At 46.3% G+C, this 144179-nt stretch overlaps 3 protein-coding genes across 3 annotated transcripts in view; 1 reads left to right on the plus strand and 2 right to left on the minus strand.

Moving 5' to 3' along the window:
• Positions 1 to 2857: 2857 nt before the first annotated feature.
• On the minus strand, positions 2858 to 30135 carry FAM83F (family with sequence similarity 83 member F; the record flags this gene model as incomplete). The annotated part of the gene is made up of 5 exons (XM_080939166.1): positions 2858 to 2907; positions 9601 to 10277; positions 11619 to 11740; positions 12186 to 12353; positions 29671 to 30135. 5 exons carry the CDS (start codon positions 30133 to 30135, stop codon positions 2858 to 2860), a joined length of 1482 nt encoding a protein of 493 aa, XP_080795292.1.
• Positions 30136 to 51470: 21335 nt separating this feature from the next.
• GRAP2 (GRB2 related adaptor protein 2) lies at positions 51471 to 74093 on the minus strand (the record flags this gene model as incomplete). The annotated part of the gene is made up of 7 exons (XM_080939160.1): positions 74007 to 74093; positions 64279 to 64370; positions 60564 to 60683; positions 55681 to 55846; positions 53213 to 53434; positions 52080 to 52196; positions 51471 to 51650 (listed from the first exon to the last, which is right to left on the minus strand). The coding sequence occupies exons 1-7, from the start codon at positions 74082 to 74084 to the stop codon at positions 51471 to 51473; spliced, it is 975 nt and encodes a 324-aa protein (XP_080795286.1). The 5' UTR covers positions 74085 to 74093.
• A 60780-nt stretch (positions 74094 to 134873) lies between these two features.
• Positions 134874 to 144179, plus strand: part of ENTHD1 (ENTH domain containing 1) — a gene marked incomplete at both ends in the record, with an annotated part of 97437 nt that continues 88131 nt past the window's right edge. Inside the window, one exon of the mRNA XM_080939074.1 lies at positions 134874 to 135222. Coding sequence (XP_080795200.1) covers positions 134874 to 135222 — 349 coding nt within the window. The remainder of the gene's footprint in view (positions 135223 to 144179) is intronic.

Below are 144179 nucleotides of genomic sequence, written 5' to 3' on the forward strand. Positions count from 1 at the left end.
CAGAAAAAAAGCGGTGGGTGGCGGGCAGATTGGAGGAAATCTGACAGAGAGCTAAATGGAGGAAGACAGATGTGTGCACATAAACACATCTGTTCTGGGGAGAACAAGGCAGTGAAGTGTTAACCAAGGTAACTAGGATGGAGGGGGAGGATGTCCCAGGATGGAAAACCTCAGGTAAGTCAGCCAACCTCAGAGCTACAGAACCATGCCAAGGCTACACAATGTAAACTGGGTGTGGTGGCCCACACCTGTAACCCCAGTATTCAGGACAGGAGCAGCAGTTGGAGGTCAGCCTGGGCCACATCCTACAGCACACAGCACAGCCTCTCCCCAAACACTTTTTTCAGGGCTGGCCACTAATATGTGTGTGATGTGGGACTTGGGGATAGCCGTGTGCCTTCACTTGGACTCATTCCTCAACTAGTCTTTGAAAGTTTCATGATTAAAGCATATGGCTCAGTGAGTGATGCAGCCTCAGTGAGTGATGCAGCATGGTAGGGAGAACTCTCTCTTCCTCTAGCTGCCTCTCTAGGAGGGCTGAGTCAGGGACAGGGTGAAAGAGACCAGCTTCCCTCACTGGGGAGGGAGAAGATGGCCTCAGCAGAATGGCTTAGGAGCAGCTCTTTCCTAGTCTCAGGCAGCTACTCTATGTGGAGTCTCGTTTCTTTCTGTTGGGGAATGCTGTGTGAAATTGTGTCTGTTCTTCCTCACCTACCCAAGGCATTCTCTGATGGCTAGTTAGCTAGGCAGGAAGTTGAAGGTGGGACTCTCTGGGAAGGAGAAAGGAACTCTGGGAAAAGGGAGGAAAGCCCTTTAGCCAGGAGACATGGGGGCAGCAGACAGGATCACTGGCCTGGACATGACTGCATGGGGCTAGGTGGTCAGGTTAACTTAGATGAGCTAGTCAAGAGTCTGCCCAGCTATGGCCTAAGGCTCTGAGTGGCTATTTGGGAAAAAAACTGGGGGTTAAGGAATAATTGTCATCTATCAATTTCCAGCATTAATATAGATATAGTATTAATAATCTTTAATCTATAATTGGCATCCAGTGTGAGGCACCATTTGTAGATGTTTAGTCCGGTTCTTCTTCCCAGCCCCATGCTCCCAGAAATAAAACTCAGACTCAAAATATATTTGCAAATATCTTGGCCATATAGCTAGGCTCTACTGTTATTACATCATATATTAAGTTATCTCATTTGTCTTGACCTACATTTTCCCATGTGGTTGGTTATCTACGTTCAGGTACCATGTGTCCATCTCACCACATCTTCCCTGGTGCATCTCCCGTGCCTGGCTCTGTCCCGGAATCCTTCCTGCCTCCTGGATGTCCCACCTTCTATTCTACCATTTCCTATAGGTCTTTTTATTGGTAGGGGACACATCCATACAATACATTCTCTCTTCATCTTTCCCCACAGTTGAGGTATCTTGTATCCCACAGGTGACCACCACAGAGAGGTGTAACAGCCTGCTTCCCGTTCACCCAGGCCTCCCGAAAAGGCACACACTACACGGCCAGTCTTGTGTCAGGAAGCACTTACCAGAAGTGTTTAATCATCACAAAGGCTTGAGAAGCCACAGTAGGGATAACCTCAGGATGGACAGAGGGGACTCTGGACAGAAGCCATCCATTATTTTCCTTCTTCCTCCCCACCAGCAGGGAGGCCAGACACAGGAACAGGCGGCCACATGTTGACTACTTCAGTAGTCCACAGTTTCCCCCAACCCCATCAGCTGCCTCTGCAGATGCCCTTGTCCCTCCCCGGTAATAGTGGTACCCAAGGTCTTTCCAGAAAGGAAAGGGGACAAGATTTTGGTTTAGAGGCTTGGAAAGGCTTCTGTGTGACCCTCTGCCCCTGTCATTCTGCCTGTAAGGGGAAGTGGCTGCTTGTCCTGGTGCTTAAGCCAACCTGTTTTAGAGAAACTGAGGCTTCTACAAACAGCCTGCAATTTTGAAAGAGGCTAAGGCTAGTCTTTGGCTGAAATTTCAAGGAAGAAGCCCTAGTGGGTGAAGAGGGCTGGGAGGAACCATCTTGTCCTCAGGGCCCAGCCTCCTTCCCTGCACTCCCATCCTCCACTGGGTCTGTAAACAAAAGCCTACTAAAAGGAGCAGGCCTAGAGAAAGGCACTCTTCCAGCTCTAGAATCAACAGTGCCAGCCAGGGAGCCCCAGGGCACTCAGGCGGGCTACAGTGTAGGAAGGAAAGGGGCTTTTTGCCAGCACTGTCAGATCCTGCCCCTTGCTGGAGGGAGGCAGAAGTACTCCTATCCCCACCTCAGTTCCAGTGTAAGACTAGTTCAGGAGCCATCGGGAATGGCAGCCAATGTCCCGGCTGTTCCGGCTGCATCTTCTACCTGGAGTTTCAAGGCTGGAGCAAGGCTGGCTCAGAGTCCCACCTTCTTCCTTTTTCCCACCAACCTCTCAGGTATGGAGAACTAGACAGCACCAGATAACCAAGGAGAAGGCCAAATGGCTGGGGCTGCTCTGGACATCCTATCCTACCAAGGTAGAAAGAACGGCCCTTGTCCCACCTGAGGACCTGTAGGAAGGGCTGACCCAGTGGAGGTCAGGTTGGCAACAAGGAAAGCAGACACTAGGCAGGCTTCTACTTCACATAAGCAAGGTAGCGACGTTCCTTGTCAGACCACTGTGGTGTGTGCGACGGTTGAGATGCCGAGATGAGATTCAGAACCTGCTGTCTGGAATTCCGGCACTAAGACTGGAATGGAGGCTATAAGGTAGGATTTGCTGAGGGTCTGATGTGTGACCTAGTGCAGGGAAGAGGCCATGTTCTCCTTAGCACAGGACCAGATGGGTAGGCATCTGAAGGTTATGCCCACCAATACCCTGCAGCTCAGGAGATCACACAGTTGTTGGCCTTGGTGATACTGGAGTTTCCTTTACCTGTGGAGACAGGGCACAGACATAAAGGGCATATGTAACAAACCCAACCTTGAACCATCTGTACCATGATTTTGGTGTTCAGGGCTAGTACCTCTCTTCTAAGCTGCTGATCTGGAATCCAGGTCAACAGGAAGCCCAGAAAAGCAAAAGTACTATCTGCTTCAGTGGCCTCACCATGATTGGAGTATTCCCATGATTGGAGACATCAAGTGATCTGTGTCTCATGAACAAAAAAAGACAGGGACTCTAGAGTCAGCCACCAATGACTTAACGATTCCTGTCACTAGCAGCTAAATGGTTTAGGCAGCTTCGAGCTCTCAAAGTGAAATCAAAGGCACTTACAGGGATCCTCACAAGAGGGTAGGGGGTAGCAAGGATGAGAACCAGAACCATTTGTCTTACTGCAGAGTTGAAGCAGGCAGTAGCCCTGTTCCTGATTGGTCAGAGCCAGGCCCTGGCCTTCCGGTTCAGTCTCAGGTCCATCTACCACGTAGGCAGCTGAATTAGAAAAGGGCTCTGGGGGAGGGCCAGCTGCTCTGGTGGCCAGGGTGGTCACACTGCTATGGGTGACCCAAGGAGAGGATGGAACAGCATAGGCTCTGAGGTTGTGAAGGCTGCCTTTCTGTAGACTGCCCCTTTCTCCCCTCCCCAGCCTTTCTACCTCCTTCATAACCCTAGGAAAAGTCCCCAGCAGTTTTCATGATTGACCCCTGCTCTGAACTCTGGGGAAAGGGAGCTGTGAGGCAGCCCTGACACCTCTGGCTGGCCCTTGGAGGTGGTGTCCACTTCTTCAGAATGCCTGCTGGCTGCTTTTCCCAGGTGGAAGCCACTGTGTTACTTCCTGCCTATTCCCCCTTACACAATAAAGACAATCTATCTCCCTGGCGCTCACACCACTTTCTATATCACTTCAACTGTGAAGTTAATTAAGGTGACACTGCCTCTTGTGAGTTGTAGTAGCAAGAAAGGCACTGGGCAGAGGCTAGGCTAGGCAGGGCTGCTTTAGCCCCTTTTTGAGTCCCCATGCCCTCTGAAGGCCACACTGCCCAGACCTGCTGTCTGTGCTCCACTAGACACTGCCTCATTGGGGCTACAATGAACCCACATCTCAGTGAACCCACTACAAAAACTGCCTGAGCCCCTCCCTCCTGGGTGTCCCCCTAAACTCAGGCAGATGACTTCCCAGGGGGAGGTAGAACAGGAAACCAGCAGCCTTCTGCGGCAATGCCAAGGAATGTGTCTGGTATGGCTCTGTGAAAGTCATTAAATTCTACCCCCCTGGAGCCCCTTGCTGCAGCAGCAACAGCGGATGTGAGGTTCCCACTTCCTCTCCTCAGTGGCTTCTTCTGTTTGCATTGGCCCAGTAAGCAGATACCCAGTACCTCCCCAGAGGCAGCAGCAGTTTGGAGGCAGGTAAGCAAATTCAATGTCTGGATCCACAAATGGGGCAGGAATGTGAGAAGGGCACAGTAGCATTGACAGAGCCTGCCAGCTCCTTCCCAGAGAAGCTGGTCTTTAGCAGGACCAACCCTTCTGTTTGTAGGGCTGGATGCAAGCCTGAAGCTGTTCCTCAGGGTTCGTTGCCATGACCGACAGAGAACAGGTTTGAGGGAAATTTCTGTGTCCCGTCATTTCTTCCACATTCATTTTACTAGGAAACTGCCAAGAGCAGGTGCCTCAGACCCATGCAGATCAATGTGGAAGAATTACACCAACCACCCAAACTATTTCTTTTTATAAAGTACATTAGTAAAGTAGTGACCCACAGAAGACTTATGGGAGAAAGCCAAGCTACAAAGAGGATTAGTACCACTGAGCGGTGGCGGCACACACCTTCAATTCCAGCACTCAGGAGTCAGAGGCAGGTGGGATCTCTGAGTTCAAGGCCAGCCTGGACTACAGAGTGAGTTCTAGAGCAGGCTGGGCTACACAGAGAAACCCTGTCTCAAACAGACAAACCAACCCCCTCAAAAATAAAAAAAAAAAAAACAAACAAAAAAAAAACAGCAAAAAACCTAAACCAACCCTAAACAAAAGAGGATCATCAGCCTGAAGCCTGGGAAGTGAGGAGCAGCAGGGATGGGTAAGGCAGGCAAGCTTGGCATGAGGAGGACTGGGAATGCCGCAGCCTGGGGGAATGACAGCCAGCAGGAAGGTACCTCAGGAAAGGGGCAGCAGCAGCAGCAATACAGAAAGTCACAGCAGTGCTGTGATGACAGTAAGTCCCCTCTTTTTATAGCTGTCAGGGCTTCCCATTCTTTTTATCTGGAACATTCTTCTCCTGATGGCCATGTGTCCATTTGAGGCTCAGTGTTCTTTAACCAGTGAGGCATCCCCTGGGCACCCAGTATAACAGTGACAACACTCCCTGCCTTCAACTGTCTCTAAGGTAATGGGCACCACAACAAAGGGCGTTTGCTCCTTCCATTCCCTGCTTCATTTAGAACGGTGCCCCACAGAGCAAGCGCTTCAAAACCGTATTGTTGGACAAAGCAAGTAGGTAATGGACAGACCCGCATGAACAGTGCTGAATGAAGCAAGTGAATCCAGCACCTCACTGAGAGTGAGCACAGGCCCAGGCAGCTCAGAGGAACTGGGAAGGACAGCATTGCTGAGTTGGAGAAGCGATTCAGCAGCTAAGAACACTGTTGCTCTTTCAGAGGACCTGAGTTCAGTTCACAGCACCACATGGTGGGTCATACAAACCTATAAGTCTAGTTATAGGGGACACAAGGCCTCCTTTTGAACCATAAAGGCACCAGGCAAGCATGCGGTGCACATATATACATGCAGACAAAACACTCACAGACATAAAATGAAATACATCGTACATGTGAACAGTACAGCTGCCTCATCTCTGGAGCAGAGTTAGCTTACCTCAGCCACATGACCAGCACCTTCTGATGGTCATAGGGCTCAGAATAATTAGGTCTGTCTACAGACTCCACCAGCTGAGGTCTGGACCCATGCTCCTCAGAAGAAACACTTGAGTGATATTCCCAATGTGGCCACAGAGCCTCAGCCCTGGAAACACTTCCCCACCAGTCCATCCTGATGAGGGCTCAGATTTCCAGGAAGTACATCAAAGACTATTAGCCCCAAAGGGCAACACAGAAAATCCTGAAGTCCCCAAATTCAGGACCTAGTAGCTACAACTCTAAAATCAGAGATGGTGTCACAGGCCTTCTGATCTCTAAACACGCTGGGAGATGGTAACGCCTCTAACCTCCTGAAGACAGCTGCAGCTGCTTTGAGGTGTCTAGGAGTAGAGACTATGCTGTTCTTTCCTCCCAGCCTGTCTGTGAACACAGAAGTTGGCCCTTCTGGAGTGCAAGGATCTTGTTCATGGGACCAACCATCAGGGAAACACTTGCAGAAACCACCTGAGTTCTGAGTGACAGATGTCACACTACATCTGTTTAACGCTTGAAAACCACTGTTCATTTTCCAATTGATCCCCTTAGGAGTTCAAGAACAGCACCTGGAACTTCCTCCTCAAACCTAGTGACTCCTAAGGGCAGAGCTTTGCCTGAATCTCCTGTAACTAACTGTATGGATGCTAGTCTGAAGCCCCGCCCCCTGTGCTGGAGAGCTCTGTGTGGGAAACCATGGCTCCTGTTCAAGTGCAGATATCTACATTCATGATCTACTAATGCATCTGTTACCATGTGGTGTAACCAGGGAAGGTCTTCTTCCATTGAAGCACTGGAGCCATCATAGCTAAGCTAACAAGAGTCAGAGTATTCATGTGTTGGAGACACTAAAATCCACTATTTTGTAACACGAATTTCTTTGATACTGGCATTCCTATGCTATGTTTCTGATTTAATTTAGTGTTTAATTTTAAATACTTGGCAGTGGGGATTGGTTAAAAGATGAACTGGATCTTCATGGCAACAGCTCTGATAAAAGCTATGGTTTCCAAAAGCTTCTTTTTGTTTTTTTCCTGTCTGCACTGCCAGGGTTCCACATTTTGCTGAACACCATCAATCCCTTTGTTTTTACCTATATGGTGAATGTCATCCAGAGAATGGTAGATTTAATTGACTAAATCCTGTTTCATAGTGTTTTTTTTTTTTTTGTTTGTTTTGTTTTTTTAATGCAGATTTCTGAGCCCAGCCCAGCAGTGCAGACTTTATACACAGGATTTTTAAACCAGGATGCTCCTGGCTGTGCTTTCCTGAGTCCACAAAATCTCTACCACAAGAGAGCCTCTCTCTCGTCTGTATAGGCACAGGTGGCAAGTGCCCAGGAAGTCAGCAGCTGATAGCAGTGCAGGGGCAAGGTTTAGAGAAAAAGTAAAAAAACCACAAAGAACACCCAGCTTCGACCACTAGAGGGGGCTCTGGGTCTTCAAACTGCCAGGCTGATTCTAATATGTCTCCCCCACCCACCCAAAAGAGGCAATTCTGTGAGATTCTCCCCAGGGCCACACCTGGGTTTGCAAAAATTTGCATGCTGTTTGACAACTATATACTTCTTATCAAGCAATTTTACATGCTGTCAGCTCTTGGCTTTTCCTATCTTTCTCTCTTTCGCCCACCCTGTCATCCACCCACATTCTCTCTGACAAGAGGGTGCAGAGACAGATAGGACAGTCAGCATCAACTCAAAGGGACCTCAGAAGCCCTCTCCAGCTTACCCCTCCTCCTCTAGAAGAGGAGACAGCTCCGGAGAGGGGAGGGCAGCATCACACCACCACTGTCTGTTGCTTTTTGAATGCTCCCTGTGGGAAGGGGATTCCGTCCCTGGATGGATTCCTTCTCTGAAGAAGAAGATGAAATGGTTCCAACCCAACTCAAGCTCCAGCTCTCCCAGGATTGGAGCCCATGCTGTGTTGTGAGGTGTGTAGTCAGCTGCTCAGCAGCTGCCACCTTGAAAGGAACCAGAGGTCCCTCAGCCTAGGGCTTGGGGGGGGGGGCTAGAGAAAGTGGAGGAAGGGCCTTTGGGAGGAGAAACTTTGCTTCTCAACTCTGCCTTTGAGCAAGAATGAAGCAGGGGCCAGAGGTTTTAGTAGATTTCAGGGCCTTGATGACTGGGGCAGGATATGTGTGTGTGTGTGTGTGGGTGCCACCTCTATGTTCTTCCCCAGGGATGAAGCTGGGCGCTTCAGACTTTCCTGTGTACGTCAGCCCTTCTGCTCAGGGGGCTGGTGCTCCCAAAGGTGCACAATGGGGTCTGCTTGTTGGCTCCAGAGCACCATGTACAAATGCTCAGAGACAGGTAGCAGTGGCAAACGCTAACTACCCAAGTCATCTAAGCAGGGGACTCTGATACCAGAGGCAGCAGGAAGGGACAAGACAATAGGCTTTGCGTTTCTATGGAAACAGCACCTCAGGGTGAGGGGCAAGGGAAGAGAAAGCTTCCACCTCACTTCCAGTCAGGAGATGGGAAACAGCCCCTTTGTGGTTGGGCTCACCCCCTCCTCTTTCTTGCCAGGTGTTCACCATGGCAACCCTCCTTCCCAAATAAGAGGCACAGCACATCAGCATCTGGTGCTGGGGAGCCAGGGAAGCCCAAGGGGAATGGGAATGAGGGACCAATCACTCCTCCTTGACAAGAAGAGGTCCAGGCCTGGCTTTGAATCAGGCTTACAGCCATTTCCACGGCCTGCACTGAATGTGTGTCCCTGGTTTCCATCTTGACTCAGTCTGCATCACGAGGGTGAAGGGAAGGAAAGTGCCCATGCAAAACCCAGCCTGCCTCACTGCTCAGAAAGTGTGGACCCACTAGAGTCAGGGAAGGGGTGTTCTGGTGTTCATCCTGCTCATCCTAGAGATCCCCAGACCTGCTCTAAAAGGGAACTATATTCCTGGGTCCAACAGGACATGAAGTGCTTCTAACCAGGAGAAAAGTGGCACTTTCTCTGCTTTAGGTCCTTGACTGGGTCAAAGCCAGGTCCGTGAGTACCAATGTCCTGGGAGCCCCTGGGCTGCTCAGGACAGACAGATTCACACTCAGGTTTCACACAGTAGGCCAGCCAGGAAGCTCATTTCTCACCACTGCAAAGCCATAGAAGGAAAAATCCCAACAGAGTCCTTCTAACACAGGGATGCTGTCACCACCAGACTCCCGAGAGATCATAACAGAGACTGCTCCGGAGAAAGAGAAAAAAAGACAGGGCTTCAAGGAGATCTCAGAGAGATGGTTAGAAAAGATGTCACCACATCACCAACCTCTCCCAGCGAGCAAATCCACTTTTCAAGCAGACATGAGGAGAAACAGTTCTAAGTATTACCAAGGCACTGAGAAGCTGGGTCAGGGCATCAGTGGGACCAGGTAAAGGTGGGTATGCCTGATTTGGTCAGATCCTGATGACAGCAAGGAATAGGGTGGCCAGAAAGAGCCTTAGACTTCTTATTTATAGCAGGAAAACTTGTCACACTTCCTTCTTTTACTGAGTTCCTATCAGGTGATCTGAAAACTATGGAGGGTAAGGGTCCTCGAAGGCCATCCCATGCCCACTGCAGTGCTAAGTAAGCCACATATCAATCTTCCCTTTGAGAGACCAGGAATCTGAAACTGTGATCTGCAGTGACTTGCCTTGGGTTAGCAGGTTCAATGACCAGAGACAGACCAGGAATGGAGGCCCTTCTGACCCAGGAGCACCCTCTTGCTTCCTGTCAGCAAACTGTACCCTGTAGCTGGGAGGCAGACAGTCCACAAGGGCCACGTGTGTGGCCAGGAACTCACCTGATATATTGGCACTGGAACCCTCATTGTGCTTCTTTCCCAGAGGAAACTCCACATCAGCAAAAGTCTCAGTGGAGGGGGAGCTGGCCATGTTGTTGGGCACTGCAGGTCTCTTCACTCGACGGCTGAAGAGCCTGCCGCTGAAGCGTTTGACCTCCTTGGCTGGGGTGGCCTCTCCATTGGCAGCTTCTCCCTTGCCATTCTGGGTGAGTGCTTCTCGGGATTTGTGCCTCAGGTCTGTGTGTGCAGGAGAGACTGCCCTGCCATTGTTAGGTCTTGAGGGAATGGGGTCCACTGTGGGTAATATTTGCTCTACCGTGACCAGGTCATTCAGAAAGCTCTCCAGACGCCGGGCAGACTCACCAGTGCCACTGCCCTCCTCCTGCCCCTCTGGGTTGCCACCAGCTTCCTGATGCTGCCGGGCTGCCCAGCGCATCATTTCTCCTGGAGGAGGGCGGGTGCCTGCCACTAACGCATACTTGGGGTTGATAAGCTTTCGAGCTACAGTAGAGGAGTAGTTGAGGCCAATCCTGCCTGCCAGGCCCAGGTGCTGGTACAAGTTCACTTCCTCAGAGATGGCATATAGCTCCCGGAACTCTATGTCAAAGGGCTCCACGTTCTGCCCTGTCAGAAGCAAGAGGAGATTCCTGTCCACATAGGAGGAGCTCCAGGTAAAGCTGGGAATAGAAAAACAGAGACACAGGTGGGCCTAGACCTCCCAGTGTCCTATCAGTAGCTCCTTCAACACCCCCACTGCCCGGCCGCAACCTGTGGGCACACTGCCTGATGTCTGGAGAAAGATGGCTCTTGCCCTCACACCGGACTACTCTCCTCTCACCAAGCCAAATTCTCCTTCCCTTCCCTTCCCTTCCCTTCCCTTCCCTTCCCTTCCCTTCCCTTCCCTTCCCCTTCCCTTCTTTTAACTTCCCTTCCCATGTGTTGAGAAGCGAGACTGGATCCTCATCTACCCTGTGCTGTACAATGCATCTTATAGGATCTAAGGTAGAACATGCCACAGGGAGATAGCAAGTTCTTAACTCAAGACTTCGAGGCTCAAATGAAATAGTCAGCTATTCGTACCTGGTACAGACACATGCAATGCACAGGAACTAAACTGCACCCCTGTTAACCTGCTGATCCTTCCCAGAGTGCACAGTGTCTGTGAAACCCACCCTTTAACTACAGAAGAGGACTCAGAGCATTGCTACAATGTGCTCAAGACTCACCTTGCTTTTCGCTTTCTCAGAGATGACTCATACTCAGGTTCTCATGTACCTGCTACTTTGCTTTTCAATTCAAATTCTGGAGTCATCTCTCTGTGCTACATCTGTAGCCGTTGGAATAAAAATGGTCCCCATGGCCTCATCTGTTTGAATGCCTTGTCCCAGTTGGCAAAACTGTTTGGGAAGGACCTGGACTGTGGCCTTCTTGTAGGAGCTGTGCCACTGCAGATGGGCTTCGACGTTTCAAAAACCCAGTTCACTTTCTTTGCCGTGTGCATGTGGATAAGATGTAAGCTCTTGGGGATTGCTCCAACACCATGCCTGCTTGCCTACTGTCACATTCCCTGATGGGATGTCACATGATGGCCATGGATCTACCCTCTGGATCCATGAGTCCCCAAATTAAGGCTTTCTTTTAAGTCACCTTGGTCATGGTGTTTGGTCACAGGAATAGAAAACTAACTAAGACAACATCTTACATCTCTTTTCCAGATCTTGTCCTTTCTACTTCCTGCTTATCCTACCCAAAAACCAGCTTCAAAGTATAAGTGACTGCCAGAGGACCATGAAAAGCCAGCAATACTTAATGCCTAGAAAGAGTTGATCCTCTATCTGGAAAAAATCATCTGTCAACAGAAAGTCTGAGGAAAGAACTAGGTAGGAGGTTGTTTGCAATCAGGACACAGACAATGCCTCTTAAAACACAGAACCATGGGAGCTCCAAGCTAGCACGTTCCTGAATAATTACCATGGATACAGGTCCCCTGGACCCTCCCCTGACCTGGTCCAACATACCTGTAAGATCCAGTGGCTACTTTGTCCCCATCAACCATCAGGAACTTTGATGAGAGAGTTCCCTTGATCTTCCCCATGGGCATGTAGAACCCAGCTCCTGTCACAGAGCGGACACGGATGTTCTGTTGAGAAGGAGAAAGACATATTGCCCCGTTTTGGGAGATCTCGAGGCTCTGTACCAAGACCTTGCTTTGGGAGAGGGTCCAAACCCTTACTGCTGTCTGAGTCTTTCTAAATTCTCTGCTTGCTTCAGATTTACATATTTTACTCTGTACAAGCGAGTTCTTGCTTAAAGCTTCCCACCAGGGAACCACAGCCTTGGGTTGAACCTGATAGTGAAGTCAGTGGTTCTACAGACTGACCTCCTCAGGGCTGGGTCACAGCTGCCTCCTTCAGCCGCAGCAGCTCTAGGACAACATTTAGGATATATAAGGAAGCAGTTACAAGTTCCTGAGTCTTGGTTTCACATAGAAGGAAATATATTGGGATCTTGAACTTCGGTCTGAGCTCCTGAGCTTGGGAGGAGGCAGAAGGAGGGCCCACAACCTGTCCCAGAGATGAACTCACCCGAATTCGGAAGTCTGCAAGCTCTAGGCCCTGACACATCTCCAAAAAGAATTTCACTCCACCCTCATCCAGGATGATGTATACAGGGACCCGGCGCTTAGAGGCAGCATCCACAACGTCTTGGAATATATCCCCATCAGTGAAAAGATCCATGACCACAGCAATGACCTGGACAGAGAAGGTGCTGCTGAGACATGCTGCGACTGAGACGTGTTCTGAGACACACCTGCCCAGAGAGGACCAACTTGCTTTGGGGGCAACTGATAGTCAAGAGTCAAAAACCCTACCCACCACCACTCCTAGATTCTCCAAAATTCTACCCACTTTTTTTTTAGAGCATATGAATTCAGGTGAAGGGCCTGAGGATGCAGGTTCTGGACGAACCCCAAAGCCTGCTCTGGAAATTTCCAGAATGCTTCAAAAACCATATCAGAAGAGGACTGGGAGTCTGGAAAGAGCTGCCTCTGCTGCTCCAGGGAAAGAGCAGATGTGAGGGGATGCTATGGCCGAGGTGCGTGAACGCCAGGCCTGGGTACTCTATCTCCCAGCAGCTGGGCAGTCTTGGGTATCTCCAGTGCTGATGCTGGTGGAGCTAGAGTTGGCCAGTTACCCTGACCTCTGAGGATCAGTACCCTCCTAATCCTCGCAACCCATCATCAAACGAAGAACAGAGCTCAGGAACCCTCACATACAAAAAGCAGCCTTGCTTGGTCTCCTTGAAAGCAGAGGCTTTTTTTTTTTTTTGCCCCAGGGAAGACCTAACGAGCTGCTTCCATTTTTCTCCACATTTCTCTTCTCTCTTCTCAGCCCTAAAGGTTTTCTTGTGGGCTCTAACACTGTAGACCTGAAGACCCACCACTTTCTATTTATGTAACCTTGGGCAAAATGCTAGATCTTAGTAAGCCTGATTCCCCATCTGTAAAGTGGATATGTCCTGTACTTGATACATTTGCTATGAGAATTAGAGACAAGGCATGTGAGATGCTACACACTCTAGTACACAGTGAGTTCTCACTCAACGGTAGTTTTAAATACACAGACTCTTCGGCCAGGCCAACGTCATACCTGGCTCATCAGCACCACAGACTCCTTGGCAGGAACGTGAAGCTAATAAGGGTACCTACCTCAGTGTGCTGATGACTCAACACACATTAACACTTGGGGCAAAGCTGGCTTCTATCACCTACAACTCTGCCACTGCACGTCCGCGTCGTCACACTACAGTTCACTATGAGTCCAGCCTTTCGAGTTTCCCTATTCCCTCACTTCCTACAATATCACTTACTGCCCTCCCTAGCGCTTTCATTTGCCAGTCATTAACATCCGCAGGATGATGACTGGGTCCCCATAGGCACAGTGAGGATCCAAAGACAGATAAGTTACAATTGCCACAGGATGATAAGCCACTTATACAAAGTAACTAAGGCATAAGGTGAAAGAGATAAAGGCTTTAGGAGTTGCATGAGTGACATGTGATATGCAGGGAGAGATAGGCATGAGAATAAAACAAGCACACAGCACTTAGGATGTTCTGGGAAAGGAACAGGGTGAGGACTAAGCAGGGAACTTGGCTGGGCTCCTGGCCAAGAGCACCCCAGCCGAGCTGAGAGAGAATATGCGTTCCTTGCTTTGAGGAACCCACAATGTGAACATTTTGACAAAAGGCACAGCTCCAGCAAAGACACTACAAAGCACCATGGTTCTTAACTTTACATTAAGTTGGCTGGGCCACAGAGTCCAGATATTCAGTGTACTACCATTCTGGATGTTTCTATGAAAGTATATTTCATATAGGTAGCTTCAAATAAGTAGACTCTCTTCTCCAATCAGTCCAAGGACTCCATAGACAAAGACTGATGTCTCCTGAACAGGAGGAAGTTCTGAGAGACTCATGCCTCTAACCTTGGTCTCCACTCTCCCCTAGCCCCCTCTAGTCTCCTTGCTTACCCTGAGATTTCAGATTTCTGTCTAAAAAGTAATCTCTGTAGCCAGGTGTGGTGGTGCATATCTATAATAACAGCATTTGGAAGGTGGAGGCAAGAAATCAGGTGGCATTATTGTCGGCACAGTCACACGCATACATAGACAGACAGACAGCTGATTCTGTTTCTCTGGGAAACCCTGACTAATGCAGGCTAAGGATGGGGGGTAAACATGTACTAAAATACTTCCAGAGTACTCACACACTCTGGGGAACTTTTCTAATCTGATTCTTCACAACCTCTCTGTTGGGAAAGACTGTTATTCCCATTTCACAATTGAGGAAAGTAAATGCACAGGAGCCAAGAATGTACCCAAGGGACTCTATATGAGTGTTTGGCAGTGATGGAAAGCTGGTCCTATATTACTGCAAATCACAGGCAAATGAACAACTTGGTACTTTCACAGAAGAAAAGAATTCAAAAGTTTTGATGCTGTGGAAAAAGATTTAATGATTATCAAATATTCAGCACAAGTCTGTTATGACTTATGTTTATGTGTAAGAAGACATCATAGAGTAAACAGACTAAGGGATGAAAAAGAATTTGCCCAAGGTCACACGGCTAGTAGACGGAAGAGCAAGAAGCAGGCCGTCTGACCTAAGACCATATTTCATTGCTGCATGATATCTTAGAGACACCAAATCAAAAAAACCCTATTCTTAGAAAGGACTAAAGTCAGACAATATCTAGAGGGACTAAGGAAAGGAGAGATACAAACAAAATGCAGAATGAAAAGAAGACTTAATTACAGATATGGTGGAGCCCTAAGGAGTAGTACACTATGCCGTGGGTCTGGTGGGAGAACTGTCCAGACTCAAGTGTGTATTATGAGACAGTAGATTCACACCAGGCCAAGTATTCAGGCAATCTCTTGGATCTCAGCACTGGCCTATAAAGGAAGAAGGAAACAGACACTCTCTGCAGCTGCCCTTCCGAATTGAAGAATTGGCAACAATTTCAATGTCTTTCTCTGGGAGGCCAGGCAAGGGAAGAGGCATAGGGTAGGGTGCTCCATAGGGGATGGGAACAATGACTGAATTCCACCTTTAGGTCTTAGCTCTTTTCTAAGATTAATTTTGTTTCTATTTGTGTGGACCTAAATGTGCACCACATCCATGAAAGCACTGGAGGAAGCCAGAGAAAACACATGTGCTTGTGAATTGCCCAATGTGGGTGCTGGGAGCAGAACCCATGTCTTCTGCAAGAGCAGCAAGTGCTCTTACCCACTGAGCCATCTCTCCAGATAGTTTTTCTCAAAAGAATGGTGGCTCATTTCTGTAATCCCAGCATTAGAAACCACACATAGGAGGATAAGGAGTTCAAGGTCATCCTTGGCTACAAGTTCCAGCCTAGCCTACAAGAGACACTGTGTCAATATATACATTGAAATTGTTGTAGCAAAATCTATAGCCTAATACTACTTATATAAAGTAGTCTTAAGATACTGTATTTTTTTTCTAGGATAGAAACATGTCCAAGGGCTTACACAACACAGGAGAAAGGAGTGAGGGAGAAAGGAGGAAGTGGAATGGGAGAGGGCCTCTGGTGGACTGATGACCGTAGACTACTGTGAACTATGTAATGTGTCATTTCTTTTGCAAACAAGATCAACCAATCAAACAAAACAGATGCTCAAGTACTCCAGTGGGGCTGGCACAGTCTAGTGTAGGTATGTATGGGAAAGGTGGGGTGGGCTTTGTGGTGGAGGTACATGGTCCTACAGAGAGTGGACACAATCTTGATGACCTGAACCCCAGAACCCACACAGGGGACAGAGAGACTGTTTGACCTCCACATCTCTGCCATGACTAACCACCTTCTCATGCCAGTGCTGTCTGAGGTCACAGTCCACTGTTCCCTCTCATCTCTAAACTGTCCCAGGGCCTACCTCAGAGTCATTTCATGTCACCCAGCGCTGCCTGGGATCCCCACCTTTACTCTTTTTCATAACTGAAAAAGCAAGCAAGAATGTTAAGACTTGTGCCAGCTGCCACCTGAGAATGAAAGGCAGAAAGTCTTGAGGGAGCTTGCAGGAGGCTGGGTCTCAGACACCCTGGTGAGAGTCAGCCATCTGTGTCACTACCAATTAAACAATGAAATATCTGGAGTAGGAAAAAAATCAATTGAGCACTGACGCTAGCAATCTAGTTGTGGAGGGGTGATAATTACCCTGCGCTCTGGTCTCAGAGGGCCCCTGCTTGACATTTATCCTCAGCATCAAGCCCCAGAAAACCACCTTCCTACCCCTCCGCTCACAACACTGAATGTGCCCGTGATTTTCCATGCCAATCTAACTTCAAGGCTTCTGGTGAAGATGGAGGTTGAGGTCGACAAACTAGACAAATAAATAAATGTAATTTAAAAATAAAATAAAATATTTACAGCAAACCCAGAATCCAGGGAAACAGATTTGGTCAGGAGAGAAAATCACGGCCCCTTCTGGCTGGCTCTCCATCCAGCATCCTTCACCTGGTTACCTACTGAGGCGAGACGCAGCAGAGAGAGAGAGGTTAATTCGAGCTGGCAGTTGTTTAGAAGCTGTCGCAGGCATCCTGACAAAAAGGCTCTGATGCTGCAGGACTCCTCATGGGGTGTTTCCATAGCTCATCATCTCCTCCTTTGATAGCCTGCCCAGGCAGCAGAGATGGGGGAGTGGGAAGGGAGCCCTAGGATGCCCTTCTATCTGCCATTCAACTTTAATGACTCCTCTAGCTTTCCAGCTTCTTTCCTTAATTGCCATCAGAGAACAGAGACGAGGAGGGCTCTGCCTTGCCCTGCAGCCCCTGTATGTTTAGATGACCCAGGCTACAGAAGGTTCTGACATGTTTACACACACAGAGCTGATGGCTGCTGGGACACATCCCCGAGCCTGTTCCATAGGCTCTTCCAAATTCAACATTCTTCCAGTCACAGACAAAGCCAGAGTCTTGGTTTTTCCTCCTTACTGATCAAATGTTATCAGTCCTCACCTTCATGGTGCTCCATGAACCCTCTCTGGGTCACTAACCTCTTGCTGTTCTCGTGAATACTGTCACCCTAGCACAGGAACCCCTGCCTCTTGTTTAAGAGCTTTGTGGCTGGTCCCTTCTGTCCCCTCTGCCCTCTGATTCCCTCCATAGCCTAAAACAAGGCTGATTAACCAGTTGACCCCATGACCCTCAAAGGGTTCAAACTTTTAAGAGTCCTAGCATCAGCAGGGCCCACCAGTGGGGCAAGTCTCACCTCTGCCACTTGTTTCAGGTCATTCAGATGCCCTACAGTAACCTTAACCCTGGACTTCTCTGCTGCACTAGTGACAGCTGGGGCTGGAGCGCTCTGCTGTGGCTCTTTAGAGGATTTAACAGAATCCTTGGTGTCTACTCACTGGTACCAGCAGCATTACCCCAGGGATGAGAACCAAGTATTTCCAGCTATAGACGAGTAAGTAAGTGTCTCCTTGAGTTTGTGATAGCATGCAGCTCAGCTTCTTCTGTTTCTGAACCTCTCATAACCTAATGAAGTATCTATGCAGCTTTTAAAACTCCAAGGATTTCCTGAATTCCTCCTCTCAGAAATGTTAGCCACACTCTGCTTCCTGCCCATCTATATTCTGAGCAAACAACAAAAGGCTCTGGGCACTCCAGTGTAATATCTGTCTGTCATCTCTCTGTCCCCTCTCAGACTGTGGGCTTCTGGCAGCAAGCACCAGCTGATTCCTTTCAGAATTTCCACCCTGGCAAAGAGCTCGGGACAGACTGTTCTCCATATCTAACTGGAGATGTGTGTTGTGCATGGTTACAGCTTTGTAGTCTTCTTTATCTCAGGAATGACAAGGCACCGGGGGAAAAGATACTGGGTAAGATGTTTGGTGAGATGGTTTAGCTGCAGTTCTTCCTCGGGGGCAGAGAGAATGAATGATGCTAATGATGCAGAGGGAATGAATGATGCTATAGATGCAGAGGGAATGAATGATGCTATAGCCCCAGCAACCGCTCACAAGCCCAGTGGCTCTGTTTTCACTCTGCTCACCAAAGATCCTGAAGGAGCCACCCAGCCCTGACTGAGAACAGTATTAATCCATGGGGAGAGCTCCTACATCGAGGAAACCAGGCCAGGAGGCAGGGCCTTCCCCAGCACACAGTAAGTGCCTTTGTATGACTCCAAAACGCAGCATGCAAGATCAGGGAGTACAGAGCATCTGCATACCAGCCCCCACAAAGCTGCTTGACCCTGCCCACATACAGGGTGCCATTGTATTTGGTCCCTATGTTCAGAAATATTTCAATCTCAAGACTCTCCGAGAGTCAGGGAGAGACTCAGATAGCAATAAGCCCAGTTCCAATGTTCAAGTCATCCAGAGGGGTCCTAGGGCTCTGGGACTAAAAAGCTCAGGATTCTGTGTCAGGAGTTGTTACCCACAGGCAGTATGGACACAACAAGCTACAACACCCTAGGCTGCCTGAGGGAACACAAAACGAGGATGCCAATGGAGACTGTGGGTAGAGACAGATAACACAAGTCTCCCCTCAAGCCTCCCCAGCTCACATGATATGGAACTAAAGGCTCTGTGGGCAGGCATAGATGCAGGTACCTGAAAGATCACAATCTTCACCATTTCCCTGCAGAGGGAAAACCAACCAGCCCACTGACCTCATATATATGCTGGTGAAAGCCACTTCTCTTGGTGAAGGAAGAGAAAAGAGCTAGGGGTGCTTTGCCCCAGTCTGAACCTGGGGGCCCAACGTTCAGCCCACATGCTGCCTTGCATGGCTGTTGTGAGTTTGGATAAGGTCATGACTGACATTCCAAGATCACCTGTGCAGTTATGAGGCATCACTAAATTCACTTGCTACCAGGCTAACTCCCCACACCTTTAGCCTTCTGGCTAAGATGGGCAGAACCTGGGCAAACAGGTCCAGCTGCTGCCTCCCAGAACAGCCACCAGTCTGGTTATTCTACATGGGGTGGGAGGTTGGTTTGCTAGGGTTCAGAGAACAGCCCTTCCCTTCCCACTGCCGAGGGCCACGCTGGTTGGGTCTGATCAAATAGCCTGTACTTTTGACTGTGGAATCCTGTTCTGGGCTAGCCTTCAAGAAGTCAAGGTTTACAGGGCAGTACTCAGCATTACTAGCTTTTAGCATGTAAAGAATCACTGGGAGCCATGACAAGGAAGGGAGGGGATGGGAGAGGGTGCTGTTCAGAATGTGGATTCCATGACCCAAAGATTACGATACTTGGGTCCCCCAAAAAATGCACCCTTATTCTTCCCTAGGTGGTTTGAGTGCAAAGTGGGTGGATCACCTTGAGTGAAGGCTGGTGTTTGGAAGAGAATATGTAACCCCAAGGCAGGAAGCCTTTCTGCTGTGTGGCTTTGGGCCATTTACTCATTGTTAAAGGGGAAGGGCACATCTTCACAGGGCTCTTCTGGTATGGGCGCATGCTCAGAACCTGTAGAGCTCACTGCACAGATGAGAAACTCCCAGAGTATGGAGATGGTTCTCCTCGAGTGGAAAGCACTGTGGGCACACAGCCAGATCCTCCTCTGTCACCAACACTGCAAAAGGTCCCATGTGAAGGAGGAGTAGTTTCGTCACTTTATGTAACCTAGGGCAGCCAGGTATAAAGGTGGTGAAGCAGACCAAGATGGCCCCAGGAGGACGGGATTCAGGTTGTAGGACCTCACACAAGAACACTCCCTAATCTGAACCACAACCTCTTTTGTTTCCTTCCACCCTGGCCTAAATCTCCATCATCCAGTAGTACAGTAGGGAAGACAGACTTTAGAATTGGGAGCTGCATATTGGCTGTGAGACAGAGACAAGTTGCTTAATCTCTCTGACATCCATCTGGAAAATGTAGCTATTTCATGGTCCTTAGAAAAGAAATGCAATACCATCTGGATGGAATCACATATGATATCTGCCCCAGAGAGCCTCCCTCCACCTGTCTTCCTTGATGGAGTCCCACACACACACAAAGTTCTCAGCATTGACTAACTGGATCCTAGCTTACCCTGTCCTGGTCATTCTCCCTTCCTGCATATGGATCCCATAACACAACCCAATTGTGCCCTATCTCGACTGCTCCATGGCTCCCAACTGCCTACAGAAGCAAGCCACAGTCTCTCAGACTGGCTGAAGGTATTCCACACTTCCTGGACCCAAAGCAAGCTTGTTCTTCTTACGCCCCCCCCCCCCCCAACAATAAGTTCCCAGAGATGATTCTGCTCTCCAAACACTTGAGCAGGCAAGGGACCTTACACCTCAACTTGGCCTATTAGCACTGTCCATGTGGTGACAACCCTGCTCTATCCAGGTTCCTGTTTTGCTCTTACAGAGGCTGTTCCAGAATCTTCTCTGTCCCTAGTTCCCAGTGCAGTATGCAGCCTCCCTTGGATGCATGACTGTTCAGGCATATACCCATTAGGCCCATGCTGGTGTTTCCACGTGTACACAGCAAACGTGCTAAGCAGGGGATCTCCACACAGGGGATTCCCTCTGGAGTGGATGGTGTGGTTTGGGCCTGAATTCCACTCACCAAGAAGGCAGAACCAAAGCCAGGCTTTCAACAAGGTTCTGTTCCCTGTGTGGCTGCCAGGCTGCCGCCACCCTACCAGCGGGACTTCCAAGCTTTGTCAGCCTCAGCTTCCCAGCTGTCTGGAGCTGTGTTACAATGTTTTGGGCTCACTAATTAGACATCATTAAACAGGAGGCTCCCTAGTTGCACTGGCAGACACAGGAAGCCAACTGTGCCCAGGCAAGCCACTTCCTCTTCAGACTCCTCAGCCTCACTTCAGAGCCCTGTCTGTGCTCCTGCAGGGCAGAGCTCACTTTCTACTCATCTAACCCTATGACATCTGTACTGACGCACGGCTGAATGAAGGGGACACACAGGCTGGCTCTCCAGAGAAAGAGGACATATATACCCACATGAACAAGATCAACTCTTTTACCCACCATGAAGCACATGTGACCTGTTGGGGAGTGAGTGCAGTGATTGGGCTTAAGATCCTAGGCCAGCTTTTCTCTGCCCCCAGGCATGCTTCTGGGATGACTTCCCCTGCACTAAGTTGGTGTTAATTAGTGAAAATGATCTAATGCAAACTCATTTTAACATTAGCTTAAAGCCAAACATAATTAGGAAGATAAATCAGCTGCTAAAAAAAAAAAATCCAATGAAGATACACAAACGAGTTTTTGGCTCATCCACTACTCTAGGTTATGTCCTTGTACCCCAGGCCCTGTGCAAGGCACCAAGAGCAAGGCACATCTCAAGAAATGCCTGACTAGGTGTTTCCTGATGGACCTGCCAGAGTGGGTCAACAGGTTGGCAGCTTGCCTGAAAGGTTCTGAGAAGCAAGAGTAATCTGAGGCCACTGTCAGGTGATATGGTCTTGGGAGGGCTTCCCCAGAAAGGTGAGGTGTGTGCAAAGGGAGGTGCCTGACTGGAGTAAGGGGGTAGACTCAGGGAGGGGCTGGTGGGTGAAGGCAGTCAGGCCATATACTTGGAGGAGGAGAGCTGTTAACTCACAGTGCTCAAGGCCTTCAGCCCTATACTCAGCCCACCCACTGCCTACTCTGCCCGGCACAAACAGCTGATTTACCCTCAGTGAGCCTTGGCTCATTGGGAACCCAGTAGACACAGGCAAGCCTAGTCTCAGGCTCATCTCAGTTACCATCCAGCTTCACTACTGACCAGCAGTGTGACCTCATCCTCTGTGACCCTCGGTTCCCTCATCTGTAGTTTGGTGATCAAAGCATGTTCCCAGCACACACACAGCCCTGGGTTGGATCTTCCTCATTATAAAAACCAAATATCTAGCTTAAGTACCCAATAAATAATAGCTATCAATACCATATCCCACTCCTCACTGTACTGAAATATATTTTCTTTTGGCCTCACTCATTAGACGTAGGCAAGGTTCACATTTAATTCACCTGTCAATTTCTGGTAGCTGGTGCGTAATAAGATGCATTGAGTGGCAGTGCCCATAGGAGGATTCTCTGGACAGTCTGAAAACCCTTTGGGAGGAAAAGCTAAAGCCTTTCCCACTCTGCCCTCCAGAAGCCACAGAAAGAAAGAGTCTTGGTCTCTGCTTCCACCCCCTGACTCACTATGAGAGAGAGGGGTGGGGGTGGGGGGGGAGAGAATGTCTTATCCAGAACCTCCCACGTGCCCAGCACAATGATGACCGGCCAACAAACAGTATTCAGGATGAGAGTACAGATCATCAGGAAGCTGGGCCAGAGACACTCATCATTAGAAAGCCATCGGCTCTCTTCCAGGGCTAAGATTCTGGGATCATTAGCAAGTGCGGACTCCATGGAGTTCAGAGAAGGAAGGGGAAATCTGGAGAAAGCCAGAAAGCTCCAAGTAAGGCTAGCTGCTCAGTTCACCTAGGGGGTTGGGGCAGGGGGTATCTAGGGTGTCAGTGCCAGGAGCCAGGGCAGACAGTCAGCCCTGCAAAACCTCTTCTCTTCCCTGCTTTCTCCCAGATCAGATTGGCCACTGGCCCCAGAACAGGCTCTGCTTTGTACACTCTATGAGGGAGGCAGGGCTGGCCAGCAGCCAGCCAAAAGGAGGCAGCATCCTGAGGGCTGAGAACATGGAGGGGGAGGGGTGTTAGTATGGGAATTCCTAAAGGGGTCCTTGCCTTTTAGGGAAACCACAAGACCAAGGGCTACAACTCCAAATTGTAGGGACAATATGGAGAATCTACCCACACCCCTTATGCTATGCCTGTGTTACCTGCCCCAACACTGCCTTCTCTCCCTGACTCAGCCCAGATTAGGGCAGCTAACAGTCTTGGACTTGTCTGTCTCCAAAGACAGTTTACAAGCCTCCAGGATCAGACTGGCAGAGCATACTGATGACAAATACATTTTGAATGTTTCTGGAAGTTTCAGAGCAAAGAGATGGTTCCAAAGTACAATTCCCAAGAATACTGAATGCTTGCCCAAGGACATATCTGGGTGGAATTTCGGTCTTAGAACCCCAAACATCTCATGAGCCTCAGGATTAGTTAAATGAAACAGGGCCTCTCCATTCTCAACAGTTTTAACCTTGCCTCCCAGAAATCCTTTAGTTTGCCTGTGTCTTCTCAAGACACAGTCCTTGGTGATTCTTAGCAAAAATCACCCCAGGTTACAGATGTAGAAATAAAGGCCCAGCTAAGTTAAGTAGTTTGCCCTGGGACAAGCAAGTAAAAGAGACAGCTAGAGTGAGCAAAAATGAGGATTCCCCCAATCCTGGCTCCCAGCATCAAATGCCTTTCTCTGGTGATGACTTGGATCATCTGAGATCTCTCTGCCCAACAGACCCTGCTTTACACCCAGGAATCCCAGAGATCATGAATATGCTTACCAAAGTGCCACTTCCTATGTTCTATTCTGAGACTACTGGAAGGGTACATACTTCTGTCAGAATTTTAGGAACCTATAGTGTAAGATGTCTAAACACCCACCCTCCCCCAAAAGAGAAACGAACCAAGCTACAATCAGCTTAGCAGTCTAGTTCACTCCTGGCTGATGACTCCTCTCCCAGGAAGCTGTAGGTCTCTACAGTTGGTCTCTGGGGACTGTTGCTAGACTCTGGCTGAGTCCGTGAAGGAGTCAGGCCTTTCCAGGGACAACTCAAGTGCACTTTCTCTCCCCAGTTTAAGAGGTGGTGGGGTGGGTGTTTTCATTTTTTTGTGGCTCATTACTCATAGGAGAGTCCAAAGGGATTCCAGCCTAAGGGTTTGGGTGCCATAGGCTAACAGTCAACTCCCTCTGCCTTCACCTAAGCATGGCCAAAAGATTAAGAGGGGGACTGAGTAGTAGGTGCTGAGATTCTATACAGAAACAGAAAATGCATCTCCCCAGAGCCTCAGGCCCTGAGTCTCACAACTCCCAGTGCAGCTCTCCTCTCTCGCTCACAGAAAGAAGCACCTATTTACCAGAACAATTAACATTTCTGCTGCTGGTAAGCTTAGCTTCTACAGACAACCCCTTTTCTAAAGTATCTAAGAACCTAGACACTGTTCCATCTATTTCAATGGTTAGTAGACTCAAGTGGGAAGAGATTTATCCAAAGAAGTCCAGCACCGAAGAGGATGGCTGGATCAGGACAGAAGAGAAGACCCTTCAACTCCAAAGTCTGGCTTGTCACTGTCATGGAAGTTGGGGCTCCATTATTGAGAGATTCCAGTTCCCCAAAACAATGACTGAGCACAGAGACAGACTTTAAAACTCCACAGCCAAAGTGCTTAGAAATTTCAGGGGAAGCCCAGACAAGCCAGGGCAAGAACCAGAGGGCTGTGGAGCTAGAATTGTATCAGAGCCACTACCCATAAGCTCTCATGGGACAAGGACACCAAAACTGCCCAAGTGTGTTTAAGACAATGGCCATGTAGAATAGTCACTTGTGGAAGGGCTGCCTTTGGCTCTGTGCATTTAAATTAGCTTCTGAGAGCGGCTCACACTTGGGCATGGTGGCACATGCCTATACTTAGGAGGCTGATGTGTAAGGATAAGTGCAGGTTTGGGGCTAGCTTGTACTAAGTATTAATACAACCTGAGCTACATAGAGAGACCTGGTTGTTTTGAAGAGTCTGGGAGAGGGGCAGTTCAGCTAATCAATTGCCCTGCTGAGGTAGAAAGGGAAAAGAATGAGACAAAAGGAGTTAGAAACAGGACCAGCGATGGGTACAGTGTGGGCGAGCGTATTATCCAACTTTACAACCTTACAAACCAGAAAGGTTTTAAAACATCATGGTAGTCTTCTTTTTCCTTTTAGTTTTCACACATATGTGCTGTGCATGTATATTAGCACGTGTATGTGGGTACACATGCATGTGGATGATGGGAATCATTCTTGACAGCTCCTCCACTTGATTCTTTGAGATAAGGTCTCTCAATTGAACTCAGAGCGTGTCAAATGCTAGTCTTGCTAAACAGCTTGTTCTGGGGTCACCTGTCTCTGCCTTCTTGGATTGAAATTTACATGTAGGCCACTAGAGACACCCACGCTTACTGGGTACTGGTGATCTGAACTCTGGTCCTTATGCTTGCCTGGCAAGTACTTTAACCACAGTCATTGCCCTGCCTGCCTCCCCTCCTCCCCAGGGAGTGACATCTACTTCTCTGTATGTCAATCACTAGCACAGAACCTGGTGCAGAAAAGGCACTAAACTTGCTGAATGTGGCAGGAGACTGAGGGCCATGGGAGAAGAGAAGCCCATCACTTGAAAAGTCTCTTATGACAAAACTTTGCCATAGTTCTTGGGCACTGCATCCCAGCTGTTCACGCTAGCCTCCCAGCACCTGTCTGGCCAAAGCCGCTTTATCTACCATACCTTGTGCTTTGGAGCCTCTCCAGCTCTCCTCAGCCTTAGTCTACTTCATTCTTTTGTACCTCAGGGTTCCTCTGCGACATGAGAATCTCTGCCTCACAGTGCCAAGGAAGTCAAGCGGTCCATGGGGTAGTGAGAAGCTGGTGTATTTAGACATGGGACCTAGGAATATGGGAGTCAGGAGCCAAAAGGATTTCACTGGTCATAAGGACAGGCACAGGCTTGGTGCCACCTCACCCTTCCTGCTAGATCAGATGTTCAGACAGCTTCAAAGAGCCTTTGCTAACCTGGCTTAAGAGTGGGACTAATGTCTCTCCTGCCACACCTTCTCTCAAGCATTTGTCATACCGAATGACAAGGATGGATTAGCAGACAATTGCTACTTTAGAGCAGGGGCATGTCTCGTCCACCTCTTTCCCACTGATGCATGTTTAGCACGCAGGAGACCTCCACGATCAAAGGGATGCAAAGCCCTCCAAGTGGTCAGCCCAGTGGATTGAGGTTGTTCCTCTTACTCTGGCTTCCCAGTTTTCCAAGGGGTCTGGCTGCAGGATACTCCCAGGCAGTTCTGAATACCTGAGCTGCCCAAGAAACAGCAGCTTTGCCCTGATCTTCCTCGTTAGCATGGCACAGGCCAGGGTTCGTAAAAGGCTTGAAGTTTAGACAAAGGAAAACATTAATGATGCTAGAATAAGCAGATCTCTCACGGTGAAAAAAAACAACAGAAACTACCACACAAGCAAACACAGCTGGATCTCTGAATGCTGGGTACCAGCACAGCTTTTCTGCCATTTGCAGAGGCCCAGAGGGTGGCTTTCCTCCCATGTACAGGGACCACTGCCATACTGACCTGTGCCCCCCCCCCCCGTTTCACACCTGGGCCTCCCTCCCCAAATCAAAACTGTGTTTTGTTGTTTTGTTTTGAGACAAAGGTTTCTCTGTGTGCCCTGGCTGACCTAGAACTCTCTCTGCACACCAGGCTGGCTTCGATCTCAGAGATCTGCTTGTCTCTGACTCAAGAGTGCTGGAAATAAAGGCAAACTTGGCCTCCTTTCCTCATTTCCCTTTCTCTTTTCTGGAGTGGAAGACTTCCTTGTGTGGCCAAGTGACAGCAACTCCCTCCTTATCTGTCTCTTGGGAGCAAAAATAATAGCATCTTATAAGATTGTTCCTGAGGATTAAATGAAATAAACCCAGAATCTTTAGCACCCAGGTGGACTGCCTTCCCTTCAAGGCTATGAGATCTCAGCACACACACCATCTCAGTCTAACCCAACCTTAAGGCTGCTAGACACTCCCTGGAAACTAGGGAAACTCCCTCCCTCAGGGTGAACAGGGAGGAGAATCTGATTTGATTGCCAAGGAAATACAACTGCCAGTTGGATGAGCAAGGGGCAGGGCCAGGCAGTGGTCAGGATGTGCTGTGTTTGAAATGCAGGGTAGAGCTCTGGGTCTTTCTATAACTACACAAGTGACCTTAAAGCAAACGTCCTTGCTGCTCTGTGCCTCAGTTTCCTCACCTGTATACACCTCTACCACACCTCACAAAGAACTCAACTCCCTCCAATCAAACTGCTTAGTATTTTGAAGCTAGAACAACTTCACGATTCCTGCTCAGTAGTCTCTAAGGGAGAGACTGCCCACCCATTTTTTTTTTTCTCAGCATTCCCTCCAAACCTGCAATCCACCTGCCACAAGCCACTAGCCTCCCAGGTACAGCGTCAAAACTCCCTTTTCCTTCTAGCAGAAGCCTCAGTATTTACACAAATTCTTGAAGGGCAAAGTCCACAGCTTGGATCTTTATGGCTAATGCCTGGCACTAGCGTAGACGCTCTGGAAATATGTTATCATACAGTACTGGTTCACAATGGCAAACTATTCTGTTAAATACTTCAAGAGTTAAGGAAACCCCACTATACAGGTCATGGAAGGCACGGAGGATCAGGGCCTAGTATCTGCCTTCTAACCAGGGTACAAGGTGGACACGGCTGCTTGTTGACTGTAGAAGATCCCACCACACCACAACAAAGGATAGCCGGTTAGGGTAGGGCTGTGTCAGAGCAAGGGCCTCGGTGTTTAGATTCTGCTCAGCTGTTTACTAACACAGGCAAGTAACTTAACTGTCCTGCATCTTGTTTTTTTGTCTGTTTTTTTTTTTTTTTTCTCCAAAGATAAGGAAAACAAGTCTTACCCAGGGACTGTGAAAAACAAGGGGCCAGAGCATGAGACAGGGCCTAGGCAGTGAAGGTTTGCTGCCAAACTTGACAGCCTAAGTGCTATCTTTGCTCTGGGCCTCAGTTTCCTTACTATAAAAGAGGGTGCCATATACAAAGCTCAGCTCCCAACAACCAAACTGCTTTGCATCTTGAAGGGAACGAAATCTCTCATTTCCTGCTCAGTACTCCACCGAGAGACTGTTCATCCCAGTTTTTTTTTTTTTTTTCTTTTAAATCTGCCATTCCAAACCTACAACTCACTTCCCACTGAGAGAAAGGAGGGATGGATTCCTGCAAGTGATCCTCCGACCTACCTACCTACACACACACACACACACACACACACACACACAAAGTGTCGATTTCTTAAAGTAAATGACCAAAACCATAGTGGGTGACATGTCACAAGCACTAAATAAATTGAGGTTTAGTGAATGTTACAGAATGTTACATCATCAGTCCTGACCCTTGACCTTGACTACAGTCTGCTGCCACCCACTTCCTTTTCCGTGTGTGTGTGTGTGTGTGTGTGTGTGTGTGTGTGTGTGTGTGTGTGTGTTTTCAGCCTTGCCTTTTTCTTCAGCAGAGTCCCGTACACAAAGAAAGCTTAGTCAGACAAGGAACAATGATCTAGTGGGAAGCTGGAAGGACAGTGAAAAGCTAACTTCTTTGGCAACCATCTAGCCCACAGCCCAGGCCACACCTCCCAGGAAGAAGAGGCCCTCGCTGTCCTTCCTAGCATCTTTCTGTTTGGCCTCCAGGATAAAGACTGTGATTACACTCTCGGAGTTAAGTAAGAACAGTAGACCCAAGCCTCTAGTTGCATATTCTGATCTGGGCAGCAAAGGCTGTTGGTGTTGCTTAATAAATCCCAGTGGTGGGTTGACTAAGTGCCTGGGGGTAGGGGATGTTTGCCCCCGACCCTGACTACCTGCATTCAACTTCTAGAACCCATATATACAGTAGCAGGAGAGGACAGACTCCCCAAAGATGTCCTTTGACATCATTTGTGCCAGGTCACCCCAAACACAATAAATACTTGTGATAAAAGTGTATCTATCACCGCTCAGTATTCAGAATGTAAAATAATAGCTGTCCCATTAAATCTGAATTTAGGTAAATGGAAAGTCATTTTTTAATCCATGTGCACCATGCAGTATTTGGGATAAACTGACACTAAAGCCCTATTTGAAGTTCAGATTTAATGCAATAACCCACATTTTACCTGGAAACTACCCAAGCACCCAAGGGCACAGAGGAAAAGATTAGTCTTTCACCTATCCCACAGCCAGCTGTCCAACTGGTATGCTAACCAGGCTCCTTGGAAACATCTTCTTTCAACACCCAGGCAGAGCAGATGGGCTAAGTAGGAGCCTCTTCCTGAGTGACTGAGTCCAGTGCCTTGTGGGAGCGCCTAACACTGGGCCAAGCCACTGCTAGAGCTCAAAATAGCCTTCCTCGTTCATGTAAGCCTGCTTGGGTTCTAGTACCAAGCCCAGAAGAGGGTGATAATGAGAAAGCTAGGCTGTTTTGGGGATAGAAGCTCCCAAGAAAAGCTCACCTGGCACGGAGGGTAACGGAGGTCATTACCAACCACCTACTTCACGAGGTTGTGAGGATCAAACAGAGAAAAGGCTGAGGATACACCTTGTAAACAAATCTCTGGTCATAGGTCATGATCAAGCCCTTTGAGTGGCTAGTTTAGCACAGGGCCTCACAACCGTCACACTGCCCAAGGAAGATATATGTGACAGAGGTGCACCAACACAAGGCTAGTGCATCTGGACACTGTAGTAAGACCAGTGCTTCGCCACAAACGTTCTCATCCATCTCTCAAAAGGTCTCACCACAGCTCCACAAGGTGAGGGCGAGCTGGGGTCCATTTCCCAGAAGACGGTGAGAGGGGCGCACAAGTGAGACCAGGTAGGAGAGTGTGGGGGGGGTCCCACTGGTGCAGGTTTGGGGCCGAGGCCTACCTTCTGGGCCTGCTGGATCATCTGCCTGACCACCTGCTTCAGGTGCGGCGCCTTCTCTTCTTTGGGCGGGTGGGTGAAGAGAGTGACTCGGCTTACGCCGCGGTAGAAGCTGGAGTCCGTCCACCCCAGGTCCAGTGGGGGCACTTCGGTGTCCGAGCGGTCTGGCCAGTAGGCTAGGGACTCGCTGGGCCCGGCCGGGGACTTGGCCTTGGCCTTGGCACGGGTGTTGGGGACGGCCTCCTCGTAGGGGCTCCAGGCGGCGCAAAGGGCCTGGCGCTCCTGGCTGGAGAGGAAGTCCCGCAGCCGCTCCTTCTTGACCCGTTCGCGGTAGGCCTGCTCGCCTCCACCCAGCAGCGCCTCCAGCGCGGCCCGCCGCTTCTCGCAGTAGTAGAAGGCGGCATGTGCCTCGGACACCCTCTCGTTCACGTGCGCCTCGTCCAGGCAGCCCAACTGGGACTCGGCCATGGCGCCCCAGCCCTGTCCCGGGCCCCGGGCTCGGACCCCGCCGTCCCCACCGCTGCACCTGGAGCGCTCGAGGGGCGGGGCGCCTCACCTGGCCGCGAGGTCCGCCTCGCCCCGCCCAACGATCGCCAGCCGGCCAATCGGCGCGGGCCCTGGTGCGGGCGCGGCCGTCGGGCGGAGAGGGACCGCCGCCTCTGCAAGGCTTGCGGGGACCTCACGGGCAGCCCAGCCGACGCCGTGCGTCTCTGGCCTTCCGAGCCAGGCCAGGGTGAGGAGCCCCGGCGTGGAAGTGAACGTGAAGCTGAACTGTATAGTCAGAGCCACGTGCGGCCTTGGAGCCACGCCCGCCTCCCAGCTGCGACCCATCGGTGCGGGAGAGGTCGGAAACTTGACTGACCCTTGACGCTCGCATCCAGCACTCTCCCGGACTCAGCCCAGCGGGTCCAGCCTCATCTTCCCGCGGGCAGGGCCCAGAGCACGTGTTCTAGTCCGGACGCCTGCGGGGTTTAGTAGCGTCCTGACCCTTTCCGGCCTTCAGGGTGCAAGTGTGTGTGTGTGTGCTGTTGGGCAAGACAGTGCGGACTGTGTAGGGGGCAGTTGGTGTGGGAAAGCAAAGATGCTAATGAAATTCCTAGTCCTCCCGCCCACGCGTCCCAGTTCTGAGATCAGAGGCCTCCAGGGGGCTGTCAATTCAACGTCCTCACTACATTTTCTCCCCTCCTAAAAGAACCACCGAAATAGAAAGAAATGTAAGCAGGCAGCAGTGAATTTGCCCCTCGTTTTAATTTGAAGTGGTATGTGCGTGTGTTTGGGCCTGATAGGCTGCCAGAGGCCTGATTACTATATTAGCGATTCAAAATACATGTTTGAGCCCAAGGAAGGAAGCTGAGCACAGACACAAGCGTGCACACCACCACCAGAGGATCTGCTGTTTCCCATTGGATTAAATACAATCTTCTTAGTCATTAACATATTATTTTGTTCGCGTGCCGCTGTACAATTTTGATTCTCTACATTCAAAATATTTTCAGATCATAGCAACCAAAGGTTCACATTTCTCTCATTTTGTAGCACAGCGACTTGGAGCTGGAAGGAGCTTTAGAAATGAGTCCAACCCCCTCATTTCACAAACGAGGAAATTGAGGCCTAGAGATAAACGCTTTTCTGTATCTCCCGAGAAAGGAGAGGCTAAGCAGAGGAACTGCTACGCTCTCTGTGGTGTAGGAGGTCCTTTCCCTACGTGTGGTCTCCCTTGCTTGTTCTTATGAAGAAAGAGAGGTTATTGGGGTTACTGGGGATGTGTATGAAGGAGTCAATGGACATTTCTAGAGGGCGCATGCGCGCTCTCTTTCTCACTTCTTTCCTTCCTCTCTCTGTATCTCTGTCTCTTTCTCCCTTCTTCCCTTTCTCAATCCCCCCCCCCCCCCATGCTTGGGATAAAAGTCAGGGCTTTTGCATATTAGGAAAGAGCACTTTCATTGATCTGTACCCCACCGCCTCATTGACAGGAAAAATGAGCGATTAGATTGTCTGCAGGAACTGGAGAGATAGATGGGCAAGAGCACTGGAGGCTTGCTCAGAGGACCCGGGGCCTACGTGGTGGCACACACCCATCAATAACTCAAGTCCTGGACTCTTCTGTCCTCTGCAGGCACCTGGTACGCATATGGTACACAGACATAAATGCAAACAAAACATCCATACGCATAACGTTTTTTTTTTAATGTAATAAAAAAAATCTACAGAGTTTGTGGCAATAGTCACTGCTGGCCTTGGGGATGGCCAGCAGCAGCAAAGGTGCCTGTCACTTCAGATGTTCTTCACCACTCTTGAGAATCAGAAGGTTTCACCTCTGGTGACACTCCACTCTCAAAGCACTATAGGCGCCGTCTGCCATTAGTCAGGAGAGCGTTTGCTTGCTGTGGAAGCCCTGTGAGCGGCCAGGCCCTCTGCTTAGGGAATGCAGGAGCTTGAAGCAGTAAAGGGGAGGAAGAGATAGCCAAGGCTAACACAGCCGAAGAGGACAGCATGAGTGTAGCAAATGTGCTTTAGTAACTGCTGGCAAGCCGCATGCCATGCACCTGCCGCCCAGCAGCAGAGGAGCTGAGACAGGAGGATGGTGACTTAGAAGCTGACTGCTACTGCCACACACAAGCTTGGAGGGGAGACTGGTTTAATGAGCATTTACTTGGTGTTTACTGTGTGCACCTGGTACAATCCACCTTTGCATTTTATTTCATTTTGTTCTATCTTTTGAGAGAGAATCTCAGCCCAGGACCTCAAACACATCATAAATAGGGAAGACTCGCTTTGAATTCATTATCCTCCTCCCAAACACTAGGATTACAGGCATAGGTCACCCTCCCAAGTTCAGTGTATATTTCCCAAGAGAATGAACCAGGGGTCTGGGCATGGGACTCATGCCTGTATTTTTAGCATTTGAGGGGCTGAGGCAGGAGGATTGCTATGAATTGAAGGCAAACATCAGGCTACTGGGGTTGTTTGACTAAGAAATGCTCCCAATATGTGTATTCAAACACTTGGTCCTCAATTGGTGGCATCTGTTTGGGGAGGTTATGAAACCTTTAGAAGGTGTAATATAGTGTTGCTTTCTATTTCTATTTCGCTGTGATAAAACACCATGACCAAGACAACTTATAGAAGAGTTTATTTGGAATTGTGGTTACAGAGGGTTAGAGCCCATGATGGCAGAGTAAAGGCTTGGCAGCAGGAGTGGAAATCTGGGGGAGGATTCATTGTTAACTAAAAACATGAAGCAGAGATCAAGCTAGAAATGATGCCAGTCTTTAAGCTTTCAGAGCTTGCCCCCAGTGACATGCCTCTTCCAGCAAGACCACACCTCCTCCAGCAAGGCCACACCTCCTCCAGCAAGGTCACACCTCCTCCAGCAAGGCCACACCTCCTCCAGCAAGGCCACACCCCTCCAGCAAGGCCACACCTCCTCCAGCAAAGCCACACCTCCTAAGCCTTCCCAAACAGCACCACTGACTAGGAACCAAGCCTTCAAATGCCTAAGACTATGGAGGATGCCTCATTCTAACTACCACATAGAGCCTTGCTGGAGAAAGAATATTACTGGGGATAGGCTTTGAGAACTCACAACCTCTCCCTACTTCCAGATGGCTCTCCCTGCTTTGTGGTTGTGGCTGAGATATGATCTCTCAGCTTCCTGATCTGGCTGTCAGGCCTGCTATTTGCTGCCATGGGTCCCTGCCACAATGGACTCTTATCCCTCTAGACTGGTAAGCCCAAATAAACCCTTTCTTCTATAAATTGCCTTTATCATGGCCATTTGTAGACAAAAACAAAACAAGACAGAAAAGTAATAAATATGAAACTTGGTACTGAGAGTAGCCATGTTGAGTTTTGGAGAAATGTGGAAGACTATGGAACTTTGGACAAGAAGAGCAGTTGAATGCTGTAAGCAGCTTAGCGGTCTGTTCTTATAGGAGCCCAGAAGACAACAGGGTGATAGTAATAAGGATGGTAGGGACTAAAGAGATTTCAGGGGAGAGATGGCTCAGTGGTTAAGAGCACTAACTGTTCTTCCAGAGGTCCTGAGTTCAATTCCCAGCAACCACATGGTGGTTCACAACCATCTATAATGAGATCTGATGCCCTCTTCTGGTGTGTCTGAAGAGAGTAATAGTGTATTCATATACATAAAGTAAATGAACAAATAAATAAAAAGATTTCGGATGAGAACAGTGAGCTATAAGTGTTTTGACAGACACTTCTGCTCATGTCCTAAGAACTTGCCTGAGCCTAAAATTTAAAGCAATGGGCTAACATATTTGTCACAGAAAATTTCTTTAAAATATTTTAGAATTATGTTATTATTTTGTGGGTATGGGTGTTTTGTCTGCATGTATGAGTACCATGTACAGGCAGAGCCCTTGAAGGCCAGAAGAGTTTATTGGATCCTGTGATTGGAGTTATAAACAGTTGTGGGCTGCCATGTGGGGGTTAGATTCATATCTCTGGACGAGCAATCAGTGCTCTTACTCACTGAGCCATCTCTCCAGCGTGTGGTGGAAGAGATTTCAACACTGTGGAATGGTTGCTACTGATGAGTCTTATACATGACAAAAAAGCAAGGGGCAGAAAGAAATACAAAAGGTACAGTTTGGAGGTTAAAAAAAAAGCACCAGGAAGCTTAGTGTTACAGCCCAGGGACATGTCGGAAGAGAGGCAGCAATTGAGGAGACCAGCAGCATTGGCGAGAGGCCTGCCCTGCACTGGAACAACAGGGTAATGATGCTGACCTTTCTTGACCTAGAGGTTAAGCAAGGTCACATGTTTGATAGAATTAGTACTTTGACTGGCAGAAAGTGATTTATAGTGATGTTCTAAGACTTTAGAGTGCTCAATAATCACCTGGGCGAGGAGTGTCTGGTTAAAATACAGGTTTGGATTTAGTAAGCCTTGGATGGAGCCTGAGATTCCGTGTTTCTAAGAAGTCCCAGGCTGATGGGCAGGTGGAGTTTTTTGTGGTGTGTGTTTCAGGGGTGGTTGGATAGGAACACGAATGGAATCCAGCTTTCCTAATAGCCTCTGTGTGTACCTGAGAAAGTGAGTTCTCCTGGCTGAGCCTTGTTAAATCTCCAGTTAAATACAGGCAAGTCCTAGTGAGAAGGACTCTTAGAGAAGGCAAGCAGGCTAGTGGAAATGCAGTCAGCGCTTTGCAGAAGGTCTAGGGTACACAGCAGCTGATCTCGGAAGTTCGTTTGAGAGCCCGGGAAGAGGAGACTAGGTAAAGAGGGACAAACTATAGAGACCTCAGCTTTGTTTATTGATTGATTGATTTGAGTCAGGGCTTTGCTATGTGGCCCTAACTGGCCTTGAATTCTCCTGACTTGGTCTCCAAACTGATTGAGTGGACTACAGGTAAGTCACCTCTGTCTGGGACCTGACCTTAGTGGTCTCTATGATATAGCCACAGCAGAGCCGCTGAGGGTTGAGAGACTGATAGGGTTGTAACAATACAGCAGCAATGCTATGCCAGGCACCATGCTAAGCATTTGATGTTTCAAATGAACTTATCCTTGAAAATCTCCCATCTTTGTTCTCCATGCTAGTTAAGGGAACACAGAGAAGTTCAGAGCTCACGTTAGCTCATCCTCCCCCTCAGGTTGCAGTGCTGCCTTAGATGAAGATATGAGAAAAGGAAAGTAAGGTCTGGCAATTTACCCCTTCAGTAGACACTTGCTAAGGGCTTAGCCTTGTGCTTAGAGTCAGAAGCCATTTAGTCTACCAGCCACTAGCCGGACCTTTTCTTTTTATTGGTTCTTTGTGAATGTCACATCATGCACCCCAATCCCACTCATCCCCCAGTCCCTTCATATCGGCCCTCTGCCCTTGCAACCTTCCCCCACCCCCTTTCAAGAGAAAATAAAAGGATAAAAAAATAAAAACCAAAATGAATCTTGTTCATTGCAGTATGTATGGTTTGAGGTTTTTGGCTTCTGCTACACTATCAAAACTGGATCCTCACTGGGACCCCTGTTGAGTATACTCTTGTCCTGTGTCATGGAGGTCCTGCAGCTTTGGACCAGCCCCTTCATGCACTCCAGCAGTTCATAGATGAGGTAGTTCTTGGGGTGGGCCAACTCAAAGTCCTGGATCTGAGCCTGCTTGGTAGATGAATTGGTGAGTCCACCAGCTTTATTGACTCTTACTGAGCATCAGGCCCTGTATCAGGCCCTGCAGAACATGGAAGCAGCTGGAAGGCAAGTCAAGCTCACCCCAGCCCTACGTTGAAGTAGAAGGATTTAAATATGTTTCCCCCAATTCAAAGGCCACAAATATTATGTGACCAGACTTGGGTTTGGACAGAAGGTTAGAATATTTTAGAAACATCTCACATTGGAAAAGATCGTTCTACATCTGATGGGAAACACACTGATTATTTAATAATGCTTACTCTTACATACCAAAGGCCCTACTTATTCACTCTGCATTTTTGAGAGGTTGATAAGTACTAGGCAACATGCTTGCCACTGGGAATAAGAAAGAAGACCTGGACATCATGGGTGGCTTCTCCGGTACCTCCCATATATAGTTCAGATAGACAGTAAATATTCTCAGTAACAAGAAGCTGGGGTTGTAGCTCAGTGTAGATCACTTGCCTGGGGTGTATGAGGCCCTGAGTTCTATCCCCAGACCTGATCTTCATAAGACAGGTGATAACGGAACATAGTGTCAGAGGGGCTGTGGGTAGGGAGACAGAATGTACAATTAGGAAATTGCATCTGGTCTCCTCTCCCTGAATCTGTTGGCTCTGAAAGGGATTGTAGTGAGCTGCTACAGGTGGATAAACTGAGGCTTTTAAACATGAGATGTCTCCTTTAAGGTCAATGCTGCCAACTGGAAATTCTGGAACACTTAGTTCTATGGCTTCATCCCCCCCCCCATACCTTCACCCTACCCCATAGCTAAACACTGTAGATTACAGTGTAGATAAAAGAAAAGAAAACAAACAAGCAAACAAAAGAAACAAATTGATTTCCTTTAGATACCTGTAGTAATCTTAATCGCTATATAATTTAGGTCCCCTGAGACACAGGGATACCCTGGGAAACCCCTGAGCTTTATTGGTCCTTCTAGTTCTGGGTCTGGGTTGTCGCTGGGTTAGGTGGGGCCCACCCTGGTGGCATTTCCAGCCTGAACCAAGGTGACTGCTGCCTCCCCTAATGAGTCCTTTCCTCTTGGCTCCCTCCTCCTTCCTCTGAAGGACTACCCTCCTCCCCCTAGATCCTTGGCTCCAAGTCACCTTCCTCTCACCCTCCACAGCACTCACTGCAGGCTGCGCCTTCTGCATTTTGTAAAGATATGACACCTTATAGTTAACATTAATTGTAGCTGTGTTCAGCCGCATGCATGTCTATTTTCCTAGGCCCTCCTGTGTAATTTGAGTCCCAAAATAACCCATCTCATGATATATTCTTAGATAAGTTTCCCAGGGGTGACTTTATTCCTCTGTAGCAATTTGTGTCACGAATGCCTGTTATAAAACTTTGGGGACTCACTCACACCTTGGTAAAAAAAAAAAAAAAAAAAAAAAAAAAAAATTCTTGCTGCTGTGTCCCAGAGAAGGCAAGTGAGGGGAAGAGGTTTCTCTTGCATCTGAAGGATCACAGATTCTGGGACCCCAGTGGAGGTACTTTGTCCCCTCACACCTTCTGCAGCTCTAAGAAGTACATACATGGAGATCTCTCACCTGCCCCTAAAACTTTTGGCTATCCATTTTGGGGGTGGGGGAGGAATGACCTTTTATGTGTATAGGTATACATGAATCCACAAAACCAGAATCCCACATACCAGATATCTCATTACCTGTCACTGGTCCTCCGGTGATGACCTTGGTCTGCGTTTACCAATAATCCTGTCAGGCTGGTTTTCTCCAGGACACCCCCCGCCCACACACATACCACTAAATCATTTCCTCTTTGTTGTTTTTGTGTCCCACTTCCACCCTTTTTCTATCTGTAACCACTTTCATAGCACCCCACCCAGATCAAGCACCTTCTTGCCTAGACAACTTTACCCCTGTCACTTCCTTAAGTTTCAGACCTCTTTCTAGAGACTAGGTTGGATTGAGGCAGGTCATCAGGATGACTCTTGCTTGACCCCCTAAACTTTGCCTTGAATTGTCATGTATTGCTCTTCTGATTGTCTTGAGCAGGTCTCCCCACCTGGAGGTGACCTTTTCTATTCATCTCCATCAACACCAGCTGTTCTCTATCTTCCCAGTGCTACAAGCTTTTAATACCTCATGTTGCGGTGAGCCCCAGCCATAAAATTATCTTCATTTCTACTTCATAACTGTAATTTTGCCACAGTTAATGAATCACCATGTAAATATATCTGCTATACAGGATATCTGATAAGCAACCCCCAAAGGAGTCATGACCCACAGATTGAGAACTACCGATCTACTTCCTAGCCAGCTCTCAAAGCTTCTTAAAGTCACCTTAGCCTCTACCTTCACCCTTCCATCTGACTCTTCTTCCGGAGTGTACTCTCTTGGTCCGAACCTACGGGACCTCTAGCATGTGACATCCAGCTTCCAGGTCACCAGACAGGATCAATCAACAAGTACTCAGGAAGTAATCATTCTGGCATAGGTCCTTCAGGTGATGTGGTGATTGTTAATTTTCTCTGAGGAGGGAAAACCCACCATGAATGTGTGGGACACCATCCAATGGGCTGCTGTCCTAGATTAAGAAAGAAAGAAAGAAAAGAAGGAAGGAAGACAGGAGAAGAAAAAAGAAAAGGGGGAAAGAAAAACAGCAGCATTCATTTCTCTTTGCCTTCTGAGTATAAATGTATTGTGACCAGCTGCCGCATGTTCCTGCCGCCATGCTTTCTCTGCTGTGACAGACTGTACCCTGGAGCTATGAGTCAGAGCAAACCCTCCTTCCTTAAGTTGCTTTTGTTTGGTCCCAGAGAGAAAGTAAGTAATACAGCTGGGATCAGAGCTGTTTTAGAAATTGTCTCCCAAAGTCCCTGTGGTCACCACCTTTCAGGGAGGGGAGACAGTCCACTGTAATGGCTCTCTGCCAGATCAGGGTAAGTCTGGTTTCTGCTTATGAGAGTGATCTGTCCTGAGCCTGTTTTGTGTTCCTGCCTACAGAAGGGAAGAAAAGGCTCTTCCTCTCTTGAGGATTCCCTCCTAACCAGTGTCCCCTAATCTGTCTTAGACTTTCCTAGATTCTGTTACTATGCACAGCTGTTGCTGCTGCTGCTCTGGGTTAAGATTCACTATGTAGCCCAAACTGGTCTTGAACTTGTGAGCCTTCTGCCTTTGTTTCCCAGGTTGAAAGATTATAGATGAATGATGCCACACCCAGTTCCAAGTACCATTTAAAATGCATTATTTCACACACACACACACACACTCTCTCTCTCTCTCTCTCTCTCTCTCTCTCTCTGTTTCTGTGTGTGTACAGGTATGTGCACACATGCACATGCGTGTGTGTGTGTGTGTGTGTGTGTGTGTGTGTGTGTACAGGTACCTGAGTAGGCCAGAGGAGAGCATCAAAATCCCCGGAACCAGAGTTACAGGTAGTTGTGAGTCACTGGACATGGATGTTGGAGACTAAACTCAGGTCTTTTGAAAGAGCAGCAAGTGCTCTTAACTGCTGAGCCATCTCTCTAGCACCACCAAGCACCATTTCTATCCTGCCAGTCTGTTTCTAGCTCTCAACCACCAACAGAATTCAAACAGCTTGCAATTCAAATGCAAGAACTTCCATAAGTTTTCTGGACCATCTCTCTTCTCTGCCATTCCCCATCCCTGAGATACACAATTTACCTATTCAGACACATGTGCATACAAACACACAAGTTTACTTTTCTACACATACATGCCATGAACTGCACTAGACGGTGTAGAGTACAGTTGCATTGATTTACACATTCATCTGTTCAGTGCCCTCTCAGGATCCAGTCTGTTTCATGGCTGGACAGAATGTTCCTGCGTCCTCATCTTCAGCTCCCTCTAGAATGCCCCACACTTATCTTCCAAGTCTCCAAGCCCTTTAAGAACTAGCTTGAGATGGGCGTGGGGTTTGGGGAGGTTGCTGGGGAGTGGTGGTAGTTTACACCATTAATCCCAGAACTTGGGAGGTAGAGACAGGCAGATCTCTGAGTTTGAGGCCAGCCTGGTCTAGAAATTGAGTTCCAAGGACAGCCAGAACTTCACAGAGAAACCCTGTCTCAAAACAACTAAGTAAACTAGCTTGAGGTTCACCTTTTTGGAAAAACCTTCCAAATGCCCAGGTCTCTGGTAGCTCTTCTTTTAAGTTCTGTAACAGCCAATGCTCCCTGAAAGAACATCCTATGACAATTCACCATTGGTAACCCCACCCCCACCCCATCCCCATACCCAGTCAGCAGCAGTACCCAGGGGTAAGTAAGAAGCCCAGAAGCCTGGGGTGGGGGGAGTGATGAAGCTCGGGTTGGATAGTTTATCTCCTTTTAGGGAGACCTGAGGGTCCTGCATTCAAGAGTTCATGGTGGGCTGACTCTCACAGACAACTGGAGCAGTGCTGGGAGAGGGGCAGAGGCAGGAGACTCATGGAAAGACCATACTTTATCCTTTTCTGATCCTGCTCCTCCTCCATCAGTTGGAGAAAGGGCCTCATTTAGTCTTAGTCTTCCAAATGCTTAACTGCCTTTCCTTTCTTTCTTTTGTGCTTCGGTTTATTTGGCTGGGCTTTAACTCATGGCCACCCTTCTTCCTCTTTCTCCCAAGTACTGAGATTACAGATGTGAGCTGCCTGCTCAGCACTCTTGTTTTCTATTTAAAAAAAAAAAGATTGAAAATGTGCACCATGTCATATTTCTGACAACACAGCCAGCATGCACAACATCCCCCATACACAGATACACACACACACACACACACACACACACACACACACACACACACAGAGAGAGAGAGAGAGAGAGAGAGAGAGAGAGAGAGAGAGAGAGAGACAGTCTCATTGTTCACCTGAATGGCTGAAAAGACACATGTTCAGTTGAGTTGTTTGCTTTCCACATTTTCACTGAGATGGGCGTGCACTCTAGTGCTGAGCTATGTGCCATTCCTGAGACTGTCAGGGACCTAACATCCTGTTCTTGGGGATACAGACCTTCAGGCCCCTGAGTCTGAGCACTAACACAGTGTCCTTATTCAGGAAGGGACCAAACCAGTACAGGACCACTAGGTGAGAACAGAGGACCTGGAGAGCCTCCGGTAGACAACCAAGAAATGTGTTTTCACAGTAGGAGCCAAGAGCAAGGACAATGGGGAACATTATCCAGCAGAATGAGTCACAGAAGTAGGGGTTGGAGCAAGAGACTGGTGGAGAAGCTCTTGAAACAAATGCAGAATGGTAGTGGTGGGGACAGGGGACAGGGGATGTGGACTTGGGGATGGATTGGACATCATGGAACAAGACAGATGAAGCTTCTTCTTCTTCTTCTTCCTCTTCTTCTTCTTCTTCTTCTTCTTCTTCTTCTTCTTCTTCTTCTTCTTCTTCTTCTTCTTCTTCTTCTTCTTCTTCTTCTTCTTCTTCTTCTTCTTCTTGTCCAGAGACTGTGAGAAGAGGAAGATGGTAAAAAGGAGATATTTGTGTCATTTTGGATGTGAGAAGCTTAGGAGGACCAGGAAAGGGACCAGTAGATCCTTCTAGAACATGCAAGATTGGAGGTGCCATGGGATATCTGATAAGAGGCCTGATGGGTGCCTTGATACACTGGTGTGGAACCGAGGAAGGTGTCCTGGGGTGAGCATTAGAATTAGTGAAGCAGCTGGGGTGGCTCACACCTTTAATCCCAACACTCTGGAGGCAAAGGCAGGTGGATCTCTGTGAGTTCGAGGCCAGCCTGCTCTACAAAGTGACTTCCAGGACAGCCAGGGCTGCAGAGAGAAGCCCTGTCTCAAACAACAATGAAACAAAAGAAAAACTAGACTCAAGCAGCTGAGGATGTGGCACAAAAGTGTCACTTACCATGTACACGAGGCCCTAAGTCTCAACCCCAGTAAGCGGAGAAAAAGACATAAAGAAAAAAGGAAAAAAGAACCAAACTCCAGGCTCAGACAAGGCATTATGAATATAAATTCTTTGAAGTTTGTAGGTCTTGATACCTCACTCTTTTCATCGTAGAACAGGAGAGAGAGAGGTGTGGATCTCTTTGAGTTTGGGGGCAGCCTGGTCTACATGAAGAGGTCCAAGCCAATCAGGACTACACAAGGAGATCCCGTCTCAAACCAACCAAACAACAGACAAAGAATTCCAGAAGTTAAGTTTACCGATAGAATTTCCACAAGTCCTATTTGTCTTCACGGAAGTACATACTTGCTAATCCTTCTATTGCTTTTTTAGAAGATACACTTACTTCATTCCTTGCCTGCCCCCATCCTGAGTTGTACCTTGCCTAAGAGGGGTCTGTGGAGCAGTTCTTCACTGAACATATGCTGTTTACACAACACTAAGGGTTTAGAGCAAGAAGAGCGCCAGCCACGCCTTCTGTTTACGGATGAAGAAATTGAGGTTCAGAAAGATTAAAGCGCTTCTTTAAACTCCAGTAGCTCTGGAGAGAGTGAGGACAGTCAAGGCTGCTGTGCATACCCCCTCCCTTTTCTCTGCACACCCCCCCCAACCCATCTGGACTTGCCATGGTAACTAAGCCTCCTCCAGCGTGGGAAGCAGTTTCCTAGCAACTCCTCATAACCAGGTCAGAGCTGGGGAATGAGACGCCACTTGCTGCCTCCCCGGGGGATTCAGATGTAGAGAAATGGGATGACCACAGATGACCTGCATAGAAGGCTGACTGGGAGCACCTAGGTAAAGGAATTTCACATCGGGATCAGCAAAATGCTGGGAGGACGACACAGCCCTGGCTAGCCTAGGCCTTGTCCACAGAGCAGACACAGAGCCTCCTCCCTACATGCAGCGCTGAGTCTGTTGAATTGCATGGGACCCGTCTCCATTGGCTTGCTGACTTTGTGTGAATGGAGGCCATCGAGAAAAGCTGGTGGCCAGCTATAAACATCTGTGTAGACATTTCGTTTTTCAGGGGAGTTGTTAGTTTTTCAGGGAGGGTTAGTTAGTCAGCCTCACAAACAAGCTGGTTCTTCCTCTTAACAGTCTCCATATACCTGATCTCAACAACCATCCTCCACTCTGCCCACCTGCATCTCCTCCCTGTGGGCTCCCAGGTTCTGCCTTCTATAGGATCTCTTTCTAAAGGCTAAGAGATGGTTGGCTCATTCTTTTGGGATATGGCAGGTTGAGGAGTGGCATCCATTCTTGTCCACGGAATCTGGGAGGATGGCTGCTGAGAACATCTGGATAAGTTTATTTCACTAGTTAAACTTGGAGGCGGTGCTCTTCTTCACCAGACTTTGCCGAGTCTATGTGTCATGTTGGAGTTGTAACAGCCACTGAGAGAAAATGGTGCTGATGCTCAGGAGATCCAGGGATAGCACTGTTGTACCCGTGAAGCAAGCAAGCTAGGCATTGCCCACTCGTAGACTCCCTGTTCAGGTAGCTCATGACAACCTGTGTTTAAAGTAATTCCATTCCAGGCTTCATGATCACATCTCAGGTTCAGGCTGAGTGGGGCTCTCAGTAGATTCCTGGGACAAGATACAAACAAACAAACAAACAAACATCCTCAAGCAAAACTCACCGAACTTGCTTCTATCTGAATAAAATCTAAGATATGGCCGACTCTCTTGTCTTTTATCTCCAGGCTAGATCCATGGTCTACCTGCAGCTACATGCCCAGCTTCTTTCAGGTCTGACTTCCCTTCCACACCTTCCCACGCCTAGGACGCTCCTACGGTACAGGAATGAGGTCATCCTGAAGTGGGTTTCCATTTGCTCCCTAGAACCAACCACACATGTCTCTTTCCCACTACAAGTTCAGTGAAGTCAGGCATGGTGACAGGTTATTTATTTATTTATCTATTTATTTGTATTTATTTATTTATTTAAAGTAGAATTTTCTTTCCAGCGACTTCTTTTAGGCTCATAGCGAAACAGGAGACACAGAACCCCCCCAGAGAGCATGCATAGCCTCCCCTAGTTTCAACAACCGGAGACAGAGCGGTGTGTTTTCTGTAGCTGATGGATCTGTACTGAAGCATTGTCACCTGAAGTCCATAGCTTACATCAGGGGTCACACTTGCTGCTATAGTTTCCATGGTTTCACACGACAGACATGTGCTACTCTGCATGCCATACAGAGTAGTTGGCACCTGTCCTAAACGGTGCCCATGTTTGGTCCAGTCATTCCTCCACCCCCTGTGACCTTAGGAAACAGATCCTATTATTTTTACGTTAGCACTTGAAAAGGTTTTGCTGTTGTTTGTCTTGAAACCAAGTCTTTCTATACAGTTCTGGATGGCCTTGAACTCACTCTGCAGAGTTCTCCAGGCTCTTTTTTTTTTTTTTTTTTTTTTTTTTTTTAAAACTAAATGGTGGATTTCTTCTAATTGACTTTCAAAAATGCCAATCCTGGGGGGACTGGAGTGATTATTCAGTGGTAACGAACGCTAGCTGTTCTTCCCAAGGGTCCTGGTCAGGTTCCCAGAGCCCATGTGATGACTTTCAATGGACTGCCTGGAATTCCATCCAATTCCAATGCCTCTTTCTGACCTCCATGGACACCGGACACCAGGAATATACATGGAACACAGACAGATGTGCAGTCAAAACATTCACAATAAAATAATTTTTATTAGAAATATTAGAAATAAAAATAAAATAGTTTTTAGAATTATATTAAAGAGTGTCAATTATGCTTCTGCACTGAGATCCCCATTCATAAAGCTTGTGTAGTAATTCCATATGGATCTTTCTCTCCTTCTCCTTCAAGGCAGGGCCTCTCCTATGACCCTAGTGTCTTCAAACTGACCATAGTTGAAGAGAACTTTGAATGGTCCATTCTCCTGCCTCCACTTTCTAAGAGCTAGGATTACAGTCATGCACACCACACTTAGTGTGTATGGTACTGGGCATTTGAACCCAGGGCTTCTTCCATGCTAGGTAACCACTCTTCCCACTGAAACTCAGCCCCAGCCTACAGTTGTCTTCTTTTGTTTTTTTAAGTAATTTTTTTGGGTTTATTGTGACATCTTCATTCATACATACCATTACACGGAATCCTTATTTCTTTTTCCACACTCCTCCCCTTTCCCTCTCTGCCCCTCCTGACACACAGTTAGTTCCCCCTTTAGCCTTTGTAGTATATGTAAATATAATATTAAAATTTAAATAAGATGCTTAGTATAAAATTGTAGCTGTGTTATTGCCTTTTCTGCTTTCTCCCTTCCCTAAGCTGCCTCCGGCAAATGTTTTCTTAAAGGCTGTGGCTCTCCTCCCGTTCTTTGACGAGCAGAGTCTACAGCACAGAACAGGAAAGAACACTAATCAGTGCTTTTCTCTCAGAGCCGCTTGCTAAGCCCTTACCAGCAGAGCCTGCATTCATGTATCAACCACTCACTGATCTGTGATCTGTTTGCCTTGAGCTATCCAATCTAGGCGTGGAGGCGGGTCAACAAATCATCCACTATAGCTCTGTGTTTTGAGTACTGGGACAGAAGCCAGCGATGAGGCTTCAGGCAGTTAAAGGAGGGACATGCACATCTGCCATGGCAATGGGCAACTTGAATTCTGAACCAAGAATTAGCATCTAAACCCATGTGTCCATACAAGTCTACTGCATTCACTTGTTTTAAAGTATCAGTTACAAGCTGGGTGTGGTAGCACATGGGTATAATCCCAGCACTGGAGAAATGGAGGATCAGAATTTCAAGGTCATCCCCTGCTACATATCCAATTCAAGGCTACATAAGACCCTCTTTCAGATAAACCAACTAAATAAAACATTTGAAACATAATAACCAGGGGCTGGAGAGATGGCTCAGAGGTTAAGAGCACTGGCTGCTCTTCCAGAGGTCCCGAGTTCAACTCCCAGCAACCACATGGTGACTCACAACCATCTATAAGGGAACCTGATGCTCTCTTCTGTCATGCAGGCTTGCATGCAAGTTGAGCACTCGTTACATACATACATAAATCTTTAAAACAATGTAATGGCCAAGTATCTAATAGCTACACATGGCGAGTGGCCACCACATGGAACAGAATAGCTGCAGAACTAATTTATCATCATTCTAAAAAACAAAAACAGTTAACAACAAAGTGGGGAAAAAGACATCCCAAACAAAAGGGACAGAAGGTGGGAAAGTCAGAGGCTGGAGACAGGATGACTCATCCTGGGACCTCAGCGGTGCTGATTGAGAAGGCTCAGGAGAGGAAAACTGGGGACATGACTGAACAAATACGCAGCAGGCAGATGACAAATGCCTTGGGTGGAATGCTAAAGACTTGAGACTGAGAGCGACGGGAGCCCCTGAAGGATCTGAACAAGAGCCTAATGTCATCTGCTTTACATGTTCATAAGATCTGTCTGGCAGCCATTGGAGGCTAGATCAGCGGGGGCCTGGGTCAGATAGGAAGCAAGGGAGCCGGAGCAGAGACCAGTGTAGCCACTGGGAGTAAAGTGAAAAATGAAGTAGCTGTAGTGGAGCCGTGGATTGAACAGAGCAGGGAGATGTGAGTGAGGAACCCTGGGGGTGAGCTTATCAGCCCCCTAAGAGGTGCTATATAAACACTTGCTGATTTACTGACCTAATCATGGCCAAGCTCCAGCATAGAACTGTGTGCTGTGCATTGGCCCCTATGTGTTATGTACCGCACAGGTGAAGCAGTGTGGGGCAGTTCATCCGAAGAAGCAGTGTGCACCCAGGATGGAGAGCACACAAGATGGGGAGAGAGGAAGGTTGGCATTCCTGTTCTGTCTAATAGAGAAGGCTCAGGTGAGAAGCACAGCCAGCTCACTGGAGACTGAGAGGGACCCTGGCCAGCTGTGGCATACTTTTAGAACTGGGCATGGGACATTCTCCAGCCCACGTGGATCCTGGGGCAGATTCCATAGCCTAGAGGATCAGATCATTTCACCAGCAGGAACATGTGATCGGGGTAATCCAAACAATAGTCAGTGGAGGATTCATGGCACAGTGGGCAGGAGCAGTTGAACCAGGACTCTGTAAGTACCAAGGACTCTAGAAGTACCCAGAGCAGAATCTGAGGGAAGCTGTAAAAGCTTCAACCACATGAACGTCACATGGAAAACCCTTTGTTTGCACCTGTAGGTCTGGAAACCTTCAGGCACTTGGGGTTAATGAATAGACAAGATTGGGCAGCTACTTCTTGTTCGTTGTTGTCTTACTATTCCTGGAAAAATATGAACAAACGATGTCTACTCATCCAGATAGGGAACCAGTGATAGGCCAAAGTACACATACCACCAACATCCATTGTGTTAAAGCAATGAGTTTACTGAGGTTATTTATAGGGGTACAGGTAGGGGTAACTTACAAGAACAGACTCCACCCCAGCATGGGTGACAGCTCATGAAAACTGGAAACTGAAAGCTCACTGCACAACTTTCAGGCAGCTCAACAGGTTAAAGAGAGTCCTTTCTGGTGGCTCTATTGTTCTGAGCATCTTCCAGGCAGTTCAGCTGGTCTCTTTTTTTCAGGCTTTTGGCTGGTCTTTGCTCATTCTAGGCTGCTTTGTTTGAGACTCTTCTAAGCATAGGCAGCTAGCTGTCTTTGCTGCTTATATACTACTGAGGCAAAGGGGTCTAGTTAATCTAGTCAGTTTCAGGAACTTCCTGAAGGTATTTTGAATTGTTTACTTCTTGTCTTAATGAGTTTCCTTGTAAGATAGTGTTTTACCTCCTCTTAGAGCATTTTGTCTCACCCCCCTTTTCTCATTTTATGCCTGAGCTTCCCTCCAAGATGACACATATGTATTGACAGCCTTCTCCGTGTACCATGAACATAAAAACACACAACGATCCCCACCCCAAGAAGCACACAGCCTAACGGTCACATCATTTAATAGTGCCCCTATCTGTGTGCATGGTGTCCAGGAAAAGCATGGGACCCAAGAGGCGATCTAAAGAGATATTTTATTTTACATGGGGGTTATGAGAGGAAGTGACGTGTGAACCCAGAGCTGAACAGCAGTCATCTGGAAAGCACAGGATGTGCATCCTGGTTGGGGGGGGGGGGTGTGACACACAATTATAAAAACCCTCAGGAAGGTTCTTAGCCATCAGGAGGCTGAAGGGAGGACAGCGGGAAAGGAGTGTAAAAGCAAGAGGGGGTTGGAAAGAAGATTCCCGAAGTAGCCAGACTTTGTGGGACCAAGTTGGGATTTTAGGTTCAATGCTAAGTGCCTGTGAAGAAAAGTGGTGTCATCGGGTTTGTCTGATCAAAGATTGTCTTGATGTTTGAGTGGAGTGTGCACCAGGAGCAGGAAGGAATGCAGGGCAACAAGCACAGTGGATACTGCAGTTGCCATGGGAGACGAAGAGTGCCCGTGGCTGGAAGATGAAGTGGAAGGACTTGAAAAACAATAACAGAAAACAAATTTGTTTTTAAAGAATTGCAGTGGTAGATTTTTTTTTCTCACACCCCTGTCTTAGTCACATTGAAACTAGAGGAAATAATTGTGCCATGCCATTATGTTGACCAGGCCATTATGTTGACCAGGCCGGTCTGTCCCCTGTGCAGGCTGTGAGCTGAACCTTACCCAGAGCCCCAAAGTGATGAACATCGATTTTTCTCTTTCAGGATTTCCTGAGAAAGCTTCTGCATCTTCTACAGCTTCTGCTCCTGTTAAAGTGATTTCTAGTAGGGAATTCCTGTTTGAGTTTCCAGCCAAATGCCTGTCACTTGGAAAATTTCTGATTCCTGATGAAGATGCAAAAAGAAGTCACAGGCCAGCAAACAGAAATGATGTCATAAAGACAGTAATGAGTTGTGCCTGTCTCAAAGCCAAAGTGACATATTCACTAGCAACAAAGAGCAATGGCTGAATATCCCCAGAAAAAAAAGAATCCAATTAGATTTGTGAGGCTGATGCCCTTGCTGATCAAAGCACCTGGGAGCTTGTTAGAGATGTAAGGCTGAGTCAGAACCCGCATTTTAACACGGTCCCCAGATACTTGAGATTTTGGAGAAGTATTTCCTTAGGTCAGCCTGAGACCATCTAACGGTGAGGGGGCCATGGCAGCTGCTGGATATTTGAAATGAAGTCATTTCCAGTAAGTGGGGAAGAAACCCTAACTGGTCCAACAGGAAATTCTCTGCTCAGATGTCACCAAGTTGCACTTAGGGTGTGGCGGCCGAAATCAGAGACAGTGTGTTGGCAGTTGGCTGGGCGGCCAGAGAGAAACACTGGGTAGACACACCCCCCTTGCTTCTGAGAGGCTGGCATGTGGAAAGTAGATGAGAGATAGAGTTGGGGGAATGATGCCTGGTGCCCCACCCCCTTCCCTACTTCTACAGTAGCAGAAGCCAAAGAGATTTGAGCCCCAGATGGACAGTTTGGTGCTGATCTTCTTGGCTCAGTCCCCATGAGTCCTTGGCATCCCTTAGTGATTTGGGTGGCTCTCCTGTTCCCTTCTTCACTGAGTCCTGCTAATGAAGATACCTAGGTAAAAATTTCTCTAACCTTCTCCCACCAGGAGAGCTTCTAGCAGAAGCCCATTCCAGGGGTTTTAGGAACTCTGTCTCTCCAGGCCTAGCACCCCTGCTGCCCCAAGGTAGGAAGTATCCCCTTCTCCTAGGGCTGTGCCACAAGGACACCTGATACAGACTGGCCAAACTTTATTACTGTAATCTCATAGAGTGTTTCAAGGCATAGTATCTAGACCAGAACCAAGCTAGTCATCTCTGCCTCAGCCAGAGCTGCTCCTCCCACAGGATCAGCCAAATGGATGAAGTTTGTGGGCTGTTTCAAGCATATGGTTTGCAAATACTGTAAAACCAAACACCACTTTTGGCTTTTATTTACTGTAATGTCTCACATCACCTACTACCAAGCTTGCTGATCGGGCCCACTTTGCCTCAGCTTTCCGTCTCATTTTTTTCTCTTGGCGCCTTCTCTGCTCTTTGCCTCCTTGTGATGCACTTTTTCCTCACCTACACAGGGGAGGGGGCTTCTTTCTGCACCAGCTGCCCATGCCTGCTCCTGCTGCTCCGCTTGACACGTCCCCCCATCTCTCCGTCACCCATCTTCTGACACGCCCCTGTTTTCCTGTCCCAGGGCTGCAGCTGCTCCTCACTCCTGCTCTGCTTCCCTAAACCTCCAGGCTGTGTTCTGTGTTCTCTTCTCTCCTCTTCCCTTTCTTTCTCTAAAGGGAACCCAGGGACCAGAGAACTGTTGAATCAGAGTCACAAGGGACAGAGCGTATGCCACACTGCAGTGACTCGTGAGTCACAGACTGTTCTTTTGTCTCCTTCAGTAACAGACGCCCTCCAGTCCTTCCCTAAAGCAAGAGGGTACACAGAGACAGGCCCCCTCCATCACATACGCTCACCATCATTTTCACCCTAGCTCTTCCCTTCCTATCTCAGAACACACACACATCCACACGTGACTACACCGACACCTTCGTAAGTGCCTTCTGTTCTGACATCTTTACTTTCAGGCTCCACAAAAGCTTCCTCTCCCATGTCTCTCCCTGCCCAGCCAAGATTCTTTGTGCTTTATCCCCCAGGTTGGGCACAAGGACACATACTTTTAGTTTAAGGTAACAAAGAGGGACAGCGCAGAGGAGTGTCTGTCTTCCTAGGTGGAAGGAGGCTGGGAGAGGCCTGGCATTCAAAAGGAAAAGGAAACTCATTTCCATGAAGTTCCTGTCAGGGTTAGAGTCAGCCTGTCGATCTATCTATAGATCTGAAGTCAGCGCTCTTGGCTTCCCTCTCGGCCACTGGCAAAGATGTCCTGGACCACAGAAAATCAGGAACAAAACCCAACTGAGCTCCACAGAGACACTCTTGTAACCACAGAGTGAGGCTGCTGACACATCCCACATTCTCAGCCAGGGCTTCTCCAAGAACTTCGAAGAATTTAGGCTGCAGCTTTCTTTGCAGCTGGGGAAACAGAAGTTACATTCAAGTAAAGCCACAAGGGCTTGGGGAGAACCCCTGTGTGTTCCTTAGCACTTGGCTCTGCGGTGTCCCTCATGTTCTAACTCTTGTCAGCCATAGGGGAAGAGGATTACCCAAGGGACAGTCTCCGATGGAAAGTAAAAGTCCCAGCCAGACATTGACAAGGCCTGAGCTTGCAGGGCTGCCCCACACCAAGAGGAGCTTCGTGACCACACCCTTGCTGGCTTCCTGCTCAGACTTGCTCGGTGCCTGGAGCCCTGCATCTGCTATACCCTAATTCTCAGGGCACAGCCCCTGCTCTGTACAGAAGAGGTAAGGGTAAGTGGACAGGGCCAGGTGAACTACCTAACATGCCCCACCAAGCCCAGCCCCATCCTGTTCATCCATCCCTGGGGTGTGATCTCTGCTTAGCTGCTTGCTCTCTTAGAAAATTCCCAAGCCAGGAAAGATGCTGTGGAAGTTCAAGGGCTGGGAAAAGACGCTTCCCTGCCCTGCTCTCAGCTCCCCACTGCCCCCTCACAAAGAAAGAGCCTGGATAACACACCCCTCTCCACCTGAGTTTCTTCTCATGACAGTCAATGAGCAAGCCAACCTGCCTGCCAATAAATTACTATTATAAAAATGTTGTGTGTAGACATAGGCATACATATACATGTTTTGTGTACACAGGGGCACACATGCACATGAATGCATGTATGTGTAGTTGTCAAGTTCAGCTTTAACCCCTTTGCCCCTGTCTTGCAAGCGGCTTCAGAAGAAAAGCGCCCAAGCCTCCCAGTATGACTCATCGCATCATGGGGGCCACATAGTTGGCGGGGAAGAGACCCAGTTTGTTGTTCAGACGGCCGGTCCACCAAGATGGGTTGGAGCTGTCCAGGACTTCAACCACCTCTCCACTTCGGAGCCCCAGCTCATCTTCCTCCAGGGCTTCAAAGTCATAAAGTGCCCTGGCCCAGCGCACTCGCTGTAGGAGAAACAGGAGACACTCTGATGAGCTCAGTAGACTGGTCTTTGGTACAAATGGTACTCAGAGAAACCGTGAGCATCTAGATCTAGTCTGAGTCCTCTGAGCCCTTCCAAAAGGCTGACCTTGCCGAAATCTAAAGCAGACCCAGCATGAGTAGCCCTGCACACTAAGTTCCCGGGACCTATTACCTTTGCTCTTGACACAGTCTTGTCCTGCTATTGTGGTACAGGGGTGGAAGCTGGGACCTCATATATGTTAGGCAAGTGACCTGCAGGTCCCGAGACCACGTGTACTGGATCCCAGGGATAAAGCTCATCCCCTGCGGCCCGAAGAGCGAGAACAGGGGGGAAGCTCAATGGTTTGAAAGCAGCATCCTGGATGAGGCAGGCTGAAGCCTCTCTAGAGATACCGTCTCTGCTCACTCACCCCTGCCGCCTGGAGTTGTACGGGGTCCGTATGTCTCCGCTGCATCAGGGTGGCATTCACCTCACTGCCAATGCCAAGGTGCCCATCGTTTATGTCCAGGCTGCCTCCACGACGGTCCTAGAGACATGTGAGAGAGGGCCTGACACATGATTGGTAGGGGTGACTCTCACAGAGCACCCCAACCCTGTGCCTTGCTTGGGGTGCTGTCTACAGAGATAACACCCAAGAACACTTGTTGTCTCCTAAACTCGGGGAGTGAAGATAAGCATGCATTGCCGTATCTACTTTGTATGGCTCTTTTCCTATTTACAAATAAAAAAAAAATCAGGAACATTTGCTCAGTTAGAGGAAGAACCATGTACAGTGATGTGCAGATGGGGTGAGCAGATGGAAGTGTTCAAGTGTACCTGGGTAGATCATGGAAGGCATTCAGGAAGAGGTGTGCCTGGGTAGATCATGGAAGACATCCAGGAAGAGGTGATGCCTGGGCTTCAGCTTGAAGGAAAAGTGGGATGGGCCAGGAAAAGACTTATCAGGAAGACAGAACAGCTTATAAAAAGCCAGAGAGAGAGAGAGAGAGAGAGAGAGAGAGAGAGAGAGAGAGAGAGAGAGAGAGAGAGAGAGAGAAAATGCTCTGAGCCATGCCAATGACAAAGTGTGGTGCTGTTTGCTGGATTGCATGTTTGCACGGTAGCCGGGGTTGGTAGCAGGTTACAGGCCCGGGGAAAGCAGATACAGGCAACTCACAAAGGATTGTGATCCCTGTGGAGGAATGTAAACGAATGTTGTTGTATTGTATTGTCCATCTCTATAAGCCTCTTGCAATTCCCTCTGGAACAGGCAGAGGTAGATAAACAATCAAGGCTGCTGCAGGTGTTAATCCGGTTTTCTTTTTCACAGGTTAAGGGGCAGGAATTGAAATTCTGCTGACAGGAGAGTTAGTCTTCAGGGTGGGGTATGTGCATGTGTGTGTGTGTGTGTGTGTGTGTGTGTGTGTGGTGGAAGTTGGCCCCCTGAAGTGAGTATCTTTCTGTCTCCCCATCTGCCTTGTGTTTTGACACAGCGTCTCTTCACGAACTTAGAGTTCACTATTCAGCCTTTGCTCTTTGCCCTTGTCCCTTCTCTTCAGATACCTGGTGGAAATGCTGCAGATAGCGCTGCTGTGGAGGGGGCTGTGGCCCTGGTGGGAACTGGGGTGGCAGCTGCTGGTGCGGGTGGAACTGCTGGGGACCCAGAGGAAGATGGTCTGACAGCTTCCGGTTCATCAAAGGTCGGAGTTCTTCTGCTACGGTTCCGGTTCCGCTCGGGTGAGGGCCTCCCTGGGACCTCCTATCCAGGCTGTTGCCCCGGCGACCCTGAGAGAGAAAGCAGGAGATCCAGATTCATCCTTTCCCTAGCTCTGATGTTCCTGTCTCTCTTCTGGCAGTCACTGTGTAGTGGTGGGGTTTAAAGAGAAGCAAAGGTTTAGACCTCTACGTTATCAAAAGTGGCCTCCAAATTCTCAAGTCTTCCCTAGGTCAGGAGTTCAGGCCTCTCGTTGGCAATCTGTTTCCATGAGGTCTCTGCTTAACCCATTCCTACTGGGTTTGCTTTTCTCGCTTTAATGAAGCTTGAATATTCTATTTGACAGACAGGGAGAGGAGGTTTGAAAAGGACAGGTGTGCTTTGTTTGGGGGAAGTTAACCCTCTCTTCCAGGCCATAGCTGTTTTTCAAGACTGGCATATTACAGTCACAAGAGGACGTGAGAGGGGACGGGTTCCCATCCAGAGCACACTGATGTTCAGAAGAGAAAGAAAAGGCCAACCAATACCATGTGACAAACAATCCACATGCCGTCACCTATTGCCAAACTGTGGGACATACTATCCTCCAGATATCTCTACTCTTGACTTTGCATCGTCTGGAGCTGTCATTTGCAGCCTGGTGACAGCGACCCCAAACAGCAACATTCTGGTAGAGCCATGGAAACCAGGCCTGGTGGCCCATGTGCCAGGAAGGAACAAGGCCTCTCTGTTGCATACTGTAACAGCTCCTAGATCAGAAATACTTTATTGCTATTTTTTTTTTTTTATTTAGCAAACAATTACACAGAGCCTGGGGCTCTGCAAATGCTAGCACTGTACAAATATTAACTCATTTAATCCAGTTTAACGAAAGCTTTATACTGCCTTTCTTATCTCTGAGCGCTGTGTCCTACTGAGTTAATACTTCTGTCAGTTTCCTGGTTAGACTAACCCACTAGATCTCCACTGACCTTTATTTTCTTTCCTGAACTTCTGTGTTCTCTGGTTGGGAACACCCTCTTTTCTAATGACTCTAGCTCCCCAGACTGGAAAACAGCTGGTGACTTGGAAGGGCGGGCTTACTTCCCCAAAGCACACATGTCCTTTTCACACCGCCCGTCCCTGGGATCCCAGCTCGGCCACTCAGTGTTCCTTCCTTGATTACACCTGAGTTCTTTTCTTTGGAAAATAGTTTGTACCTTGCATGCGCGTAGTGGGTTCCCTTGTACGAAGTGGTAACTTCTTCAGCACCTGCCTGCTGTGGACCAGATTCTGCGGCAGAGCCTGTGACTACACCATCCTCAGTCTTTGTAAGGGCCCATGGGAGTGATACTATTGTGTTTTCCATGCTAAGATGAGAAAACATATATACTCGGAAAGCATCTTTTTGTTTGTCTACTGTTTATTTACTGGCAGTGTCTGACTTGTCACAGCTTGATATGTAGCCCAGGCTGGTCTTGAACTTGCAACCTTCCTGCTTCCACCCCCAAGTGCCGGCTATGGTCATGTACCACCATACCCAGCTTCAGAACGTTACTTTATTTGTGGTATATGTCTGTGTATATGTGTACTATATGTGTGAAGATGCCTAAGGAGACCTAAAATGGGGTATCAGACCCACTGAACTCTAGAATTCCTGGTAGTTGTGAGCTGTGTGACATGAGGCTGGGAATTAAACTTGAGTTTTCCGGAAGAGCAGCAAATGTTCCTGAGTCACTTCTGCAGGCCTCAGAAAGTGTTCTGAACTTGATTAGGTGACACAGGTGTTAGGAATGAAGTCAGGATTAAACCTATGCAGTCCCTGTGCTCCCCAGGGTCATCAGGAAACTGCCTGCTGCTTTAGTCCTTGTCCCCTAGGCTACTCTAGTACTACTGTGGTCCTGACCCTTGAGCAGCTCCAGACCTGGACTGAGAACACTCATGTAAGACCCACAAAGAACTTGACGATGGCGCCCCTAATATGAGCTAACATTTACAGTCATTAGTAATGTGTTTAGGGGTGATGGAAGAGACTGGGAGACATCAGATTCTTATGCTCACCACCCCCTGAACCCTTTGTTTATGCTGTCTTAAAGGACGAGGAAACAGGATCTGAGAACCTTCTAAAGCTGCACAGCTAGGAAGTATCAGGAAGTGTTCAGCTCAGATTAAACCCGGAGATCTGACTGCTGGGATCAGCTCTCAGATGGATCAGAATACATTTCTTTTCTTTTATCCGAGTCCGTGTGTGTGTGTGTGTGTGTGTGTGTGTGTCTTACATAGGAATTCAGACTACCTAAAATCTCTGGCCTGGAGTTTATCTGAACCTAAGGTATACCTGATCTTGGGTTCCATCCCGAAGGAAGATCTGCTTCTGTTTGGAGATGGAAGTTGTCCGGTAGTAGTCCACCAGCTTATTTAGGGACGGGAACTTCTCAGTCCATAGGAAGTAGTTGCCCTTGGTGTCTCGCATGACTTTGAAGTGCTGGACATCGTCCTCATGCCTGGAGATCAATGAAACTCAAGTTGGATGTTGCATGGTGACAATGCTCCCTGCTGAGGGTGCTGTTTTCACCCAGGGATGGTGAAGGTCTGTTTGGACAGGCATCGTATGAACATGTTTTGGGGCCAGGGAGTGACATAAATATGTTTCACCTAGATAGGGTACAGAACAAAGTAATGATTCCACTCTAGTCTGTCTTTGTCAACCAAGGAGTTTAGTTAGAGATGCTTATGGTACCAGAGACAACATACAAGCAGCTATGCCACCAAAGAGAGCGTTTCTTTCCCTCATCCTCTATGAACTGCCTTCATAGCCTTATGATCTTCTCCCCAGTTCATGATGGAACATGATTACACCATCGCGGGTAGTTCTCATGTAGGCACTCAGAGCTGCTGAGAGTTCAGGAGGCCCGTGACCCTGTCACGTCACAGAAGAGCTGCTCACTCTACAGCAGCAGACGATCTAGGTACCGGCAACCTGAACCACGCTCTAGGAGCAGGCTCATGGGAGGATCCATCAACAGAAGGTGATCAAATGAGCTGGAATCTGTCTTGGGTGCCAGACCAACATTTGAAAGAAAAAAAGGGGGCTCGTGAAATGACTTAGCAGATAAAAGGCATTTGTTAAACCTAATAATCTCAGTGTGATCCACAGAACCCACATGGTGGAAGGAAAGAACCAACTCCCCCAAGGTTGTCCTCTGACCTACACACACACACACACACACACACACACACACACACACACACACACACCACAAAATAAATAAACAAATAAATACATAAATAAATGTTGAAAAAGGTAGGTCAAGAAAAGTAAAAGGTTCCAAGTACCTTTAACAGTTTCATTTTATTTTTAAATTATGTATATATCTGTGTAATATTCCATGTGAGTGCAGGTACCTGTGGAAGTCAGAAATTGGATCTCTTGGAGCTGGAGTTCTTAGCTCCCTGGTGTGGGTATTAGGATCTTTTGCCAGAGCTCTATGCTCTAAACCACTGAGTCATCTCTCCAGATCCGTTCCCAGTAAGGAGTAAGAGACCTTTCATAATGTTTATTTGAAAGAGGGAACTATCAGAGTTCTGTCCTCTGCTAAGGCCTGGCAGACGAGGATTTTTTTTTTTTTTTAAAGGCCTGGATATTAGAAATGGCTTGACCCATCTCATTTAAGTCTAGAGCTAAGCCGGCTGGCAAGAAGCTACCCTTTCTCCCAAGGTATTCGTCACTTTCTTTTTCCTTCTATGCAATGAGGTCATCCTGATCTGGTCTTAGTTTATGTTTTGTATAAATAAGACTAAAGCATTTTGTGCTTTGGGGGGAAACACACTATACAGAGTTGTAGATTTTAACTGGAAAAGACCTGTGAGGCCTTTTCTGGTTTGAGAGGATACCAAGACTGAGAGAGGCCCAAGGGCTCAGTCAAGGTCGAGAGGTGGTGAACCTGAAGGAGAGCATCCTGTCTGATACCAGCTGGGCCTGGCAATTGTGCTGACTGCTTTTGCTACCAGTTGGGATCAGGTGGTCAGGCCCAATCTTTACTGGGTCTGCAGAAATCAAATTAGCCATCTGAAAATAAGAGGGTAGATTTTACTCTCAGCTCTGGTCTTCCTTCTCAGCTAAGTCACTCAGTCTTGGCTATCGACTTTTGTTTTGCTTTGTTTTTTCCAAACAGACTTGTGTTTGCGTGTTGTAGCCTCACCAGCATTAGTGCTCTTGGAGGCTGGTTCTAGTAGAAAGGTCGAGAGGTAAAGTGCTCTGGGGAGTAGAGATTTTTTGAGGGTTAGGGGATTCCTAGGGATAGTTTTAGGGGTTTGTGTTAGGAGGGGACAGAGATTCTGGCCTTTATTCTCATCTTTAATCTGGGTTCTGTTCATAGCCAAGAGAATTCAAAGGTTATACAATTACCCAACTGATTTGGGGTAGAAACTGACACCTGGCTGTCACTGCTAGTCTTCCCCAGGGGTTGGGACACTGACAGTGGCATTTCTTTAAGACACAGCATCCCAACTCATAGAGGTGGAAGTATTTCTGGTGTATAATAATTTACCCAGTCCCTCCTAGCGATCACAATGGATGTCATGTTGCTGCTTGACATTTGTGTCTATAGGGTGACCTACTGGATTTGGGGACAGTAAAGAGAGAGATGTGACAAGTTTCCAGATCTGAAAGGCTAGCATCTTAGCAAAGGCTAAGCAAGAGAACCATCATGGGCTCTTAACCCTTTGTGTGCATGCCATACAGTATTTGTAAGAATAAATAAAAGTGGTTTTGCTTTGGGATGTATAGTACATGTTTTCAAAAGATAGTACAGAGAGTACTCTAATGGTCACAAGAAGTTGCCTTATCTCAATACCAGGCCAGACTCTGGGAGAAGTTTAGGCTAAGCAGTGTATACAATTCATGTCAGTCAAGGAAAATGACCCATAATTCCTAGCTGAAAAAGTCAGGGTCTGAAAATCAAAGGCACCAAAAGATGCACTTTAGTCTAACAAATTGCTTGGTGCAGCTTGTCACCAAAGTCCATAAAAACAGGTTTGACTGGGGCCTGAGAATTGGTTTAGTGGTTAAGAATATAGGCTGCTCTTTCAGGGAATTGGGGTTGGGTTCTCAGCATCCATATGGTGGATGACAACCACCTGTAAGTCCAGATTCAGGAGCTCAAACGTCCTTTTCTGGTTTCCTCAGGCACTGCATATCCATGGTATGCTGATGTACATGCAAAACCCACACGCAAAAAAATTTACCAAAAAAAAGGGAAATATAAAATTAAGATATAGTTGATTGGTTTATTAATAAACAAAATTTTCTCTAATGAAGATCCAAAGAGTTTTAGAATTTGAGACATATTAACATTGGCTTGAGCTAATATTTATGGCTGGTCAAGATATGAAGTTTTAATTAGTGACATAGCTCAGTGGGTGTGATAGTTTGAATAAAAATGGTCCCAACAGGTTCATACATTTAAATGCTTAGTCACCAGTGAGCGGCACTACTAGAAAGGATCAAGAGGCGTGGTCTTGACTGGAAAGATGACTCAGCAGTTAAGAGCACTGACTGCTTTTCCAAAGGTTCTGAATTCAATTCCCAGCAACCACATGGTGGCTTACAACCATCTGTAATGGGATCAGATGTCCTCTTCTGGTGTGTCTGAAAACAGCTAGAGTGTACACACATAAAATGAATAAATAAATCTTTTTAAAAATGAAAAAAGAGGTGTGATCTTGTTGGAGGAAGTGTGCCTCTTGGGGTGTCTGTCCTACCCTCTCCCCCAACTCAATGAACTCACTCTCTGAAACTGGAAGCAAGCCCCTAATTACATGCGTTCCTTTATGGGAGTTGCCTTGGTCACGGTGTCTTTTCACAGCAACAGAACAGTGACTTATACTGCCACCAAGCTTGAGTCCCTGAGTTCAGTCTCTGGGACCCACATTACAGTAGAAGGAGAGCCTCAACTCCCTAAACATATCTTCTGACTTCCACATGTGCATATATGCTCCCCAGCCACTACATATAACACACACACACACACACACACACACACACACACACACACCACATACTATATATATATGTGTGTGTGTGCTCTTTTTGCTTAGCAAGGTTGGTGACATTAAGGAGACAAAGGTATTTGCAAGCATATTCGAGGTGCACATGCCTAGAAACAACTGGCCCATGGTTTATTAGTCCTTCCGGCCTACTCTTTCGAAGTTCCTCTTTCTCTAAATAACAAAGCAGCTTGTTTACCGCCAGAGATTAGATTGCACTGGAAGCAATAAAGCCTCAGACCTTTAGAAACCCATCTACTAAGGCAGGGTGGTGTTGCCGGTCAATTCACCGGGCAGGGGTGTGTGTCCTGTGTAGGCGCTGGCCTCCTCTGCTAAGAGCTGCATTTCTTGCATTACACTGTCACCAGGTCTGACTTGCAGTCTTCGACACGTTGACCACATACACTGCATGCTGATCTGAGTTTTCTCAGTTTAGGTCTGTGTCATGCCCCTGCCTGTACTGAGTCACTTCCTGTAAGGCGCGGCACAAAGGTTACAGTGTCAAAGTTCTTTCTGATCCCCCTCACGGTGGCTACCTCATCTTTACCCTGCTCTTTTCAGTTTTGCTTTGTCATGACCTTGCTTGGGGGGAGAGCAACCTTGCTCTGTGTCCAGCAGCAGCTTGGGATTTCTGCTTTAAGCTAGCCTTTCTTTAGCCCTCTACTGACAGAAACAGAAAAGGTTAAGGTATAAACTTCCATAGTAAAGTGGGAGTTCCCTTTTCTTCTTCCTCCTCTAACTCCACAGATATTCCTCGATGTCTACAGGGTGTCTGGCGCTGTTCAGAGCACACAGATAACGCAGATCAACTTGCTTTCTAAAAATATCTGGGCAGTACGGGGAAGCCGATAAACGCACGCTTTTTTCTTTCCTCTTCGACTGGATCATAATACGTCGCTCTGGCTCTCCTGGAACTCACAATGTAGACCAGGCTGGCCTTGAACTTACAGAAACCAACCTGGCTCTCCCTTTTGACTGCTGGAATTAAAGGGATGCACCACCACTACACAGGTCATTTTGAACAGAAATCAATGTATGGAAGGAGTCGAGGACGCATGTTCTGGGGAAGAAATAGAGTAGTTAAAGAGGTACCACCATGTTTCTGAGCAGTGGGTAATCTCCCAGCTTCAGCAGGCTGAGAAGGATCGAGGTGGGTTTAGGAGTAGCCAGTACCTGACAGAGATGGAGAAGTCTCCTGGGGAACTCTGGCTGGCCCTGATGATAAAGAATCCGATTTCCTTGCCCATGAGTAAGTTTTCTGCTTGATGTCGAGAGAGGCCTTCATGGAACCACCTATTGCAAGACGGGGCAAAAGAATCCTTTGAGACACGTGGTGATGGTGCTGAGGGATAAAGAGGTGACCCAAGAGAAGAGGCCAGGGACCCTGAGTCAGGGTTTGGGACATGCATTCTAAAACCAAGTAGTAGCAGTAATCTGCTTTCAGGGAAGCAATGGACCACTGCTCTGCCCTCGCTGTCTTTGTTCATGTCCCTCCAGAAGTTCCTCTCTAGCTTGGGAAACTTGAGTCATGGAAGTTTGCTGCTGTGCCCAAATGGGGCCATATTGGGATGGCTCACAGTGGGGTGAAGCTATCTGCCACCAGGAAAGGACTTCAGAGCAGAGAATGCATGGGTAGAAAGGGCTGCAGCAGGCGTGGAGGCAGGGCACCAGCCAGGCTGGTAGACAAGGCCCATTCCTGAGATGTCAGTGACTGGACACTTTTCCCCAGGAACATTCAGGATGGTTCCAGCTCAGGGGGTTAGGTTCTTAGGGTTAATACAAGAGCCTCAGGGGCTCCACTGTTGTGTCCAGCAGAGACTGCCAAGTGTCCAGGAAATCTTGCAAACACCTGGAGCTGAGCAACTCTGACAGCAACATCTACAGCCAACTTCTTTAGCCGTTTTGTGAGTCATTTCCCACACTTCGAGGTCATCCACCTAAAAAAGTGAATCCAGGTCAGATGATTCTTTATGGAGGAAACAGAGAGGTAGGAGAAAAACCAAGTTTTCCAGAGCACATGTCACGGTGGCAGTGACCGGAATGTTCCAAAGAGTCAAACGTACTGGGTTAGGAGAACGGTGGCTGCAGCTTCTGAGGGGAGAGCACAAACTCCTCTCTACTCTAGAATGAGAGTTTCAGACACAGCTGGTCCAGGTTGAACCCTGTCACATTCCTTCTACATGGCTGCTCTAATCGCTGCCGTCAGAAGGCTAATTAATGCTCGAGTCCCTTTAGGACAAATGTACAGCAGACCTCTGTGCTTCCTAGGGTCTGAGACCCTTGACTCCAGACTCAGATAACAGGAGGGACGCTCTTCCTCCAGACCCGGGCCACAGCAGCAGGCTGGAGCCTGGGGCTTCTGGTGTTCCACACCTCTGCAGGGCTAAACAGAAGATTGTCACGTGGAGAACACACACCAGTGACAGGAGTAGGCGGGTGATCTGTGCCACCACAGCCATAGCTCAAAGGGAGGCTCGTAGCAGAGGCAACAGGCAGAGGCATTTTAAAAAGCTACATTCTCTGGCTAGAATAGAGTAATAGGGATTTTTTTTTTTTTTTTTTAAAGACTTCAAAAATTTTCGGCACATGTTGTGTCAGACACAGGAGACCAGAGTTATTCCAATCCAAGGCTTATCTTTTCACATTATTTGGTATCCTTTATTTATATTTTTGTTTGAATTAGCTAATTCATTACTTTGAAAGAGGGTATCTCTATACAATCCTGGATATCCTGGAACTCACTGTGTAGACCAGGCTGGCCTTGAACTCACAGATATCTGGCTGCCTCTGCTTCCCAAGTGTCTGGAATCGGTGCTGTGCACCACCACACCCAACCTATTACTTTTGTTTTGGGGGGACAGGGTCTCATGTAACCCTGACTGACTTTAAGCTTGTTATATGTTAGAAGCTGGCTCCCGGTTCCATTTCCTATAACCACAGGTGCTGGGAAAACCTTTTATCCCACCTTGGCTGGGTGTGATAGCTTTTACTGACCATCTTTGAACACTTGGGACCATTTTCTTGGTGCTAGAAAAATAGTGGTGAACAGGGCAGACAACTGACTGCACTCTCAGGAAACTGACATTCTAGGTGGCCCAGGAGACACATAATAACAACAGGATAATCAAAAATGGCATGCCAGGGGATTGTGAGCCAGGAGAGAAAATGGAAACAAAGTGGACAGGATGCTGGGGGGGGGGGTGGGAAGTCATTTAAAATGGTCAGGGGAGATGGCTTTGAAAGCATGACAACCTGAATTGTCACAGTCCCCAGTTCCCACATAAAAGCCTGCCATAGAGATGGGTGTCTGTAACCAGCACCGGGGAAACCAACACAGGCAGTTCCCTGAGGCTCACTGGCTAACCAGCCTAGCCTAATATTGACAAATAATGGACCAGCGAGAGAGCCTGTCACAAAAGAGGTGAGTGCTAGTCCTACAGGTGACCCATGAAGGTGTCCTCTACATATGTTGTGATCATATACACCACCACTGGGTTTTTAAAAAAAGGATAATAAGAAAGGTTTACTGGAGACAGGAGGGTGGGGGAGGAGGACTTAGCAAAGGAGCCTGAGGAGGAGAAGCCAGGGCACCGGTGGACCAAGGGGAGGAGGCAGGAAGAAGAGGCACTGTGGAGGTCGCAGAGTATGTTCCAATGGGAAGAAGGTCCCATCGTGCTGAGATGGTGGTTGAGACAGCCAGGTTGCAGTCTGTAGCTGGCAGGGACCTCACTGACAGGAGTCTGGGTGTTCCTCAGAGGATGGGTGTGTGCACAGACGGAGTTGGTAATAGGGAACTCAAATACTTTTGAGAGAATGTACGAGAAACTGGAAGGAGCTGGGAGCAACAGTTTCGTTGTGTCTTCAGCGGAGAACATGGTGACTACAGCGGACCTGTCCGCTCAGTACAGAGAGTAGATGGGGCAGGGGTGTGTGTGTGTGTGTGTGTGTGTGTGTGTGTGTGTGTGATCCTGGAGGCACTGGCAGCTGCATCTATATGGATGGCTACAGGAGGGTCAGTGGGAGTGACTGAGTGTGGGGGAGGGGATCAAGGCGCTGCTCTTCAGGGGTTTCCCTCACCCGCCATACTTATGCCTGGGAGGAAGGTGGCTGAGAGGTAGGTGGGAAGCTGACTGCCCTCAAGTGGCCCCCTAGCAGGTGACAGCAGCGCTAAGGGCCCATGGGGGGTGGGGCAGTGTTAGTGGTCAACCTGTTGGCTCAGTGGTCTCTTCTGGGTCACGGAAGGTGACTGTCTGAGTCACCAAATACAACTACGATTTTCTTACGAAGCCTATGCTCTTGGGGCTCTGAGACAAGATTAGATTTCAATCTAACCCTTGTGGTCAATTCTTAAGACAAACACAGCTCAATCTGTGTTTCACTTCCTCTTTCTGGAGGGGATCCCCCCCTGCCTCCAGTCCTCCAGACTGGGGTGAGCAAGCCGATAGGGTCTGAGATCCCTGCTTAGGGTGGAAGGCAAACAGTAGGCAGTCAAGAACTTTGCTGGAATGGCTTTTGACGTGTGATGTCCAACAGCGCCCCCTATGGGATTCTTGGAGATCCTGCAACTGCATTCATTATAGGTGATCTTAAGTTAAGCTTCCCCTCTCTCCGTCCCACCCCCTCTCTGTGTGTATATATATGTATATATAATTAAATAGGCGATTCATGCACATGATGTAAACTTCAGAAGGGAATGTGATACCATGCAAATAGATCTTCCTCCCACCCTGGCCTTCCGCTGCGGGGTTCTGGAGGCTGGGGAGGGAGATCTCCAGAGGCAGCCATTTCTGACAGTTCCTTGGGTATGCATAGATAATTTTAGTGCGGACTGAAAAAGTAAGGGGAGCATGTGTGGGTAGACCCATCTTGGCAGGCTGGAAATACTTACTCAGGAAACTCGATATCTATAAAATTCTTAGGCACATATCCTTCTTGGCTTCCAAGCTCCGCCTTGAGCCATTCCTCCTGGTTGCTTAGTATCTAGAAGGAAAAGAACAAAGAATTCTGATGAGAGGATACCAATCTGCAGGAAGGGGCTGCAGAGCCTCGAGGAAATAAAGCCTAAGGGGGCTGGATGAGACATCAGCCCCAGGGCCTAGTTGGAAGGAGGGAACACCTTGGCTTACTTCTCTAGAGTTCTGCTTCTCTTGACATCATTATTTTTCCCCACTTGTGCTGCCCGCTCATGTCACCCCATCAGAGCTCAGACCCGGTGCTCAGACTGCCCTGAATCCCTTCTTATAGATAGTTTAGTTCTTTACATGTCTTTACATGTCTTTACATGTCTTTACATGTCTTTGTGTGCGTGCATTCGTCTGTCCGTGTGCACAAGTGTGCCCAGCATGCATCTATGGAAGTCAGAGGGCAATGTCTGGTAGTCCTTTCCTGTTTTGTGGGTCCCACGGGTTAAAGGTCCCCACTGAGTGTCTTATCAGCCACAAATCTATTAATTCATTCGTTAATATTTTTGAGAGAAGTCCATGTGTAGCCTGATCTGGCCTGGAACTCATGATGAAGGATGGCTTTGAATTCTTTATCCTCCTGCTATTACTTTCCAAGTACTAGGGTTCTAGGGGTATAAAAACCATGCCTGACCAAACATTTATTTTTAAACAAGAGGATTAAAACCTAGATGTCTAAGTGAGAACAGCTTTCTAAACTATAATGCTTTATATTCCAGACTCCCATTTTGAATTTTGAAAATGGTGGAGAGATGGAATTCCTGATACTTGGGATGACAGTCCAGGTATGGTGTCTCATGCCTGTCATCTGACACTATGGAAGGTGAGGCAGGAGGATTTCTATCAGTTGGAGGCAAGTCTGAGAGCTATGTAATAGTGAGCTCCAGGTCACAACGTGAGAACTTGAGAGGGAGTGGGGCTCTCTACAGAGACACTTGCCTTGCCCTTTGTAAACGTAGCATCAGATGGTAAACAAAATCAAGAGTTCTGTCTGTTCACATAGGACCCTCCATGACTGATACCCACATGTAGTCATCTGCCTCGGTCACTCACTTACTCAGCAGACATGGCTGTATGTCTCCTCATTAATTTCAGAAGAAAAAAAAAAACCAAAAAACCAAAAAAAACAAAAAACCCCCCCAAAACAAACAAACAAACAAACAAAACCAAGACACCCTTAAAAATATTGGCCTTCTCCACTTAGAAAGTTTCCAAAGTGTATGGGCTTAGGCTAGAACAGTGACTCTACCCAATCACAGCATAAGAGACCGGAAACCCTTTGATGGTACCACCAAGCCCCTGGAGTCACTTTCCAACAGCTCCCCAATCCCTGTGTGCCCCACCCCTTTCTGGAGGAATATTCACTCTTTGCTATTACTCCAGTCTTTGTTTCTCTCTTGTAGCTGATGGTGTTTTCATGGGTGGAGATGCTCCAGTAGAAGAAAGAACATAGGGTAGATGGGAAAGATTGCCTGGAGACCTCCCCAGGCAATGAGCTGAGCTAACTCACTGGTGACCCAAGAACTGGGTCTGAGGTACATTCTTGGAGTTTGATGTCCTCGCTCTAGCTGGGCTTTATTAGCTGGTGGAGGTTAGACGCACAGGACGTTGCAGCTCATGGTTGAAAATTCTGGATTTTTTTATCTTCAGACTGATAAAAAGAGTTTTAAGCCAGGAAATAACAGTAAGAACGAGAGTTAAGGAGGAGCTTTGAAGAGGAACCGAGGGTGGGGTAAAACCAGGGGAAGGACAGAGGGAGGTAGGTGGGTGTAGCCCACGGGCTAAGGGACAATGGGGTCTGAGCTAAGAAGAGGCAAAGACCTATTTCAGGGGATTCGAGGAAGTAAAAGTGGGCAAGATTTTGTAACCATTTAGGGTAACTGAGGGAGAAGGGGATTCTGGGAAAACTTTGGGTTTCTAGCTTAGGAGACTGAGTGGGTGGAGATGTCTCTACTGAATTAGAGGAGAAGGAGCAGGAGGGACCCGTGGGTTTCAGCTTGTGGCGGGTGAATTCCGGCTGCACTTCTTCAACCGAGAAGAAACTCTCAGTGAGCGGCGGGTGCTGTGGATGTGTGTGTTGGGTGTAGGAGACAGCTGAGGGCTGGTGACTGGGGTTTCCAAGACTCTCCCAGGAAGGGTAGGTGTGAAAATCCTGGATCCCTTGGATTTCTCTCTTCCTCATCAAAAGCTAATGCTGGAGAAACTATCCCTCCATCCTTCCCTCTCTCCCTCCTTCCCTCCCTTCTTCCCACAAGGTTTCATATAGCCACCAAATCTCTAAGCAGCTGAGATTGGTCTTGGGTTTCTGATCTTCCTGCCTCCATCTTCTGAGTGCTGAGATTATAGGCAAGCACCACCACATCTATTTTATGCTGTGCTGGGAAATGTCTCCGGGCTCTCTGCATACCTGGTGAGCTCTCCACTAGCTGAGCTTCATCCCCAGGCCTAGGCTCCTCTTTTTTATTTTTCTTTTGAGGCAGGGCCTCACCATGTAGCCTTTGCTGGCCTGGAGCTCACTATGTAGACCAGGCTGGCTTCGAACTCACTGAGACCAGCTTGCCTTTGTCTCCCGGGTGCTAGGATTAAAACCATGGCCCCTTTATGCCTGCCTCTAATATCACTGCTGAGGTGGAAGAAAAGAGCCATCAGGTTTGGAACAGGAAAACCTGGTCCCTAGCTTGAGCTCTGTCACTATCTGTGTGACACAGGACAAATCAATTAGCCATCTGAAATGCAGCAGCTCACTGGAGCCTTACAGGGCTTAGGTGAGGACAGATGGAGCTCTGGCACAGAAATATATATGTGTATCTTTTTTTTTCCCCTTTGAGACAGAGCTTCTCTATGTAGCCCTGGCTGCCCTGGAATTTGCTCTGTAGACCAGGCTGGCCTCAATCTCAGATCTACCTGTGTCTGCCTTCCAATTGCTGGGATTAAATACCTTGGTCACCAAGCTGGCATATATATATATAAATGTATGTATATATATATATGTGTGTGTGTGTATGTATATATATATATACACACTCATATATATACACACATATATGTATACATACATGTGTGTATATACACATATGTATATATATGTGTACACACATACATATATATACTTAGTACTGTATCTTTATAAGGGAGGACTCCAGTTCTAATAGACATAGAAGAGTTTATAATTCTTGCAAGCATTGTTCATGAATGTTTGGGCTGCGAGCATTTGTTTCTGAAACGGTAAAAGCATGTCCCATATTTGAGCTCAAGAACTGCTGAGAACATAAAACTTTCTAACATCAAATGTGTCTGTCAGCTTTGCTGAGGATGGGTGTGGGTCTGTGTGTGCTGAGGGGAGTGGGGGGAGGGCAGGGAGGCACAAACTAGGTCAAGGGAAGGTGAGGAAACTCAGCAGGGGCATCTTGTATCCACTTAAAAAGCACAGGAATGTTCCTCTCCATGCGTGCGCTGCTCCGGGAATTGACAGCTTTGGAATTAGTTTCTCCTGTCACCCTGGGGGAGGGGGTCGGCCAGAGTAACCAACGTCAAATCCTAATGGAGCAGAGGTGAGGGGAAAGACGCCTTATCACCGTAGGAATCACACTCTGTAGCTTACTCTCTGACTGGAAACCAGCCACAATCCAAGTAATCATAGCTAGCATTCACTCATCCACCTCCTCTAGAAACTAGAGATTGTCCAGGACTGCCAGCCACTTGTCTCTACCACCCAGGGCCTGATCTGCCTGAGACCGTGTTTCCAGAGAGGTGAATTTACATTTTTATGGTGTATAGAGGTTTTTTTTTTTTTTTTTTTTTTTTTTATCTCTCATTTTCTGTAAAGAAAAGTGTTTTTTTTTTTTTTTTCCTTTTGAGGGATGGTGGCTTCCTCCTGCCGTTGTGGGCCCTGAGCCCCAATGTTTCCTGTTCTCATCTCTCCACCGATTCAGCTCCCCTATCTCTTTGTACCCCTGTGTAAGCCCCGGCAAGGAGTACAGCACAAACACGTGATGTTCTACACCTAAATTGCTGTGTTGTCTTCTTAAAATGATCCCTGAGAGAATGATTTTCTGGGTTACATGCCCTGAGAATAAGCTGGATGTAGGAAGAGAAAGGCCAGAAGTACAGCCCGGAAGAAATGTAAAATTGGATGGAGGTACAGCTCTTGGAAGCACAGCGGAAGTTAATTGTGTGGGATTAAGTCAGTGCTTTTAGGCCTCTCTTAGTAGAAGAAATGGGGTCGACTTGGACACATTATAGAAACAGATTGGAACAAACTGGGTCAAAAAGCCGTTTTCCAAAGCTGCAGGCAGATTCCAGTGTAGATCTGTGCCCTGTGTAGCCACAGGTACAAACCCGAAAAGTGTGATTGATCCCCAGTGTCCTTCCCAACTGTTTATTTCCCTGGAGAACAAGGAACAAGTCACTCGGCGGAGGTTCCTCGCCCACCATCTTGTCTACCATCCCGTGCAGATCAGCATCTAGTAAGCACCTGCTGTTTTAGCCGGGAAGGCAGAAAAGGAGCAGGAGAGAAGAGCCGGTAAGCTAGCCAAACACAGCTTTGTACTTCTCTAATGAAAAAGTCTGCTTAATCGTTCGAGCGGAAGGCCAATCAACCCGAGCACCTCCAAGTGACTTTCTAGGGCACTCAAGAGCTGTCCTTGAAATGGTCTGCAGCGGTCCCTGGGCGTGTTTTCTCAGGCTAGTGATGACTGACATGATCACTAATGGCCACTATTCAGACATGAGAGCTCTGGCGCAGGCCCTCTGTGGTTTACTCTTTAACCACTATGGCTGCAGCGTTCAGAACTGGAAAGGGTGGGCAGAGCTGGCTTGCTGAAAGGACTCAAAGTGGCTGCATAGATGACCATCCCTGAGGTCAAGACTGGGTCCTGTTTGGGGACATGGCTTGCGGTAAATGCTGAGAAGGCACAGTGCTGAACTAGGGTCTCTCTGCTCTCAGGGAATTTATCAATAGAAGAACCCACCATTCATTCGTTCATTCATTCATTCATTCATTCATTCATTCAAACATTGGTTAGAAGCAACTTCCTGCTCCTAGAGAAGCTGAAGCACGTGTAACCCTCATCCCTACAAAACTTTGGCCAGTGGGGTAGCCAACAGGCAAATGGGCAATTAAGATTACATGTGGTAAGGACTGTGGTAGTGACAGGTGACCCTGGAAGGATAGCTTGTTTGAGGCAATGTTGTAAGAGTGTGAGACCCTGGGAAACAGATAATGAAGAGGGGTTAGTTTTGCTTGGGATAGGGGTAGTAAGGACGGGAGAGGAGTAGGAGAGGGGAGTCTCTAGAAAGATGGTCAAACTTGAAAGGACGATTGGAGAAAGGGGGGTTAGGGCTGAAATAAAATGGTGTATACCATGGGAGGGGGACCAAGGACAGTATCCTCAAAGATGTGCACTGTGTGTATGTGTGCACTCACGGGCCTGCCTGTGAGGGTGATGAAACTGGATAGTGGGTTAGATTTCAACGAGAGTTGGTAACGGGAATCATGGTGTGCTTTTGAGCAAGGACACGATCTGATCTGCTTTGTCTTCGGGAAGAGCCCTCTGGCACTAATACGTAGAGTGACTGAGGGAGAAAGCGACAGGAAACAATGACTTCAGGTGACCATTGGCCAGTCATCTGAGAGGCTGAGAGAGCAGGAAGGCATGTAGTCATGAAAATAAGGCCACTGCTTGCTCAGTATCTGCTTTGGACCAGGGTCATTACCTTTAATTCCTTCTCTAGACTCTGCAAGATAGGCCTTCCTTTCACAGAGGCAAATACTGATGCTTAGACAGGCAGGTGCCTCTGCCTCAGCTACATCCTACATTGCTCACAGGCTGGGAACAGAATCCATATTCACGTGGTGACAAAGCCTATGTTCCTTTGTTCCATCTTCACACTTCTTTCTTTTTCTAATGGAGAAGGTCTTCCCTTTGGGGGGCTTGGGGAAAAAATGTATTTAGAACAGAGATAGTACATAGGGAACAGAGAGAGTTCCATGTAGGCCCTGGCTCAGTCACTGTCTACCTACCTGTGTGATTTTGACAGGTTGTTTAATTCCTCGGCCTCTCTGCTTCACACATATGGAGTAGAGCGAGTACTCCCAGTCTCCTAGCTGGGATGCCACAATAGCACACGTGACTCCTGTGCCAGCCCAGGCTTGAAAGAGAAACTCAGCTGGTGGCAGTCCTGACCACTGGGACTTGGCAAGAGAGGTGTGTAGTGATGACTTTGATTATAGTCGGAGGACTAACTTGGATGGAAGTTGGTTGGGTGGGTCTAGGGGTGGCTTTAGCCTGATGGCAGGAGCTATAGTCTATGAGGTAATGTCCACAGACAACTGGTTCAAGGAAGAGGTTAGTGAGGGAGCAAGGCACAGAGTGGGGGCATCTTTAACATAGAGTCAGAGAAGGGGATAAGGTGGTTCACGGCAAAAAGGAGAATCAGAAGGCTAAGGACAGAGCTTCAGGGAAGTGGATCTATCAGTGTAGCGAGAAGACAGGAACACACACAAACAAGACCTATAGGGGAGGAGAGGGGAGGAGAGGGAAGAGAGAACAAGACAGGAGTGCCATTGAGCAAGGGGTGACCAATAGCATCTCTGATTTGTCTTCTAGACAAATCCTTCTGGGACCAGTGTGTGGAGTGGTTGAAGGAGAAAGAGACTAGAGGCAACAACTTCAGTCAAGGGGCTGTCAGCCGGTCATCAGAGAGGCCAAGATGGTGGGAAGGCACATAGGTATTTTGGTAGAACATTCAAGTCACATGAAGAAGGTTACAACACATGCTGGGTAGTTTTTGTTAACTTGACACAAACTAGAGCCATCTAGGAAGAGGGGGGAATGCAAATTGTAATCAGATTGGCCCCTAGGCAAGTCTGTGAGAAGTTTTTTTGAGTAATGATTAATGTGGGAAGGTCCAGCCCACTGTGGGCGGTACCATCCCTAGGCAGGTGGGTTATATAACAAAGGTAGCTGATTAAACCAAGAGTCTGAAAGCAGCGTTCCTCTTTGGTCTCAGTTCCTGCTTCTAGGTTCCTGCCATGAGTTCCTGCCCTGACTTCCCTCAGTGATGGACTTTGATGTGCAAAACCCTCCTCTTTCCAAATTGCTTTAGGTACGTTTATCACAGCAACAGGAAACAAACTAGGACACAAAAATAAAAGGCAGACTTCAAAGGGCTGTGGAGCCAAGAGGGGAAATGGAGGGCACCCAGAGCAGAGAACTGCTTCCTTTTGAGCAAAGGGGACAGGAAATCAATAAGGAGCCAGCCTGAGGAACAGAGCTGAGGGAATGCTCATTTGCTTGCTTTTCCTTTTGCTCTTTTGGATAACAGAAGATAACAGGGGAGCTTAAGCAAGGCATTAGGTCTGTGTGTGATAAACATTGGGACAAGAGCTAGCCTGAGCAGTGGGCACTTCTATGTGTTGGCATCCCACAGAGAAGAGAGGAGAGACTTACCATCACATGACAAGTGTCTCTGTGACCAGTAAGGATCCGAAGATGCAAAGGCTACATTTTCCTCAACCAGTAGCTTAACTTATTTGAACGTATAAAACTTCAAACTTGGGGTCAACCACAGCATCAGATCTTTCAAGCCAAAAGCAGTTAGAAAGTTATATACTGTGTGTGTGTGTGTGTGTTAAATGACAAATGAAACAATTCTATTCTACATGCATGCACTCTGTGGATGCTTTCCATGTTGCCTTCTGACACCCCTTCGTATAGCCCACAATTCTCTGTGACAAGACACAACAATGGCCTTGGTGACTCAGACCTCTGAGGGAACCACCTGAACAACTAAGGACCAGAGCTCAGGCATGCTCCTGGAGGGTGCCCTGAGGTCATACAGATGTACACCGCCACCACATAGTTCTGAATATGGCTTTTATATTTCTTTGCAAATCACAAGGGCTAACTTTTGGAGTATGTAGATGGACGCCTGGAATGTGGAAGAAGTCCAAGGCCACTTTGGCTCTGCAAGTGGCCACTACAACCCAAGTGGGGCCTGGAAACAAGTTTTAAGGAGCCTCTGAGTAGCTGGGTATGCATGGCCTACAGTGAGCCACCTCTGCCGCCTCTCCCTGACGACCTCCACTTGTACCATCTTCCTTTGAAGCCTAGCCTTGCATTTCTTTGAGTTTTCTGTTTCCTGATGTTCCCAGTGCCACACTTTCACACGGCCCACCCTTCACGGTGAAATCCCATGTTCCCCACCCATGCTCCTGAGTACCAAGCTGAGAGCATCTGTGTGTACTTCAGAGGTGTGTACTGCCCACTCCATGCCATAGGCAGGAGAAGGAGGGTGACTTATACCAACTCTGAATTTCTGTCACCTAACCTGGTGACTAGCACATGGGTGCCCAGAAGGAACGGTTTGGAAGGATGTGGTCTTCTCTTTTTATGGAGCTGCACTGGGCTATGCTCAAAGCAAGGCTTCTTAAAGGATATCACCTCTGGGGGTGGGAGAAGGTTCAGGTAGTAAATAGTCCACTATGTAAGCATAGTCTTGAGTTCAGACTTTATGGGTGTGGAGGCAGAGACAGGGGGATCTATAATGGCAGCACAGGGGAGGCAGAGACAGGGGGATCACTGGCGCTCACTGGTAAGCCCACCTAAGTCAAATCAGTGAGCCCCAGGTTCAGCAAAAAATACTACTTCAAAATATTAAGGTGAGAAACAAAGGTAGAATATGTTACGAAATATAATGTGGTGAGGGGCTGCCATGGAGGGTTTGTGCCAAGGTGTGTGCCCCTGAGTAATTAGCCGTGCAACAGTTCTGATATAAAAGAAGCTTGTTGGGGTAAGGAGTAGAGGCAGCAAATGGGCCATGGGGTTGGGGGGCTGAGTAAGGTGGAGGGCAGAGAGGGAGAGAAAGGGGAAGAGAGAATACCAAGAACAGAAAGTGAGCAGGGGTGATGGGCTGCCATTTTATAAGCAGCACTCACTTGGTACACCCAGTGGTGGCCGGCGGGTGATGTCAGTAGGTGACATAAACTGCTGCTAGGTCCCTGAGAGGAGCCTGGTGGAAGACGCCTGATATAAACCTCTGGACTCTACACTTATGTGCACACATGTACACAGGCATGCATACACATGTGCACAGTACACACGTGCATGTGTATGCACATCTGAGTACACACGTGCATGTGCATACACATACAAACACACGCACACATGCACATATACACAGTGACTCTTGTTTGTCCAACTGGGGAGCTCTTGTGATGAGGGACATAGCACTGTGTCCTCCCCATAGCAAAGGCCTGTTCCTCTATGTCTTCCAGGCAGTACTAATGGGATAAAGGCTTGGTGTTGGCTCAAAGCTGTAGTATTTTTCTACACATAGATGGCCAGTAGATTACCCTAGAAAAACTTTGGCACTCTCTCCCCATCCGTTTTATTTTGAAATAGGGTCTCCTATAGCCCAAACTGACCTCAAATTCACTCTGTAGCCAAAAGCTGGCCTGGAACTCCTGATCCTCCTGCCTCTACCTCCTGAGTGTTAGGATCATGGGTGTGTGCCCATATCTGGTTTTGAAAAATAAAAAGAAGTCTGCACATGTTTTCAGAGTCAGAGGCATCAGTTGCTAGGTGGCCTTGGTGGCCAGGCCCAGGGAACCTCAGTCCCTCACTGCTCCCTTGGGACCCCCCACATTACCTACCTTCAGGATATCTCCAGTGTGAAAGCTCAGTTCGTCCTCACCCGAGGCCATGAAATCAAACTTGGCAATAGCTTCCATGTCTTGCCGAGAAGCTGGAAGAGAAACAATGTGGTCATTGTGTCTTTCCACCAGGGACGGGCTGCAGAGCAGATGGCGCTGCCTGGCAGGCTCAGCAGTGGGCAGGAGGGTGGCCCGGTGGATGTATGCAGGCTGGAGAGCTAGGCTTGGGCAGCGGAGAAGGGCTGTGCAAGGCCAGAGCTCATGTTTGCAATGAGAGCTGCTGTAGCCTTCCAGATCTGGTTCCCAAAATCATTCTCTGGATAACAGACATCGGAAATACAGCCAGTGACAGCCCAGCCCCTCTCCCTCCAGCTCCCTTAACCCCCCCCCCCCCAGCCCTTGGCCTGTCACTGCTTTTGGGGCCATCTCTGTTTGTCACTGATAAGGACAGAAGGGTTGCTATCAACTGGAACTTGAGGCCCGGGGGGGCTAGAAAAGACTGCTCAGTAAACACTGTCCTGGGGCTGTCCCTCGGCTGCTATATTTAACCAGGCAGTGTTAATTAGACAGATGCCATTTTTCCCTTTTACATCTGAATCATTTAAGAGAATTAGACAGTATTGGCCAATGGGGAACTCAGCATCCTTCTGCCCAGCTTGACAGTAGGAAACGTTTGGTTTTTGAGCTGGGAAACATAGTTGGTTCGGTAGCTTATTGTAACGACATGATGCAGCCCAAGTATGTTTCAGGAATTTCAATTTTGATAGTTCTGAACTGAATTAACCTGTCTCAAGGTAACCCCCGTGTACTGATCACTATGTCTACCTGGATACTATGTTGAAGATGAAAGACAATCCAAATTCAAAGAGTTGTTGGGAATGCTACAGAGAATTGAATGGAAGTAGTGTGTGTATGTGTGTGTATGTGAGTACATGTGAATATATATGTGTGTGTGTGTGTGTGCGCATGTATGTGTGTATGTGTAAATGGTTATATGATATTGCACATTGGATACTGGATTAAGCCTTTGAGAATCTCAGTTTCCTCATCTTTAGAATGGGAATATTAATATTCAATGGATCAAGTTGTGAAATGGAATTAAATAATAGTTGCAAATACTGCACAGAATTTAGCTGGAGAGAATTTGTGTTTTAAAATAATTTTATGTGCTAAAGAGGTAGTTCTATTGCTAGAGTGCTTGTCTAGCATGCATAAAGAATTCAATATCCAGCACCACATAAACCAGCATGGCAGCACACCCCTGTAATCCTAGCACGTGGGAGGTAGAGGCCAGAGGATGAAAAGTTCAAGGTCATCCTTAGCTACATAGTGAGTTAAAGGCCAGCCTAGGCTACACGCTTCCTGTATCAAGATAATAATGACAGTCTTAATTTTATGGAATAAATTTCTCCCCAGCAGAGGCAGCCCGAAGCAGAAAAAAAGACAATGTTGCCCATCTCCTATAAATGCTTCTCCCTGATGGTGGCATTTAATCAGCAGGACTGTCACATCCTCTGATCCTCTGCTAAAGCAGCTTACTGTCAGGGTAGCATCTGGAAAGTTATGGTTCGGTACTTAGGTTTTACAGAGTTTGACTAGTTCCCAAGCCCTTTGGGTGAGTTAATAAGCGAACCCTCAGTTTGCTCTGGAACTTCTATCCCTCTCAGCAAGATCTGGAGAAGGTAGCAGTAGGTGACATGGTGCAGCAGGAAGCTCTTGGCCATTAGAGCTGACTGACTCGGGATGAAAACAGGGTGATATGGAGGGGCGGGGCTCGGGTTGCTGACTTCCTGCATCTGCTTTGTTTCCCGATGCCTGTGAGGTGACCGTTACCAACCCCCAAAGGCAGACAGCACATGGAGCATCACCAGGGAGCCACATAAAACGCCACCATTGACTCTCTGTCTCTCCCTCTAGTCACAACTTATTCCCACAAAACAGTAACACAAATACGTTCCTTTTTGTACGCTTTCTTCATGATCTGTCCATCTGAGGCAAATTAACTTGTTGGTTGACCCACTGAGCGGGGAGGGATACTCTGCCCTTCTTCCTTAAGGCTAAATGCTTTTGCTGAATGGACTCACCCCACTCTGAAACCTTTCCTAATTAAAGCTTTGCCTCCGGTTGGCAGGGAGACGTGACTTCCGTGGGTCACCATCATGGTATCCACAGTAGACACTTGGTCACCTCAAGAGATCAGGTGTCGGGTGAACGGTCCTGAAAACCGTGATCCCATTTCCACACAAATTTACGTTAATAATCGAGGTGAGAACAAGGCGGGGTAGGGGAGGCAAATGGTAAATGTATTTAAAAGTCACACGAAGTGGAGAGGAGAAAAGCATGCTCTAGGTGTGACCTTGAGCTTGGGAAGATCAAGCCTGAGTGCCTGGCTCTCAACAGCTGTAAATCACTTGGGTGGGAAGGCCCAGACTGAAGTAAAATTGCTACCGAATAGTGTCGCTTTTCTGTCTTCCCCCAGGGAAGGTTGGCAGTGTGGCAGAGCCAGAAGTACAGACATATCACACCCCAGCTTGTAATATTAACCCTGGCTCTGCAAACCCAACCAAACAAGCCTTCTTTTCCCGAGATCCACTTCCATTTCTGTTTGGCTGCTGTTTCATGGGAGGGAAATAGTCAGGGTGGGGGAGGGGAGGCTTTGGTTGGGGTCACAGGATTCTGTGCTCCCCCTCCTGTCCCTCAGGGAAAGGAGAACAGTAATATGTCACCTTCAGTTTGGCTGCTGAAAGGCATGGCCCTTTAGATCTTGATTCTTGTATATTCATTAGTGTTGATTTGGAAAAATTTAACAAGGACCACTAGGGAAGAGGGAAATTGAACTATCAATATAGTTTATTTGGTAAATATTGATTGGTTTTTATTTATTTATTTTCTGTAATGGTCTGCACCTGTCACTACTGCATTCTACATCTGGGAAGCAAATTTCTATATTTCTATAGAGATGACTAGGAAAAAAAAGGCTAGTAATGATGGAAGGAATGAGGGAGAAGAGAGGGAAGGAGGTGGCCAGAGCATATCCTAGATTCAAAAGTGTCCTCATGCTGTTCTCTGTAATTTTAGTGCTTCTGACCTCTGGGAGAGATGAAGAGAGAGACAGACCCCTTTCCAGTGTTCTCCATCCTCACAGATGGACTCAATGCAGGTTCCCTGCCAGGGACTGGCTTTAGAAATGGCTGGAATGCCACCTGCCACACAGCATGAGAAGCTGCAGCCTCCAGGGGCAGCCAGCCACCTCCAGCAGCCTCCCCCCAAGCCGTACCCCACAGATGATACCATTTGTGGGGCTCTAATGCCAGCCTGCCTCCTGCCGGCCCTTTGCGACTCTCTCACGCATTATCCATTAGCATCCCTGAGACACAGATCAGCCTCTCCGCAGGGCGACACCACACAGGAATGCCTGGGCTGATCATCTCTGCCCTTGAATTTCCTTGTAAGCTGCTTTTACTAGGGGGAAAAAAAATCACCATGGAAAATATTCAAGTGACATACAAGGAATGTTTATCTACTTTTAAAACCTCATCACTGCAAGATGCAAACAAAAGGCACGAGGAAGCAGTTCTTTAACATAACTCCACTTAGAAGCCACATTAAATAGATTTGTTTGGAGAGCTAGTTTTCATCAAAATGGTACCAGGCAAGAAGCTTCTTGAACAATTTCAGCTCTTCCTAAGTTGGCTATGAATAGCCAAGGCTTCCATTTTATATCTCTCTTAAAAGGAGCAATTGCATAACAGCACATAGCTATGTGAGACTCCAGCTCAGGACCCAACAAAAGAGGAAGCCGGGTCCTAAATTGAATCAGCCAGACCACTTCCTATTTTGCTGGGGACAGCTCTAATTTGAATGCATGCCCCAGTCTGGGTTGTAACTCAGACAGCAAAATGTCTTGCAGTGAGATAGATAGATAGATAGATAGATAGATAGATAGATAGATAGATAGATAGGTAGGTAGGTAGGTAGGTAGGTAGGTAGGTAGGTAGGTAGGTAGGTAGATGGATGGATGGATGGATGGATGGGTGGGTGGGTGAGTGGATAGATAAATAGATAATAGATAAGCTTTTATGAATACTGCTGACCACAGATTTATCAGAACATTAGCCACAAATGTAATTTTTATTAGTTTATTTATATAGGATATAAAGAGAACAGTGAAGAGTTTTCCATTTTTGAACCCTGGGGGTTTGGGTGCAAAGAAGAGCTAGAACAATTCAGTAAATATTGATTTTATTGATTTGTTTTCTGTAGTAGTCTATAACTGTCACCTATTAGGGGTGAAATTATACCCCGAATGCTTCATGATACAGACACTTGGAGGCTCCAGCCTTTATAGTGTTATTGTTATTATTATGCTGAGATAAGGTCACCTGAAGTATTGCTATGTTGATCAGACTGGTCTGGAACACCTGGGCTCAAATAATGCTCCTGCCTCAGCCCTCTAAAGGCTGGGACTACACAAATAAGACTGGGTTCAAGCAGGTGAAGCCCATCTTGGAGACAGTGGAAGGTCAGCTCAATTACTGTTCAGAAGTAGGAAACCTCACTCTGCTTGGGGTTGGGGAGGTGGTTACAGCTGAGTGCCACTGTACACAATTGGAAGGTTCTTGGAAAGTTATGTTGAATAGAGTATTTGTAAATGGAATCGCATTAGCATGTGTTCTAGAGACTCGCTCTACAAAGGAGCCCTGCGGTGAAGCCCTAGCGGAATGAAAAGGAAACTTTGTTATGCAAATAACTACTTTTTAATTGATCCATTTTAAGGGGTGAGCTCGTCGGCATTAAACCTTAAAAAGAACACACCTGTGTGTCACCTCCAGCTTCCTCACACCACGGGGAGGCCAAGCAAACATTACAGGGCCATCTCCTCAGCAATGCAAGTGCTTTACAAAGCTACCGACAGAGACCGAACGGTCTACCTTGGGGTGTAGACCCGGGGTCAGGAGGCTTTTTCTGAAAAGGGCCTGTAGTAAATACCTTTGGCTTTGCGGGTGGTTTGGTCTCTGTTATGAGCTGTTGTGGCCTCTGGGTCAGCCGCAGAAGACAGATAAATGGGTACAGTTGTGTTCCAGTCACAGTTTATTCCTGACACTGGCATTCATATCTTCTGGTGTTTGAGATAAGGTCTCATTGTATCCCAGGCTGGTTTCAAGCTGGCTAGGTAGACAAAGGTGACCTTAAACTCTTGCTTCCCCAGGCCTGTGGAGCTTATAGGCACTACCTTACAGTACCTACACAATAGGCTTAGCCGTAGACTTCTTAAAGGGAGAGCCGGTAGCTAATGGGTTAGGGTTAGAAATCCATAGACATGAATTGGAATTTGCAATAGGCTGCTTGCTTCCTGGGTGTTGTGTTGTCTCAACCACAAAACTGCAACAACCAGAGGTCCTTCCTGTGTAGACCCTAATCCTAATCAACATATATGTAGTAGCCATGTGTGTTATTCTTAGAGTCTTTCCAATCCCCAAGAAATGATTGGTAGATATTTCATAAGTGTTTGTTGCATTCATAAAAGCATAGTTAATAGCCTACCACCAGAGTTACATTTGATTCCATCAGGGGAAGGGACCTGGGTATCTTAAGTTTACCAGGAACAGTTACTTTCCTACTCCAAGGTGCCATGACCAACCAACAAACTCAGCCAGAGACAGTGAGAAGTCTGCCTTACTTAATCCAACAGAGGGCAATGGTGTACCTAAACTGTGGCTTTTGTAACTTTTCTTTTTCTTCTCCTTTCCCTCTCAGGCCTTATGATCTTTATCCAGTCAGGTTTGGTGACTGCCCCCGTTGTCCCTTTTGACTTGTGAGGTTTATAAACCGTCTCAGAGTCTAGCACCTATGAGACTCAGCCTTACTTGGATGGCAGAGAATTACATACCATCTTCTCCCACACATTTTCTGGGTTTAAATTCCTTAAATACCACAGGAAGATGGTTCCTTTCATCTCAGGGTGCTGTCCTTTTCTTCTCCTGACCCTCAGAAACAGCCCAAGCTGGCCTCATATTTGCAAAAGCCTCCTGCTGCAGCCTCCAGAATACTGGGATTCCAGGTGCATGCTAGCATGCCTGACTTTTGTTGAGCTTTGGGTTATATATTAATGATCTTGTGTTAAAATCTACGTTGTGTCGTTTCCTCCCTTCCTTTCTTTCATGTCTGTGTGGTTTATATATGGCATGCATTCATAGATATTTCGGCCCATTTCTGTACATGCATGTGGATGTTTAAAAAGCAAAATTGGATGTCTTTCTTAACCACTCTCTATGTATTGAGGCAGAGAGTCTCTTGCTGAACCCAAAGCTTACCAATTCTGGTTGGTGCTCTCTCTCTCTCTCTCTCTCTCTCTCTCTCTCTCTCTCTCTCTCTCTCTCTCTCTCTCTCTCTCTCCCCCTAAGATTTTAGGCAGCAACAATGCCTGATTGGCTTTTAAGTGGGTTTGGAGATTCAAACTCTGGTCCACACTACAAGCACCTTCTCCACTAAGCCACCTCTCCAGTTCCTAGTGTGTGCATTTCTTGCTACTACAGCCTTGTCCGGGACCTTTCTGGCTTAGCAGGGGAGAACAAAAAGGCATAGATAGCTCCTGAGAAGCTGTAATTGCTGGATGGGGCAATGACCTCTCATCCCCCCCGCCCCCCCCCCCCGCCCCTGTCAGCTACTGTTTAAATGTTCTACCAGAAACACAAATTAATTTATCCCGTAAGAACATGCAGGATTCTGGAGGCTTGGCTTCTCTACACTTTGGGCTCTCAAATAACAGAAATGCTAACCTGCTTGCCAAATGTCTAACAAGACATACGTGTTTCCTTACTAATGTGTCATCTTGAATTGTCTGAGCCTTTAAGACCTGTGAATTCCTTTCTAGCAAGAATCCACTTCTATTTCTTCGAAGATTTGAATCTAAGGCCAGAGAGTGGAGTGGGCAGTGGAATGGGGCAGATAAAACCAGTTCATGAAGGGATGGGTCCCTGGAACTCCTTGCTTTCCCTATCACGGCTGCTGGTGGCCCTGCATCTAGGGGTGGCCCTCAGGGGGTGGCCATCATTGTGTAGTCGATGATTCCTCAAGATATTGGTCTACATAAGTAAGAGACTCCATTTCTTTTTGGTTTAGGATTTTTTTTTTTTTTTTAGGAGAATAAACAGTCTTCTCAGTGGAGACAAGTAATCTCCCTCCGGAAAAAAACAGATGAACATTACTGGCTTTGCTGCCACAGAAGAGAGGGAGCCTAGCAAAGCACATCCCACCAAAACCACTTCTGTCCAGGAAGCTGAGATTTCCGTGCCCTCTGAGGTGACTCTGTGCAAACAAAGCTATCTTATTTTTCTCCTGCCCTCACTCCTATGCCCCAGGAAAGCACAAATCCCCCCCCCCCCATCATGATTGACAAGGGTGAGCACATGGAACTCAGGGGGGAGGGGCTCCTGTAGCTTGCTGAGAACAACAATTCATCAGCCCCAAGCTGCTGGTGACAGTCTTGGAGACCCAGAGGAAGTGGCTTATGAATAGAAGCCTCTAGGCCCCACCCCCAACTCCCATCCATTTCTGTCTTGTGCGCAGGTGTGTTCCCCGAATAACAGTTCATCTTCTTGCTGCTTCTCTTCTGCGGGAAGCCACCAGCAGAGCTGTCTCTAATGACAGGCGACAAAGGGGCAGCTGGTTTGGCAGCAAGGCGCTGAGTGGGCAGGCAGGGAAGATGAAACTTTTTCCTCCTCATCTGGGGAAGCCTGGGGCTCTGTCGTCATCACAATGACATGGGGGGGGTTGGAGGGGGAGCAGGTCATTCCAGGTTTTACCTTACACTTCACTAGTCCCTATTACCAGGCTCATCCCGGAGACCTTTGCCAACCTAGGATCCGTTGGCTCGCTCTTACGGTTTTCTAATTTCCAAGTGGGAAGCTTCTCTGTGGGCTTGAAGGCACTTGGTGTTCAGGTGGTGGGAAGCATACAAGCAGGATGTTTTTCAGACACACAGACAAATGTACACACGGGGAGAGCCCGTAAAATCCCTGATACCCTCATTTAATAAAACCACTGCTCTGCAGGCCCTGTCACCGAGATGGTGGCGACTGTGCTCCTCTCTGGGCTCCTGCATTTCTCTTTCTTAATTAGCTCCTTTTTTTGGTTTTGGAGGAAGGAGTGGGAAGAGAGGAAGTGGAAAGGAAAAGAGATGTGAGGATGCTGTCCCCAGGCAGGTCCCCTCCCCTCTGCCCAAACCCCAGTTTCATCCTTAGCTTTCTTCACACGCCCTCTCTGTAATCCCCTCTGCCTGGCTTATATAATCAACAATTTAAAAAAATGCTTATCACATACTGTCTCATTCACCCCCAAACTTTATCGAAGAAAAATTTCCCCCTTTCTTTCCCCCTTAACTCTAACACATATGTTCTATTAAACTCAGACAACTCCCACCCCGTTCTTTAAACCTGTCAAACTGTCAGGCGAGGCTGCCTCAGAAGAAGGGAGGCTCACAGAGGGTAGGGGGGTCGGGAGGGGTTAGACAAACCTGCCTTTAAACCCCTGTTGCTTAGTTGGCAGCGGAGGAATCTTAGTTCTCTGTGCCTTGGTTTCCCCTCTGGGGATTCAGATGACATCTTCACTTCCAGGGAAAGGCAGTGCAGAAAGCTCCGCTCAGCCCTGGCATTTGCCTGCGCAGTGTCTTTTCCCCAAAGCGTTTTGGCATCAAAGCATTCTACCAACATTTCTTGTAGAGAAAAACAAATGTCAAAACTGCTTTTAAAAGTGTAAATCCACCAAACATATGCTCCTTTTTTCTCGTTTGAAGCCTCCATTTCCCCTTGCTTCCCCTGGGCAGGTGCTAACTTCTTTCTCCTGGCCATGAGCCCTGGCTGTGGTCTTAGCCAAAGATACAGCCGTGGCGTGGGATGGAGACCACTCACTAAGTAGGAGGAGAAGGTTGTCCAGCCAAGGGGAAAGGAGAAAACTGATTTGGCTTCTACACTGTGCCCAAACGCCCAGAGAGAGATTGTGGTGTGACTGGCTTAGAACAGGAAGCCTGGGACAGCCGGGAAGGGAACATACCACCCAAATTTTACCAACTCCTACAGACAAGAGTTGGCCAAGACCAAGCTGCCATTGTGTGCTGTGGTCTAGGATGTGCCAAGGGTTTTACTGGTGGGCCCTGATTGTAATTTTGGGGGAGGAGCAAAGCTGGGTATTGAACCTACTGCTTCACAAGCATGCTAGGCAAGCTCTCTACCACTGGGCTATACCCCCAGATCAATATTTATGATCATTGTTAGTGGGAGAAGGCAGCAAGATATTAGAGTGTGTATCTGATGGCTCCTGAGGCTATGTGCTCTCTCTGCTTGGTTTCTTGGCCTCTATTGGTGCTAGAAAAATCACGGGCCTTCCTCCTACCAGGTCAGGATAATTGCTAACTAGCTTAGGCCTGCTGAACCTTCCTGGGTGGCTGGCTGTCAGCTAAGAAATTGACAGCAGAAATTCTCGCATAGCCTGGAAATTCAAGCCCATTACTTTTTGGTCAAAGAGGCAGTGACTGCAATAAGCTGCCTGACCTCAGAATGGGCAATCACGGACTCTAAGGCAATCTTAGAAACGGGGACCGTGCCACTTCATACAAGCTGCTGTTCCCTCCCCCCTTTCCTCCTCCTATCGTCTTCTCTTCCCCCTTCTCTCCCACCCACCCCCTACAACACATTCAAGGGTTTTCAAGTTCACTTTCTCCTTTAAACACTAGTCACTTACCATGGCTATATTTAGAATGTACGTTTTAAAAATTCTCCTGTTGTTTTATTAAAACAATACCACGAAAACCTCGAAACAACAACATCAAAATGCAGAGATCTCGCCAGCCCTACTGGAGAGGTCCCTGACAGCCCCACTGGGCCGTCAAGCCTGCTTCTGACCCAGTGATCCTGTGCTTTAGAGGCAACCATAGAGAAGGGGGAGAGGCAGATGCATCTCTGGCTGACTGCTCCGGTATCCTTTGGGCTTCCTAGAGCGATAGCAATTGTCTACAGACGTACCACGCTGTGGGCAAGTCCAAATGGAAATGAAGCATTACGAATGCCTCCCCGACTCAGAAAGCATTTGGTGAACCCCGTCAGGAGAGCTCAGGGAGCAGCTGAGTTAGATGAAAGTAAAGGGCAAGCAAGGGACAGTCGGACAGATTTCTACAGAAGCCAGTCTTTCTTCTTTCCATTTTCTATTCATGTCACGGTTCCCCTCTAAATACCTCACTAGGATTTTATGGAGCCTCCACATTCCTCCTCTTCTCTTCTGCCCATTTCAGATTTGTTTTTATTGATCTGGGCTCTGAAAGTTGGTGGTGTTTATTATGTATTTGGAAACCCTCCATCTTTTTGCTCTGTGATTGCTGGGGCTGTAACATTGCTCATACACATAACAAACACACTCCCTGTCACCTCCTCTCTCTTCCCTCCCTATCTGTGCCTGAGGTTCTCATCACTCTTATTTGACCAACACACAAACGTGCAGCCCAGAAGACTCTGTGATCACAGCTACCTTAATCTTTTTGTCACTTTTCCTTGTGTCATCAAATCCCCATTTATCATCGGAACGCTGGCCATTTTTCCGCTCACTGGTTTCCAAGCTTGCAAAAGTGAACATTAACTCAAACAGTCACTTACCTGCCTTCAGTCCATAAGTCTATCCCTGAAAACCTAGAGGTGCCGACAGCTTCATGGAGCAAGTCACCCTGTAAAGGCCCTAAAAGCTGCCAGTCAGAGGGATGATATTAACTGGGCATGGTGGTGGTACATGCCTGCAGTCCTTAACACACTGGAGGCTGAGACAGGAGAACCACAAGTTTGATATTGCTTTGTGAACTTGGTGAGCCCAAGTTTGGAATGTATAGTGAGAATATGAATCTATCTGCCTACCTACCTGCCTGTCTGTCTGTCTGTCTGTCTGTCTGCATACAGGATCTCATACTGGATACATAGTCAAGGCTAGCCTCAAACTCCCAATTCTCTTCTTTTAAATCTTCCCCAGTGGTGAGATTACAGGTAAGCACCACAGCCACTGGTCTCCCTTTCCTTTTTCTTGGCAGTTTTGATTAAGGAAGGCCCCCAATTTTGGGCTCGCCAAGTTGAAAGTAGTTCACAAAGCAATTGGGTCTTTTCTCGGAGGGCATGTAGGTGCCAGGGAAGCAGTGGTTGGAAAGTGCAAGTGAGCCCCGTGGCATGTCTGTTACACTGAACAAAAAAATGCCTCTCTTCATTCCAAACATTGCTCAAAGAAAAGAAAATCAATAAAACAGACCACCATAAATCCCAGATTCTTGTTCCTAAATGTCACTGTTCCAGAATCCCTCATCACCTGTCCTTGATCTCCGGTCAAAGTCCAAAGGCCTCATCTCAGTTCTCCTATGGCTCCAGAATACATCACTGGACTTGAGCTTAATATTCAGGATGTGGCCTGAGCAGGGCTGTGCGGAACAGGATAATCCAATTGCTTTCTCTGCTGCTAGCATTTTATAATTGTGTTATATGTTGCTGCTGGCTGTTCCAGAGCTAAAATACTCTTTTTTTTTAAATTATTTATTTATTTAATTATTTTATGTGAGTACACTGTAGCTGTTTTCAGACAGACCAGAAAGAGAGCATCTGATCCCATTACAGATGGTTGTGAGCCACCATGTGGTTGCTGGGAATTAAACTCAGGGCCTCTGGAAGAGCAGTCAGTGCTCTTAACCGCTGAGCCATCTCTCCAGCCCGCTAAAATACTCTTAAGGATGCAGGTGCGTGAGACAGGAAGATGGAGATGCTAGGCCACTTCTACTGAGGGAGTTTTGAATCACAACACAGGGCTTCAGGTGGACCTTAGCATTTTATTTCCTTTGCTTCTGTTTCTTTGGTTAACTGCCAGTCCAGTTGGCATGAAGACATTTTGGTTTTTCTTCCTTCTCTTATTCCTTTTCTTCCCTATGCCTTAATTCATGAGATAGCCCTTCACTGGGCTGGAGTACAACTATTAGGTAGGCTGGATGACCAGTGAGCCCAAGGATCTACCTACCTCTAATTCCCCTATATTGTGATCACAGGCACACACAACCACACTTGACTTTTAAATGCAGGTCCTGGGGCTCAAACTTATGTATTCAGGCTTGCAAGGTAAGCACTCTGCCTACTGAGCCATCTTCCCAGGCCCAGCTCTCTCTTCTTAAGTGAACTCTGGCACTTCGGGTCTTTATTCTATAATATATGTGACCTATAATAAATGGATATTGGAGCTAGGCACAGTGGGATTAATGTCCTGACTCCTTCCTTAGCCAGCTGTGTGGCCTTTGCCAACTCGTTATCTATGAGCTCCATCCCTTTCCCTAAAGCTTCCTTCTGTTGACCCATTAGTCCAGATTATTTCACTATCAAGTACAAATACAATAGAAAAAGATTTATCTTTTTTTTCTCTCCTCCGCTTTCTTTCCTTCTTAACAGGATCTCAGGTAGCCCAGGATGGCCTCAAACTCATAAGTAGCCAAGAATAACCTTAAACTTCTGATACTTATGTCTCTATCTATCACTTGAGCGCCAGCATTAGAGGCATGTGCTACCATACTTGGTTTAAATTTTTTTTAATCGTATTCTTCTTTCATACATTATATACTGACTGCAGTGTTTACCTCCCTCTACTCCTCTCAGTACCCCCCCCAACCTTCTCTTCCCTCCAGATCCACTCTTCCTGTTTCCCTTAAGAAAAGAGCAGGCCTCCCAGGAATATCCACAGAATACTGCATAACGTGTTAAATAAGACTGGGCACAAACCCTCAGACCAACGCTGGACAAGGCAACCCAGTGAGGAAAAAGGTCCCAAGAGCAGGCAAAAGTGTCATAGCTAACCCCCACTCCCATTGTTAGGAGTCCCTCAGGAACACCAAGCTACACCATCATAACATATATACCGAAAGCCTAACTCAGACCCAGACAGACTCTGTGGTTGTTGATTCAGTCTCTGTGAACCCCTATGTGCCCTGCTTAGAAGATTCTGTGGGCTGTGTTCTTGTGAGCCACACCCAATTATATGTAGTGCTGAGGATGAAACCCAGGGTACATGCTAGATAAGCCCTCTGCCTCCTTATCCATCCCCACCCCCTATACAAAGCATCTACAAGCTTGTTTTAATGTTTTCCTCTAGAACCTGTAACAAATACCAAAGCCAATACCAAAGACCAAGCAGACCATGCCAATGACCCTTTCTGTATATGCCAGGAGCACTCATGTCCCTGGAAGTATACTGTCATGGGGGAAGCTCCTTCTCTCCACACTTGGGGAGAGACCGAGTGGCCGATGCTCATCTGCTTTCTTGTCTGCTCTCTCTCCTCCTTGCTTCCCTGTCCTTGTGCTTCCTTGCGAACCACCGAGTTTACTTGCCTTGTGTCTGAGAGAGCTGCAGTCAGTCCTCCTACGTCCCACTCTTCCCGCCAGGGGGGAGCAAAGGCCTCTATGTGCCGACACTTTCTGACACATGCTTTCTGAGGATTGTTTTCCCATTTGGAACCTGTCCAAGTCACATCATCACATGACCTCTCCTAGCCAACCAAGTTTCCTCATCATGTCAGGCCTTCAGCAGTTTCCCCACAACCTGGTTCTCAAAACTGAAGTCCAACTACCCGAAACGAACACGTCTTGGCAATGTGGCTTCTTGTTCTCCAGATACCCTGGCTACCCAGCAGCCTCTTCCCCAGCATCTTTCTGTTTAGCTCACACCACTATGTATGGCCGGGCAGGTTGCTCACTGTACAAGGGTCCCTGCCTCAGACTATAGCTAAAGTCAAACCATTCCTCTTCTCATTAAGCTGTAAGTTCCGGCATCGATAGATTTGTCTAAAGTTAAAAATGCATTTTCTAGCCAAGTGGTGGTGGTGCATGCCTTAAATCCCAGCACACAGGAGGCAGGGACAGGCAGATCTCTGAGCTCAAGGCCAGTCTGGTCTAAAGGGTGAGTTCCAGGACAGTCAAGGCTACACAGAGAGATCCTATCTTGAGTAACAAAACAGAGTACATTTTAAAAACTGAAAGCAAGATTCCTAATCTAAGATCATCTGTCTAACTGGGGCCTTGTCTCTGTCACATTGAGTAACCTCACTCTCTCTGATTCTTCTCTGAAACTTGGTGTGTCTATGCCTTGTCTGAGGCTACGTAAACCTGGGCTCTTCCACAAACTCTCTAGGCAATGTGACCCTAAGAAAGTTACCTAATTACACCATGCCCCGGCTCCTTCTGTCAGGGCCTTCCTGTGTAGTCCGAGCTGATTTCACATTCACAATCCTCCTGACTTTGTTCCTCAAAACATGAGTTAAAAGTTTGTGCCATGGAGCCTAAAGGTCTGTCTTGAAGATGTGGATAAAGGCAGAGTGGTGGCTCATATCTCTAATACCCAGCATTTGGTGGGTCCATCTTTGGTAGAAGGATTGCCATGAATGGACTACAGTGTAAGAATGGGAAAGAAGCTGAGAGGTGGTGCACACATCTTTAGTCCCAGCACTCGGGAGGCTGAGGAAGGTGGATCTCTGAGTTCTAGGTTGCCTAGGCTACAGAGAGTTTCAGGATAGCAAGGAACAATAAGAGAAACCTTGTCTCAAAAAACATACATGCATGCATGCATGCATGCATTCATTCATTCATTCATTCATCAAAAGGAAAGAAAACAACAGGAGTAATAATGCTAACTTCATAGTGTTTTGGGATAGTGGAGTGAAATGTTTATCTTTACCACGAGTAATGTGCCTGGTAGGATATGTGAGCAGTGGTTGTAGAGACCTTTAAAGCCTTAACATGTTTCTCTTTCTCCCCAGCTAATGAGATTCGAGTGTGAAAATGAAGCTCCTTCAGCCAGGTTGCCAGGTAAAACACAAAGTATCCAATTAAACTTCAATTTCAGATAAATACGTTGTTAGTATGCTCATGTTGCGAATGTTTACCTACTCCACAGTAATCTCTTAACTTGAAGCCGGGAGTCCTGCTGAGAATAAAAGACCAGGAGCCCTTTGCTCCTGTTTCCCTTTCAGTCCCACTCTCTGGCTCTTCTCCCCTTACACAAAGTCTGCCCAGGACAGGATGCTAGCAATCAGACCGGCAGCTGTGGAAGGAAGTCTGTAGAATTCTTATAACATTTTCTGCATTCTTGGGGACAGAGCTCAGGGCCTTGTGCATGCCAGACACATGGTCTGCCGTTGGGCCAGTCTCCAGGTGTGAGGGGAGGGTTGTAAGCAGAGGTCTGTTTCCTCATCCATGCCTCCTATGAGCCACAGAAGGTGGTTGTGTTAATACTTGTGGGTCAAAGTCGAGCTTTAGCTATTGTTGGTAGGTTTTATGTGTTGGAATCCCTGCTTTCTAAGCTATTCCTCTTGTAACCCATTATGAGCAGAGCCCGGATCCTGCAGACCCTCTTCAGTATTCCAATGCTTCCCTTGTGATTCTTCTGGCATTTCGTGTCCTTATTTCAGAATCATTACCCACCTTCTCATACCTGTAACGTCTCACTTGCTTTCCTCTTTGACATTTGCACAGAATTCCTGGGCACCAGCCCCAGGAAATCATTAGTAATCCCGTCACATAGCTACCAGGTTGATATTTGCCTGTGTCGCCCATGTATGTAGTCCTGGTGACAAATACTCCTTGAGTATCTGACGACACTTCATCCTTTCTCTGTGTGATCTGTGCCTTCCTAGAACCTCACTTCTTCCTGAAACCATCTTAGAGGAAGTTACAAAACCACCAACAGTCCCAAGTGTGCATCTGTGCGCTCTCTCTCTCTCTCTCTCTCTCTCATCCTCTCATTCCAAATCTCCTGTCACTGAACTCCCTGCCCAGATTTTCCCTTTATTTCATGGAAGTGACCCTTTCTTCTCAGGTTATTTTCAGTGGCTTGGCTTCACAGAACTCTTTCAGAACCTTTTCTTTTTTGTTTGTTTGTTTTGTTTTGTTTTAGGGGAAGTCTCATACAATCACCCTGGCCCACCCAGAACTCAGGATGTAGCTCAGGCTGTCCTCAAACTTGCTACTCTACTGCTATAGCCTCCCGAGTATCAGCATTGTAGATATACATCCCCAAGCTGAGTTGGGACATCTGGCTCTGGAGTGTCTGAAGTTTCAGGCCTATGTGCCTCCACACCATACTTTAAGTGGTGCTAGGAATCACAGCCCTGGGTCTCTGGTTTGCTAGGACAATGCTCTACACACTCAGCTACAGCCCCAGCACCAGGGGGAATCCATCTCAGTACCTCACACATTCATTCAACAATCTCTCCCAAGTCAAACTTTCAGCCAGGCACTTTGGCTGGGCATGGAGACTAAGAAAGGACTAGAATTTGGGGGAATGGGGGGACTCACTGCTTTGTTAGAAGGATAGATCAGTCAACCAAAGAAGTGGGCCACGTTGAGAAAGAAAACAAACTACAAGTGTCAAGAAGTTCAAAGCAGAGGCTTCCCCCACCATGTGGCAACTGAGTCTAGTCTTACAAACTGGAAGGCAGGGAAAATGGAGAGCCAGAAAGTGTGACATACACATACACATACACATACACATACACATACACATACACATACACATACATAGAGAGTGTCATGAACAAAAGCAAGATGGGGACCTAGTCTTTTCATTGTGGTTCTTGTGGAGTGGCAGAAGGTGGGGTGAGTGATTGGGGTGGAGTTAGGTCACGGAGTGTCTCATCGAGTTGTCAAGGGCTTTGGGCTTCATAAAAAATGTACTGCAGACACACGGAGATTCCATTTGCTTCTGGTGGGAACTTGAAGACTGGAAGGCAAGGGTGCCTGAAGATGGAGAAAGTATTCGAGTCACTGTGGCTAGACAGGATGACAGGGCAACACCACCATGGGGACATTTTAGTTGAAGGCCCTGGCACTTCCTAAAATCGGGAACACAGATGAGAAGTGATCCGGGAGGAATCCAAAAAGTGCGACTCCCATGAAGGGTTAGGCAGGTAGGTGCGTTTCTCAACATTAACAGACTGTGTAGATTTGGGGGACTATTTCAAAACAGGTAAATGCTGTCAAAACCCCGTGTGTGTGGGGGGGGCAGGGGGCTTCTACCACTGTGCCTGCCCTGCCATGAAGGGTATGCCTGGAACTGTAATTCAAAGCAAGGAGGGATGTAATGAACACGCCTGACCTTTCCTGTCCAGCATCTTCCACTGGAGACTTCTTATGCTCACCGAGCAGTATCAAAACTAGAAAACTCTGGGCTGTGTAGACAGTGGTAGGAGCTACCTAGTGTCATCAGCTCGGAGCCTCCACCTGCTCATTTATTCCGCATGACAGCCAGAAGTGTCATGAGTCAAAGGAACCAAAAATAGTGTAAGCTGTTAGGTTCAAGGGTCAAGAAGTTTGGTGTGTTCGGGAAGTTTTCTGTTCCCTAAATCCTCAGGCCAAAAAAAAAAAAAAAAAAAAAAAAAAAAAAAAAAAAAAACTTTCTTCAGACCACATGTAATCTGCTCTAGTGTTCTGTGAGCAAGTACCTCACTCTTGATTTGGCTCCCTCCTTGTCAGGGAGGATGGTGAAAGTGCACAGGTCACATTCTATGATTCCCTTTAGTGATTGATAGTCCCTATCATTGTTTACAAGACAGAGAGCCAATGGGTTAGGAGGAAGCCGGCATTCCTATCAATGGCTGCATCTAACTCTTAAGTAGAGAAAATTTCAGAGGGCTGTTAGAGACCCTCCCCAAGTGCCAGGGATGGAATCAGATTGGTTTTCAGCCAGGCACATTTCTCAAAAGTAGAATCGGATAGAGCCGGTACCCAGAAGTCTCCTTGCTTCTAGGAAGTAAACTCACCAACACAGAGAATGACGTAACCTTGTTGGTAACAGTGGCTGTTCATCCACCAGGGTTCAGCTAAGGCAAATAACGGAGGGAGAGAGGGTTCCTTGTGTTTCAGCTTTAAGTGGTAATTTGCTAACGGGTAAATATAGAATGACTTTCTTTCTCCCTTGGAGATAAACGAGCTCTGGTTCCCAAGAACCAATGTAACTGGCAAGCACTAGAACACAGAAAACAAGAAACAAACCAGGTGTTTTGCCTGTTAAGATTTCAAAAGGAAAAAAAAAAAGATTTGAAAAGTAAAGGGAACATTTATTTTGGACAGTTTGGAGAGAGGGGTTTGGCTTGGGAAATTTCTGAGATGCCAGAGGAGGAGGCTAGATAGAGATGGGCAGAGAGGTGTCTTGAGGCAGAGTGAATATTCTAAGTGACATCTCCACTAGCAAAGCTCTTGACTGAATGAATAGGGTTTTTACATTTTTATTTAATTTTTTACGTGTGTGTGTGTGTGTGTGTGTGTGTGTGTGTGTGTGTGCCTTCTTGTGTGTATGTGCACTACATGGGTATTGGTGCTCCCAGAAGCCAGAAAAGGGTGCTGGACCCCTAGAGCTGGAGTTACAGAGAGTTGTGAGCTGTTTGATGTGAGCCTCAGGTATGAAACCTGGATATCTGGCAAGAATAGCAAGTATTCCTGAGTCATCTGTTCAGCCCCTAAATAAGGCTTTTTAATTGTTTGTTTGTTTGGTTGGTTGGTTTTGCAACAGTATTTCATGGAGCTTAGACTGGCCTCAGACTTGATATGTTACAGAGGATGATCCTGAACATGTGATCCTCCTGCCTCCACTTCTCAAGTGTTAGGGTTATAGGCATGCAACACTGTACCTGGCTTACGTGGTGCCGGGGAGCAAACCCAGAACTTTGTGGATGCTAGGTTTGAGCAAGAACTGCTGTGGATTAGTTCTAATACTGCTTGTATTGTGTTCACTTGGTCCCTAAAATTACACTTCTGCACGTAAAACACTGAGGGACCCTGCCCCTAGTTTTGATTGGTAAATAAAGTTAATGGCCAGGTAGTGAGACAGAAGCGGTAGGATTCCCGGACAAGGGACTGAGAAAGGAGCAAGAAGGGAGATGGCTCCCGTGCCAGGAAAGGAGTAGAAGCTACACTTGAGGTGTGGCAGACAGAGAACATGGCTGTTACGTAGGTGCTGGGAAACTCAGTCCTAGAGGGCTGCAGGTCTGGATTTGGGGTAGCCAAGATGGAATATAGGTTTTAGTAAGTAGTAACTCAGGAATATTGGAGGGGAGTGTGTTAGCCACATGGAGGTTTGGAAGTAGCCCAGCTATTGAGCTGTTTAAAGCTCAATATTATATTAAAATATAAGGCTGTGTGTGTGTCTTTCATTCGAGAACCCAGAACATTGGGGCAGGTAGTGAAGAGTGCCACCCCTACCAGCCGAATGGTTTCAGTAGAGTTATTTGGATTCAGCTACAAAGAATTCCTGGAAAGAGGCTGTGTCTGCGGACACTCAGAGACTGCTCGGAACTGCGGTACTGCTGAGACACTGGAATGTTGCAGGCCCAGAAGCTTTATCCTGGGCTGGTTCTTGCTCTCTGCAATAGCCCTTCCTTGCCCACCTCTGTGTCATATGGAACATCTTGTGACTAATAAACAAAACAAACACCCTTTTAGAATCTATTAACTTAGCAAACCACTAGCTTCTGATAACCCCAAAGCTTAGCTAGCATCCTGGGCCTATAGAAAAGCTTCCTCTGTGTCTCTCTGTGCCTGCCTCCCTGGGGTACCCACCAATGCATCTTAAATCTGCCTTGATTTATGACTTTCTTCGTTCTGCAGAACTGTAAGTCTTCATGAAACTGCTTCCACATTGGAACATGGGATTTGAGGTAACCTGTCTATGTTCCCAGGCTGTGGTCACTCTGAATGGCTCCAGAACAAACCATCTGGCCTCCTCTAAGATGTAAGCTGTAGCCGACATGGGCAAGCTCTCTGCCACCTCGACGACTTATTTGGTGTGTCTGCACTGTTCCATTCATGTCCTCATGCAGAGCTGACAAATTCAGGAAGGCAGGCCTGAGAGCAATTTGCAGTTATAAAGGACAGACTCCGAGCCGAATGCGACAAGCTTGAAATGTGGGGTCCCCTTACTGGGGTGGTACCATGGCAGAAAGACGTCAGCCATCAAAGGGTGAGAAAGAACAATGCATATGTGACCAAGGAAGAGAAAATAGATGAAATAAAGGGGTGAGGGGAGAAAAGAATGCCATGCCTTTGATCGGCTGCATTGTGACAACAGGCTTCTGTCCCTGCTGTCCTTCCCAACAGTGTAACTGGGACATTTGCATCTGACCCCAGCCATTTGTTATGAAAGGAAGAGAGAGACACAGCCGGAGCTCTGAAATGTGTGCGGTGGCCTGTCCAGAACCCACTCTCCAGGCTGAAAGGGACACTGCCAGATGTGACAGAAATGAATCTCCTTTCATGAGCCATTTAAATTCTGGAAATCCCCTACTGAATCTAGACCACTGCAGGGGACTCTTTTTTTTTTTTTAACCAGGGTCTTTCAACCCCAGCTCTGAGACACAGCAGAGGCCTTCTCACAGAAGCCGCTCGCAGGGCAGTGCAAGTCTTCAGCAATGCCAGTAGCCCAAAGCCACGCAGTGGCAGAGGTGGTGGGGCTTCCTGCATGGTCCTGCTCCCCCACCTGTGCTTTGAACTGCAGAGAAGCTAAACAAGCTGCGCGGGGCAGAGTGAAAATGTGCTCAACTGGGCATCTGCTCCTTTCCCTTTTCAGCTTTCATGAGGGGAGGGGCGGGCGTAAGGAGGGAAAGAAGAAGAAACAAGAAGAATAGAAGTTCCCTTCTGGGAGAAAATGTATTCATCCTGAATTCTCCCCGGAGCCTCCACCTCAGAAGGCCAGCATCCACCTTTGCTCGACTGGGTGACACGCTGGGATTCAGCCAGTCTGGGGGCAGCTTCCTCCTCGCTCTTCCCGCATTCTCCCTTCCCCATTCCAATCACAATAAATATATTTATACTCCCTTGATTATGTCAGTCAGACAATGTTACCCTAATTGGCAGTGATCAGAGTTCCAGAATTGCTCTGGTGAACCTGCTGTCTCTCTATCAGTCAGAGCACAAGGGGGACCCCCCACTAACACAGTTCCCATTAATAATGGAATGAAAAGTAATCCCCGACTCGCCCAATGGCGATGCATTTCCCCATCCCCAACCGCAGGCTCCTAAGAGCTAGTCTCTGGGGAACACAGGGTAACAAGGACCCACCCATCTCCCCTACCTGCCTCTTCACCTTCATCCTCTGCCCTTCCTTTCCCATCCCTCCTTTCCACCACACCTCTTATCCCTTCCCAATTACTTACCTCCCCACCCCCTGATGTTGCACTTAGGATGGAAACAAACAAACCCAAGCTACTTGCTGAAACTGGTTTGTTCTTGTCTTTGTCCCCCCCCCCCCCCCCGTCTCTTTTACTGAGCTTCTGGAGCTAACTGTCATTTTTAGTTCTTAGGTCTTTGTAGATTTTAGGGACATCTGGCACACACTTTACTGTGTTTGCTAGCTCTGGTATTTGCAGCTCTGCTGCGCTCTATGTGTCTGTTATTGCAATGCATGCATATTTTATGCATGCATAATTTGGAACTCGGGTACATAGGTTTATTTTGACATTTGAGGAACTTGACAGTGCCCATCATAGGTAACGGTGACATACATAGCCATGAAATGAATGAATGTACCCAGGAGAGACAAATGGACAAACATCATTCATTCATCCACCAGATACTGAATGCATGGTAGGTACCCAAGCACTGTGGTAGATGCTGAGAATTTAATTGCGCATGCCCAGAGTCCTAACTCTCAAGGAGTTCATCACTGAGGCATGGGAGGCAGACATATAAATAGCCAGCTGTTGTTTTATTATTTTGAATGCAACTAGCATAGGGGCATACACTTTGAATTCTAGCACTTAGGAGGCCGAGGCAGGAAGATCTTGAGTCAACACTAGCTTGGACTACACAGTGAGACCCTATTGGGAGGCAGAAGGAGGATCAGGAGTTCAAGGCCAGCCTCTACTACATAGTGAGTTCAAGGCCAGCCAGGGTTATAGAGTGAGGCCTTGCCCCAAACAAACAAAACAACACAGAGACACAGTGACAGCACCCTGCACAGGCAGCTTGAAGCTCTACCAAGAGAAGCTTGTATGTTGGGTACATGTGCACCAATGTTTGGAGAACAACTCTGAGAATTCCTCAGGAGCTTTCTGACTTGCTTTTTCTTTCTTTGTTTGTTTTTGAGCCAGGTTTCCTCACAGGTCTGGAGCTCACCGAGTGCACTAGTTTGCCTGACTGAACTGTCAGATGGGTACTTCAGAGCACAATTCTACGTGAACCCTTAAGGCATATTCACAGGGTTGTACTGAATGATGGCAGTAGCCCACTGTTCCCAGCCAGGGTCAGGGTCTCGGGTTAGATAACACCCCTCTACAGAACTCATAGCTACACCCTGTTAGATTTGCTTCTCTGAAGTGCTGATTCTCAACCACAGGGGTTCCCTAAGACCATTGGAAAACACAGATATTTACACTAAGATTCCTCACAGTAGCAAAATTACAGTTACAATGTAGTAACGAAAATAATTGAGTGGTTGGGGTTCACCACAATATGAGGATCTGTATTCAAGGGTCACAGCATTAGAAAGGCGGAGAACCACACTTCTAAAGCATTGCTCGGCTTATACCCATTCTACTAAAGAACTCAATTTACATACAAGACTACATCCAATGTCTTTATAGTGGCATTCGAGGTCACACCCAGTCTTCCCCAACCTTGCTTGCTCTCCCCCTTACTTGGTCAGTTGGAACAGTGTTCACCAATGTTCCCTTTATCCTGTCTTGTCTCACTCCACTTGTCACCTCCACTAAAGGTGTGACTCAGATTAAAGGCCATTTCCTTCCGGGCTGCTGTCCGGCCAGCCTGTCCTCTTCTGGACCCTGAGCTGAATTTATGGACCACATTGCTTATGAGTAGCTGTTCCTTTTACTTTGGAGGTTATAGTTTGTTTCTTCCACTATCTTGTAAGCCCCAGAGAATAGGAACCAAGCCACGCCCCTTTCCATCGTCAGGCGCCAAGCCACACCCCTTTCCGCAGTCCTGGCCAACACAGTATCCCATTCAAGATATCATTTCCTCAGTATTATAGAGTTGCAGCCCAAAGTTTTCTTCCTCGTGGAGAAAAAGAAAGCCTGAAGAGAGGGTGGCTGGGTGCAACCGTTTTCGAGTAATGATAACAAGGGACATTCCTCCCACCAGTCGCAAACAGTATTTTACATGTGTTTCCATGTAAAGGGGGAGCTTTGAGTCCGCCCAGGAATGAGCTATTTCACAGATCAAAGGAGCATATGTGCAGCCCGCCACGGGGGACAGTCACGTTGCTGAGTTTAGAGGGAGAACGATGGGACATGCCAGTCTCAAAGTACAAATGGTTTCGGTGGAGCACGTGGCTGGAGAGAAACACGAGCGACTTGATTTCTGGCTCTCGGGGCACATGTGCCAGTGAGCCGCACCCGGGGCTTTTCACAAGGAGGAACTGGCGTAAAATCAATAAGGAAAAGCAGCATTTCTTTAAGGATCCAGTGGCGCTTGAGAAAGCCAATTCTGCCACGGCGCACAACGGTGTGTGGAGTTTGCAACTGGGCTGTTAAAACCAAGATCTAAGGTGGCAGCTGGGATTTTCCCAGAAGAGCTTTGGGGAAGAAAAATAGCTCCCTGCTTCCTTTCCATTTGTGAGGTGTGTGTGTGTGTGTGTGTGTGTGTGTGTGTGTGTGTGTAAAACTGTTCTCACATATATTGCTGTTGCTTTTCTATTGTCTTCCCTCATGGCCCAAACAAAAAATTGCTTCTTTTCAACCACATGGAAACCATTCATCTACCAAAAGTTGTTATTGATTATTCAACAGAGTTTAAACATAGGTTCAGATGTGGGTTTGGCACCATGTGTGTGATTCTAGAACGTGGAAGAAGTCTGAGCTACCAAACAAGACCTTGTCTTCTTCCCCTCTCCTCTCCTCTCCTCTCCTCTCCTCTCCTCTCCTCTCCTCTCCTCTCCTCTCCTCTCCTCTCCTCTCCTCTCCTCTTTTCTCTCTTCTTTCTTCTCCTTCCCTCCTCTTCCTTTCCTCTCCCTTTCTTCTTCTTTTTTTTTTTTTTCTTTTTTTGCCCATACGTCTATGATTGCATGGGAAACTGCATGCTGGACACAGACAAACAACTGAGGTACTGCTAACATCTTACTATGTTTGAAAACAACGGCAGGAAATCAAAACGGCTGCATATGATTATCTCAGTTCCCATATGTCACGTACAGTGAAGGGTATTGAGAGGGAATGGCTGGTAAGAAATACACAGCCTGCTCTGCGTGGATCCTGACAGCCAGCATGGGCTGTGTCCTTGAGCGTCTCTCAGAGGAGATGGGCTTTTGCCAGCTTGTGTTTCCTTACCCTTGTGGGACTACATGGTGGGTCCCCCTCATCAGAAGTCTGAAGTTCCTTCTGGATTCTTCCATCTTTTCTCCCTGTTACCCAAATCTGATGCTCATTTCTAATAGGTCCCTAAGCACTGTCTTATTGATTTTTGTCTCTGTGTGTATTTGTTTAAAGGCTGTGGTCAGTCGGAGGTGTTATTCCTCAGATGCTCAGCCACTCTGTATTTTGAGGCAGGGTCTCTCTTTCTCTTTGGCTCAGGTCTCTCTGAGTAGGCTACATTGTCTGACTTTCCTATTCTGCCTCCCCAGTGCTAAGAGGGGAATTTCTATACGACTAGTCTAGCTTGTAACTCACTGAGTGGCCCAGATTGTCACTGAACTTTATCTTCTTGCTTTAGCCTCCTGGGACCATAGCAGTTAGTGTGATGTCACTGTCCCCTACCCCTGATCCCTGTCCAGGGGTTTGAACCGAAGGCCTCAGGCATCTGCCCATTCGGGGCAAGTTCTGTGCCATTGATTATATTTCCCAGACTTAGTACTGTCTTTTAATATACCTGTTTGTTTTGAAATAGGGTCTCACTGTGTAGTGCTGAATGGCCTGGACTCTAGACCAGGCTGGCCTTGAACTTACAGAGAGATCTGTCTGCCTCTGCCTCCCCGGTACTGGGATTAAAGGCCTCTGTCCCCATGTCCAACTTCAATCTACTTTAAGTCAATTATTTTCTGTTGTCTCTCCAAAGTCCCGATTTCATGGCCTGACCTCTGACCTCCCACTTCACCTCAGTGACATTTCCCATCTTCCCTCTTCATCACTTCCAGAGCGACAATTGACACCACGTCACAGCTCAGCTCTGCTTCTGCATCCCCAGGGCTTCTGTAGCTCTGTATCTGCACAATGAACAGTGTCTTGGTCTAGCCCGAGCTGACCCGAACTGCTGAGTGCTTCTACTTTCTTCCTAGACCCTAGACCCCAGCCATTCTAGATCCAGTCACAGAAGGACACATGAAGGTCATGGGTCATAGAAATAGACCCTAGGCTTTTCTCCCGCCAACACTTTCCTCTTTCTCCTCCCTTCTTTCCTTTTCTTTTTTTTTGGGGGGGGGCACTCAGTGGTCACTCTCCTTCGTAAGAGAGCTTACTCCACAGTCCCTTGGCCTGAGAGAATCCTGGCCTTGCTCCCACCTCATGAGCTCTCTAATAGACGGGTCCTTTCAATGTTTTGCTTACTTGTGTGTCTCCCTTTAAGGAATAACTTATCCGTGGTCCAAGAGCATAATATAGTGCCTGGCACACGGCAGACACTCAATAAACATTGAAAGAATGAGCTATCCGTGTTTCTTCTGGTTTGGCCCAGACCTACACATTTGCAAATCTGTGGCTTGGACAGTACAACAGCGGTCAGTACAACAAAAGAAGTCAACTGTGCTCTTTAGAACATGGAGTTTTAGACATTCGAGCTAATGGGATGTTTCAAGGCCATGTTTTCCCCGACAATGTTTCTGTGTGCTCTGCATCTGGAGCCAGTTGGGAAGTTCAAATAAATGATCAGAGCATGTAAAACAGACCCATTAAGAAATCTGGTTCATTTCCTGCAGAAGAGAAACTTAAAGAGACTTAATAATAGTTCTTAATGAAAGGAAAGATTGTGCTTCAAGGATAGTTAAGCCTCTCCACGAAGACAAAGAGGAGGCTGAGACTGAAGTGTCTGCAAAACACCAATTAAAATTTAAAATTAAAAATAAAAAATCTCACTAGTTTCCCATTGGTTTCTATAGCTCATTGCAGCTGACTATTATAAATTCCTCACATAAGGCCAGCAAGATGGCCGAATGGTAATGCTACTTGCCACCAAGCCTGACAACCTGAGTTTCATCTGGGACTCGGATGGCAAAAGGAGAGAACCAGCCCCTGTCCTCTGTACGTATGCACGCACGTACATATATGTGCACACAAAATAAAATATTTTAAATGTGATGAAAATGAATAAGGAAGGCCGGTGAGATGACTCAGTGGGCAAAGGTACTTGCTGCCAAGTCTGATCACCTGACTCAATCCTCAAGACCCACACAGTAGAAAGAGCGATTCCTGCAAGCTGTCCTCTGACCTCCACATGTGCCCACAGATACACCTGGACACACACAAAAGCAAATGACTAAATAACACTCCGGTAGGACATCTGACCTGTCACTGAGCTCATGTGGGTTCTTCTTAGTTTATCATTTCCATTTTATAGGTGACGGAATGGAAGGCCAGGATGGTGACGTCACTCACCCAGGTCATACCGTGTAATGGGGAAATGGCGATCCACTCTGTTGGCTCTGTGTCTTTGTTGTTCCTCACTGCCTTGCTAGAGGCTGAACTAGATGTCAAGCTGCCACTGATGGGAACCTGTGGTGAGGCTCCCTCCCCAACTTCCCTCTCTTTTTCACTTTGGTCTTGTTTTGATTTAGGATCTCACCATGTAGCCTAGGCTGACCTCAAACCTACAGTGAAGCTCAGGTTAGCCCTGGACTCAAGATGCTGCTGCCTCAGCCTCTTGAATGCTGAGATTATGGGCTTGCGCTACAACAGTTGGCTTAACTTAACTTTAAACAAGGAAATAATCCTTGGCTATACCAAGAGTCTTTCATCGGTAGAGTAACTACCTTTTTTTTTCTTCTGGTATTCATTGTACAATTCTCTCTCTCTCTCTCTCTCTCTCTCTCTCTCTCTCTCTCTCTCTCTCTCTCTCCTTCTCTCTCTCTCTCTCTCTCTGTGTGTGTGTAGAAAGGTAAGAGTATCCATTTTTCTTCTTTTATTTAAATTAGAGTTTCCTAAGTTGACCTCAAACTCCTTGGCTCAAAAGGCCCTCCCACCTCAGCTTTCTGGGTAACGGAGCCTACAGGTGTTGCACAGTGCTCTCTTTATGTATCTATGCGTATCTATGGTGCTTTGTTCATTTTCCCATTCTTTATTCTGAAGAGCTAGCCAGCCTATCAGTTCTCATTCCAAGGATGAGACAGAAGTTGCTGTTTTGTTTTGCGTTGGGCTGTCAGGGCCTCTGTTCCAGCATCCTCATGTGTTCGTGTATTTATAAGACCTGACATCGATCGAGTCCTATTTAGTTACTCTGACTTTACCTCCAGAGCGATGGCACTTACTGTGGGGACCGAAGAGCCAGCATTTTCTTCCCTGTTATTTACTGGTTTTGCAAGGCAACCTGCCTCAGGGGTATGCACAGTGGGGTCACAGTAGTACAGAACAGGGCTTAGCATCTTGTCATGTAACTCAAAGGCAACGCCAAAGCCTGTGCCAAAGAAGTGAGCGTTTGTCAGCTGGGAGGAGGCCAGAATGATGGAGTGCTGAGCTGAGCTCCTGAGGCCTGGGGCCAATTCAGGAGAACTGCAGCGGCCCACAGGAGCCCCTCAGGAAGGGTGTGAATGAGTCACCCGATTTCTCAGGTTGACTGAGATAACTTCTGTAGATTTGCTCTGAATCAAGACACATCATCGGCACTTGCACATTGGGCAGAACGGGAAGGAGAGGGGGATCGCTGTCTTGACAGTATCTGAACCTTCAGCAGGATGCTGATAAGATGTAGGGCTAGATGTGACTTAGCAAGAATGTTACAGGCAGTACATGAGTCCCTTGTGTGTGCTGGGGGTACAGAGGCAAGATGGTCTTCTTGAGAGAGAACATAGGGTCCCTGGAGCAAGTGTCCTTTGATTTAGCCTCACTGATACATCAAAAGGCAAGGTGATAAGTTTGTCACACCTTAGCCCCATAGTCATAAGAAAGCATTTGCTTTTTAATATTAAGTTCCCAGGATAAATCAGATGAGTTACCGACACCCTGTTTAAGGCCTTGAGTTTTAGGAGTTTACAGTTTGTTTTTTTTTTTTTTTCTGACCTCAGGTTTTTTTCTGTCTGTCTGTCTCTCTCCATGGTTTCTCATTATGTAGCTCAGGTTAGCCTCAATTCACAGAGATCTGCTTGCCTCTGCATCCCGAGGGCTGGGGTTAAAGATGTACACACCCCGAATGGCTGGTTTCTTCCCTTTAGCATATGCAGCAGTGGCAATATTCTGTAGGGTAAGGTTGAGTAGATCAAGGTATGGATGGTTTTTGGTAGATGGCATTAAACTAGTATTTATGTTAATGTACATATTGAGAAGGGAAGGCAGTTGATAAGAGCCTGGGGGGTGGGGAGAGCTGATCTGGTGATCCAAGTTCACAAACGGAACTTAACTATCCCAAAACCTATTAAAAGCAGATGCTTGGTCTATAATAAAGGCTGAAGGAACCGAGAGGGCACACTTATCGGAATGTATCGGGAAGAGAGATTGAAGCATCTCTGCCCAGTGGGTGGGGAGGGGGATGAACAACAGAAGTGTCACTGGAGAGTTAGTTTGGGGAACGAACGAACGGCTCACAGGAGGCTGGTGGGACAGGCAATGACTCAAGTAGAATCAAGAGATGGGTCTAATGTCATGAGAAACTTTAAAGCTTCAAAGTGTATGCTATTAGTGACTTGGGACTAGATATAAAAAAAGCAAGAGCCAAATCCCTGACCTCTAGTCACCTAGCAGCTAGCATTCTTACAATGGATGCTTTGACCAGTGATGTAGCATTTAATATAAAGATATATAAAGAAAATGCGAAGAGCATTATGCTTTAGATGCTAGGACAGTATGCCAAAAGTACCTTTGTATAAGGTCGAATCCTAGCAAGTGATCACTTTGGGGGTGTTAAGAATTAGTCAGATTTTTATCAATTTCATACAGCTCAACCCAGTACATTGAGGTTAATTGACACTAAATCAAAACACTTCTATGACCTTGTCTTTTATTGCCTTTTAACTACGACCACAAAATGAAATTGGCCAATTTTATGTCTTAGCCTCTTTGACCTTCCAGGAATTTTCCCCTCTAGGTGCTAAATAAGTGTTTTGTTAATTGAGTGGTATTTTCTGTTATCACCTTTCAAAAGTTAGGTCTGAATTTTGCTGTGCTACTTAAATTCAGAGGCTGTCCCTAAACTATAATTAATAAAGTGTTGGCTTTGTTCCAGTTCTCATGATTTAGATAAATCTTTCCTGTTCCTTGTTTGGGCAGCTCCAGGAAGCTAATTAATATATTATTAATATATTTCACAGGCAAGCAAGACTCTGCTTGCTCTCATGGCCATGACAAGAATAAATTCAGGTCAGAAATATTTTTGCAATTATGGGAAAATGTTATTATAATAATGAAAAATTATTGTTTATATAATACAACCCTGCGCATTAGAACACATTCCAGACTAACAAACAAGGTGAATGGCAACCAGGCAGGCTCTTTCCCAAAGGTGCCAATTACTCAGAGCCCAGTTGGAGCATCAGTGTGCCCTGTAATGAACTCGAAAAAGATAACTTTTGGGCATCTCAGAAGAACTTTATTATTATCATCTGTAATAACCTTCATAAAAGGCTTCGATAAGAGTTGAGGTTGATTCCAAATTTAGCAGCAAATTCTGAGACAGCTGAGATGGTAGCGTGAATTCTGTTTCCCACTCACAAAATAAAATGCTTCTGGGCTAGGGATGTAGCTCAGTTGGCAGAGTGCTTAGGTTTGATTCCTAACACCACATAGACTGGGTGTGGCAGTGTACTCATGTACTCTTAGCCTTTGGGAGGCAGGAGGATCAGAAGTTCAGGGTTATTCTAAGCTGTATAGGGAGTTCCAGGCCAGCCTGGACTACATAAGACCTAGTCTCAAAAATTGAGAGTGGGCTGGGAATACATAGTGAATATCTTGGTAGCAGTATGCTTGCCTAGCCTGTGTAAGACCCCAAATTCAGTTTCCAGCACCAGAGGGGGAAACGTCTATCTTCTACAGTAATCTAAGACCTGGACTGGTCAAGGAAGGGTGAACAAACCGTGTGTTACAGCATCTCTTCTGGGCCCCTGTTTCCCCTTATTTGTTAACTATTCTCCTAGAGAATATCCACCAGTTGCTGCTGTGTGGATAAACAGGCAACATCTTAGAATGTTTCGGGAGCGTTAGTCAGAAAGGGTATTATTGAGGTTTGGTTAACTGAAGCTGGGGGGACAGCGACCATGCCACACACACAATTCTGAGAAAACAGAATTGCTTTCAGTTTTGAAGAGAACCACAACCCCACCCCCCACCCCATGTCTAAGTCACATATACGAGCCAAACCTGTGGGCAAAGGAGGAGCTGAGACTCCATCACAAGTTCAGTACCCATCTGTACTTCTCCCTCAAGGCCAAGGGTGTTTCTTGGACTTTTCTTTTAACCTTTGGATAGAGCATTCATAGTTCTGCCTGATTTGTGCTGTCCAATGGGATCCTAACTTCAACTCCAGGGCTCTATAACCAAACAGCAGTGCCCATTATAGCTTAGACTGTCTAGGGCAAGAACAGCTCTAAATGCACCACGAGGTGATCAGTTACTGTTTACACAGCCCAGAGGCCAGCAGTTGGAGCAGCAAGAAGAATAAACGTATCTCAGGAGCAAGTTCCAGGGACTTTTGTTCAGGTTCTGATTCAAGTTAACAAAGATATGAAAAACACTGATAGAGCTAGGCAATTCTGCGTTTCCCTTTTTAACTTACTAAAAGCTCCTGGTTTGAGGGCTTTTGGGGAATGTTGAGGAGAACAGGACAATAATGGCAGGTGATGGGGAGGTGTGTTGTTAGGAAAATTGTCTGGGATTTGAGGTTACTGTGGAATTATTGAGGGCTGGGGATGCTGCTGAAAGGGCAGGAGTCTGGCTTCAGAAGCTGGCTCAGGGTGAGGGCTCTGGGCCAATCCTTCATTACATTAACAACACAGCTCTAATCCAGTTTAACAATAAGTCCCTCACAAGAGCACGCATCCCATCACTACCAACACAATCACAAACTGTTCTCAACAACGGGGGTGGGGGGGTGGGGAGGGTTGGGGGGTGTTACCGTAATTCTTCTGGACCCTTTTCCTCCAACTTTTCACTTCTGAGAATGATTTCTAATGTGCACAGAAAAGAGAAGCAATCAGAAGCTATTCTTGTCGATTTTAAATGACGGAAGTTATCTTTTGTCTGGGAGCGCATAGTCTTTCAAAAAATATGCATTGAACACATATCATGTACTTGCCAATTGCTCTATGTTAACCTTTTAAAAGATGATTCCTTAAAAAGTCATCTGGACAAAATATAAAATGTCTGTTTCGCTAATGCATTAAAACAACAAAACAGGGACAGGGTGGGTGGGGATGTCTTAGTCCCTAAAGTGCTTGGCACCCAAACATGATGCCAGAACCCATGGCAAATCTGGGTGTGCCTGTAATCCTAGAGTGGGGAAGGTGGGTAGACAGAGGCTCCCTGGGGCTTACTGGCCAGTCAGGCTAACTCAGTGAGTGCCAGGCTTAGAGGAGTCTGCCCCAAAAACGAGGTAGAGAGTAATGGAGGACACCCACCAACTTCCTCTGGCCTTTCCATATCCTTGCGCATGCGTGCATACACACAAACACGAGTATATACACACACAACAAGCCACAACCAGCTCAGGAATTTGCTTTCAGACGTGTGTGGGGAGGATTTCGTTATTTAGCCCAGGCTGGCCTTGATTTGTGATGCTGCCTCTACCTCTCAAGTGCTGAGAATAGAGGGATGTATTATCATACCTAGGTAAGGGTATTTTGAAAATAGATTAATTTTATTTTAATGTGGTGCATGTGTGTGTGTGTGTGTGTATGTGTGTGTGTGTGTGTGTCTGTCTGTCTGTCTGTGACCGACCTTCGTTCCTCTGAAAGAGCAGTCTATGCTTTTAACTATTGAGCCATTTCTCTACCACCAAGAATTTTTATGTGCTAAAAAGTAATGTTTTTCTCACATTTTGTACAAATTCTGTTCACTAAAAGAGCAAGCAGCGCAGCTTACATTGTGTGCAGTGTAGCCTTGGATTCTGTCAGAAAAACCACAACAACCGAGCTGGGAAGCAAAGAATGCCACTCCCAATCCAAAGTGTGGGAAACTTTTAAGCCTGAAAAATCAAGATACAAGAAAGCATGTTCAACTTTCATTTCTAGATCCGATGTGGTCTTTCTATCCTCAGTTCAAAAAAAAAACATATAGACAAGTACAGAGTATAATTTTTATGTTTATAATATTTACATATTTTTGGAGGGGGGCAGGGTCTTGCTACATAGCCGAGGCTGGCTTGGAACTCACTATGTAGCCCAGGTTGGCCTTGAATGGTGAGATCTTTATGCCTTGGCCTCTCAAATGCTAGGATAACAGGTATGCACGCTACCTCATCTGGCTTATTCTTTCTTTTGAGACAGTCTTACTGTGTAGCCTGGACTGGCCTTGAACTCATGACCTTCTTGCTGCACCGTCCTTAGTGCTGGAATTAAGAACTAACTGCTGTAATAAATATGTACATTTTGGAGATAGGGTCTCACTACATAGCCCTGGCTGGCTTAGAACTGGCTGTGTAGACCAGGCTGGCCTCAAACTAACAGAGATCCGACTATCTCTGCCTCCTGAGTGCTGGGGTGAGAAGCATGAGCCACCATCCACAACTCTCAGATGTAATTTGTTTTTGTTTGCTTGTTTTACTGTGTTCTGTACCCCTCTAGTCATAGGATCTTTATGAGTCTAGTTCACAAATCCTATTTATTTCAGAGGGCAGTCACAGGTCCAGGATTCCAAATCTAGGAAAGCTCTTCTGCAAGACCCTTTTGGCCAATACAGTTTTCTCCTTTCACTGGTGTGAGCCGTTGTCTCTGTTTGCCTCACAGTGTGGTAGAGCAGTACGTGGAGGAGAGGGAGATTTGAGGGCTGCAGCAGAGGTTTAGGCCTCTCTGCACATCAGCAATTCAGAGTTCACTCCAAAGCTATGTAACTGTAACATAGACTGACCAGATTATCTGGACAACCAGAACACTTCCATCATGGAGGATAGTGGGAAGAGGGTATGGGTTTGAGGCTAGCCCTTGAAGGCTTGGAATGAATTGTGAGGCTCCTTGGCTCCCCCAGCAAGAACAGAGGCTCTTTGTTCTGGAGTAGTGAGCAGACGTGTTCCTTGGAACTGTGTGTGCTCTTAGCCCCATGGGTATGTTTTCCCTGTAAAACTTGTTGAGAAGCCTGCAGGCTTATGGATGGGTGGAAGGGGCAATGTCTTAAATTGTGTAATTTTCCATTTCAGCTCTGCTGTGGAAGGAGCTTTGCTCAATTTTATATATCATCCAGTTGCCTTCTAAACCCTAAAGTCATATAATACAGTCACAATGTCTTCCAGAGAGCATGCTGTAGTTTACAAATTGCTTTTTTATACCCATTATTCCATTGGCTCTCTATAACAGCCCCATGCCGTCCCAGACACACCTCTAAAAGCTCTTCCTTTGGACAGCAACTGCTGGTTAGAGAATCGACCCACTGGAAAAAGCAGCACCTTTCACAGCAGCCGTGTTACACCAGTAGCACAAGCCAGCTGAAGCAGCAACTCAGGAGGAATGGAAGGTGCGGGCCCAACACAGAGACTGGGAGTCCTGGAGGCTGAGACGGTGGCTTTGGGAACTGACTGATGTCGAAGGGGACAAATATAGCAGAAGGAAGATGCTGAACAGGGCAAGAGAGCAGAAGATCCTCATTGTGGCACAGGTATACAGTAGGCACACACTGAGTGCTCGCAGCAGCTACCATCAGGGCTAGTGAGTTTGAACAGTGCCCTATAACAATTCAAAACTTTCAGAAACGATGGAGGAAGAGGAGGAAGAAGAGGAAGAAAAGGAAGAGACAGAAACAAAGAGGCAGAGAGAGTAGGGAGGGAGATAGAGAGAATTGGTCATTTGGGCCTTGAGATAAGGTCACATAGAGCCAGCTGGCTGTGAGCTTGGGGCTCAGGGTGGGCTCGAGCTCCTGATCCTTTTGGCCTGTCCCTCCCAAGTGCTGAGATTATGGGTGTGTACTTACGCACTCAACTCTAAAAAAATAACTACACCCACACAACACACACACACACACACACACACATACACACACAGGAATATGTATGATTAGGGACCCAAGAACTAAACCTCAGGATCTGCACAGAGAGGCATGCTCATCTGTCTGATGTATCTGCCGTCTGTCTCATTCTAGAACACTCCATCTATCATAAAAAGCCCATCCTAAAGCGGTACACTTTTGGCAACTGCTTTGTGGAAGAGAAAACAAATCAAGACACGGTTATTGTTGCAGTTTAGCCAGGATAACTCTGATGGATGTTGGCAGCATTAACATACCATTTAAGCCTGCCGAAAATCAGTTTACTTCCCTACTTAGAGACTCGATATAAAATGAGATTAATCCAGCTGCCGTGAATTCAGCCACACAAATCCCTCTGCAGCTCATTTGAATCAAAACCCACACAGCAGTGGAGTGCTCTCTCCAGAGCCCGAGCGAGGCATTGATCTAGGGTTTATTTACAGTGAAATTCACATCAGAACACTTGTCAATGACAACGAACTCTTCTGTCCTTAGACAAGGGTCACAGGGAAAACATTTGCGGGACAATTGAGATGTTGCTGTGAAACTTAGCCTAAGGATGATTGTACCAGCTAGACTATAAACTCAGCCAAGAGCTACAACTCCCTGGAGGAAGACGGAGAGAGAATAAAAAGCAACAAAGCTGTGACTGCTCTTTTCCAATCTCTCTTTCCACAGCCAAAAGGGCAGTCTGCACACAGGATACATTTAATAAACATCTTTTGGTGGTAACACTTGCAGGCAGGCAAGATTTGGAGGGGATCCAGAGGGTCAGAGGATCAAGACAGGTGCAAAGGTTGGCAGGAGATGCTTGGGGCAGCAAACTAATGGAACCGTGGTTCTGTAACCCGACAAAAGGACAGCTGGTGGGGTACAGTAGGGTTTGTGTGCTGGGGGGGGATAAAATTAAGCTCCTCCAGAAGGGAACATGGAGGTCAGTAACGGGACATCATAGTGACTTGGATGGATTCTAAGGAACCCTCCACATTCACGGGTCCCTGGGAAATCTTTCTTGCAAAGTTTAAAGGCTGAAGGGGAGATAATCTTTTGAAATGTCTTAGCTTCCCTGTTGGAGGGACCTGGGGGAGGGGACCTCTTCAGTTCTTATTCCACCTTGGTTGGATTTTTTTGTTTGTTTGTTTGTTTTGTTTTGTTTTCTCTTCAGTAGCCAGGGTCAGAACTCAGCTTGCTTCTTGGCTGCCTTTCTCCATAGCTCAGAGCGCTGTACCTATTCTTGCAAGTCAACTGTACTGTGGACTCAGCAGTACGGTTGACTTGCTTCTCTCTGATGGGGAGGGATTACGAAGCTCACTGGGGCTGAGAGCTTAGCTGACCCTACCACGGGTCACCCTCTATAGCTGGCATGGCTTTCAGGTGGCCCAGTTTTAGACAGTGGATTCTGCCTTCTCAAGTCTCTTCTCACTGGATTTACCTTAAATCCCTCCTGCTACTCCCTGCAAATGTCCAACACACTTTCTTGTTTTCCAGGTCTCACGGGATGTTGGGATCTTAAGAAAGTATCCATTCTATTTCCTGTCCCCCTCTCTGTCTCTTTAGTCCACCCTACCCAGCCCTCCTGTGGCAGTTACCTGACATTCAGTCCCTGAATCACAGCCCCTACTTAAACTGACTGTGCATAGGGCTTTGGCTGTGGCTTGTCCAAAATGCCTCCTCCTACCAGCAGTAGGAGATCTCTACTCTCTGTCCCCTCCCCAGGCCCCCAACATCACTCCAGCTGTGTATTTTTCTTTCCCTGGTCTTATGCATGGCACCCACTAATCCCCTACAGAAGAGTTTCCCCAACTTTGTTGCCACTGACTTCTAAGCCAGCAACTGTGGGGACCATTTTGTGCAGTGCAGCTTAGCAGTGTCTCTAGCTTCTACCTACCAGCAGCACCGCATGTCCAAGCAATGACACCTAGAAGTATCTCCTGGCATCGCCAACACCCCTCCTAGGAATGTGTTGTGGTGAACAGGAACACATGATCTGCAAAGACCTAGTAAGGCAAGGGTGTTTGAAAGCTAGTGCTGGACACCTTGAGAAAAGGCTGTGCCTACTGGGAGCATTTACATCTGGTGCACTCATAACTAACAACTCTATATTCTCAAAAACACCACAGGGGGCTGGTAAACTGTGTTAGGATGCAGGGTGAGCAAACCCAGTGAAATTTCCTTGCCCTCCATCAAGCCTTGCCAGATGTCACTTTGCACAAGAGTCACCAAGAAAAGCTTTTTGAAATTTGAAATTAGCTTTATGAGGTTTGGGGAAGAGATGGAGAGCTCCTCTTTTTATCCACGTTTACTCTCTGGTATGTTGGAAGGAACTGACTTAAGGTCTTTTTCTCTCATGCTCACAGACCCCAGATGCTACTGATCCTGGATCATTTTGCTGCACCAAGCACAGAAGCTCTAGGTCCCAGATGCTCCTTTCGGGCTGAAGGAGGAACTGTTGAGCATCATGGACTCGAGATCACAAAAATTAAGTTAAAGTTGCGTTAATAAGACAGGTTAGAGAAGTCGGGAACACTCCCTGATCCTTTCTGCAGCGAGGTAAACTGTACATGGGTGTTTTAAAATACACTTGCATGAGTTTGAAATTATATATTGTCTAAGTTACCCATTAGTTCTCTGTTTCAGCCTAAAATGATGGTCTTCAGATTTCTAATTTGCTCAGATTTTCAGAGGTTTCCAGGAGTCTAACAGACCCACTAGGCTCAAGGTGTTTGTCGTCCATGCACACTATTAAGAGAAGACAGAGGGATTAGAACTCAGCAAAAGAGGAAGTCATGAAGACAGCCACTTGATTTAAAGTGTTTAATTATTTAATTTACTTTTCTGCAGTGCAGTTTGGGCGGTGGTAGATTTTGTTCCCGTCTCAGTGCTGTGGATGGAACCCAGGGGTAAGCATACCAGGGTGGTGCTGTCAATGAATCACATCCTAACCCAAGGGAAGATTACATTTTACACACATATAAGTTATATGTACTACATCTTATATATTTTATAATATATATAGTTATGTAAAATATAAATGTGAATGGGTGTTTCGTCTGCATGTATGTTTGTGTATCATGGGTAAGCCTAGTGCCCACAGAGGCCAGAAGAAGGCACTGGCTTCACCGAAACTGGAGTTACAGACAGTTGTGAGCTGCCGTGTTAATGCTGGGAATCGGGCCGAGTCCTCTGGAAGAGCAATCAGTCTCTTGGCTGTTGAGCCATCTCTCTAGCCCATGTTTGAATGTTTTATTGCTTAAAGTATTTCTTTGCTGGGGCGATGGCTCAGTCTGTAAAGCACTTGCTGCTCAAGAACGAGGGCCTGAGCTCCCTCTCAAAACCCATGGGAAATAAAATTCTAGCTCCAGAGGGGCAGAGACACAAGAACTCCAGGCCTTGCTGGTCAAATTGGTAAGCTGCAAATTCGGTGAGAGACTGTCTCAAAACATAAAGTGGAGAACGAAACCAACAACAACCTCTGGCCTCTACAAATGCACATCTGCACATAACTGTACACTCTACACAAGCACACACACACAAAGGAGACTGCAGTTCTCTTGTATCAACCCAGCACCAACTGCTTGCTTACTTGCTCCCTTCCTTCCTTCCTTCCTTCCTCCCTCCCTCCCTCCCTCCCTCCTTCCCCTCCTTCCTCTTTTTCTCCCTCCCTTCCCCCTCCCTCCCTCCCTTCCTCCCTCCTCTATCTATGTGTCTCTAAGTCCTTGTCTCTGTCCCTCCCTCTCTCTGTCCCTCCCCCCCATACAGAGTCTTACTATGTAACCCCGGATGGCCTTGAACTTGCTATATAGACCACACAATCCCTCTACCTCCCAACCGCTGACCATTTTCTTATGAATCTAGCATCCTCCATCACGTTGGAGTGTCTCCAGGAACACGGCAAAGAAATTCATCATGAAACAAGCATAGAGAACCCGTGCTTTCGGCCCTGGTTACATGAAAGCCATTCTTGATTCACAGGCTCTTCACACCATTCAAGAGTCACCTTTCAATCACAAAGAAGAAAGGCAAACAATTTTCCTAGAAAATTATATTAGCCCCATATAGTGTTACTACAACACCAAATCAGATAACCCAGTCATATCTTTGGAGTAGCTTCACAAGTGAATGTCCACTAGCCGTGACATGTCGTGATAAGTGTAACTAGATCTTCTGAAAGCTGCCCAGAGCCTGGCACAAAACTTCTCCTCCTCTCACATAATGCTGCTTGAGTTCGCGCTGACTTTGGGCTTTATATACACACAAACCTTTGTGTAACCTTGGAGAGGAAATGGCCACTTGCACTTGTTAATGTTTTACAGTGAGGTCCTAGCATGTCTAAAGATCCAGATTTCTCCAGGGCTGCAGATGACTCACAGATAGGAAAGAGATCACAGTTCTAAAGCCTTTGAGGCCAGGGATCAGGATGAGATTAACTGTGCTGCTACACTATGATGAGCACTCACACACACACCCCCGCCCCCGCTCAGAGGTGGGGGGGCGGGGAAACTCATCTGCTTGGCCAGGAATATTCTGACAGGTTGCTGTCACTAGAGTCAGATAATAAACATAAGTGTCACTATAAAACCTCTGTGCCTAGTGTTCATTCTCTCTGTCTCTCTCTCTCTCTCTCTCACACACACAGACATACACCACACAAACACACACAAAGGGGAAGAGAGGCTGGAGAGGGAGAAAGAGAGACAGAACGGGAGAGGGAGAGAGATGAACACTAGGCACATGAGAACTCTGGGGTTCTGGCTGACCACAGTTTTGGTATGAGTCAGCGCTCTGACATAACTGCCACAGAGCTAATGCAGTCGTGGGCTGTGTAATAGACACAGAGGGTCCAGGCAAGAATCGCCCTGTGGCATTTGCACCGTTAGAGCTCTGTTCCATTCTGGGAGTCTTGGCAGAAGAAGAGTTCTAAATTGAAATCCTTCCGGAGAGGGCCACTTCAAATAACAGCATGCAAAACTGTGGCCCAGGAATAAAATGAACCAAGAATTTTTTTTTTTTTTTTTTTTTTTTTTTTTTTTTTTTTTTTTTTTTTTTTTTTTAAAGAGAAGACTCCAAGAGACATAATGGAAAAGTTCCTCTTTGAAAGAGCTCCAGTCGCCAAAAGTTAATTTCCAGATCCCCCTCATGAGGGCCTTCTCACATTTTGCTTGCAAAATAAACATTTTCAGCAAACCATACCCTGTTTCTTTCATGATTTCCTTGACATCATATAAAGAAGTTCAGGATGGGGCCAGACAAATGGTTCAGTTGATACAGCGCTTGTCTCTCAGGCCTGAGGACCTGAGTTCAGATCCTTGATATCCTCACAAAAGCCAGGTACAGAGTCTGCAATCCCGGCACTGGGTGGAACAGAGGCAGGATCTCATTGGACAACCAGCCTGGTTAATCACTAAGCTCTGGGTTCAGTGAGGGTTCTCATTTCAAAGAATAAGGTAAAGGGGCAGAGAGCCAGCCCAGTGGTTAAGGGGGCTCTGCTGCTCTAGCAGAGAACTGGGGTTCTGTGCCCACCACCCATACTGAATGGGCACCACATACATGTGTACACACACTGCACACACAGAGACACACACACCTACATATATGGAAATTAAACAAAAAATGCAGACAGTAACTGAGGAAGATACCCAGTGTCAATTTCGGACCTACATGTACACACACACACGCACACACACACACACACACACACACACGCACATGCACATGCATGCACACACACAAGCACACACACACATGCACAGGCATGCACACACACACTTCTGGATGCATCAGTGCTTTCTGCTTTCATGTATGCCTCTTCCAGGAAGCCTTCCCTAAAAACCTCTGGCCATTTTCATGAACTTCCCACTACAACAGGCATTTTCTTCCGCTTCTCCTACTTTTCCTGAGAGTACCAGTGAAGAGGACTCTGTTCTGGGTTTGATCTTTATCTTCCTAAACATTCTCAGTTTTTCCGGGTTCTCATCAACAAAAGACTGAGAGAGTTTCTGCAGACAGTAGCCAAATGATGAATTAAAGTGTCTGGACAGGTAATCTTTTATAACATCTACATGACAAAGCATTGTGGCTACTCTCTTGATGCTAATAACTGAACCAACCCTTCGGTTTATGATATAATGTGAGCTGACAAAGCTGGCTGTGGTGTACATCTTACTTCCTTACATCTTCCTTTCCATGTGGAAGCTGGTCTTCTATGCTGTGGAAAACTAGCCTTCAGTCTAAAAGCTGCCTTTCTCTTCTTTCAGGCACTGGGGTGTCTCGCTAGCTGGGGGGGGGCTCTTTACTTCACAGTTGCCTTTTGTGTAGTTGGGTATTTGTGAGGCACCACGTGTTACAATGCTCTATGGGGCCTTAAAATGTACTGTGGCCTATTTATAAATATTGATCTAAGAAATCAAAATGCCACAGAATGAATTTGTTTAAATGAGAAAGGACCATGTGAGGCATTTTTTTCCAATGAGAGGCTGCATATTTTAAGATATACAAAAGCTTTTGAGGTTGTCATGTATGAATTTTCTAGAGTCTCCTGTGTGTTGGGTTAAGGAACAGTGTTACTTTGTTAGAGGACAGAGCAGTGGATGGGGTACCACAAGTCATCTGAGAGGCTGAGTATAGAACAACATATAGGAGCTTCATTCATGCTCCATCACTCTGAGTGTAGGGTGTAGAGTTACCTCCATCACTCTGAGTGTAGGGTGTAGAGCTACCTCCATGACTTTCATTGTAGGATGTAGTGTTATCTCCAACCGTCCAAGGAATGGCTTGGTACAAAGCACATACTTCTATAGAAGATGTAGATAATGGCCCTATGACCTCAAGTCAATTAGGAAACTTTAAAAAGCAGGACGATGAAAAATACAGCCTTGACTTTCCATCATCAATGGCAAATCACAGATACAGACAGTCACCTCTGTGGCTAGCCAATGGGCCTTGGGGAAGGGATCACTACGCCAGTCCTTGGTTTGAGGGCTTTTGAGATGACAGCCCATGATTCTCCAATGGCCAATCCCATTTCAGAGATACAAAAGGATGTATGTGACAATGTAGGTGGACATGCATATGTCCAGATGAGTGTGTGTGTGTGTGTGTGTGTGTGTGTGTGTAGGCCAGAGGTCAATGTCAGTGTCTTCCTCAGTTGCTCTTCACCTTATTGTTTGAGGTAGCATCTCTCATTGAACTCATTGATTCAGCAAAATTAGTGAACCAGTGATGTCCACAGATCCTTCCCCGCCCCCCCTTCCCCAGAACCAGGATTACATCTACACATAACCTTTACTGTGGGTCCTAGAACTCAGGTCCTAAGGCCTGTGGTGACTCAAGATGACTAACTCGAGCCATCTCCTTAGCCTCAAGGTTATAACTTTGAATGAAAAAAATTATGTGGAGGGCATTGTGTCCTTCCAGAGAAAGAACCTCTTCAGGGAGACAGGGCTTATCAGCTCTAAATAAATCCATCAGCATCACTTTCGGCCATGTTGCACTCTGAACTGCCCGAGAGGGATAAGAACACAGTGTGCTACAGAGCAGGGGGTCAGGAGATAATTGTTGTAAAATAGCCCAGCAGCAAAATGAGGTGCCCGGTGGAAGGACACACAGTGGCTTGCAGAGGCAGGACTGATATTTATTGTTCCTAATACGATTTGGATCTGGCCAAAGAATTCGTCAGGATGGAAGCAGACACCAGCTCTCATGACTTACAGGGAAGGGTGAGCGGTTTTGCTACAGAGGGCAAAAAGAGTCATTTGCTATCTGTTCCTGGAGGGATACTGTAATTTTCAATAGAAAACCTGAGGGTGTCTGCAAATATATGCTCTGTCCTCGCTCTTGAGCAGAGGAAACTGAGGCCCAGTGAAGCTTTGAGCTGCTCAAGGCAGCAAAGCTAGTTTTCTTAGGTAGAGGTGGAATCCAGACCTGCAGTTGCCAGGTAAGGAGGGTCCGGCAAATGACATGCCCCTAGGGAGGAAGTCCCAACAGGTGTACCTTGAGTGAAGAACTTAAACTTTGGTCTTCCCTCTCTGCAAGAATTAGAGGTAAGATGCGTGGCTTGCCTGCCTCAAAGACCTCACCCGAGATCAGGCAAGATAGTGTGCGGGAAAACCTGTTTTTAAAATCTTGCCGGTCTCGGAGTTAAATAAATCTAGAGAAAATTTCCTGTTGAGTGTCTGTGAATGGACACCAGGGAAAGATCCTGTGTGAAGGGGTGGGGGAGGCTGAGTGCAAACATGGATTTCCCCCACCTGGGGTGACACTCTCCTCCCCCCCACCACAGAGAACTTTGTGCTATGGCTACCAGCTAGCTTTATTTACAGGCAATTTAATAAGCTGATACATAAGGCATTGAAACTTGTTACTTTTCCTGGGCTTGATATATGATTGAGGTCTGACTGTTACGACCACTTACTGATTCAATAATACACACTTCTCACTGAGCCTGAAGTTTGATTCTGTTAGGTTGGTTGACCAATCTTCCTGCCTTGGCTTCCCCAGCTCTGGGATTACACATATGAACTACAATGTCATGCATGCCGGGAATCCAAACTCGGGGCCTTGTGCTTCTATTACAAACACAGTACCCACAGAGGACCAAAATCTCCAACTTATAAAACAACGGACAGATATCTCGAGTTACAAATGAACCGGGTTTTCACCCCATTCCTGTTCTCCCTGTTAATGTCTCTTATTTATTTAGGTTCTTCTTGAAATTCACACCGAACAAGAGAACTCTCCGCTCATTGCTGACTGCGTTCCCACCGAGGTCTCAGTGTTTCGTGTCTAATATTTTCCCATAAAGCACTAGAAAAAAGACTCAAGTCATAAACCATTTGTAGGGCTGATACATTACAAACATTCGTTCTAGAAGGCTGAGGGGTGGGGAGTGAAAAAAAAAAAAAAAACCCAAAACAAATGAAAAGTATTCTTTGTTACCAATTAGTGATCAATTAGGCTGCTTCTCACTTAAAACCATGAAAAGGCAGAAGCAACGCAAGCGAGGGCAAGGAAGGCACACAAGCATTGATAACACCGGATTCGTCTGCACGCTTATTTTTAGTTCTCTTTAGAAAATTACACTTGAGAGCTTTTCCTAATAGCAATTTAAGGAGCAGATAGTCATAGCCCTGGAACCTGCTTGTAATGCTAATGAGGGCTCAGACCAATCCCCGGCTGGGGAGGCTTTGGCTGGCTAAAACTGTGCTTTCTCTGAAGTCACAGATTGACTTAGGCAAAGTCTGAGTGCCTGAGATAACCACGGGGTGCGCGGGGTGCGGGGTGCGGGGTGGCATTACTACCCACAGCAGACATCTATTGTCCTACAAGGAAGCCCAGTGTGGCCTTTTATGAATCGCACAAGGCTTATATTCCAGTGTTTTAATGGTAGAATCTTTTCCAGTACGTGAATGTGAAAAACAAGGACTCCTCCCTCTCGACACTGTCAAATCCCATGTTCTGCTGCCCCGAGGCTTTGAGGTCTCATCACTTCTCTCTTGCATCAGTCTTTTCTACTTTCTGTCCCTACCTCCTGGTTCTCCTCCTCCTGGCTCCCAACCCTCCCATGTTCTTGGAAGGTTCCAAGTGAAGTAAATATAACAAGTGTACAAATCTACTCTTTACAGAATGTCGTTCTTATTCAGAAAATCCAAACTTGCAATGTGTTTGGGCAGCCGGGTTAGTTTTCAACTTCAACCCTGGTATATGCGGCCCTGTTTGCTGATTTCCATCCATTCCTCCTCCCGAGTGCCAGCCTTTACAGAGAATGTTCTGGAATCAGACTCCGTGGGTGGGGGGTGTCAAACTCTGGCTCTACTGTGAGTGACATTCTGTGAGGTGCTCTGGCCTCTTTGCACCTTAATTTCCTTATGTGTGAAGGAATGGCATCTCTGGAGCTTTCTTGGCTATGCCAGGGTGTGGGGGAAGTAAACAATTTAATGCCCGCCAAGCCTTAGATTGGCACAGGAGGTCTGGGGTGGAGTTTACAAACAAAATGAGAGGTAGAGAAACAGATTAGCCACAAGGCAATAACAGCAACAGCGCCAACAATGTACTGTTTTGGAAACGTGTATAAATTATTCAATCCTCAGACAACCCCACCTGCCTCCTTATCACACCCTCTGTCCTTTGCAGCTCCAGAAACAGAAACAGAGGGGACTGGATTGCGTTCAGTTCGCTCAGCAAATGGTGGGCTGGGCTCACATTTAGGCTGTCTGGCTCCACAGTAAGTATTCAGTCAGTGCAACTCATTATTACTACCACATGAACTCGTGCACTCAACAGATAAATACAGCTGCTGTCACTGGTGGTGACTGAGCATGTCTTATGCATCCTCAAAGTATATGAAGACAGATATGGGCACCGCTGGAATATTGATTTAGGTGAAGATGAGGATCTAAAATCATCAGATGGAAGCAGTTGGAAATAGGATGTTAGCCCAGTGCCAAAGTGTCATCCCCTCCAATTACTTGTTAATTGTAAGAGGGAAACGAGTACCCTTATAATGAGAGAGAGAGAGAGAGAGAGAGAGAGAGAGAGAGAAGAGAGAGAGAGAGAGATTCCCCAGAGCAAAATCAATGCCTAGAGCCAGATCAAACTTGGCATCACGACTGGTGGAACAATCCAGAATGATGTGCCTCCTGATACGATGCAATATGGAACACCCGGTGGCACCTTATGAAAAATGTTCAATCAGTGTCTCAACAGGAGCTGGTAGAGATGCCTGCTGCCAAGCCTGAGAGCCTGCGTTGGATTCCTAAATCCCACATGGAGAAGTCAAGTCACCTCTGACTTCCACGTATGTGCTGTTACCTACGTGTCCACACCCATGTGTGCAGAGCAAATGAGGGGATATGAACGCCATCCTCAGTTTGCTTTTCGTTCTAACATGGAGTGTACGTGACAAACGAGAGGCAGAGTGACAGATTAGCCACCAGGCCACAATCGGTTCAAAATGTAGGGCATTTTTGCAAGATCACTGGCCTAACTTGGAAAAAAAATTCCAGTGTTGATTAGAGAAATATAAAGATTAGATTCTGGGTTTTTTTTTTTTTTTGTTTGTTTGTTTGTTTGTTTTGCTTTTTAGGTTTTTCAAAAGTAATGAATGGTCTTGGTGACGGAGGAGAAATGGAGAAGATCAGCACGGCATAGCTATTAAGTAGTAGATATTAAGACCTCCTACCTTCGAAGGCATAATGATGGCATCGCGGTTATGTAAGAGACTGTTCTTGTTCTTGGGTGTGAGCTGAATTATTCAGGAGCAAACTGTCATTCATCTGCAGCTTACCAGAAATTCAGAGAGAAATGCCGCAGATAGAGCAAGTGTGTAAACCCGAGTGGGCCACATTCGGCATTTCAACTTTCTATCACCTGTGTATACATTTCTTTCATAGTCTTGCTATGTAGCTGCCTAGCTGGCCTGGTGACCTTGAAATTGCACCAATCCCGGCCTCTGCCTCCCAAGAGCTGGGACTGCAGGCGTGTGCCACCATGCCCTGCTTAAATCTGTCCATAAACTTACTTTCTTCATGAGATGTATGCTTAACATCTTTGAAGAGCAAAGAGGGTTCCTATCATTGTTTACCCTGCTGTCGTTTTATTAAATTCTCTAAAACTTTGGACTATGCTCGCATACTTCAAAAGAAAACTACTTTAAAACTTTGTTTACTGAATTGTTATCGGCTAATGAAACCCATTTCGATCTTTGCTAGAGACCTTGGCACCTAGTGCAAGTACTGGCACAAAGCAATTGCTCAATACATGTTAGTGAAATGTTTGTTGGATGAAGCTGTGATTTCCCAAAACTTCCCCAACAGTATAAAAATAGAATAATGAAGAAAAGGCAGATACACATGAAATTGAGGTGCCCCTTTGTATATAAAAATACTCGGAGCGAAGACTTCAGGTGTATAACATGAGGCCCACCTACTCTTTCCTTTGATTCAATAACTACACTGTGACTACTCTTGAACTTTTAAAAATATTTGCTTGCTATGATTTTGTATTATTTATTCTTTACATGTGCACCATACGCTACAGCATGGATGCTGAGTCAGGGCTTTTTTTTTTTTTTTTTTTACCATGTGATCCCCAGGGACTGAACTCACAGTGTTGGATTTGCTGGCAAGCATCTTCACTCACTGAGCTACCTGGCCGCCCTCACTTCAACAAATTTTAAACTTGCTTCACAAGAGCTTGAAGATTCTGCCTCTGGGACTGACCCAGCGGTAACTGTTGCTCAGTTCAGAAACCCCGATGGAATCACACTTAATGACATATTTGTGAACAATTATAGACTTTTCTAGAGCCAGGAAAGGGGCCACGTTCTGCTCAAGCTCAGGCCTGAGCTCTTCAAGCTGCCAATACCAGCAGGTGTTGTTCTTTGGGAATAAACAGACACATGGAATCCCTGGCAGCTCTTCCAGAAGGCAATGGTTCCAAAAGAGCAGGCTCTGGGCAGCAAGAGAGACGTGTTTGGTACAAGAGACGGGGAGGAAAATAGTTAAGATTTAGAGAAATAATAACGCTGCCATCGTGAGTTTGCAGCGCCTTTCCCTAAGGTACATGGAATTTATGTTAACTTTAATTCTTCTGGTGTCCCTGTGAGGTAGGTATAAAACAGCTGAAGGCCCAAGACATGGAAGCTATTGTTAGAAGCAAAGGCATTTCTTCATAGTGAATGGATCGATCACCTCCTTCCCCTCAGTTTCGGTAAAGTCGTTTTTAAAAGATGAAAGCTATTACAATTTAGGGAGAACAAGATTACAGTTTACTATGTGGAAGACTCTCTGAGTTGAGTTTAATAGGGCAGTTTTCCTCAGTCATGTGGGGCTGTCTCCTTTTACAGAACACAAAATAGACACACAGGAAAATTCTCAAAAAGGGTAGAAGTCAGAAGGTTTTAAAACTTGGCATTGAAAGATACCATTTGCAGGAGGATCTCTGTGAGTTCAAGGCCAGCCTGCTCTACAGAGTGAGAGCGAGTTCCAGGACAGCCAGGGCTACGCAGGGAAACCCTGATGAGAGGTGGGGGTTGGGGCGTGGGAGGACACTATTTAATAGTGGCTACTCTTTCAAGAGGACCTCTCTAAATTACACTGTCAATATCAAGCCTAGTAGGTAATGACAAGTCACTAAAAGAGACCAAATTAAACTAAATGTTCTTTCTGAAATCAAAAATGAAGGAAAAAAAATAAAGGGACCCAAAAAAATGGTTAACCATTTATAATAAATGTACATGTATACAAGACCCTTCCACTGCCGTTTCTCACCTGCCACCAGTGTGCACTCATTACTGCTTTATCCCTGTGGTGGTTTAGATCCCAAGTAGGCCCCTTTAGTTTGCCTCTGGATGTGGACTTCTAATGATATGCAAATTGGCACGTGAGCCTTATTAACAAGGCTGCGATCGAGGCAAGTGGATGCAGCCACGGTTAAGTTAGTGAAAACCTGCTCTTCCCATTCCTTCCTCGTGTTCTGAAACAGATGGGGACAGGAGCAGAAGGCAGAGATGGTCTTAACGATGCCACATAACTATTAATAAAGAGACAAAGATAGACAGCACCCTCTCCTCATATCTTCCCACGTGAAGTTTTCCCAAACCAGTGTTCTTCATAAAGAGAGCAAATGCCACCAGAGCTAGCAGTTTGAGTTGGAGAAGAAATTGAGCAAGAGAGAGCTCCTGACCTTGGTGTCTGGGGCTCCATTCAGGGATGCTCAATCCCCTGTCACCTCCCACTCCCTGACTTCACTATTGAAGGGACATCTTTACCTCTGGGACCTCAACATCCAAAGTCTTTCCCGGAGATTGCTCTGAAGCCAGTTAGTGGAAATGCTGTTTCTCTTTTCCTCTATGAGAGGAGTAAAGACCAAGTTTTCTCTAGTTCATTTGACAGAAGTTGAATCCACTCCCTACTAAGGTAAGCCAGCTAGATGAGAAGCCTAGGCTGATGGGCTGAAGTGTTGCCAGCAAAGTTTAGAAAAACCATGAGGACTAGCTTTCATTAGATTTGGCTTATAGAGCACAGAATCTTTAAAGCGCTCAAGGTTTCCAGAGGACGTGCACCCACGTCGCATGACATACCTTTGGGAAGCGAAGAGGCTAAGTTGAGTGTGTACCTCGGCTTTGACAACGAGTTATTAGATTCGCCTTTTGCCAGTGGGAAGATGCATTCAAATGTCAAGTTCACCGCGCCGCCTCAGCCTACAGGTCTGCCTTGTGCTGGCTTCTGAGCACCACACTGAAGCAGGGTGCAAGCCCCAGTTCCATCAATTCAGCTTCCTCCTCCCTGCCTCTTGCTCTCCCTCAAACTACCCCCAGCCAGTCTGCAGGCAAACCACACAGGAACTAGTAGACACCCTGCTGCACAGAGCTGGGCGTGAGCCTTAGATTATGTGGTTTTATTTTCTTGCAGCTAGAGTTGAACCAAAATGCAGGAGGTTCACCGAAACATGCCTGCTCCTTTTTGTTTCAGTTTTAACAAAACCCGCCTGCCCCCAACGCTCACATTCACATAAGAAAACTTCTGTTTTTTTGGATATGGTCCAGTAACAAGCTGCTGCTGGCCTCAAGGACAAACCTGTCTTCACATCCCTCCATCCAGAGAAACACAAAGGCCCCTGGGAAAAAGTTAAAGTCTCCCTGGTCAAGCGTGATGTTAAAAATCACCGAGAAATCGACTGCTAAATGTCTCCAGCCCATTTATATAACTCTTAGCTTGTGATACAAATCTTGACCCAAAGAGAGAAAGAAGAAAAGGGGTAGGAAGCTCTCCAAGTTCTGTTAGTGACACACAGAAACTGAGTTAGCCAGCCAGGGTTTCTAAGTCCAGGTTTGCCATGGTCATGAGGAATCTTTCCTCCCACCCGATTCTCTTAAGCAAGCTGGACCCAAGGTCCTCTGACAATTGAAGATTCATCACCTCCCTAGTTCTCACCTTCACAGTTCTAACCCGCCCTGCCTCCACACCACCTGCAGCCAGTTCAAGCCTGTCTTCCTTTCTCTTTGTTCTCCAAGTCTTTTGCACAAAAAAAAAAAAAAAAAAAAAAAAAAAAAAGAAGACACATTTCAACTGTCTTAGAGTTTGGAGGCTGGACCCAAAGTGAAGAGGGACATTTTGGGATGCCATTGGCTTTCATCTTTGGATAGTTTTCTCCATTTGATTCAATTTGAAGCTCTAAGAATTTAACTTAGTCTTCTTCATTCTTGTTTTCTGTGGTGGTTACCTCTTTGCCCCTTTCTCATTATAATAGCTCACTGTTTCTGAGACAAGTTTTCTTACGTACTATATATAGCCCAGGCTATGCTTAGAACTCTTCGACTTCTAGCTGCAGCCTGAAGATTTGGGTCCGGCCAAGTGCTGGGTTATAGATGTGTGACACCATGCCTGCTTGATTGCGCATGTTAACTGAAACAGGAAAGAAGAAGCCTGGTATAGAGTTGGCACGTCACCTCGGTCACAGTAGGTACTCAGTAAATATTCATCAAATGGACTAGAAGTAATGTGTAGCCCCAACTCCTTAGTAATGGGACGTTTCAAAGATTTTCATTTTAATTATGTGCACATGTGTAGGTATGTGCACAGGAATGCAGTGCCCATGGAGACCAGAAGTGTGCTGGGTCTCCTGAAGCCAGGGTAACAGACTGTAGCGAGCTCATGAGTCTTTACTGCGTTATTTCTCCAGCTTTTTTTCCTTGTTGACAAAAGTCTGTACAATTTTCTTAAAGCTAAGTTGCATGTGAACATCATGGCCACTGTTTTCACATTACAAAGAATTCTTGAAGCTCCACTGTCCAGTTCCAGGGCTCTGAGAGTCCCTGGCCAATATGTTTCTCAGCGGCGCTTCCCAAGTCAGGGGCATGGAATGGTTAACCATGACTCCCTCCGCTTGCAAGGCGAGGGTGTGGGCAGGAAGGGGAAATGGTGAATGTTTCTATCTAGAACCTCGGAGAGGGGTTTCAGCAGGCACCCTAAAATGGAATCCCTGCCCTTCCCAGTAAAGGGCCAGTTACAGAGCAAGTGCTGGCTGACTGGCAGGCTTTATGGACTACACAGAGTTGGGGATGTTGGGGACGAAGTCACCTCAGTGATTCACTTCACCTCAGCTCTGTGGCTGAAGGAGGACAAAGTCACACTGTAGGAACAAAGACCCCAGTGTGAAGACATCTGCATTTCAGCCTTTGCTGTCAGGAGACACTTAGAAAAATAGTGAATAATTGGGAGGCTTCAAGATGTGTGAAATCCCACTTATCCTCAATGGAGAAAATTTCTTTAAAAATCGTGCTTGCTCAAAAAAAAAAAGAGAGAGAGAGAGAGAGAGAGAGAGAGAGAGAGAGAGAGAGAGAGAGAAAGAAAGAAAGAAAAAAAATCCAGCAATTTCTTGTGAAGGGTCATCATTCATAACAGAACTTCTTATGTGCAACTGTGCTTAATTTCATTTTAGAGTAAAATATATACTTCTGATTCAGCAGAGTGCATTCGGATGTTGTCACTCACTGAGTAAGGTTCAGACACTTTCTCCATGTTTGGCTCTAGGGATGGGCTAGCATTGTTCTAGGGAACACGGCGCAGCCTTTACCTTGCTGAATCCTACGTTCTGGTAAAGGGAGAAACAACACCACAAGTTGCGGAAGGCAGCCTGGTGGATATCTGGGGATAATCCCCGCTACAAAGCCTTAGGTTGAGAATGAACTTGCCACAGTGGGTGAGGACAGAGAAGCAGGTTCAGAGGTCAAAGAGCATCAGACAGAGCCTTGTCTGCTGTGGCAAAGCTTTGAGACTTTATTCTGAGTGAGCTGGGAGCCCGTGGGAGACTCTGAATCTAGAGTAATGTGAGTTGGCTTGAGGTTTACATTTCACAAGGATCCTCCGTGACTGTTGTATAAGCTGTCCTCTGAGCATGATGCCCATTACCATCCGAAACAGAGCAGCTGTGACCACGTGAACTCACGTGCGCATGCACACATGCAGTTCTCAAACCCTGGCTCACTTCATAGCACTCCTGAGGGCCTTTAGGCTGAGATTCCAGCCATTCCTTCCTGCACCCTTCCTCTCCTCCAGTGGCAGGTAACTGTGAGCCTGCAGCCAGTGGGTTAATCAAACGGACCAATGGAGCTCCACCTAGCTATGAGGAAGTCGCTATGAGTGGTGTGACTGTTGTGGGGTGATCATGTTTCTGTCACTTGTGCTCCTACCAAATGAACTCACCAAGCTCAACTTGGGGAGAATTTACTTTGGTCTGCTTGTTGGTCCCTGTGTGGGGTAGAAGACATTTGTTTATGCTTCTCCAGGAAAAGTTCATACAGCAAACACTATATTGGAAGGCAGTTCTCGACCTTCCTAATGCTGCGACCCTTCAATACAGTTCCTCATGTTGAGGTGATCCCCGACCTTAAAATTGTTTCATTGCTACTTCACAGTTGTTATTTTTTTTCTTATGCTATGAATTGTAATGTGAATATATTTGGAGTCAGGGGTTTGCCAAAGGGGTCGCGGCCCACAGGTTGAGAACCACTGCTATACAGGAACTCGATGAGAAGCTCAGCCTGCTGCCCAGGCTATCACTCTCACAGCTCAGGCCGGTTCTGACAGTGGCTAGGACAGTGAAGTGGCAGGGAATGGCTGCCCTCTGTGTACAGAGGGGTGACCATGAAGTCTAGCCAATCCCAATTCTCAGGAGCCCAAGAAGGACTGAGTTCAAGGCCAGCCTAAGCTACACTGTAAGTTCTAGGTCAGCCTGGGTTATAGTGTGAGACGCTCTCTGGAGGCAGAGGCAGGCAGATTTCTGTCAGTTCAAGGCTGGCTTGGTAACCCTAGTTATTCCAGTGTATCATCCGCGGGAATGTAGCATGCACAACCCCTTTATCCAGTAACCATCTTGTATCTCAAAAGGAACCAGATAATTATGGTGTGAAGTAAAAGTCAAGCCTCCAGAAGAACCCTGGGGCTCAACAGCCTGAGCAACTGGGAGAAGGCAATGTCACTGAGACGGGAGACACTGTGAGGAAGCCTGGGCAGAGGAAAGGATGAGGATCTGTCTGGATGTACTGATTTAGAAATGTTAGTGGGACATCCCAACAGGGAGGTCAGAGCCCTTCATAGACAAGTGTGAAAGTCAAAGCTGCCAATGAGAACGTGAGAGTTGTAGGTGTAGAGGGGGTTCAAAGCTGAGGGACTAAACACCTACCTCCTGGGGCATGAAGTTAGCTAGAGAAAACCTTTTGGAGAAAGGACATCTCTAAATTGGAGAGCCAGTAACAGTGGGATTACTGGGGTCAGAGGAATCCTGGAAGCTAAGCAGAGTAAAGTCCATTGACTTAAAAAACTCTCAGTTCAGAAAATTAAAACAAAAAACCCAACCAAACAAATAAGCAACAATAAAACCCACCCTGCTAAACCACTCATTATCAAAGAACAAGATTTGTACTGGGGGAGGGGGTGGGGGAAGGGGACTACAGTATTGCAACTCCGTTGTGACCTCCAAGTGGAGGGAAACAGTTAAAATGGTTCCCCTTACCAAATATTACATCAGGGGAGCTCATTTCCTCAGCATGGGCCCACCCCCCAACTTCTGCTGAACCTAAGCAACTCCTCTGCAGCTGGCCTCTCCGCCTTATGGGGGCTGAAGTCTTTGGCTGCGCCTCATCTATCCAACAGCCCCAGCAGTCACTTTCTGTGTGCCGACACCCCCTCAAGGCTTCAGAATTGGCTGCAAATTCTCCCTGTTCCACCTCTCACCACTAGCCTGTCTCCCTGTGGTCTTCAATTTGCAGGATCCTTGTATTAAAAAACGTCCAAAACCAGAATGTATCTCTTTTTCCTGTTAAACCATCTCAGATCATCATCTGCCTAATCTTGATGAACAACAGACATTGACTGTCACCGCAGAAAGAAACTGGAGAATCACCACAGGCTTCTCCTTTTCTCTCATCCCTATGTGATTTGGAGTCAAGCCCAAGAACTTTAGCTTCAGCTCAACTGGAATGCATTGCACACCACGCCCCTTACAGCCACTCTCCTTTCAATGGAGGAAAGCCACTCAGATGCTTGACAGGCCAAGTACACCACACCCTTTATGAACTATGGTTTTTCCTGTATATGCATCTCAATGTGTCAATGATACTGTTCCATTTACACAGTAGGCACAGTAAGAGATGACTAACGATGAAGAGATAATACACTTCAGTAAACATTACATGGAGGATAAGTACACCCTGTTCAAGCTTAGCACTCAGGAGATGGGTAGGAGGATCTCTTGAAGTTCTAGGTCAGGCTGGTGGTATACACATCGAGTTCCAGGTCAGCCTGGGCTCTATAGTGAGACCGTCTCAAAAAGCAAAACAAAACAAGAGGCTGGAGAGAAGCCCCAGCAGTTAGGAGCCCTTGCTGTTTTTTGCAGAGGACCCAGCTTTGGTTCCCAGCATCCACATGGTGGCTCCCAAGTATCTGGAACTCCAGTTACAGGGGATTCAACCCCTTCTGATCTCCTTGGGGCACCAGACACACTTTGGAGCATAGACACACAAGCAAGCAAAGCACTCAAAAGCATCTTACTGTTGGGTGTTCACCTTTTAAAACACAATGCTTGCCTGATGGCAGGAAACAAGGGCAGTAGACATTGTGAAGTAATCTTAGGCTACCATACAAGGGAGCAGGCACTGTGAACTAGACCAAGGCTACTGTAGTGGGTTACTTAAACAAAGCACAGCCATGACTCAATAACCCACCTGAGAGCTGTTAAGTGACCAGTGGAGAGGTAGTCTATACAAGACACCTTACATTGAAAATGGGGGTATTTTGGGTCCCACGTGAAATGGAGTGGGGGGTGTTTAGAGCATTAAGCTATCAAAATGGCATCGAATTTAAACTTTGATTTTTTTAAAATATATAATTAGTTAGTACTTCTGGGCTATAGTTGACTGTGGGTAACTGAAACTGAATTTGAGGCTGTGGTGAACTGGGTACTTCTGCTTTTCTGTCTCGGAACCTTCTTCACTTATTCCCAGAATTATCTCAGCATTTCGTCCTCTCGGGTCTTCTGAGCACATGCAAAAACTTCCCTCTAGGAGAGAAAATAGAATCGTTTTTAAAAATTGCAGTGTCTGGCCTCAAGGTGCAGCAGGTAGAATGGTGACTGGTAATATCAAGGGGACTCGAACTGAAGGACGGGAGAGGGAGGGTGAGTTGGTCACCAGCCATTAGGGTTGGGGTGTCCCATTAAATCACTTGCTTATTAGATATCCTAGACAATCCTTATCACCCATGTATTCCGACAAGCTCACCTTTTCCAGGACGTCTTTGATCCCACTGTACTCTGTGGCTGCCTTTATCTTGCAACGTTTTGTGTGGGTGACTCTGATTGGACTACGGTTTCCTTCCATTCTCAGTTTAATGCTTTAACCTAGCACCTAGCATTCGGCAGATTCTTAATGCTACAGGATAAAGGCAGTTCCTCCTCATGTAAAATAGGATGATAATGACCAGTTGTTGCAGATCTTTGAAATGTACATAAGATGTATGTGAATTATAACTTAATGTATACATTATGTGTTTGTTCCCTCACTACCTTGTGGAGTAAAATCTAAGTATCTTGGACTGACAGTCAAGGCCCCACACAGTCTGACCTCCAGACTGTTTTTTTCCATTTTTACTCTGGCTATGCCTTTATTATATCATTTCCAGTTAAGTAACATTTCACACACACCAACCTTTCTCATACATCTTACGGTTTCATATTTTACTTCTGTATTGACAGGCCAGCATCAATAATGTTGGCTATTACATTAATTGAAGCGGTGGAGGGTAAAAACAACCAAACCTTACTTTCTACTACAGAATATCTTTCTGGTCAAGATAGCATTCAGTTACCAGAGTGTTTGAAAACATGAACTTGATTATATTGTCACTGTCCATAGGGAGGTGGCTCTTTGGGATTTGTCTTTCCTCTGTCACTTTATCTCTTTCCACTGTTGTTCCACTAATGGCTTTTTTTCTACGGTCACAGCCACTTGAGGACTTGTAGTTTCACTGAGATAATAGGAGCTCTCTGCTTTCATGCCTTTATACATGATATGTCCTTTGTCTCTGATGTCCTCCTCTTCTTTGTCTACCCCATGACTTTCCTGTCATCCTTTAAGATTTAATTCAGATGTAAAGTGTTCTGTGAAATCTGCCCTTAAATACTCCTTGGCAGAATTAGATGCTCTCTCCTCTCATTATGCAATACATATCTTGTCACAATCTTCTATGACTGCGCCTGTCACCTCCACTAACCTGTAAACTCGTGCAGCACCGGGCTATGCTTTATCTCTGGGTCCTTCCTGTCGGGTACAAAGCACGTGCTCACTGCCGATGGGCTGAATATATCAAAGGGTAGCCCTCGGTGAGACCTGGAGCTGTCCTCGAAGCTACTGAGTCGCTGACCATTAGACACACTGCTTTCTGCCTCTAGGCCATTAGGGGCTTCAAGCTCCGAGGTGGAAGTCAGTGCTTGAAGGGTGGTGTTTCTGGTCCATTACAATTACAACAGGAACACAAACTGTAAAAATAAAAAGTCTAGAAAGCAATATTAGAATAGCGCACTGGCTGAGACTGTATAACAAGGACTTTTGCCTTCGATCTGCTTGAGCCTCTGCGGACAGGCCAAATGAATCCGCTGCTGATGCCTTGTTAGAGGCCATACAAGTGGTGCGCATTACGGGGCCGGAAGTTAGGAACCGGAAGCAAAGAAGCGGAAGCAAGGAAGCAGAAGTTGGCAACGGCATGGGCGCTTGGGTGTCTTTGAGGAGGTTAAGTCTTTGAGGAGGCTAAAGGGCCTGAGGGTTTGATTTTGATGGGGAAGAGATCCTCAGGTAGGTGGCTAGAAGGGCTCACTGGGTAGTAACCTCTAGTGTGGAAATGGTGGATGTAGAGAAGCCAGCTACCTTCCCGACTAACTTCCCTGTTGCCACCATTCAGCACAGGCACAGAACAGGCAGGCCTGTAGGCCCTGAAGCTGATGCTACCAGATGCCATGCGGCTCCTCCTTCCTTCCAGAAGTTTCTTCAGTGAAGTTCCCCATCGGCGGAAACGGTGTTCATTTTTTGTGCCATCATCAGTCTGGGTCTCTTGTGTGACTCAGTGACCTGGCTCACTATTCCAAACCCTCTGCTCAAAAATGAAAAAAGTTCCAGGAAAGACCCTGCCTAGTGGAGGTTGATGCTCTCAGTCTCTACCCTCGGTGTTTCAGGATCCTCTCCCTTGTCTTTCTTCCTTGCCACAGCCCTATGTGGTGTACTTTATGCTGTAGACGAGGGAACTAAGGTACAGAGATGACATTCATTAGGGACCGGACCTCAGATCCCTGCAGTTCGATCTTAATAAATGCACTGAGGTAACACCTGTCAAAGCCACAGCGTAGCCATTCCCTTGGGGTTTGGGGATAGGGTGGGAACTGTGCCTGGTGCATCCGTTTCCCTTACCCCCTCCTTCCCTAGGATGGAGGTTGCTATAATGATGCTTATGATTTTATTATTATTATTTCAGTGCCACAGTATTCCCTGTAATGGCTCGATTAACAATAATTTTGGCCAGAACCAGTTTCCTTCTGATCCAAACTCTTGTCTGTAGTCAACAACTCTGCTTTCCTCCTTAGCACTCTCAAATGTCTTTCCAGAGATGCCTTTGGGCACACATTTTCTTAGATGCTATTGGTCAGACTGCCCCAAATCTGGATAGTTTTTCTAGGTTTTGTTTGTATTTGATTTTTTTTAAAAAATAATTTTACCTGTATGGGTGTCTTGTGTGCATGAACATCTGTGTACCTCATGTTTGCAGTACCTGCAGAGGCCAGAAGGGGTGCCAGATATCTCGGAACTGGAGTTACAGATGGTATTAGCCACCATGTAGGTGCTAGGAATAAAACCCTGGTTCACTGAAAGAGCAGTCAGTGCTCTTAACAACCAAGCCATCTCTCTAACTCTTCCCTCTGGTTCTTCAACACTTTCTTTTCGATTATGAAATCTGAAGTTTTGAAGACCAGTTTCCCCTTTTAACTTAGTAGTAGTAAAATCTGAATGAGTTCATATATAACCTCTATGCCAAATATCTAAAAGTTTTATTGCAAATATGTTGGTGGGGCTTGTTGCTCAGGGTATCTCTACCCCTTACTGTGTGTGTTCTGTAATGTATGGTACAGGCACTGTGGTGCTTTTCAAAACAGCAAAATTACAGTTCAACTGGCCTCAAGGAAACTCAGTGGGATTATGGACCACTAGTGTAACATCATCTGATAAATGCATTTCTGTCTCAATTCTGGTAAAATGGCAGGGAAGGAACAATGTTGGGGAAGTGGGCAGAACCAAAAAGAAAACTAAGAGACTTCTTCTGGGCCAGGCACACACACACACACACACACACACACACACACAGAGAGAGAGAGAGAGAGACACACACACACACACACACACACACACACACACACACACATGAAGAGAAACAGATTCAGCTTTATCATGTATTTGCTTCAGAAATATTTAATCAAGAAAGTTCCTTGTCTAAACAGGAAGCTTTTGACCATAGAGAACATGGTTTACATTTCTTCACCGTGCTGTATAAATGGCTCTTGAGAGATATTTGTTGATTGCTTTGGAAGTATTTGCTCAAATTCTAAACTTTTACATACATGACAATTACAAAAGCTGGATTTTTTTTTAATGTCATGTTTGAAATTGAAAGCTGTAGAATGAGTTCCAGGTTATCCCACAGCAGACATATTTAGCCATTTGGTTATTCTTTCCTCTCATGTGTCCTGGGTTCCCACCATGGCTAGGTGGTCCTTGGGTGTAGGATAAGTGGTAAGACAGTCAGGTCAAGGTCTCTGACCTTTGAGAGCTTCTAGTTTGAGATTTTTTTGCCACAATCAAACAACAAGTAGTTAAGTACATGCTATCTTAAAATGTCATGAAAGAAATCTGAGTGCCAAGAAGGAGATCAGTTAATTGGGCATTGAAAAGAGTATTATGGGATGACCTTTATTAAAAAGAGCTCAGAGGGATGATGAATCTGAGACACAAATTACCTCTTTCCCTCTTATTTCCCAGTGTGACAGTGACATAGGTAGCCAGCAAGACAACTGAGAGTGAAGTATGGGACTTGCCTCCTTGCCACCAGTTTTGTCTCAGATGCCATATAGTCACAAGAAGCCTAACGACAGAGGCACATTCTGAGACATGCACTATTAAGTGGTAACAGGTACAGGATGTACTTACCCAGTTTCAGATGGTTATGATGTCACTAGGTGATGTAACTTTGTGTGCCCATAGTCATTTCATCCTTGCTTGAAGCACCTGTGCAGCACATGACTGTAATTACAATCTCCAGATTATAACTGGAGGTATGAGGAAACAGCACTTCTCTATAGTTGAGTGTCTAAAATGCAATCAACTCACAATATTTACAACTAGCACCAGTTACCAAATTCTTTATGGCAGAATAGTGGCTCATTATATATGCTCTGTGTTATCAAGTGATATTAATTTACCTAGACTTTTTCCTTTGTGGCATTCATAAGAGTTGGGAGAGTATTTAGTTTTGGCATGGCATTAGGCACATCCATTTTAAACTACGGTTTTGGGTTAGAAGGTTCTTAATTTTTTTTTTCAGAAACAGAAAATTTGTTTAAGAAAACATTTTTAAAAATTGAGTATGCAGTTTAGAGAAGACAGGAAAACTGAATAATAAATATGATCTTTCCAAAATATAGCTAGGTAGCTATAAAAACAAAAGTCTTTTTTAATAACTGTTCAGTTCTAAAGTTATAATTCTAAGGCAGTTTTTTTAAAAAAATAGATTTGTGAAGACACAGATCGATATTTGTCATCCTAGGCTGGTGTTACAGTGCAGCTCAGCATTGAGTGAATTTGGTAGAGGGGGAAAGGACAGTAGAAATAGAAAATTTTAATAGCATACTGAGCCATTATAAATCAGGTTCTCACTGCAGGAGGAAGTCAGACAAAATGCTCGTATTCTGGGTGAAAATGAGACAACCAGAATGTCACAGAAACACACTTTTCCTTTTCTTCATAGGACATGGTCTCTTTCTGAGGAATTTTAATCAAATCAATTATATTTTCTGTCTCATTTATTTGAGAATGCATTGGGTTTTAATCAAAAGGTGGAGGGGCTGAAGGGTTAACGGTTTCTGTTTTTTAAGAGATGATAGTTCATTTAACCATGCATCTGAAAATTATGTTTTCCTTTGACACACAAATTAATCAGGCGTGAGCCAGGAGCCGAGGAGGACAAGGAAACAAAACTAAAAATACCAAACAGTCGTTATGAGTTTGATTTTCTTTTTTTGATGTGTGCAGCTTTGATAGCAAAATCTGATTATAGTTCATCTAGGCTTCTTGGGTCTGGATGCTCATCAGGGCCTGAAATCAGTTTGGCACAGTGCCTTGGTCCCTGTCGGAGGTGAATCACCAGAGAAATTACAAACCAAGTGACTCACCTTCCTGCAGAGTAATGAAAAAGAGAAAGGGACGGTCTCATGTAAATTAGAAACTGATCATTCTCAAGCATCTTTCCAAGTCTTGGGGCTGAGTGCCCATTTAAGTTGAAATGCATTTTTATGTTAACTTAAACGATTCCTCTTCTATGCATCTGAGAAGCTGCCGGACTCATGTAGATCACTCCAGGCCTTAGGGAGTTCCTCACGCCATATTATTTATAAATACCACTTTGATACTATTGAATGTTAAAAACGAACCACACCTTTTTTTTTTCCCCCTGAAAGTGAGTAAAGAAAGTAATCAAAGCTTTCCCTGTAGTTTGCTAAGCTAAAATGCTGGCTTTGGGTACCACACATTAGCTGTAATCCAAGGAGGTACAATGTTTGTCTTAATGCTGGATCCCTAGATGATGAGAAAGCAGCATCTACTCAGGCTTGATGAGAGTGCTTTGTGGTTCCTCGGAGAACGTGGTTCCGGCACGAGGGGGTCCTCATACCGTTTCACCACCATTCAGATAATTTTCAGGACGGTGTTTATTATATTTAATATAAATATATTTATATAAAAATATATAATTTATATAAAATATAAATATAATGACAGAATATGCTAAGAAAGATGTCAGAGTGCAAATTCCCTGAGATACTAATCTGTCTCCTCTGCGTGTAAACCTTTAAGCTCATCGTATTTCCTTGCCAAGGGCATTGAGTGATACTTTCTGCAGAAACTTTTAGGAGCAGACAGACTACCTATGTTTCTTTGGATAACAGAGGCCAATCTTGTGAGGGATTTTCCCTTGCTCATCCTAAGCACACCTACATAGAATCCTCTCCTCCCTCTGGCTGATGAAGCGACAGGCTCTCTTGGAAACTAAATCTGGATTTTTTTTTTCTTCAGGGTAACTTGCTCTTCTATAGACATTTTTTTTTTTAGAGGAACTTACACATTTTTCGTACTTTTCTTGCAGGAAATCGATACTTTACTATGTGGAGATGAATCATTTGTGTTTGAGAGTGGCAAAACCTGGGGCAGATCTGTCAGGAGCTCTGTAAATCAGTCCCTCCTGACCCTCAGACTCACTCCGGCCATGTCTTTCAGGAGGCAAGTGAAGAACTTTGTGAAGAATTACTCGGAGGCCGAAAAAAAAGTTAGGGAAGCGACTTCCAATGACCCCTGGGGCCCCTCTAGCTCCCTGATGTTAGCTATCAGTGACATGACTTTCAATGCGGCCTCCCTCTCGGAGATCATGCACATGCTGTGGCAGCGACTCAGCGACCATGGGAAGAACTGGCGCCACGTGTACAAATCCCTCGCCCTGATGGATTACCTCATCAAGAACGGCTCCAGGAAAGTCATTCAGCATTGCAGAGAGGGTGTCTGTAACCTTCAAATGCTAAAGGATTTTCAACACATAGATGAAGCGGGCAAAGACCAAGGTAACAGTTTGTAAAAATCTCACAGGGCGCCTGTAAAGACAGATGTGCAGAGCAGTGCTTTAAACTTTCAACTGGAGCAAGGCGGTTCTTGATTTTGAGAGTGTCTTGTTATGTAGCCTAGGCTGTCCCGAGCTTGCCCGCCAGCCCCAGCCTCCCACATGCTAGGTTGATGTGCACACCATTATTACCCTGGGCTTGAAGAGTTGTCCCTAAGTGTCCCACTCACCGTTTTTCTTAGACAGCTACGATTCTCAGTTTCATCCTGTGTTCGACGGTGGCACTTGGGAGAAGAGTGTGTTTGTTTTCCAAAGAACACAGAACACACTTAGGTTCGGATCTGGTGACGCCTCATAGAAAAGCGAAGAGAGCAAATGAGCAGGGGAGGCGCTGCAGCTTGTGCATTGATGTCATTGTAATTCATAAGTACAATGAAGTTGGAATTTAGTCATAAACCAGAGAAGTGTTTCCAGGGACTCTGGCGTCTCTGAAGGCTATGGAGACGGGCTCACTTAACAGAAGCACAGAAATTCAGGTCACAAGACAATTCTGGGTGTGGAAATGCAATGGTGTAGGAAGCCGGAATAGAGGACTGAAGTGGATTGGTGCCAAATAATTTGCAAAGGAAAAGAGCCAACATTCCTTTTCTTTGTGTTAGAAATGCAAAGTTATAATGGTGCTTAAAGTGATAGGCTTTAAGTCTAAGAAGAAAATAAAGTTCACTCTACTCTCCATGGTTACTGCATTTTAAAACGACACTTTAAAGAAATACAAAGATTAGTTAAAAAATAAAATAGACCCTCCTTCACCAAAATATCATCTCTCCAACTTCTAATATCAGTGAGGGATATTTGCTGGAAGTGGCAGCCAATGTTAATACTCCTGCTAATGTGCAGTTGATTTGTGCCCTAGTTCTGTAGGTGTTGGGAAGGCATACTGTCCTGTGTCTCCACCCAGTGCCACACACTTTCACTTCCCCGAGGATGCCTTATGACTCACCCTCACCCTCTTCACCCCGGGTGCCACTGGTCTTTCTAGTTTACCTTTTCCAGATGTTGTAAAACTTTAGCCTGGTTTCGTTCATTAACAGTATACCCCAAGGTTCTTCCAGATCCTTCCATAGGTTGGAAGCTTGTTTCCTTTTATCTTTCCTCTTTATAAAAAGTTTTGATGAGATATAATGCATATACCATACAAACTATGACTTAGATATATACGTAATGTAATTTTACTTATAAAATCTAGGGCCATTTATATAAAATATATAATTACAAGGTTGTTTATTGTAACATGTGATATCTATATCAACATTTGCCTTTTGAGTTTATTAAGTAGTTGAGTTGAATTGACCTTGAACTGATCATCCTACCCCCACCTCCCAAATTCAGGTCTTAGCAGTGTATGCTGCCATGCCAGGCTTATAATGCCATTTGTAAGTGTGAAGTCTGGTCTGTTCATTACATTTGCTGTGTTGTGAAGCCGTCACCACTCTTGCTTAAACCTTTTTAAATCACTGTCAACATAAAGCAATAGCTCCTTGTTCCATTCCACTGAGCCTCCATTTTCTATCTTGATTAACCTGGCCGTTAAGGGCACTCACATGGAAGTGGAATTTTCCTGTGTATTTTTCCTTTCCATTAGGCTTCTTTCTCTCACCCTGTGATCCTTAAGTCTCCTCCATGTGGTAGGATGGATCAGAACTCCATACGTTTATGGCTGAATAACATTTTATGTGCTGTGCTTACAACATTTAAGCAAGTCTGTTCCTCTGGGCTGGTTCTACGTGTGAGCCCTTAGGAAGAGTGCTGCAGTGAGCAGGGCCGTGTGTGGGTTCAGGCCTCTGCGGTCAGTGTCTGGCTTGCTGAGAGAACAGTAATGGCTAGAGCATGCTAATGTCAGTGTCTGGCTTTGGAGACTCTGCTGAGCTGTCTTTCATTCCCATCAACAGTGTAAGATGGTTTCATTTTTTCCGTGTCCTTGCTAACACTTGTTATTTTGTCCATCATAAACTTATGATTAATCCTAATAGATGTGTTATTGTGCCCTTGACTTACATTTCCCTAAGACTCATGATCTCAAGCATCATGTCCCTGCTGACGATACATCTGATGTCTCTTAGAAATGTCTTTGCCTGTTTTCAAATGAGTTCTTTTGTTGTTGAGTTTTGAAAGTTTCTTAAATATTCTGGGTACAAGACCCTTACCAGATAGGTGGCTTGAAATTATCTTCTACTATTCTCTAGGTTGCCAATTTGCTTTCTTGATGTGTTGGTCCACCTATGCACAAAATTGCATTGTTATTTTTAAACAGAGTCTTACTGTGTGTCCCTAGCTGGCCTGGAACTTTGTTATGTGGACCAAGCTGGCCTTAAGCTCACAGAGATCCACCTGCCTCTGCCTCCCTGGTACTGGGACTTAAGATGTGCACAACCACATCTTGCTAAAAGTTTTAAATTTAGATGAAGTCTAATGTATCTGTTTTTCATTTGGTTGCTTTACTTTACATATCATACATAAAGCAAATTATTGTCAAATACAAAGTCATGAAGGCTTACACCTGTATTTTCTTCTAAGAGTTTTGTAGTTTTAACTCTCCTGTCTCAGCTAGCACTTCTGTGGCTGTGATGAAACACCACAACCAAAAAGCAAATTAGAGAGGAAAGAGTTTATTTGGCTTATATTTCTATATCATGAAGAAAGTCAGAACAGGAACTCAAACAGGGCAGGAACCTGGAGGCAGGAGCTGATGAGGCCATGGAGGGATGATTCTTATTGGTTTGCTTCTCATGGCTTTCTCAGACTGCTTTCTTATTGAACCCAAGGCCACCAGCCCAGAGATGGCACCATTCACAATGGCCTGTGCCCTCCATTATCAGTCACTAATTAACAACATGTCCTGCAGCCTGATCCTATAGAAGTATTTTATTAATTGAGGTTCCCTCCCTTCAGGTAATTCTTGCTTGTGTCAAGCTGACATAAAACTAGCCAGCATACTCTTATTCAGATCTTGGATTTCTGTTGACTAAATATTTCTGTATGATATGAGATAAGGAGCCTACTTCAATATTTTTCGCATATGGATGCCTGTTGAAAAAAAAGTTCTTCCCTGTTGAGTTACACTGGCCCTTTATGATAAGTTATTTCTGTTATCTGTATCCCCACAGATCTGTGTCTTTTAATATGCCAGCACATTGCTATATCTTCGTAGTAATATTTGAAATCAAGGAGTGTAAGTACTTCAACTCCATTCTTCCCTTTAAATAGCATTGTATTCATTCAAAGTTCCTTGCATTTCCTTGTGGATTTAGTGTCAACTTATCAGTTTCTATTCAAACAAATGGCAGATTTAAGTTTTGGTTGGGATTGCATTGGCTCTTTAGACAAACGTGGGGAGCATTGCTATCTTATTATGAATTTATTTATTTATTTCCTTTTTGAGTTTATAATGTAATTATATCATTTTTTTCCTCCTTCCAAACTCTCCAACATACTTGTGCCTTTCTCTTTAAAATTTCTGGCCTCTTTTGTGAGAAAATTCTGCTAATTAAGGTCAAAGTCTACCATGACTGGATAGCCTCTAGGATAGGTGCAATATGGGAGACTTCCTTCACTGGTGGAGCTTCACCTTCTTTGACCTTGTTTGGGGAATTCTAAGCCCCCACATATGCCTTTACCAGAGGAATGTCAGGTAGCCTCAGTTAAATTACTCAATTTTCTTTCTCCTGATCAGCTAGCACCTGAGATTCCTGAAATGCTTCCTCATATTATTGAGGCATTTTGGTACCCTCAGCAAATGACATTTGCCCATCCTTGATGTTCCGTCCCTCAGAACTTTATAAGCCTTGAATCACCCTAAGAAAAGTTGACCTGCCATCTAATGGCTGGTCTTGCTGTGGTTACTCACTAAATGTACTCACAGGACTTCTGAAACCAAACCCAGCTCCATCGACTCTGCTCCAAGTGGACCATATCAGAGCCTATGATCCACGAGAGAGTATATTCTTAAATATAGAAACACAACCTGATCAGTTTATAAAATGTTACTTATGTGTATACGTATGTATTCATAGCCGACCATTTGGTGTTGGATAACAAATGGGTATGCTGTTCTCTAGTGAGGATTTCTCCAGCTCTCAGCGTTTTTAGTTACCTGTAGTTCTGTCTATGGTTGAGGCTTCACAAGCTTTCTTCCTTCCAGGTTAGCACATCTATTGGTATATATTCAGGTCTTACTTAGGCAGCCATGTTGTTGAGACGTCATGGGTGTAGCTTCTGATATTTCTAGGAGGCATCATCTCTCAGCAAACTTCCTGTCCCTCTGGCTCTAACAACTTTGCCTTTTATTTGGTTGTGGTTTTTCTGTAATGGTTTCTCTCCATTGCAAAGAGAAAAGTTTCCTTGATGAGAAGTAAGAACTACACTTAGCTGTGGGTGTGAAGACAAATATTTCAAATATAGTCAGGGATTATACTGGATTAGTAAAATGATGGTTGTAGGTTCTCTTCCAGGACCCATGACTTCAGTACCCTTAAGTATTTGGCTAGGTTTCCAGAGCCAAGCACAATTTCCCTTTTGTTGAGCGGGCCTTAAACCCAATTAGAAAACTGCTGGCTACTGCCACGGTGTGCAGGTTACTACCACACCCTCAGTAGCATTGTGCCATGCTGGTTGTTGATGTGGTCCATAGGCATCACAGCTGGGCAGGACTGTTGGTTGTCTCCCTCCTTGGGAAGCTGCATGTCATCTTCTGGTACCATGAAAACTAGTCCTTAAGGAGGAGGCTTTCAGGTCAGATCCAGCCCAGGCCCTGTGTGTCTGGAGTGCATGGTGTCTTCAGGAACAGGGACTTCCCTTCTACCTCTTGGAGCAACCAAGGACAACAGATAGTGTTTTATGTTTTAGGTTCTCGTGGACAACCCTGACCAACAACTCAAAAGAGGGCTTCTCATGCCTGGTTGTTGTTGTTAGATAATCTATGGCTTTTGGAAAGAGTGTGTTGTCAGCCCAGATTGGAAATTTTCATTTAAACTACATACATATAGTTATATACTGACTTATATGTGTTATAGGTATCTTTAGGTAGATTGGTAATATATGTGTCTTATGTCAACTTGACATTAGTTATAGCCATCTGAGAGGAGAGAACCTTAGTTGAGAAAATGCCTCCATAAGAACTGGGTGTAGGCCGGCCATGGTGGTACATGCGTTTAATTCTAGCACTTGGGAGGCAGAGTGGGAGGTTCCCTAAGTTCAAGACCAGCCTGGTTTTCACAGGGAATTGAAAGATAGCGAGGACTACATAGGGAGACTGTCACAGCAAGAAAGCATGGCAGCAGGTTGGCGTGGTGACTGGAGGAGCTTCCTGCTCTGACCATTGTGCCTGATCGCTGCCATGTTTCCCCATTATGGTAGACTCTTACTCTTTGTCCCCATAAGACAAACAAGCCCTTCCTTCTGTGAATTTTCATGGTATTTTCTTCAGTGGTGAGAGTAGACAGCCTTCCCTTGTTCTTAGTTTTACAAGGTAAGCTTTCAGGCATTAAATGTGATGTTAGCTGTGTTTTTTTTATTCCTTTCTTTTTGTTTTGAGACAGGTCTCACATGTAGCTTAGGCTATCCTGGCACTCACAGTCCTCTTTGCCTCAGCCTCCATCTCCAATGCTAGGATTACAGGTGTGTGATACCATATCGGTTAGCTGTAGGCTTTTTATATTTGCTCAGGTTGAATAGGTTTTATTATATTCCTGATGTGTTAAGTGTATTTTGATTTATTATTATTATTATTACTTCTACTGTAGTGTGTGTACAGGTGCTTGTGTGTTACAGCATGCATGCAGAGGTCTGAGGACAGTTTTCAGGATTCATTTCTCCTCCTCTATCATTCCCAATGGGTTCTGGGGATAGTTGGGTCTTCAGGCTTGGTAGCAGGCCCTTTCACCTTCTGATCTGTCCCACTGGCCCTTGAGTGTATTTTAAAACTAAAAAACTATGTTAAGTGTTGTCAATGCTTTTTAATGCATCTTCTGAGGTGATTATGTGTTTTAAAAATCCTTTTATCCTGTGAATATGCTCTATGACCTTGATTTTCTGCGTTCTTAGCATAAATCAGATTTAATCATGGCGTGCATCTTACTTTTTAAGTGTTTATTTTAGATTAGGTTTTGGGCTTAATGATGAAATTGGAGAACTCTTCATGAGTTTTTATCCTGCTGTGCTTGATTCATTCAGAAATTTTTATACAAATCAACTTCCATGAAGATTAAGTTTTTATTTATTTGATTGGGGTCTCACCGTTTTACTGTGCAGCCCAGGCTCAAATCCACATTCTTCCTGCCTCTGCTTCCTGAATCACAAAATTTATTAATTTTTGCAAAGTAAAACAATGCTAATTAAAATGTGCAGGTTTCCCCTTGAACATTCCAGAGCAGCAGTTTTATCACTGGACTGAGAACTGTGTAAAGCAGTCTAGTTCCTGCTCTAAAGAGCTCGTGAGCTGTTCTTTCTTCCTGTCTGGAAAGGTACACAATTACAACTATCCAGACAGGCCTGTTGTGCTTTCACTCCAGCTTTTCTGTGAACACGGGTATGAGCACATTAAACCGTCTTCAGGACGTGTTTCAGGTTCTCTAACACTTGAGCTTAGGATCAAATATGCCAGCCGAGTACAACACTGCAGGCTCCCCAGGGACTGTTCATCACCAGTACAGCAAGAAAACCTCAGGTCAGAGCTGACTTGTCCGCAGGGGCATCATGCACTGATCTGTTTACTTTGGAAGGGACACTGGCACACATCACATTAGTTAATTGAATATTTACTAATAAATGAAAATAATGATATTGGAGGATATTACTTTATCTTTTACATACCTCCCCTTTTGCATTTATTTTCCAGGGAATGTTGTATTGTAGAAGAGATGATCTTGGCGTAGTTCAGTTTATGTTGTAGTGTGCCTCTTCGAGGGTGGTGTTATCGATGGGTATCTAGTCAAGAGTTTGGCTCCCAACCTGTCTTTGTGTCTTTATCTCGTTAGGTTGCTCTGTCAACTACTTTGGCTGCCTCCCACAAAGTTTAATAAGTTGAGTTTTCATTTCCCTACTCTTTATTCTTTAACTCATGTATTATTCAAAGGTGTGTTGTTTAATTGCCAAATATTTTTGGATTTCTAGCTATCTTTTTACTGATGTCTAGAATAATTCTTCTGTGGTCTGAAAACAGATACTGTATGATTTTATATTCTTCTGAATGTATTCATGTGTGCCTTGGCTTAGAATGTGGCCTGTCTTGGTGAGAGTTCTGTGTGCACTTGATGAGAATGAAGTAGCCTATAAATGTCTAGTGCATTAGCTTTTACTCTGTGGGTTTCGAGGCTCTCGTTAGATGTGTAGACACTAAGGACTGTATGTCTCCTCAGAGAATGACACCTATGTTGCTACGCAGTACCCTTCTTACCATGGATGACTTTCCTTGGTCTGACTTCTGCTGTGTCTGAGATTAATTATGCTTGCTATAGATGCTCATACTTTCTCTTGATTAGTGTTAGTGTGGTATATATTTATAGATTTAATTATTTTTAAATCATGGGGCAAGAGTCTTTGAAGAGGCTATTCATAGACACTTAGTTTTTCTTTTACTCCCCCCCCCCATGTATGTGTACTGAGGCCAGGGGAGGGCATCAGTATCCTCTTCTTTCAGTCTCTGCCTTATTCCTTTGAGCCAGGGTCTCTCTGAATGTAGGGTTTATGTTTTTCAGCTCGGCTAGTAGTGAGCCAGCCCACTGATCTTCCCATCTCTGTTTTTCACAGTGCTGGGACATAGGCTTGTCACGTGGATGGTGGGATCTGAATTCAGGTCCTTGTGGTTGTTCCACAATTGGTCTTTAGCCATTAATCCATCTCTGTTGCTAGGATATGTAAGACTTTTTTTTCTGGAACAGCTGTATCAGGCCTAGCTCATCTTCTCCCTGACTCCTAAAAAGTGTGTCTCACATTAGTACTCAGACCAGCATCCAACTTGCTGTCCTCTGTCTTAGTCTGCCCAGTATTGTCTACTACAAGTGAAAGCCACTGTACCCAGCTTCTCCACTTACTTTTAGTTCTTAGTGTGTTTCTAAATTTAAAGTAAGCTTCTTACAGACAACATTTAGTAGGATCTTGTCTCTTTCTGTCCTTTAATAGATGACTTATCTCACTGCTACTCGAACTTATTTCTGATAGTGGGATTAATAGCTGCCATTTTTCTCACCGTTTCAACCTGTTGGCCTTGGTTTTTGTCCCCTCCCTCCCTTTCCTTCTTTTACTGTTGCTTAAATATAAGGCCTGGAGTACACCAACTATCTGCCTCTGTGAGTTTGACTGGCAGTTTTATATGATCTCTTTTTCTCTTCTCTGCTGTGTCAGTTCTGCATCCTTTTCATTCATCTTTGTGCACCTTGGAGTAGCATATGTGTACAGCCAGTTCGGGCAAGCTGTTAAATAACTGTATGCCATGATTTGGTTAATTATTTGAGAGGGTGGGTTCCTAGTCAGTGGCACTATTAGGGAGTAGGTGGTGGACCTTTCAAGAGGTAGAGCCTAGTAATACGCCATTGATGGCACAATTTTGAGGAGGATATATGAGACCCTAGTCCCTTTCTCTTCTCTTTCATATTTAACCATGAGGTGAACAGTTGGGTTATTTTTGTTTGTTTGTTTAAAAAAAAAACACACATTCTACCTTATTGTAGGCTCTAAAGCAGCAGGACCAATCAGTCATCATGGCCTGAAACTTCTAATAGCAAGACCCCAAATAAACCTGTCCTCTGTTTAAGCTGGTCTGTGTTATAGCTAGGGAGATCTGACTAGTGTACAATACACAACCTCATGGGTAACACTAGTATCTTATAATAAAAAAATAATTCTGCTTTTTCTTTCTCATACCTTATATTATCGCCATCAGCCATTTTCCAACAGACTCTCACATAG

This window comes from Micromys minutus, assembly GCF_963924665.1.
Source record: "Micromys minutus genome assembly, chromosome: 27".
Classification (NCBI taxonomy): Eukaryota; Metazoa; Chordata; class Mammalia; order Rodentia; family Muridae; genus Micromys; species Micromys minutus.